Source organism: Oryctolagus cuniculus, chromosome X (assembly GCF_051225735.1).
Source record: "Oryctolagus cuniculus isolate XC-2025 breed Fujian yellow rabbit chromosome X, ASM5122573v1, whole genome shotgun sequence".
NCBI lineage: Eukaryota > Metazoa > Chordata > Mammalia > Lagomorpha > Leporidae > Oryctolagus > Oryctolagus cuniculus.
The window spans coordinates 127,775,014-127,917,446 of record NC_142888.1 but is presented as its reverse complement, the minus strand read 5'-3'; the positions used below and the strand labels follow the sequence as shown (position 1 = coordinate 127,917,446).

The 142,433-nt window shown below is 46.1% G+C and overlaps 4 protein-coding genes and 2 long non-coding RNA genes across 26 annotated transcripts; 3 read left to right on the top strand and 3 right to left on the bottom strand.

The window, feature by feature from the left end:
* Positions 1-2,338: 2,338 nt before the first annotated feature.
* Positions 2,339-6,789, bottom strand: LOC100357686 (melanoma-associated antigen 8). Of its 2 annotated transcripts, none has more exons than XM_008273464.4 (2): positions 6,685-6,789; positions 2,339-3,992 (listed from the first exon to the last, which is right to left on the bottom strand). In XM_008273464.4, the coding sequence occupies exon 2, from the start codon at positions 3,930-3,932 to the stop codon at positions 2,925-2,927; it is 1,008 nt and encodes a 335-aa protein (XP_008271686.3). In that variant the 5' UTR covers positions 3,933-3,992; positions 6,685-6,789; the 3' UTR covers positions 2,339-2,924. The 2 variants fall into 2 exon arrangements, with proteins under 2 accessions (XP_008271686.3, XP_051687572.3); XM_051831612.3 differs by having other exon boundaries at positions 6,458-6,772.
* A 37,615-nt stretch (positions 6,790-44,404) lies between these two features.
* On the top strand, positions 44,405-46,563 carry LOC100356917 (heat shock transcription factor, X-linked member 3). The gene is made up of 2 exons (XM_008273463.5): positions 44,405-44,893; positions 45,253-46,563. The coding sequence occupies exons 1-2, from the start codon at positions 44,405-44,407 to the stop codon at positions 45,826-45,828; spliced, it is 1,065 nt and encodes a 354-aa protein (XP_008271685.3). The 3' UTR covers positions 45,829-46,563.
* A 1,104-nt stretch (positions 46,564-47,667) lies between these two features.
* Positions 47,668-55,004, bottom strand: EOLA1 (endothelium and lymphocyte associated ASCH domain 1). Of its 9 annotated transcripts, none has more exons than XM_070067381.2 (4): positions 54,524-55,004; positions 52,613-52,735; positions 48,920-49,201; positions 47,668-48,207 (listed from the first exon to the last, which is right to left on the bottom strand). In XM_070067381.2, exons 3-4 carry the CDS (start codon positions 49,170-49,172, stop codon positions 47,912-47,914), a joined length of 549 nt encoding a protein of 182 aa, XP_069923482.1. In that variant the 5' UTR covers positions 49,173-49,201; positions 52,613-52,735; positions 54,524-55,004; the 3' UTR covers positions 47,668-47,911. The 9 variants fall into 9 exon arrangements, with proteins under 9 accessions (XP_069923482.1, XP_069923485.1, XP_069923481.1 ...); XM_070067384.2 differs by having other exon boundaries at positions 52,674-52,735; positions 54,496-54,941; XM_070067380.2 differs by having other exon boundaries at positions 54,791-54,939.
* Positions 55,005-55,641: 637 nt separating this feature from the next.
* On the top strand, positions 55,642-75,233 carry LOC149119750 (uncharacterized). Of its 11 annotated transcripts, XR_016227589.1 has the most exons (7): positions 55,653-56,499; positions 57,300-57,386; positions 57,465-57,553; positions 57,727-57,766; positions 57,950-58,035; positions 58,129-58,287; positions 59,089-75,233. It is a non-coding gene; the product is annotated as an uncharacterized LOC149119750 (long non-coding RNA). The 11 variants fall into 11 exon arrangements; XR_016227592.1 differs by lacking the exon at positions 58,129-58,287; XR_016227591.1 differs by having other exon boundaries at positions 55,654-56,499; positions 57,998-58,035; positions 58,129-75,233.
* On the bottom strand, positions 69,635-77,088 carry LOC138847736 (uncharacterized). Its single transcript, XR_011385684.2, has 2 exons — positions 76,957-77,088; positions 69,635-69,889 (listed from the first exon to the last, which is right to left on the bottom strand). It is a non-coding gene; the product is annotated as an uncharacterized LOC138847736 (long non-coding RNA).
* A 23-nt stretch (positions 77,089-77,111) lies between these two features.
* IDS (iduronate 2-sulfatase) lies at positions 77,112-109,806 on the top strand. 2 transcript variants are annotated; one of them, XM_008273462.4, is made up of 9 exons: positions 77,112-77,404; positions 77,960-78,096; positions 78,783-78,960; positions 83,300-83,388; positions 85,194-85,394; positions 86,912-87,082; positions 91,800-91,926; positions 97,095-97,268; positions 109,180-109,806. In XM_008273462.4, the coding sequence occupies exons 1-9, from the start codon at positions 77,308-77,310 to the stop codon at positions 109,197-109,199; spliced, it is 1,194 nt and encodes a 397-aa protein (XP_008271684.1). In that variant the 5' UTR covers positions 77,112-77,307; the 3' UTR covers positions 109,200-109,806. The 2 variants fall into 2 exon arrangements, with proteins under 2 accessions (XP_008271684.1, XP_002720584.1); XM_002720538.6 differs by lacking the exon at positions 109,180-109,806 and adding an exon at positions 102,180-106,809.
* Positions 109,807-142,433: the final 32,627 nt, after the last annotated feature.

Below are 142,433 nucleotides of genomic sequence, written 5' to 3'. Positions count from 1 at the left end.
CAGGTAGAGTTATAGACGGTGAGAAAGAGACAGAGAGAAAGGTCTTCCTTCCGTTGGTTCACTCCCCTAGTGACTGCTATGGCCGGCACTGCGCTGATCCGAAGCCAGAAGCCGGGTACTTCCTCCCGGTCTCCCATGCGGGTGCAGGGACCCAAGCACTTGGGCCATCCTCTGCTGCCCTCCCGGGCCACAGCAGAGAGCTGCACTGGAAGAGGAGCAACCAGGACTAATACCCGGCGCCCCAACCGGGACTAGAACTCGGGGTGCCGGCGCCACAGGCGGAGGATTAGCCAAGTGAGCCACGGCGCCGGCCTGTGTTTCTCCCACTTCTTAGGAACAGAGCTTCGATCAGAAACCTGCCCCTCTGTGAGACTGCTGAGAGATGTCAGGTAGAGACAGCCTCAGGAACCCATGCAACTATCGATGTATTCAGTTCCCAGCTTGGAATAAGAAACTCTTCCACGTGCTGTGGAAGATATCTCAGTAGTTTCAGTCACCCTCTCTCTACCTTCAGGGCTGTAACCCAAAGGACATTTGATTATGAGGCAAATCGCAGTCGACTCACTGCCCATGGGGAAAACAAAGAGCCTGCTGGTGATTCCCAGAGAGAGACGACATGGTGTCCAAAATCACAGCCCAGAGCAAATTTTCTAAGGACAGAGCTGGGTATATCCGGGAGGGCCAAGGGTGAACTTTGGTGGAACCACGGGACCTCTGCAGGGAGCAGCAATGCTACGTGTCACACGGAGGGCCGGTGATTCTGTGTAGAGTCCACAGTCCCTGGGCAGCAGTGAAGGGCAGGGCAGCAGGCTAGGTTCCACGGCTGGATGCAGGCACTTGGGGGACGACAGGGAATGGACACTAGTGTACCAGCAAGAGCTGAGGCTGCACTCCAACACCCTCACTTGGGCAGAGTCAGCTCTTAAGGATCCAACCACAGGCAATGGCCAAGACGTGCAGACTCAGCTGCATTTGTTTTAACCAGGTTTTAGTACATGGACAGGCTTCAGCAAGCCTGTCAAAAAATTAAAAAAAAAAAAAAAGAGAAAGAACTGGAGTCAGAAGGATGGCCCCAGGCCGGGTGCAGGGTGAAGCGTGGAGGCCCTGTGGAGGCCCCAGATGAATGCAGACCCTGTTACTCCAGCCCTGCCACCAGATCCTGGGGAACTCCTAACGCCTGGGTTCCTCCTGTGTGTGTGGCCTGTCTGATCTCTCCTCGAACAGGGCACTGTACCAAAAGCACTGGGGAAGTTTCTGACGCGTGGTGTCACTTTCGTAGTGGGGAGCTGGCTGTTTTTGTAATAGCACTGGACCCTCCCGGACCTTATCACTCTGACACACCTTTGCTGCTGTATGTTCTCTGGAATGTGCCACAGATCATGCGACATACCAGGACATGGAATAACTAGCCAAACAAGGGCCTTCATGCACTAAATTGGGTCTACACTTCAGCACAGAAGACACCCAACAACATCTGGCAGAGGAGCTGGGTGGAGCTCAGAGTCACCAAAATTGCAGCCAGGAACCAGCTCATTGCCTACCTCCAAGCTGAGTTTGCATCCAAAGAATTATCTGCATTCATTTTGTAGTCATCCAGAAACTGTAGCCCTTGCTTAAACTTGGTCCAATTTCTCTCTCTCTCTCTCTCTCTCTCTCTCTCTGTGTGTGTGTCTCACAAACACCACTAAACCCATCTATACACACACACGCACATGCACACACACATGGAGTAGACACACAATTGTTAGTTTTTTGCTGTGACCTGCCCAGCCAGCAGTGGAGTAGCAGTCAGGGCTTTCAGACCTCACTTCCAGGGAGAGTCACCCTCTACCTCGCAGAGCCTTGCACTTGGGGGGCATCAATCACTTGTTTCTTGCTCTATGCTCACCCTCACTGGCACAAGAGCCAGGACACGTCCCAGAGCTAGCCCAGGTAGCAGATGTCTTTCTGCCTTACCTCACACCCAGAAGGGCCTGAACAGAGTAACTTTCAACGTCAGGATGCTCTCTGAGCACGAAGACCCACGCCCTGAGGATCTGGTCCCTGACCCAGCTTCAACACATGGAACTGCCACAATAGGAAATGCAGATTCCTTAAGGCCTCAGTTCAGGGCAGTTACTCTCCTCCGCCCTCCACCGGGGCCCCGGCTGCTCAGCCGTCTTTCCCTGGTTCTGTGGGTCTCAGAGGACATCTCTCCATCTTCCTCCTATGATGGCTGCTGCTGGACTCTACCCTTCTCTGCTAGGGTGGGTGTGGCCTCTCCCTGCATCTCCACTCCCACCACAGGGCCTTCCACAGAGCGGAAGCACAGTGGATGTGGAAAGGATACATGAGCCAGTGAGCACAGGAACTTGTTTATTAACACTTAGTAGCTTTCCATTTCCATATCAGCCTAGCAAATCCAGCTGTGTGCGTACACGCATACTAACTTTACAGGATTGCCCTCATGGGGTAAAGGATGAATGGATGCGTTCTCCTTGCTTGTCTCTGGTCATCCCATCCATTTTGCTGCTAAATTCTTTCCCTTTCCAAAGAAATATCTGCTCCACTGCTATGCTATCTTGAACCAGAACAGAGAGAGATGCATTTTTCAATTTCAAGAGCAAACAGCAAAACTCTTATGCCAAAACTCTACGTTCAGCAATAAGTGTGTAATGATTGAGCAGCACCTACACGGATACAGAATCTAAAGACATCTGCTTAATAGGAAAACCATTTTAAATACCAGAACGGGCGGAAAAAAAAAAAAAAAGAGTACTTTCTAGATAACTTGCACAGAAGCGGAGCACGAAACCTCGAGACCCCATGACTGTAAAAGGCACGCTGGCCTCCATTAGCCAGAACTCTCACTGCTGCATTCCAGGTACGAATAACGAATAGGCCACCTTTCACAGGGGAGAGAAGCTACCCACCCAAACCCTGGCTCAACCCTGCCGCCCTCCCTCACTCCCACTGGCACCACCTGCACCTGTTGCTGGCATGCCCCCTTCCTCATCTCTCACGGCCTTTCCTTTCACTGCGGGGTGGAATCTGGGATCATTCCTACTGCACTTGGCTAAATACTGCAGGACTCTCATTGTGCTGGTTTCAGCGTGGGCCCTTGGACCCCACAGAAACTCATAGTGAGCACTGCTGCTCTTGGATGCCTGCCTACGGTACTCCAGGTAGCCTGCCTGCACCCAGTCTTTGGTGACGAGCTGCCTGGGCTCCCCGTAGATGCAATGATCTACCCCAACAAACAGCCCCATTACACTCAGAGCTTCCCAGATCTGCCCCTCATGGACACGCCCACCACCGATGAACACGATACCCAGGATGGCTATCAAGAGCCCAGTCTTGGGTATGCACTGATCACCCCCTAGCACATCATGGCAAGTGAGGCCCAATGCAGGGACAAGCACATACAAATGGCCAGTGGGGTCTGCTTGCTTCATCTCAATGCCAAAGATCAGATGGATGCACTCAAAGGCTTTGCAGAAGATCCCAGGGAAGTAGTCTTCGTAATTCTCGGTGACACAACTCAGCATCCCTTCCACGGTGATCGGCTCCCTGCTGAGATACCTGAGGAGCAGCAGCCTCACCAGCTCAGCCATCTTCTCGGCCAGCGCACCTCGGAGCTTAGACTCTGTGTCTTCCAGGTACTGCCAGGTGCTCCGGCCCTCTTCTTCCTGCCAGGTGCAGCTCTCATCAGATTGGCTGTATGCAGAAGATGATTTGGCAGTGCTGGAGGAGGCTCCATGAGGGTTCTCAGGAGGACTAGGGACCCCAGCTGCAGGCTCCTCCTTGTGGGTACCCTGGATCAGAGCAGAGGGGGAGCAGCCGGCAGTAGTGGCCTCCTCTTCTCCGTACGCGGGCAAATGAGCATCCTCTCCCTGGGCCTGAAGGCCTCCCTCAAACTTGCAGAGGCGATGTTTCCGACCACGAGGCATCATAGCTTTCCCGGGGGCAGCTGGCACGAGGGCCGGCAGCGGCTGTGATGGGGACCCTCAGTCCTGGGGGAGAGACAGAGGGCGTGAGTGAGTGCAACTGAGACTCTCAGCCGTGCAAGCTGTGACAAAGGCCCACGTACGAGGTTTCTCTCGGAGTGGTGAACGCAGGCCTCACAGGGCTCCTTTCCTGCCGGCGGGGCTGTCGTCGTAGCAGTGGAAGGAAGAACTGAGAGACACGGTTAGCCTGGGGCAACCAGCTGGCCAGTAGTGCGCAAGGCTTCAGGGCTGAAGTAGAGTAGGTAGGGCCATGAGCCGTGGGTTCCTCACTCCTGTGAGAAGCAGGAGAGGGGGGCCCTACATTCTGCTTTGGTAACTGCACCTAACCCTGATTCTCCGCATAGTGTGTTCTGTGACCTAAGAGCACCGCCTAAGGACTAGCAGTTCACCTGTTGCTTCCCGCAGCTTCTGTTTGAAGAACTCAGGCTTCAGACTACAAGCATTACTCCAGGCCCTCGACCTCACTGGAGAACGGACCAGAATCACTGAGGTTCCCACTCTGCTCATGTAGATGGTCCCCTCTATGCTCACTCATAATTCTCACTTTGTTGGGGAAGGATCTGGAAGCCTCCAACGGCCTACAAGCACATCTGAGAGCTAGAGTATGACTCCCAGAGAGGGAACAAAAAGCAGCTAAGGTCCCACATCTGGCCACATCTCACCTGGGGTGACAGGCAGAGGGGACCTATTTCAGTGGGTTGGGTGATCCTGGGGTGAGCAGCTGGCTCAGTCCCACTACAATGATTGGCAGGACCTTGGAACCTCCCCCTCCTGACCTGAGTCCAAGCAGCTCTCACCAACAAGTCCTTGAGTTTGCTGAGACCAATGATGCCCAAACAGGACAGGGCACTTTAGCCCGAGACACCTGTGTAGGCATTTGGGTTGGATGCAGGCATTGGTCTCCTCTGTTTAGGGGTGGGGGCTCCCCTTTTCACCCATGCCTTATCTGTCTACATTCCTGCCTGAGCCTGCCCTTCCTCACCCCTGGCCCACTGAGATCAGCTGCTATCAACCATTAGATGAAGACTTCACGTCCCTGACCAATGCCCACCTGCCTGCCCCTGCTGTAAAGTGAACATGCCAAGTAAGGCCCTCCTAACCTGCTCCCTTCACTGATGAGAACAGCGACATCCAGTCCCCACGGGGCCCTTCATTCTGGGCTGGTCGTACCCTCAGTTCTTATGAACGGGCTATACCGTGGGTCAGGTTTGGGGGCTTCTCCCTCCGCTCACACAGTGCAGTTCCCTCTGCTGACAGAGTCCAAGAACCACTTCCAAGAACTGCACCTGTACCACGTGGCAAAATGAGAGGCTCCCACGTCCATCCACCTACCCTGCCCTGAGGATTCCCATCTCTGGCAGTTCCCTACTTTGGGGGTTTGGGTTACTTTCACGCCTTCTTCCTCACTAACATCCCTTACTGTGTGACCTGCCGGATCCTGGACTCCCTCTGCTCCCTGTGTGTGGCTCCCTCCCCTGACTTGATGTCTCCCTCAACCTAATCACAGCTCTCTGACACCTGGCCAGGAAGGGGGAGGTGCAGAACATCTGGTCACACTGCTGAGGTGCCCCCAGGGCCCGAGCATGAGTGAGAGCTCCATTTGTCCTCTGTTGTATAAATTACCCCGGATCCTCCTCCTGTCTCCTACCTGGAATCCTCGCGCTTGCAGAGCTTCTCCCACCCCCCAGTTCTCCTGCCCCCATGATGAGCCACTGCACTTCCCTCACAATGCCCTGAAGGGTTTCAAGGGCAACCTCGCAGTCACAGCAGAGGCTGGGTTGGCTGTTTTCTGCCCTGGTTTCCTGAGTGTCTCGGTCCTCATCGTGACTCTGTGGACGACCTGAATCTCACCCCGTGACCACCGGAGGCGGTGCTGCTGCTTCTCAGCCCCTAAGTGTACCTCAGCAGGGGATGTGGAAGTCGGGATAGACTGGAATCCAGTCTCCATGCCCGGGCTCTGCCCGGGCTTTCAGAAGGGGCCAGGCTTGGGCCCTCTGCCCTGGAGGCCTTGGTCCCCGTCCTCCTGCCTAGGTCCTTCCTCGACTCCAGCCAGGACCTGGGCCCTCCTTCTGCTCACTCGAGGCCCTGCCTCTCTGCTTCTGACAGGCCCCGAAGCTCTCTGAGGTCCAGAGGCAGAAGACGGGAAACACATCTCCGATCGCCCTGCACGGGGCTTAACAGGCGGATGGCAGGCGCAGGCTTCCAAGGGGGTTCTCTCGCCCCTCCTCCACCCCTGATCTGGAGTCTAAGCCCCTTCCCTCGTCTCTCTCTCCTTCCCTGGGTGCCGCCGGGTCTGGGCGCACGTCCCCTCACTCCAAGTCCCCTCACTCCAAGCCCCTCCCCTCTCTCAGACCGCCAGGGCCGAGTTCAGACGACTGCGCCTGGTCACCATGCGCAAGGCTTTCCAAGTTGGATCACAAGGGCAGGGATGGACACAGTGGGTCCCCGCAGGCTTCCCACAACATCCTCACCTCGGTAATCAGGCAGGGTCTGTGGCCCGGCCCTCGGCCGAGCTGAGTCTTCCCCGTCAAAGCGAGGCTCCGACTGCCAGGGTCCCCGGATGTGGAACGGGCCAGCCGCGTTCAACTCAACACTTGAGCCCCGGGGGGAGCGGGGTCGACGGCAGGGGCGGAGCAGGACACGCCGGGGCCCTCTGTCTGGTGTAAGGCCTTCCCGGGTGGCCCTCTCAGTGTCTCACCTTGACCAGGAACACAGCTTCTTCTCTTCCTCTCTGAGGACGCAAGTGAGTGTCTCAGACGCGCCCCTGCCACCGCAGAACCGGAAGTCCCGGTAGGGCACTTCCGGCTCCCGTGCTCGGGGCCTCCCAGGGCTGAACACAGGGGCGGGATGGAGTTCTCTGGCGGCCACCCTGTGCTCCCTGAGATCCTCCCCTTGTAGCCTGGCACAGCCTGGGCGCCCCCACCCCCTGGAGATGTCCGTCCGCTCCCCACTGCCCAAGTCCCACCGTCCTCGAACAGTGGTTGGGAGGGGGAGAGAAGATGCTGACAGCCGTGCTAAGGCACGCCAGGGCTGACAGCAAGGGTGCGGCAGGATTTTGTGCTACCCATCCATCCTTCCACAGGGTCCTCCCCTTCGTCCCTGCCAGAGCCAGGACACCGGACCTCTGCCGACCTGCATCTGCTCCCCTCAGACCAAGGCGCCACTCCCAGGGTCCCCTGACCTGTTCCTGGGGGGCTTGGGGTGAGTGGTGAAGCTCCCAGAGCAGCCTGTGCTCTCCCAGGGCTGAGAGCAGAAGCTGGGCTCAATCTCCTGGGGTTTCGTCTGTTGTTCTGCGGTTGGGGGTCCCCTCGGTCTTCGTCCTCGAGGGCCCACGTCTTACACCTGCCACCTTAACTACATGGCCCAGCCGCGATGTCTCCCCTCCTTCTCACCTCTGGGCAGCTCTCCGGGAGCACTGTGTGTGGAGAATGCCTGTCGTCCCGAGCAGCTTTCTGGCTGAGGCACTGCAGCACCCATGAGCACAGTGCACTGCGAGGGGAGAGGGGCCTCTCTCATGGGGTCCCCTCAGCAACCAGGCATGGGCTTTGGAAACCTCACCTTCTGAAAGAGTGCTTTTACGCTGAATAGGATGAACTACAGCAGCAGATTGGGGGGTGTGTTGCTGTTTTGGTTCTATCTATCTTTTCATAGTGCAGTGCAGGGGTTTTCACAGTTTACTCCTTATTCATAGTAAGAGATATATCTCACATCTCAACCAACTGTATGTCTAGGTTAGAAAGACAACAGTTGTGATCTGGATTGTACTTATGTTTTTCTATATACAGAAATTCATCTTTGTACACATACAGGTACACATTATACACACATGTTTTATATATATACATACAATTGTATTTTTACATGCATATATAGATTGTGTATACTGGTAGACTCCCATCAGCATCCCCTATTTCGTCATTGGTTATCCGTTATGAGAAAACCCAGTTTCCCTTTCATCATGTGTTTTGCAAGATTAGAGCCCATTGTTCCCTCTCTGGTTTTGGTCATGAGGGTTTGGACATTCTAGCCTGGGCTACCTGCTATCTCATGCAAGCAGCCAGGCTCTGTTTGCCCTAGCTCTTTCTAATCTGGCATTTGTAAGCAAGTAAAACAAGCAATTTTCATTTAAAGATGTAGCACAAGCAGTTTTAGTTCTTTTCATTTTTTTTCTTGAGGTTTTCTTTCTGTCTTCTCTGCACCCTAGTTCCGTCCTGCCTCATTATGAAATGGAAATACCCTTTAAATATTGCTTTGCTAGATGAGTTTAATTAGAATTCACCAGGAATTTCTTCTGCATGATTTCCTGTACCTCTGGTACGACCAATTTTTTTCTTTCTTTCTTTCTATACCCTCTTGCGGGTAGGGAATTATGACTGGAAGGTTTTCCTAAGGTTAAATGGTGCTTTTCATTTCTTGAATGCCATCCACTAGTCCTTCCAATTCACTGCTATGCTGACTACACCACTGGTTCGTTTTGGAATTTGCTGCTGCAATGGTGAACTGGGATCTAGTCATATGGTCACAGGTGTTGAGAAGATGAAGTCAGTCAGGCTCCCTCGCTGTCATTTGCTAAGCCCAGAAGCTGTTACAGTTCTGCAAGCCAGCCAGTCAAGAAACTGACACACTTTTGCTATGTTACTGTCTTTTGTAAGGATACATAAGATCCTGTGGCAAAGTGGAGCACAGTCCTTCTGGGCGTTCTTCTTTGGTGATGCAACAAGTAACTGAAGACTATGTGGGAGTCCTCACCTGCTGCCAAGAAAATAAAGAGGTGTGAATTTTCCGCACAGGCTCTTCAGTTTTCCTCCACCTTTCTGAATCTGGATCTCATCGTCCTGGAGCTGATGTCCTGCATTACATATGAGGCAGCTGGCAGGATTTATCTCAGACCAGTGTGGAGCCTTCTGCCAAACTGGAGGGCGGGATGCCGGGTGGCCAGGCATGAGTAGGTGGTGCTTGCTGGCTACAGCTTTGTCTGCCTGAACACTTCCTCCAGGAGGGGCTGAAGTGAGTGGCCCGTGCACATACAAGAGATTGCCTTGTATGTGTGCAGAGAGACACTAGAGAAGAAAGACGGCCGGGCAGCAACAGGAGCAAAAGCACTGGCGTTTCTAACTGCTTTGCAGACAGAACCCGATCCTAGGTCGCAGGTGGACACTCAAGAATGGCACCTTCATCATGCCCAAGGGAAGGAAAGAGAGAATCGGAAGGCACGGGAAGACAGGGTTTGTGTTATGGAACCCGGGGTTGCCACCCTTCAGCTACCCGACACGGGTGGAACAAATGGTACCTGTAGTGCTTGATTCCTTCAGTGGAAAGCAAGATGCTGAGCCTGCAGTTCTGTTCAAAGCCCTTCCAGTAGCCGCTCAAAATGGAAAGACTCAGCAAGAGAGAGTTCCTCAGGGGCAACCACGGGCATCACTGCCCGCCCCATCCCATGGAGGTAGATCATTCAGTGTTCTACCTGTATACCCAGGCAGGACTAGCAGATGTAGGGTCCCAATTTAGGCAGAAAACTTGGGACTCCGCTGCAGCTTGGCTGCTCTGCTTATGGGATGTAGGGTGGATGGGACTTGCCCTTGGGACTGGAAATGGGAAAACTGGCATCCCTGGCTGGGCGCTGTGCTCTATAGTAGAGGCCTTGCACCCTTCTTCCGCAAGGCTATCTACATATCATGGTTTGGAAGTGGCATACCCGTGAGTGCATATGTTCCATTATGTAGATGATGTGATGTCAACTGTGACTATCTAGCAGATTTGGAAGCAGCTATACCCATTGTACTGAGCCATTAAAGGCATCAAAGGTCATTGGCTGGGCAGTTAATGAGTCCAAAATGCAGGGACCAGGATTCTCTGTAGGAGTTGTCTGGTTGGGTAGGAGGAAGTTCATTTCTCAGGCTGTTAGAGTCACACTTCAGTCCTTTTCCACCCCAATGACCATCAAGCAGTTGAAGGACTTTGTATGATTGCTGGCATACAGCAGCGAGTATTTATGCTTCATCTGACACACATTCCTTTTTTTTAACATTTATTTAAAGAATATAAATTTCCAAAGTACAGCTTATGGATTACAATGGCTTTCCCCACCCCATAACTTCCCTCCCTCCCGCAACCCTCCCCTCTCCCCTTCCATTCACATACTTACACTGCTTGAAACAAAGGCATGGGGCAGGTATGGGGAGAGCAGAATGCAAATATGCTTCACAGGAGCCAAGCACAATGTGCAGATCCTATAGACCCCCAGTGCGTTTTATCCGATCCCCCACCCCCACCCCCCACCATGTGAGCTTCACGTACATGCCACTGCAGAAGGGTTTGGTTGGGTCCTTTGGCGGTTTTGGATACAATCCCAAAAGCAAAATCTATACAAGCAAATCCAGTAAGTTGGATTTTACAAAAAAACATTTCTCAGTGCTTGCATTCGGGTGCAGTAGGTTAAGCCGCTGCTTTGTGACATGGCATCCCATCAGAGTCCTGGTTTGAGTCCTGGCTACTCTGATTCCAAACCAGAAAGGCAGCAGATGGTGGCTCAAATAATCTGGACCTCACCAGCCACACTGGGACCTGGATAGGGTTCCTGGCTCCTCATTCATCTTGGCATAGTCCTGACCATTGCAGCCATTTGGCAAAGGAACCAGAGGATGAAAGATATTCTCTCTCTCTCTCTCTCTCTCTCTCTCTCTCTCTCTCTCTTCTATTTATTGTAGGAGTTTGTGAAGGATTGATGACAATTCTTTCATAAACATTTGGTGTATTTCAATAGTGAAGCCACTTGGACTTGAAAGTTTATTTTGGGGGGACAATTTAATCTGCAAGTTCCGTTTCAATAATGGTGGTAGGGTGATCTGGATGACGTATTTCTTCTGGTCTGAGCCTCAGTAGTTAATGTATTTCAGGGACTGATCCATTTCATGTAAGTACTTCAAATTTATTGAACACAGCAGACACGGAGAGGGAGGTGACAGGCAAAGAACCACAAGCCCCAACTACAGATATTTATTAAAGAAAAGAGTGCCAGCATCACAATGGAGAGGAAGAGGAAGGCTGCCTCAACCCAGGTACAGGTGCAAAAGGAAGATGAAACGCCCCCCTTATGCTCTGCCTCTTCTTTTCCTTGACTTTCTACCAAGACTCTTGCTTGGCCCTCACCTGACACAAACCTCCACTCATCCCAAACCTTTTCAATGAAGTCCCTGTTCCCACCTCCCTCCATTCCCTATTTCATCAAATAAAGGCCATTCTGTGATCTGTCTGCTGTCCTTCCAGAACCCTAAGAGACACAAGAAGTTAGATGGACCCCTGCAAGGAAGTTTGAGTAAAAGAGTCCCTCCAAAAATCACCACCTCTTCCATGCAATGGAAGAATGGGAGAGGGACAATGCCATTGGGTCCTTATCGCTGTCAGAATGAGAAATTAATAAAAATGAGCCAGACCTGAGAAACTGTAGGGACTGATACAGATAGATCCTGCCTACCCCTTAGCCACCTCCCCTGCTTACAACAACTTATGAAACTCTAGTACAATTAACAGTAAGGAAATTGACATTGGTACCGTCAGAAGACAGAATGGTTCCACCAGCACAAAGGTCCCTCATATTGCCCTTGTATAGGTATAGCCCATTTACTCTCATACCCACCACCTCTTCAAACCAAAGCAACCTCTGATCTGATTTACATTTGTATAATTGCTAAAAATAAAGCTCTATACAGGGCTGGTGCTGTGGTGTGGCAGGTAAAGCTGCTGCCTGCATTGCTGACATCCCACATGGATGCCAGTTCGAGTCCCAGCTGCTCCACTTCTGATCCAGCTCTCTGCTTTGGATGGGAAATCAGGAGCAGATGGCCCAAGTCCTTGGGCCCCTGCACCCACGTGGGAGACCCGGAAGGAGCTCCTGGCTCCTGGGTTTGGATCAGCGCAGCTCCAGCCATTGCGGCCAACTGGGGAGTGAACTAGCGGATGGAAGACCTCTCTCTCTCTCTCTCTGTCTCTCTGTCTCTCTGTCTCTCTCTCTCTCTCTCTGCCTCTCCTCCTCTCCTCCTCTCTGTGTGTAACTCTACCTTTCAAATAAATAAATGAATCTTTAAAAAATATAGCTGTAAGAACACTTGTGTACAGGATTCTTTGTGAGTACGAATTGCCTATTCTCTAGGATCAATGCTCTGGAGTGTGATTGCTGGGTTGTATGGCAGTTACAGGTATAGATTTTAAATTAATCGATTTTACTACAAGAACATATCAGATGGAACAGAAATTGAGTAGCATATACAGAATCTCCAAGTACTGAGTCTCTCTCCTCCAAAAACTCCCCATACTGTTAACATCTCGCATTATTGTGCTACACTTGTTGCAATGAATGAGCCGATAACAATACTGATCCATTGTTTTTAACTGAAACCCACACTTAACATTAAGAATCCACCCCCTCTTGGGTCTTGCGTGGTTCTATAGGTTTTATCACATGCAGAATAGTATGCATTCTCCAGTACATTATCACACGGCATGTTTTCCCTGCTCTAAAAGCCTCCTGTGCTTCCCTCACCCATCCCTCCCTTGCTGTCCTCACAACTCTGGCAGCCACAGAGCTTTATGCTGTCTCAACAGTTTTGAGATTTCAGGGTGTCTTCTAGTTGGAACCACACAGGTTGTAGCCCTTGTACCCCCTGGCTATATCTGGCCTGATATGGGTCCCCCCTCTGCCTTTTGTTTCTTGTCCGGGAGGGAACCTCTAGCTCTGAGACTTTGTCTCAGGACATCTGAGGGATGTGGGCTCTGTCAGAAGAAAATGAAGAGTGTAAGTGAGCACAGAGAGGAGCGTCCACACCAATGCAGTCGAAGCAAGATAGATTCTGGCTCACTCTCCAGTAAGATCCAGGGGCCTCGGGTGGTGCTTGCAATGTGAAGCCTCCGGCTCTCCTCAGTTCCTCTCACAGAAGCTCCAGAAACCGGTGCTGAACAGCTTGTCCTTGTGCTCTTAGTTCACAGAACACACAAGGCCCAGGCAGTGCCAAGAATCAAGGTAAAGTGCAGCACCTGAAAGCGGACACAGGAACATACCCACCCCAGAGAGGGAGGGCCCCATGGCTCTGGGCCCTGACAACCCAGCTGTCATCCCTGAAGACTTTCACACTGCTGGCAGGCTGGCTGCACCCTGGGAAGATGTGTCTCACTGTTCCTCCCTTCACCTCTCAGGGGACAGTCCCACCAGCATGACCAGAGCCCCGTGAGGTGCTCTTTCGCCACCCTGGGAGAAGGCTGGTCAGTGAACTTCTGGCACAGCCCCCAAGGGTGCAATTCTCAGCTGCAATCGCTCACACCCCCCTCTCTCCCCCAGGCCTGTGGGTCCCCATCACCCAGAGGCTGCCCTTCTTCATGCCAGCTGCCCACAGGAAAGCCATGATGTCTCATGGTCAGAAGAGTCAGCTCTCCAAGCTTGAGGGAGGCCTTCAGGCCAGAGAAGCTGCTCGGTTGCCCAAGGATGGAGAAGGGGAGGTCACTGCTGCCGGCCCCTCCTCCTCCTCCTCTCCTCTGATCCTGGGTGCTCATAGGAGGAACCAGTGTCTGGGGTACTGAGTCCACCGCAGGGTTCTCAGAGAGGCTCCTCAGCAATTGTAACCTCATCCTTTCCATGCAGCTGATCCGATTGCTGCTCCAACAACCAGAAAGAGGAGGGCCCAAGCACTTGGCAGGCCTTGGCAAGTACAGAGTCCTTGCTACAATGTGCACTGGACGTGAAGATGGCTGACGTGGAGCAACTCTGCTCCTCATTATTACATGAAGGGGCCGGTCACCATGGAAGAAATGCTAAACCACGTCACCGTGTGCATGGGGTGTGAAGATGGCTGACTTGGTGCAACTCTGCTCCTCATTATTACATGAAGGAGCTGGTCACCGTGGAAGAAATGCTGAACCATGTTGCCAAAAATTATGAAGCCTATTTCCCTGGGATCTTCTGCAAAGATTTTGAGTGCATCCATCTGGTCTTTGGCATTGAGATAAACCAGCTGACCCCACTGGCCATTTTTGTGTTCTTGTCCCTGCACTGGGTCTCACCTGCCATGATCAGCTGGCTGATGAACTGACCCTGCTCAAAACCTGTCTCCTCATAGTCATCCTATGGCAAGTACACCCCAGAGGAGGAGGCGTGGGAACACTGAGTGGAGTTGTGTGCTGGGAGGCAGCACTTTATCCATGGGGAGCCCAAGAAGCTCATCACCAAAGATTGGGTGCAGGCAGGCAAGGTACCTGGAGTACCGGCAGGTGACCCACACTGATCCTGCCCCGTTTGAGTTTCTGTGGGGTCCAAGGGCCCATGCTGAAGCCAGTGAGATAAGAGCCCAGCAGTATTTGGCCAAATTCAGCAGCACTGGTCCCAGATTCCACCCATCAGTGAATACAAAAGCTGTGAGAGTTGAGGAAGAGAGTATCCAAGAAGCGAATGCGGTGAGGCCACTGGCAGCAGGGCTGGCAGGGTTGAGCCAGGGCCAGGGCCCGGACCAGTAGCTTCAGCTGACCCCTGTGGAGGCAGACCTGTTCTTTACTCTGTCCTGGAGGACAGCAGTGAGAATTCAGAGGAGGGGAGGGCCAGAGTGGATTTGTGGGAACATTGAGTATCACGGTTTTGTTCTCCATTTCTGTGCCAGCTACTTCAAAATACTCACTTTTCTCCTTTTATGATGTTAAAGGTGGTTTTTTCCCCTTTTCTCCCCAGAAGAGTTTTAAATAGCCTCTGCATCATTGTCGACTCAGGTCTATAGTCACTCACTTATTGCTGAACATGGAGTTCAGGAATAAAAGTTTTGCCAGGGTCTGTTATGGGTGCTTACATCTGTTGTAAGTGTTTCACTCCTGGTGCCCAGGATGGCCAAATACGTGAGGCAACTCATGCTCCCTGGACAAAGGAAACCATTCAGCACTAGCAAGATACCACTCTTGTCTAACATCTTGGATGACAAAGAAGTCCTCACTGACTGAGAGGGCCCAGGAGACTTTCCATCCCATTTCAAATGATCTACAACCATCATCCAGTGGAGCCTTGGGTCACACTAGTAGCTGCAGGTAGTGCGATTGAGTTTCTGACACTAGAGCCACCTACTCTGGCCTCACCAATGCTTTCAAACCCCTCTCCAACCACAACCTCATAGTCTTGGGGTTGAAAGTGAGCCAAGGGTAGGACAATTTACCTTCCCCCTGGCCTGCAAATCTGAGTCTCACCATGAAACACACTCATTTCTCTATCTTCCTGAACTTCCTACTGAACTTCTGGGCACAATCCTATGGAGAAAATTCAGAGCCACTGTCTCCATGGAACGGGACTAGGTCCAGAATGTACGTTAGTAAGCTACCCATCAGTTAATGCTTCTCCGTGCCTAGAGCCCAGTGCCTGCCAACGTTCCCCTGATCATATTAGAAGTCAAGTAGACTCATCTCTATGAGACTTTTCCATACCAAGTCTATCCCAAAGCTGTATACTCTGGTGACTCAACTTGGTCAGTTATAGACCTGATACTCTGGTGCCCTGCATTTAAAGGAAGTATTTTTCATTCTTTTTGTTAATTTCCTTGCACCTAGAGCTCTAATGTCTCTTTGCCTCTGCCCTTGAATGGAAAAATCAAGGTGCTCGGAAAGTCACACGATACACAAGCCTGGGCTCCCTTAGGGCTTCAGAGATAGCCCTCACATGTTTGGAAAAGCCTGAGCAAGAGAGGTTAGAGAACTTTCTGAGAAAATGTAGCCACTTACAACACGTAGATGATCTGCTGTGTGTCAACGCCTCTTGAAAGATTCCAGCTACAATACTATGAGGATTTACAATTCTCAGCTAGTACAACACGCTAGTCATTAAAGAGAAGGACTGAGGCGGCTATTGGCCTACTTGTGCCTCCAACTGAGTTCATAATAGGGCTAGTGGCCCCTTGGAGGATATCAAACTACCAAAAAGTGATCATCTGAAATTGAACCAAGTCTTTACATATTCTACCAACAAATAATGGTCAAACCCTGAACACCTTGGAAGTATGGCTCAACTCCACGGCCACTGTACTTTTTTTTTAGACAGTTGCCTTGACCTAGCATGATTTCTTGCTGAAGAGGGATGGGTCTGCACAGTTACTGACATCTCTTGTTCTACCTGAGTGAATACTCTAGGGAGGTGAGAGGGATATCAAGAAAATTTTTCAACAGGCAAGATGGCTTTCTGATTTTGGACAACCAATGACGTGGGCTACCCTACCTGGAAAACTGCAGAAGAGACTATCCCTAGCTGTACTTAGTTCCTATCCGTCACAGAATTAGCTGTTCCTAATTCTTGGCTTCTATCTTTTCATTCTTTTTGTAAATTTTGTTGTTTCTAGGCTTCATCAGCTCCACATCAAGGTAATGCTGGCCAAGAGCTTTCCACAGTTCTTCCTTCAGGAGAGCCAAGTCCTATCATACCTCTAGAACAGACAGAAACTCAAATGAGCTAAAGCCCAATTTTCCTTTGGGGGCTGCTCTAACGCGACTTAAGGTAACGGGTATGAACTTTAACAAATTTTGGTAATTTTCCTGGAAGACTTTAGCTAAGGATTCCTTTAAGTTCTGATTGCGCCTTTCAGTCTTTCTGGAGGACTGGGGTCTCTGGGCAGCATGCAATCTCCAACTGACAACCCAGCCACCACCTTTACAATAGAAAAGGTGACCCATTATCACTTTGCACAGTCTGAGACAGACAAGATCATGGGACAATTCCTCTTTTCAGGCTTTTAATGATTCCTACAAGCTTTGCCGTTACGCAGGGTAAGAAATCTACTCACCCAGTGAAGGAGTCAAATATTTGGAGGCATTTCAACACCCCGCACTAGGGCTGTAGGCATGACTGTGAAGTAGACCTGCCAATCTTCTCCAGACAGGGTATGCTGCATCTGCACAGCTTTGGTTTGCAGAGTTATGGGATGTGGGGCCTGGACCATCTTTTTAAGTCATTAAGCACATTGTTTTGTTTTTCTGTCAACCCATTCCTTCACCGCTTGGGTTTTAATTACCTTAAGTAGGCAGTTATACATTGCCTCAACTATGATGGGTGCAATCATGGGCCTGCTTACCCACCCAGCTGACTCTGGGGTGTCCACACATTTCCCTTTTTGTCTACTATCAACCCCTGAGACAGTGGCCCTCTAAACACGATCTCATTGGACACCCTGCAAGTCTGCCTGGGAATACATGGTCTGCAACATATAAAGGGGAAGGGAAGGTATCAAAGGTCACTGCAGTCTCCTCTCTCATGGTAGTCTGCTTTGGGATCGCATCACACAGTGCTTCCCTCTTGTTACTACAGAAGCCTGCTTTTCGTGTCCTCTGCAGTGTGCAATGGCTGCTGCTTCTTTTTACAGCCTAAGAGCAGCCTGTAAACGTCTTTACCATGTTTAATTTCTTCATTGTTGGCATTTAGGAGCACCTTTTCTTCTCAGATCTTCCTGTGAGCAGGGACCACCATGGAGGCATTCTCAGAGTCGGGAGAGACTGTTGACATCTTTCCTATCCCCTGTTCCAGAGCCCTAGTCAGGGATAACATTTCCACCTCTGGTGTAGGTGTCACTGGAGAGAGGCTGGTGGCTTCAACGGTACCTTGTAAAGGTAAAATTGCATGACCTGCTCTCTGTGGACCATTAGCTATTGAAGTGCTACTGTCGACAAACTTGTTTGTTCAGAGTCAGCAAAGGTTCACTTCTGAGAGCTTTCCTGCTTGGTACACCAGCTCTATCACTTCAGAGCAGTCATGCTCTAGGGTGTCCTGAGACACAGGCGGCAGCGCAGCAGACTTCAGAGTCCGACATGTTTCAGAGTGATGTAGGAGAGTCCAGCCAGAAGGCCTGATACCCAGCATTGCACCTCAGATCAACCTACTTTCGTCACTTGTTTTCCCTTGTAACAAGTTATAGAGGGGATTGGCTATTAGACCGAAACTTGGTATCCAAATCCATCGAAAAGCAAGCCATTCCCAAGAATCCAATCCCTGTCCTTGTTTCCTGGTCTTGGGTGGCACCAAGTCACAGAATGCTGATTTGTGGTCTTGGAGCAGGCTCCATTGTTCCTGCCATGTTATAAATCAGAGACACTACACAGTTTCTTTAGAAATGTGTGCCTTTTCTTTTGGTACCTTGTACTCTCACTCTCTGCCAGAATTTCCAGGATTTAATGGTGATGTTATTACAAGTGTCCTCTAAGGGTTAGTGATAAAAATAGCATCCACCTACTATATGGCTGTTTCCTTCTTTAGTTATAGCTGTGTCAAGTTTCTTTGGAAAATTTCCCCAAAAATTATAGGAGAAAATTTAAATTTTTGTGGTAGAACATTCCAACAGCACTGTAATTCCTGGTGTGTTTGTGAATCATCCCACTCAAAGGTAAACCACTTTTGGGACACTTGGGTACAATGGAATGCAAAACATTACAGTTTTTAAGTCTAGCTCGGAACAATACTTACCATCCCCAGGTAAAGTGGCCAAAGAGCATATGATTGGCTACCAAAGGATGAATGTCTTGAATGGCATCTCTCATGGCACTTGAGTTCTGTAGAAACCTATATTCCTTAGGCCTGGGCATCTTTTTTATTTTCCATTTTTCAAAACTTTTTTTAACTTTTATTTAATGAATATAAATTTCCAGAGTACAGCTTATGGATTACAATGGCCTTCCCCCCCATAACTTCCCTCCCACCCGCAACCCTCCCCTCTCCCGCTACCTCTCCCCTTCCATTCACATCAAGATTCATTTTCAATTCTCTTTATATACAGAAGATCAGTTTAGCATATATTAAGTAAAGATTTCAACGGTTTGTACCCACATACAAACACAAAGTGAAAAATACTGTTTGAGTACTAGTTATAGCATTAAATCTCAATGCACAGCACATTAAGGACAGAGATCCTACATGAGGAGTAAGTGCACAGTGACTCCTGTTGTTGACTTAACAAATTGACACTCTTGTTTATGGCATCAGTAATCGCCCTAGGCTCTTGTCATGAGTTGCCAAGTCTATGGAAGCCTTTTGAGTTCAGCGACTCTGATCATATTTAGACAAGGTCGTAGTAAAAGTGGAAGTTCTCTCCTCCCTTCAGAGAAAGGTACCTCCTTCTTTGATGACCTGTTCTTTTCACTGGGATCTCACTCGTGGAGATCTTTCATTTAGGTTGTTTTTTTTTTTTTTTTTTTTTTTTTTTTTGCCAGAGTGTTTTGGCTTTCCATGCCTGATATACTCTCATGGGCTTTTCAGCCAGATCCGCGTGCCTTAAGGGCTGATTCTGAGGCCAGAGTGCTGTTTAGGACATCTGCCATTCTATGGGTCTGCTGTGTATCTCGCTTCCCATGCTGGATCATTCCCTCCCTTTTTTATTCTATCAGCTAGTATTTGCAGACACTATTCTTGTTTATGTGCTCCCTTTGGCTCTTAGTCCTATCATTATGATCAATTGTGAACAGAAATTGATCACCGGGACTAGTGAGATGGCATTGGTACATGCCACCTTGATGGGATTGAATTGGAATCCCCTTGTATGTTTCTAACTCTACCGTTTGAGGTAAGTCAGCTTGAGCATGTCCCGAATTGCACATCTCTTCCATCTCTTATTCCCACTCTTATATTTAACAGGGATCACTTTTCAGTTAAGTTTCAACACTTGAGAATAACTGTGTATTGATTACAGTATTCAACCAAAAGTATTAAGTAGAACAAACAAACAAAAATTCTAAGAGGGATAACGTATTAAGTTGTTCATCAACAGTCAGGGCAAGGGCTGATCAAGTCACTGTTTCTCATAGTGTTCATTTCACTTCAACAGGTTTCCTTTTTGGTGCTTAGTTAGTTGTCACCGATCAGGGAGAACATATGGTATTTGTCCCTTTGGGACTGGCTTATTTCACTCAGCATAATGCTTTCCAAATTCCTAACAGGGATCACTTTTCAGTTAAAATTTGAACACCTAAGAATAATTGTGTGTTAATTACAGAGTTCAACCAATAGAACTAGAACAAAAAAATGCTAAAATGGATAAAGTATTACATTGTACATCAACAGTCAGGACAAGAGCTGATCAAGTCACTGTTTCTCATAGTGTCCATTTCACTTCAACAAGTTTCCCCTTTGGTGCTCAGTTAGTTGTCGCCAATCAGGGAGAACATATGATATTTGTCCCTTTGGGACTGGCTTAATTCACTCAGCATGATGTTTTCCAGATTCCTCCATCTTGTTGCAAATGACTGGATTTCATTGTTTTTGACTGCTGTATAGTATTCTATAGAGTACATGTCCCATAATTTCTTTATCCAGTCTACTGTTGATGGGCATTTGGGTTGGTTCCAGGTCTTAGCTATTGTGAATTGACCTGCAACAAACATTAATGTGCAGACAGCTTGTTTGTTTGCCAATTTAATTTCCTTTGGGTAAATTCCAAGGAGTGGGATGGCTGGGTTGAATGGTAGGGTTATATTCAGGTTTCTGAGGAATCTCCAGACTGACTTCCAGAGTGGCTTAACCAGTTTGCATTCCCACCAACAGTGGGTTAGTGTCCCTTTTTCCCCACATCCTCGCCAGCATCTATTGTTGGTAGATTTCTGAATGTGAGCCATTCTAACCGGGGTGAGGTCAAACCTCATTGTGGTTTTGATTTGCATTTCCCTGATTGCTAGTGACCTTGAACATTTTTTCATGTGCCTGTTGGCCATTTGGATTTCCTCTTTTGAAAAATGTCTATTGAGGTCCTTGGCCCATCTCTTAAGTGGGTTGTTTGTTTTGATGTTGTGGACTTTCTTGATTTCTTTGTAGATTCTGGTTATCAACCCTTTATCTGTTGCATAGTTTGCAAATATTTTTTCCCATTCTGTCGGTTGTCTCTTCACTTTCCTGACTGTTTCTTTTGAAGTACAGAAACTTCTTAATTTGATGCAATCCCAAATGTTAATTTTGGCTTTGACTGCCTGTGCTTCTGGGGTATTTTCCAAGAAGTCATTGCCGGTACCTATATCTTGCAGGGTTTCTCCAATGCTCTCTAGTAATTTGATGGTGTCGGGTCGTAGATTTAAGTCTTTAATCCATGTTGAGAGAATTTTGTGTAAGGTGAAAGGTAGGGGTCTTGCTTCATGATTCTGCACGTGGAAATCCAGTTTTCCCAGTACCATTTATTGAATAGACGGTCCTTACTCCAGGGATTCGTTTTGTATCCTTGATCAAATATGAGTTGCCTGTAGATGTTTGGATTGATTTCTGGTGTTTCTATTCTGTTCCATTGGTCCATCCATCTGTTTCTGTACCACTACCATGCTGTTTTGATAACAACTGCCCTGTAGTATGTCCTGAAATCTGGTATTGTGATGCCTCCAGCTTTGTTTTTGTTGTACAAGATTGCTTTAGCTATTCGAGGTCTCCTGAGTCTCCATATGAATTTGAGCATCATTTTTTCCAGATCTGAGAAGAAGGTCTTCAGTATCTTGATCGGTATCCCATTGAATCTGTAAATTGCTTTTGGGAGAATGGACATTTTGATGATATTGATTCTTCCAATCCATGAGCATGGAAGATTTTTGCATTTTTTGGTATCCTCTTCTATTTCTTTCCTTAAGGTTTTGTAATTTTCATCGTAGAGATTTTTAACGTCCTTGGTTAAGTTTATTCCAAGGTATTTGATTGTTTTTGTAGCTATTGTGAATGGGATTGATCTTAGAAGTTCTTTCTCAGCCGTGGTACTGCCTGTGTATACAAAGGCTGTTGATTTTTGTGCATTGATTTTATATCCTGCTACTTTGCCAAACTCTTCAATGAGTTCCAATAGTCTCTTAGTAGCGTTCTTTGGGTCCCCTAAGTAAAGAATCATGTCATCTGCAAAGAGGGATAGTTTGAGTTCTTCCTTCCCAATTTGTATCCCTTTCATTTCTTTTGCTTGCCTAATAGCTCTGGCTAAAACTTGCAGAACTATATTGAATAGCAGTGGTGAGAGTGGGCATCCCTGTCTGGTACCAGATCTCAGTGGAAATGCTTCCAACTTTTCCCCATTCAATAGGATGTTGGCCGTGGGTTTTTCATAGATTGCTTTGATTGTATTGAGGAATGTTCCTTCTATACCCAATTTGCTTAGAGTTTTCATCATGAAAGGGTGTTGTATTTTATCAAATGCTTTCTCTGCGTCTATTGAGTTAATCATATGGTTTTTCTTCTACAGTCTGTTAATGTGGTGTTATCACATTGATTGATTTGCAAATGTTGAACCATCCCTGCATACCAGGGATAAATCCCTCTTGGTCTGGATGGATGATCTTTCTGATGTGTTGTTGCATTCTATTGGCCAGAATTTTAGTGAGGATTTTTGTATCTATGTTCATCAGGGATATTGGTCTGTAATTCTCTTTCAATGCTGCATCTTTTTCCGGCTTTAGGAATTAAGGTGATGCTAGCTTCATAGAAAGAATTTGGGAGGATTCCCTCTTTTTCGATTGTTCTGAATAGTATGAGAAGAATTGGAGTTAGTTCTTCTTTAAATGTCCGGTAGAATTCAGCAGTGAATCCATCTTGTCCTGGGCTTTTCTTCATTGGGAGAGGCCTGGGCATCTTAATAGGCAGTTTAGGATGTTACAAGGAGCCAATCCTCCTCAATGCTCGACTATGGTCATGCTTAGAATGGGTGACATTCCTGTTGCTGCTTTGGGTGTCAAAAGATATTGCTTAACTCTTGGCCAGTGACCAGACTGCTGCAGTATCGTCTCTACAGGTTGGACGCTGACAGTCCAACTCACCTGACATTGGGCTCTTACTTCTCGTTCATCCTAAGCTAAAATACCTTCACAAATGATTTCAGGATCCTTAGATGCCTCATGGAGAAACGTCAGGACAGCTCTGGCCACTGTGGCCATCTGGGGAGTGAACCAGCAGATGGAAGACCTCTCTCTGTCTTTACCTCTCTCTGCAAGTCTGTCTTTCAAATAAATAAAATAAATCTAAACAAAAAGAAACATCCCTAGGTTTACAGCTACCGCTGTGCCAGGCAGTGCTGGTCATGCCACCAGGAGAGGGTGGATAGGGTTCTGGACAAGTCATCCCATAGACACAGGACTTTCCTTACAGATCTGAAGAGATCCTATTTCAAGCTAGGTTTCTTCCCTATGAAGGGGCTTCCAGGAGGACTGAAATTTACCTCTCATTCAATTTGTCTCTTCATGATGCGACATACACAGAATTAGATATGGGCACAGAAAACTGTACATCCCTCGCAAATGAGGACAGTACCCCACTGAGGAGTTTGGCAAAGCCCAGCAAGGGTACACCTATGTATTTGAGGGATGAAGGGTTTTGCCAGCTGGGCAGGAGTACGAAACGGGCAATGTCCACAAACCATTAGGGAACAAGGAAGCAAGTTGAGCAGCCTAGGAATCCAGCTCAGAGATCCCTCAGTGCACGACTCCTTTATCCTCAGCCTCCCAGAGCAGACCCTGAGACTTATTTTCTGGCATCTCAGAAAAGCCTGTTCTTTTCTAGTCCCTGATTCTTCCCTGACAGCTCACGTCCTGTCCTAGCATTCACTTTTCTCTCATACATTTATGAGAGTGGGAATTCTAAACTACTCCCTCCTTGCTTCTGCCAGGCCCTGGACAGGAAGGGATTCAGGTGGCCATTTCACATCCTGGTCCCTGACTCAGCAACTCAGGACAGCCAGGCACCAAGGGAAACATTCCAGGCCAACAGGATGGACCATCCATTCCCTGAGAGTGAACGTCCACTGGCAATGTTGCCCTCTGGGTTTCCATCACCCGAATTCAAGCTAGGGACCATCCCATCTGGGCTCATCACACTTCCTCAAAGACCCAAGAGCTCCATCTGCTTAGGGTGTGGCTGAATAATCAGCGTCAAGCAGGAGTTGCTTAAAGGAAGCTTATTTTCATGTGTCTCTTATTTCACAAAGAGACACAGTGGGAAAGCAGAATTTCACAAAGAATCTATCTGGAGGGGTCGGCATAATGGCATGGGCGGTAAAGCCACCATGTATGAATCCCGCATCCCATGTGGGCTCTGCCTTGTGTCCTCACTGCTCCACTTCTGATGCAGCTCTGAGCTAATGGCCTGAGAATAGCAGCAGCAGATGACAAGTGTATGGGCCCTGCACACATGTGGGAGACCCAGATGAAGATGCTGGTCCTGGTTTTGTCCTAGCTAACCCTGGCTATCACATCCATCTGGGGACTGATCCAGTGGATGGAATATTCTCTCTCTCTTGCCAATGAATATAACATCTCTCTCTCTCTCTCTCTCTCTCTCTCTCTCTCTCTCTCCCTCCCTCCCTCCCTCCCTCTCCCTAGCCTGAACTTGTAACTAAATACATAAATGTTAAAAAAAAGAATCTGCCTCAGGGCCTGGCATTGAGGAGGAGCTGGTTAAATGGCCACTTGTGATGCCGACATCCCATTTGACACCACTTCAAGTTCCAGACATACAATTTGTGATCCAGCTTCCTGCTCATTCAACAGGGAAAGCAGTGGAAGATGGCCCATGTGCTTGGTCCCTTGCTATGCATGTGGGAGCCTGAGGTGGAAATCCAGGTTTCTGTTTCAGCTGGCCTGTTGTGGCCATTTGGGGAATGAACCAGAAGATGAAACATCTCTCTCCGTCTCTCACTCTCTCTGGAGCACTGCCTCTCAAATAAATACAATAAACCTGTTTCGATAAAAGAACCTGCCTCTAACAAGCAGTTTGGCAGATTTCTATGGTGAGGGTTCAGGGAATGTCCAGCATGTAAACAAATCGGCGTGGGAGGGCCCTTTCCTGTTCAGACACGTGTTGCTTTCTTGCACTTTTGCTTTTCCGTGGTGGTCTGGCGCCCTCTGACCGCAATATTGCAAAATAAACTTCCTGTGAAAAACAAACTCTGATGAGTGAACTGTTTCGGATCGTCTCTCCTGTTCCTGTGCCCCTTCCTCTTGCCTAGACCCTACACACTTGGTTCCACACATCCTCTAGAGTGGAGACCCAGGTCTTGGGGGGCACGGGATTAGGACAGAGCGCGTGGGAGAATACTAAGGTGTGAGAAAATACTAGGGTGTTTCAGGACAAGCCCTCTGGAGGCGACAGCAATGGGCTTCTGTTTGTCTTCACAACCCTCCTGTTTGCTCTCAGGCAGCTGAAAAGCCTGAGCCCTGAACAAACAGGGGCTTTTTATATGTGGTTTTGGCCTCTTTGTCCCCCTTGGATGGTTACATGCACCCAGTTCACTGGATAGTCTAATGTTACATGGCAGCCGCAGGATTTGATACAACACTGCTCATGCAAACGTAGTTACTGCTGATGATTTTTCCACACACATACTGAGCTGTCTGCTGTCTGGCAAACGTTAACATCATCGTTCTGCATTAACAAGAAGAACCTGAAAAGGTTACTTATATGCCGATGGGACTACAGTTGAAGCATTCATAGGCAAGCAGGTAACAACAACATTCCAGTCCCAGGACAGATTTCTGTCTTGATTTTGTGACCTCAGGAAGACTTCTACTGCAACTTTAATCATGTCAGTTAGAAACATTCTCCCCGTTGACACTCGGAACCCTTTTGTGTTAGAGAGCATCATTTTGGTCCAAGGAATTACATTTTTGCTAGAAGTGGTTTTCATAAGCAAGGCCACAAGATCAGGAAAGGCAGACAAGCCCCTAACATTATAATCACAGCACCTATGAGAGATTTGAATATACGAAAAGTTAAACAACCAAACTAAACAAGTCTCCGCAGTTTTAGCCTTTTCACGGCTGGACCGGAACATGGGTGAGGGTTTTACTTCATCAGTAATTTTTTTAATGATTTTATCTTTATCGTCTATTTGCATACAACAATAGCTTACTTTTTTATATACATAATTTTTTTCTTTAACTTTTATTGAATAAATGTAAATTTCCAAAGTACAACTTTTGGATTATAGCGGCTTTCCCACCCCCCCACCCCCATAACCTCCCTCCCGCCCACAAGCAAGTGAATAATTTAGGACTAAGTGATTTTGGTATATGGTATTGTACATTTGAGTAGGTTGTTCGGTCAATATATTGAGAGCTCTCGTAGTTTCATTAGTTATAATCTTGACAACAGCCTGTAACCTGATGATGCAGTTTAACACATAAACAGGAGTACAGAATCATCAGGACCCTTTGAGCCACTTAGGTTGAGGATAGTGAAATTAACCGGGTTATAGGCTCTCAAATGAGTCTGATGTAGCAATGCCATTTTGGGAGGAGTATGGTCTTGTCAAGTGGCCCATGATACACAACCCCAACAAGGACAGTTGGGGGTACAACCTAGGGCCCTTTACACATGTATCTATCACTGAACATGTACTCTTGCTCTCACAACAGGCCTCCACATAGACTGTGGTAGCCAGTCCATACCAGCACACTCTATTTTTGTGCATAAGTGGCGTGACTCATTATACCCCATGACCTCACACATGTCAAAAGGATTGAAACTGGCCATTTGAATTGGCAAAATAGAATTATGGTGACACCCTGGCCTGATCAGGTCATGTGACTACGTGAGCCATGAGATGAAGGGCTCAGGTGTACAAGGGGAGCCAAAATAGAAGCAACTAATGACAAAAAGCCATCTTGTCCACAAGAGGTTAAAAAAAGCTGCTAAGAGAAACCTCTTACCACAGCCCCAACTGACCACAGTGGTTGTCACTTACCACAGCCCCAACTGACCGGAGTGGTTGTCACTAGTCTTATAAACACCTAGAGCTAAAACTATAATAAGAGAGAAAAATAAGGGTTTACCACTGCATTACAAGAGAGAACCCATAAACAGAGGCAAAAGAGAAGGGATCAGTCCATTCATTTTATTGGGAAGCTGATTTCCCAAGCTTCATCTGTGCATAAATCAGTCAGTCCCTGGAGTGCCTGAAGCAGGGTTGTCATTTGCTGGAATTTCTCTATAGCTGTCATCCCTGGCCACCTCGTCAGGGCTGGCTCACTTGCTTTGGATGGTCAGCTTGGATGGTGTTTTTGGATCTGAGCTGTGCTCTCAGTTTTAGGCTGCAGGCCTTGTACAGCTGTGGTGGATCCAGGGAGCTATCTCATCAATCTTGACCATCGTAGGAGTGGATGAAGCAACAGTATTTTATTTTTAAGGGCTTGTTTTATCTATTTGAAGGCCTTTTTACAATAGATCCCCCCCCCCTCTTTTGTGGCTATGTAAGTCTGGAGGAAAGAGATCTAAAAAATTAAATACAACGAGTTCTAAAACAAAAGACAGAATCATTATTAGAATACCTAGGAAATGGGTTATCTAAAGCAGGAGCAAGTTTTGTGTTTTTTTTTTTTTTTTTTTTTTTTTTTAATGGAGAGAGGCATGTAGGCCTGGCCAGCTATATGGGAGGTCCAGACTTCTCTTTTTAGATGTTATACTGGAAGAAACATCATAACCAAGGTGTGAACCTCTTTAGGGGAGATACCCTGTTGACTCTCATCACCTGGCCTGCCTGGGAGAAGAGCTGGCTTGAACAGGACGTTAGTAGAGAATAGGTGGCATACTCAAAAGGAAGATCCCAGTCCTGCCTCTACTGACCCTGGGCCTTTTCCTCCACAGTGGTGGTCATCTTGGAAGCTGTGCGGAGCGAAGGGCTTTTTCAGCTTGGAGTCAGCAGGGTCTGTGGTTCTAACCGGGCATCCCTTCGGCCCAAGGGCAGTTCCAGTTACCCAGCTCCTCGCGGAATTTTGCAGAGGGTGGCTTTTGTCAGGACAGCTGTTTGCCCAGTCTTCTGGCTCTCTACACCGAAACCTGATGCCATTTGGGGTGGACTGGCCTCATTGGGTTTCTTTGATGGCAAAACATTGTGTAAAGCAGCTATTAGTTGGCTTGCTGCCTATCTTTGTTCCTGTTGTCTAGCTAGCTTTTTTTTTTTTCTGGTCTCTGTTAAAGTAGACCACAGAGGCAGCTGCTAGGATGTCACTCAAGGGGGTGTTTAGTTTTATCCTTAATCTGTGGTGGCCTGAGCTAGAAGTCTGTAGTCACAGGCATGTTTTGACAGAACTTTCTGTGAGGCAATTTAATGCCCATGAGGAAACAAGATCAAAACATGATGATCAGTTTACCTAATCTGTTTATAAATTTTGATGTCATTAATAAAATTTGTTTAATCTTTTTATGTTTCTCAACCTATATATTTTCACATTATACCCAAATTTTCCAATAAATTAACTTACTAGATAAGTATGGTTATTATGTTAAGTCATGATTGTTGCCAAAGAACAACTTTAAATTGGACTTTATAGGGAGTAATGACGACTGTAGCATACTTTTACCTATGTTATTTTTAGGTCAATATTCTACCTTTATGAATGCAAATACCTAACTCTAGTGCAACTTGCTTGGCCAGCAAACCCAAACCCAAACCTGTCAATGACTTACAATGTTTTTGAGTTTTTTTACCAACAAATTTAAAACAGCCCATTTATTGAGATTTATTTAAGTCACATGTGTACCACAAAGGTATTTTGTGTCAGTTTAGCAGTTTTCATTTATATGAGTGTTCTTGATGGAACAAAGACATAAGCCTTTGCCATTGTAGCTCCTTGTCTGAAAGTAGATAAAACCAGAATTTATTTCTTATCTCTGCATCCCAGTTCAGTCTCAACTTTTCACTTTTCACTCATACATTTACGAGACCAGGAATTCCGAATTACTCCTTGCTTCTGTCAAGTGCTGTACAGAAAGGGATTCCGGTGGCCAGCTCACATCCTAGTCCCCGAGTCAGCAACTCAGGACGGCCAGGCACCAAGCACAACTTTCCATGCCATTCCCTGAGAGCCAGCCGCCACAGCCAATTGCTCCCTCTGGGTTCCCATTCACCCCAATACTAGGCTAGAGTAGGTCGTATCTGGGTTCATCACATTGGCCAGAATACTCCAGCAGTTCTTCTGCTTGGGGTGTGGCTGAGTATTCAGCCTGGGGCAGGAGTTGCTTAAAGGAAGCTTTATTTACATGTGACAGGTTAAGGAGACAGGGGGAAGGTAGAGTTTCCTAAACAATCTGCCTGGGGATGGCATTGTGGAACACAGGGTTAAATGGTCCCCTGCAATGCTAGCATCCCATTTGAGTGCCAGTTCAAGTCTTGGCTTCTCCACTTCTGATCCAGCCTCCTGCTCATGCACCTGGGAAAGCAGAGGAATATAGCCCATGTACTCAGGGCTCTGCCACCCTTGTGGGAGACCCAGGTGGGATTCTAGGTTCCTGGCTTCAGTCAGCCTGACTGTTGTGACCACTTGGGGAATTTACCAGCAGAAGCAAGATTCTCTCTCTCTCTCTCTCTCTCTCTCTCTCTCTCTCTCTCTTTCTCTCTGTTACTATCTCTCCCTCTCCCTGTAACTCTGTCTCTCAAATAAATAAATCCGTTTTAATACAAGAACCTGCCTCTCTGACAAGCAGTTTGCCAGGGTTTCCATAGTGAGGATTTCGGAAATGCCAAGGACGTAGACAAGTGCGAGTGGGAGGGATCTTCCTGTTCAAGCAACATAATCTTCACATATAGTATGTTTAAAACTCTGGCACAGGCTGTTTCTCTGCACCTCTCCTTGTCCATGGTAGTCTGGCCCCGCTCTGAGCACAATATTGCAAAATAACCATCCCTAGAACATCCTCTGAAAAGCAAATTCTGTGGAGTAAAGCATTTCAGATTGTCTCTCCTGCTCCTGTGCCCCCACCTCTTGCCTAGATACTACACACTTAGTTACATACTTCTACAGAAGAGATCCAGGTCCTGGGGGATACCTGGGATTTAGGACAGAGGACGTGAAGACACACTGGGAAGCTGCAGGTCAGACACTCTGGAGGCTACACTAATGCTCTCCTGGATATGTGCACAACCAGCCTCCTTCTCTCCCAACCATTTAAGGGATCCATGATGATGTCCTGTGGGATAATTCTGCTGTGCTGGCTCCACCAGGCCCTCGGTGGAGCCAACAGGCCAAGCACAGGACCACAGGACACTCAGATTCTCCCTGCACCCATGTGGATGAAAGTGTCTGCAGGGACCTTTAGGTCGATCAGCATAGTGGGCGGTGGACGACCTTGGTTTGCCCCCTGATGTTATCTTGTGTATTTCTCTTGACTGCACACTTTGCATCCTGCTACCAGTCCCTGCTGGCCCTCACAGGCTGGCAAAGTACATTTCACATGGGTGAGGATGGGGCACCTTCTCACCATCTCCTAGGGCGGCTCATCTTCATCACAGCCAATGTCCCTTGAGCTCTCGGAGCCCTCTCATACCCAGATGCTTTCCAATCCCTGCAATGAGCTGTGGGGTTCTAGGGATCGTGCACTGTCCTGATGCCTCCCTTCCATTGTCTGCTACAGTCTGCTCAACTTCCTGTGTGGGGGCCACAGGGTCTTAGGTGGCTCTGTGAGCGGCAGGCAGGACACTCCTACCCACCTCTCTGAATCAAGTGCAGAACACAAAGCAGCGGTTAGATCCAAGATGGCTGAATAGGAAGAAGCTGCACGGACCTCAGATACCGGGAAAAGAAAGGAAGGACCTGATTCCCAGGGGACTGATTGATAGACATTTTCAGGAGAGAATCGACAGAACAGAACAGGAATCCACAGTGAGTGATGGGAGAGGAAGGTCATGCCGATGTCAGCCATTCACAGTCAGGGACACCTGTGTATACACACCAAGGGTCTTTCTGGGAATCACCAACTCCCCAGGCAAGCTGACAGGAAGCTCCCATAGCCTACAACACCAGTGGCTTTGACTGAAGTACACTTCCATGGTAGGCACTGCCTCCGTGCCTGCCCTGGGGAACTGGCAGGCAGCTGATAAACTGCTGTGCTCTGTGAAGGCAGACTGTGTGGCTGCTCCCAACCCCCGCCAAAGCACCAGACTAAATCTGCTGAGGTGCAGCTGCAGCAGATCTCTGTCACGGTTCAGGGAATGGTGGGCAGCTCGCGGCAGGGGAGGTGCAGCTCAGGGGGTAGGGAGCAGACTCCATGTGCCGTGTGACTATGAGAGTTCTGGGCATGGGTCCCAGCGCTAGGAGGGACATGGGTTGTGGCCGAGTTCCTGTGTACGCATGTTTTCTTCATGCAGAACCTCACAGCTCCCTGTGCACGGGGGACAGATCTCATGGAGGACTCAAGGGACATGCTATGAAGTGAGTCGGTGTTTTGTATGGTGCATGTACCTGGGAAGGTGAGGTGCCCAGGCACAGTAAGTTCACTCCTGGCCATAAAACAGGTGGTTCGTCTTGGCAGAGAGAAAGCCTGGGATTGTGAGCACACTAGCCAACTCCAACGTATCCTCCCCCTACCGACTGTAGCCAGAGGTGCCATACCACACCCAACTTGGACTCTTGCACTTGGACTTGAGACACTCGCACCACCACAAACAGTGGCCAGAGCTCCCTGGACACACCCAACACACACACTGCTGGAATGACAAGCAATCCTGAGGCACTGCATGGAGCCAGAGAAGGACGTTTCCAAGACTAAAGTCCTCAGACCCTGCAGATGCATAAAAATCGAAGTAGAAACACAAGAAACTTGAACGTGGAAGCCACTGACTCCCTAAAAGGAACAAAATGATAGATCAAATTGGACTGTAAAGAGGAGGAGAACAAAATGTCAGAAGGGGAATTCAAAGGAATGATTACAAGGTTACCCAAGAACACAGAGAAACAGCTACATGAGAGAAGGAAGTCTGTACGTGGCATGGATGAGAAATTCAGAAAGAGATAGAGAGATTGAAGAAAATCAGACAGCAAGACTAGAAATGAAGTGTTTAATAAGTCAAGTAAAAACATACAGTGGAGAGCCTTAACAACAGAATTTGTGAAGCAGAAGACATAATGTCTGATCTATAAGAAAGGTCTTTGGAAATCTGTCATAAAATGAAGAAGAAAAAAATTAGACAACACTCAAAAAACAGGGTTCAGGATGTATGGGATACCATCAAATGACCAAATGTATGTGTCCTTAGAAATTCCCGAAAGTATGGGTAAAAAAGAAATAGCCTATGAAACTTACTCAGTTAAAGAATGCCAAAAGTTTCCCCAATTTGGGGAAAGATATACACATCCAAATACAGGAAACATATGTGATCTTGAATAGGCAGAAGTCAGAAATGATCCTCACAATGATACATTATACTCGAACTTTCAAAAGTAAATATAAATAGAATACCCAACAATATGCAAGAGAGGGAACACCAAATCACCTTTAAAGAGTGTCCAATCGGATTAACAGCAGATCTCTCCACAGAAACCCTACAAGCCAGGAGAGAAGGGAAAGACACTGTCCAAGGCTGAAAAGGAAAAAAACTTCCAACCCAGAAGACCTTACCCAGTGAACCTCTCATTCACAAATGAGGGTGAAATAAAGACCATCCGAGACAAATGAAAATCAGAAAGGTTTGTCACTACTCAAGTAGCCTTACAAATAATAAGTAAGGATGTACTACACAGCAGTCAAAGACATTCAGCATCATGACGAAATGTGAAGACAGAAAACCTAGTGACAGAGCAAAGGAGATTCAAAACAGACAATAAAATATACACGGAAAAACGGCAAGACCAGGAAATTACTTACTACTAACAAACTTAAATGTAAATGGGCTAAATAATCCCATTAAAAGATATCAGCCTGGCTGAATGGATTAAAAAATAAGACGCAGCTACATGCTGCCTACGAGAAACACACTTCAACAATAGAGATACACACAGACTCGAAGTGGAAGAATAGAAGAGGAGAATCAAAAATGAACAGGAGTAGCTATTCATATGTCAGATAAAATAAACTTTAAGTCAAAAACTGTTAAAAGAGACAAAGAAAGTCATTGTGCGATGATGAAGGGATCCATTCGACAAGAAGATGTAACTATGATAAATGTATATACACCCAGTGCCAGGGCACCTGGTTTTATAAGACAAATATTAATGGATCCAGAGACATAAACTCCAGTGAATGAAAAATATGGGACTTAAGCACCCCACGTTCCTCAATGGACAGACCCATCAGACAAAAAAGTCAATCAAGAAAAAACATGATCTACATACTATATCAAATGGACATCCCACAGCTGCAGAATAGACATTCTTTTCATCAGCGCATGGAACATTGTCTAGTATATACAATATAGCTGGCCATAAAACAAGTCTCAACAAATTTTTTTAAATGAAATAATAGCATGTATCTTTTCTGAACAAAATGGAGTAAAGCTGAAAATTAACAACAAAACAAACTCTAGTATATACACAAACACATGGAGACGGAACAACATGCTACCGAATGAGCAGTGGGTCGTGGAAGAAACCAAAAACTATGTTGTAATGAATGCAAATGAAAACACAACATAACAATCTTTGGGGGATACAGCAAAAGCTGTGTTAAGAGTTAAATTTACAGGAATAAGTGCCTACATCAAAAAAAATGGAGAATTATCAAATAAGTGATAAAGAAATGGAAATCTCAGGGGCCCAGAAAAACAAGCATAAACGAATCCCTAATTAGTAGAAGGAATGAAATAATACAAATTAGAAAAGAAATAAAAGATACAGAAATCAAAATCCCTTTACAAAAGATCAGTGAAATGAAGAGCTGGTTTTTGAAAACACAAACACAATTGATAAACCAGTGACCCAACTAACCAAAAAAACGAGAAGACCCACATTAATAAGAGATCAAAAATCATGTTACAACAGACACCACAGAATTACAAAGAATAATTAGGAATTCCTGCAAACAGCCATATGCCAAGAAATCGGATGAAATGGAGAGGTTTTGGGACATATATAATTTACCAATACTGAAGCACAAAGGCATAGAAACTCTGAATAGACCAATAACCAAGACGGAGATTGAATCAGTAATAATGGGTCTCCCAAGAAAGCAAGCCTAGGGCTGCATGGTTCCACTGATGAATTCCACCAAACTGTTAAAGAACTAATACCAATTGCTCTTCAACTATTCAACATTGAAAGGGAGGGAACCCTTCTAAACCCATTCTACAAGGGCAGCCTTACTAGAATCTCCAAACCAAGGAAAGATAGAACAAAAAAGGGAACTACAGAGCAATGTAAACGCTGAACATTTACACAAAAATTCACATTTTCCACCCAAGTTTCTTGAAAACACACTGCATGGACTTCAAACGTTGCACACTTCAATGAACCAAGAATGGAGGAAAATATTTGCAAATCATGTATCTGAGAAGGCATAAATGTCCAGGATATTTGAAGCACACTTATGACTGAACAACACAACGTTGAATATCCTCTTCAAAAGTTGGTAAAGATATTACTCAAAGAAGATACACAAGTGGTCAATAAGCACACTAAAAGATGCTCCACATTGCTAATCATTAGGCAAATGCAAATCAAAACCATGATGAGATACCATGTCACATCCATTTGGATGGCTGCTATGAAAAACAGAGGGACGTGTTGGAGAGGAGTTGGAGAAATTGGAGGCCTGGTGTACTGTTAGCATATAAAACGGTACATTTGCCATAGAAAACAATATGGCAGATCAATCCTCAAAACACTTAAAAATAGAATAATGGTATGTTCCAGAGTTCCACGTCGGGATTCGTAGCCAAAAGAATGAGAAGCACAGTGTCAAAGAGATGACTGTATACTCACATTCATACCACTATTACTCACAACAGCCAAAAGGTGAAAGCAAACCAAGGGCCTGTCCATGGGTGAATGGACACACCAATGTCTAATCTCCGTAAAGTTGAATATTATTCAGCCATAAGAAGGAATAAATCGCCTACCCACACTATAGCATGGAAGAGGCCTGAGGACTTTATGCCAGGTGAATAGGCCAGTCACTGAAGGACAAATACAGTATGATTCCAATTATATGAGGTGCCCAGAGGGGTCACATCCTTATAGACAGAGAGCAGAAGGATGATTTTCAGGGGCTTGGTGAAGAAGAGATAGGGAGTGGGTGTTCAATGGGGGACAATATTTCAGTTTGAGAAGACGAAAAAAATTCTGGAGGTGAGTAGAGGTGGTAGTGGTACACCAGTGTGAATATACATAATGCCACTGAACTGGACTTAGAAATGACTAGCAAGTTTTTGTTTTGTATATTTGACCGAATTAAAATTCCAGAAAAATAATACTTTTGGGGGAAAAAGGTAATGTACAATTTGATGACTCTTGGAGACCCATTGTATACAAACGTGTGTACGAACACCGACATAACATAAATACAATTACATACAACCTACAGCTAGCGTTGTCTCCCATTACCTCACCGTGGGAAACCCAGAGAAGCAGGGGAAGATTGACTTCTCAGGAGTTTCAGTTCTGACAAGCCACGGAGACAGGGCTTTGGTATAAGAAAGTTCACTTGGGTACTAGGGGCAGTCTCAGACCCTGACTTTTGTCAATATGAGGGCTAAGCAGGAGCCTCCCCCAGGATATGTGGGCACAGTGCATTTGGCCACCTCTTGCAGTTTCCCCCAGCTGGCATGCCTCGGTGTGAGGCCCACACGTCATATTTTGGTCTCTCTGGAAGTTGAGATCCATCGCCTCAAGCCAGCTGAGGGCTAGAATGCAGGCCCTGGTGGGACCATGAGGATCCTGATTGAGCAAAGAGGGGACGGAACACCATAGCACAGTGGGGACATCACAGAGTCTGGCCCATCCTTCTGTCAGATCTGGGATTCCCAGAGTGTAGCTTGCAGTCTGCAGCCTGAGGGTCCCCACAAGTCATCTTACAGGAGCTCCAAGAATGCACTGGTGAAAGTCTTGGTGTAAGGCAGTGTCTTCAGGCCACAGAGAAGTCAAGGCCCAGCGAGTAGCAAGAGTCAAGGTGAGGTGCATCCCGTGAAGGTGGACCCAGGACAGAGGCGACCCCAAAGCATGCAACCCCAACCACCCAGCTGTCAGCCTGAGCGACTTGGGCTCTGCCGTCTGGATGGCTGCACCCTCAGGAAGCCGTGTCTCTCACCTCCTCCTTCCACTTCTCAGGGGATAGTCCCGCCAGCAGGACAGCAGACCTGTGAGGACCCTGCTCACCACCCAAAGAGAAGGCCTTTAAGTGGCCCTTCATTCATACCTTCCCTCTCTTTCCCAGACTTCTGGTCCCCATCGTCCAGCTGCTGCCCACCCTCGCGGCAGCTGCCTCTGGGAGAGAGAAGATGCAGCATGGTCAGAGCAGTTGGCTTTATAGCCTTGAGGGAGACCTAAAGGGCGAGGGTTTCTGTAGCTGGGAAACACTAGTCCACCGCCTCTTCCTTCCCTGCTCTGGCCTCCCACTCCCAAAGGGAGCTGCCTGCTGCTGTGGCTCTGATTCCTCCCCAGAGTCTGCCCTAGAGCTTGCATCTCGCTGGCATTGCGTTCACTGAAGGCAATGGATTCCACGAGGGCAAGATGCACCCACATGGGAGACCCAGAAGAAACTCCTGGCTCCTGGCTTTGGATAGGCTCAGCTCCAGCTGTGGTGGCCATCTGGGGAGTGAGCCAGTGGATGGCAGATCTTTCTCTCCGTCTCTCCCCTTCTCTGTAACTCTATGTTTCAAGTAAATAAAATAACTCTCCACACACACACAAAAGAGAAAAGCTGCAGAGACTGGACAGATTCCTTCTGAAAATGGCTTGGGTGGAGGGTGACACGATCTATCTCAAGTGGTTGTGAGAGGCCTAAGGTCGATAGTTCAAAGCAGGCCCTGAGACCCAGGAAACACTCCAGAGAGCTTGCCCATTGGGATTCTTCTTGGAGTATCCAGCTATGCAACAATGTGGAGTGGGGGATGGAAGGACTGGATAGTTGTGTCAACTTCCCCACTGCTGAGTAAGAGATCCGCAGGGGCCGGCGCTGTGGCACAGTGGGTTAAAGCCCTGGCCTCAGGCACCGGCATCCCATATGGGCGCCGGTTCGAGTCCTGGCTGCTCCTCTTCTGATCCAGCTCTCTGCTATGGCCTGGGAAAGCAGTAGAAGATGGCCCAAGTCCTTGGGCCCCTGTACCCATGTGGGAGACCTGGTAGAGGCTCCTGGCTTCGGATCGGTGCAGCTCCAGCCATTGCGGCCATCTGGGGAGTGAACCAGTGGATGGAAGACCTCTCTCTCTCTCTGTGTAACTGACTTTTGAGTAAATATATATATAAAGAGAGAGAGATCCTCAAACCACTGAATCAGCTTCAGTAGTTCACTAAGAGAACTCACTGACTCACAATGTAGTCACATTCCTGGAGGGTTTATTACAGTGAAAGGACACCGACCACACTCAGCAAAGGGAAAGGGAGCATACGGAGAAGTCCATGAATACAACACACAAGTTTCAGAATCATCTCCCAGGAGGGGCACACAGGATGCATCTAATTCCCCCAGCAACTGCTGGATGGTTGCCAACAGTGGAGCTCCCGAAAGCCTCATGGCCCAGCATTCTTACTAGGGGCGGGACATGTAGGCAGGTCTGCATGGCAGGGATCAAAATTCCAGACTTTGGGAGGAAAGCAGGTGTTCAGCATATCATTTGCTATAACAGTCGAGGTATCATACGCCACTCTTGCCAACTCTAATGGTAGCTTCCACTCCTGAGCCCAAGTCCTAAGAAACCAGCCAAGGGCCCGACTGACGGCAGGCTTGCCTGACGTGAGCAGCAAGTCTGCTGTGCAAATGCACTTCTGCATGGTGTACCCCTTTGGCCCAGGAGTCATTACAGAAAAGGCATGACAGGAGGACCTGGCTCAGCAGCGTGAAATGGGGCTGCAGCACCGGGCTCACTTATGCCCTTCAGGGGTGCTGGACTCCAGCAGTTAGTTACCACGCACCTCATTCGGCATGAAGGGCTATCTTAGAAAATCCAATGGCTTCGTTCTTAAGGAACTAAGGATGAACCTCTCTTGACTTTGCCAGGGACATGATTCCAGGTAAAACACAACTCTGGCCAGTGAAAAAGAGCTGACCTGAAAACCTTCTAGGACATTATGCAGGTGCATAGGAAGTAGGGGAAGGCTCAGCTCCCGGTGCAAACGGCAACTGGTGTGGACAGTCAGACATAAGCCCCGGGCAGTGGGACGTCCCAGAGAGGACAGCCTGGACTGAGCCATCCCGAGTGGGTGGAGCTGTCCAGTCCCCGTGGTGTGTGCTCATATGCCGTGCAGCTTTCTGCACCCAGCACGTGTTAGCCGTTCGGCTCCCGTGAACCAGATACAGTGTCCGCGGGCTCCTCCATTTCAGTTGGTCCCTGCAGACAAGCTCTTCATCAGACATCTGCAAGAGGTGCAGAGGGTCCAAGGCAGCATCCACGTCTTGACAGCTTGAGACCCCAGAGAGGGACACCGTAAATGTGCAACAGTCCCTGAGACACACCTGCTTTCCAATACAGCTCGGCCGTGTCTGAAACAGCCCAGGGCAGGTCGTTTCAGGTTTTCGCTTAGAGTGCAGTCCAGCCTATAGCTATGTGTGAATTCCTGATTCCAAAAAACATCAGCAGGTACTCTGCAGCAGCAGGAAAGCTGAGAGAATGCAAGGGCAGCAGCAGCAGTCCCCGTCCATGTGACGTGCCCAGCTGGTGCATTCTGCTAAGCCCCTTTGGCCTTGTCAGGCTTAGAGTCTAAATAGACACCCTTGAAAACAAGCACACCAGGTCCAACAACCACAGCCTCGAGTTTATGAGAGCTCATTATAAACTGTAGAGGGTTCCAAGGACTGGGGACTGCTCAAGAAACAAGGCTTCACCAGCTAAGGCAGCAACTCACAGGTAGCTTCACTGGGTAGCACTCGGACCGGGAGACCACCCAGAGGCTCACAGATCAGGGGCCCACCGTCAGAAGGGGAGGAAGACAAGGGAACTGCTTGGAGATGAGAACCAGGCTCTTGGGCCTAGGTAATGTTCCCCAGTAGCAGAGTGGAGCAACTTGGAGGTCTCATAAAACTCCATAGATCTACTGTCAGCAGATGTGCAGTGAACCACAGGTGGGTATGAAAAGAGGCAGGCTCTATGACTGACAACCTGCTTGTTTGCACTGGTTTGAAACAGCTGGGTGAGTGAAAAATTCAACTTTGATGCTGTGGGCTCTTGGATCAGCAGGTCTCAATGTGGTGAGGAAAAGCAGGAGAGAAAAGCCACTGGTGCTGCAGGAATACTAAGGTGCTACAAGACAACAGCAATGTTCACACTTGATCTTAGCCAAAAGGCTGAGAAGCAGTAACGGCAATGTTCAAATCCAAGTGGGAAAGCAAGATTTTCCTGCAACCTAGGGGCCAATAGGCCACCTTTGGCAGAGAGAGGTGGCGGAGGGGGTGGGGGTGGGGGGAAGGCTCTTACATCGGCTAGTTCACGTCCCAAATGGATGGCCACAACGGCTGGAGCTGGGCTGATCTGAAGGCAGGGAGCCAGGAGCTTCTTCAGGGTCTCCACATGGGTGCAGAGGCCCAAGCACTTGGGCCTTTTTCTGCTGCTTTCCCAGGCACATGAGCAGGGCGCTGGATCGGATGTGGAGCAGCTAAGACTCAAATCAGCATGAATATGGGATGCCAGCTTACTTGCTACACCACAGTGCCAGCCCCGAGACTAATTTTAACACCGCAGTTATCTTAGATACTGTAGGAAATCAAGCCAATGGAAGGCCCGAGCATTCTGCGGTCCTTGTCTTCAGCAGGGACGGTGGCTGGCGAGTAAGCAACGTGTGCATGTGCCTCCTCTGGAAAGATACATTTCCCCAGTGGCTTCTGTTCAATAAGCTTTATGGGAGAGCAGTGGCTGATTTTGCATGTAAAGATTTATTTATTTACTTACTTGAAACACACACACACACACACAGAGAGAGAGAGAGAGAGAGAGAGAGAGAGAGATTGATTGATTGATTCCATGTGCTGGTTCTGCTCCAAATGCCTACAATAGCCAGGGTTAGGCCAGGTTGATGCCAGGAGCCTGGAACTCCATCCTAGTCTCCCACACAGGTGACAGGGGCCCACGTACTAGCACCATCTCCTGCTGCCTTCCCAGGCACATTACCAGGAAGCTGGATCAGCAGCAGAATAGTTGGGGCACTCTGATATAGGATGCCAGCCTTACAAGCAGTAGCTTAACTGGTACCACAGTGCTGGTTCCCAGAGGCCACTCTTTTGGACCAGCCTCTGGCACTAGATCCCAGCAGACCAGACTAAACGAGAATAGAGTCACCTCTGCTAAGTGTCAAGTAATAAGAAAAGAACTTTGAAATGGGACAGTTCAAAAAATTCCAGGAGACTGCAGTCACCCCAGTCCTGCTGGTGTAACCCTATGAGGAAAGTACTTAGAAACAACTAATCTGTGTTTTGTTCGGTTGCTGCTCTCTTCAAAATTTTTCTGTCTATAACACCAATATGGCTGGCTCAGCTCACTGGAATACCCACTGTATTTTATAGGAAGTGTTCTCCGATACTAGAATAGAAAATAAGACAATTAGGCCTTTAAGGCAAATGTGTTTTAATTTTGCTGTGGGACACTTCTGACCCACACTTAGCCCCTGAACACAAGCTTCCACGTTTCTCTTTGCCTTGCACAGCCACACAATGAAACACCACCAGATGAGGAAGACCTCTCTCTTGCTGCTGCCCCTGCAGCACGCAGGGGGCTCCACAGCAGGCAGGCAGGCAGGCAGGCAGGCAGGCCGGCAGGCAGAAGGTACCTAGATTCGCCTAGGGAGAGGCCATGGGCCCCAGATCCCACCGTGGGGACCAGTTTGAGCTCCTCTGCTTCCTCACTGTGGAACCTGGCCTTGTCACTCAGCCCTCGACGGCGTCGGTTGGCTCCTGTGCAAGGTAAGAAGCTCATTCACAACACCCACCCGAGGGACCACCCAGCTGAGGAACTGCCACAGCCCCACACGGCATGGGGATCACTACGTCTAGAGCACCCCCTCGCTGCTCCTATCGTCCCTGTGACAATGCAGAGATCCCTTTCCAAGGATGTGAAACCTCACCAGCTCCTGGTGAAACACCTTTGTTCATTCCACAATGGATGTCATGGGGACCGCACTCTCAGCGTGGTCTCAGCTGTCCACAGGGACCTCCTAGGCCTGAGAGGTGACAGCTCAGAATGTCCTGACTTCCCAGGAACCCATGCACATCTTGACTGGCTGTGGAGGGCTGTGCCAAGTCAACCCCAGGGAAGCAGCCTCGCAGGGTGACCTGGAACGTGAGGAGCCCGGTGTACCCGGCTCAGTGAGTGGCTTCTCGGACAGCCGGAGCACGAGCACTGTCACAGGCAAGGGAGCTGCCAGGATGTTCAGAGGAGAGCACCAGGGGCCGAGGGGTGCCCAGCAAGCGAAGGGGCTGAAGGGCGGCCAGTATGGCAGACACCTGAGAGTGTGAGAACAAGCAGCACAGTGGTCACCGCTGCTGGAAGAGGAATGCCCTGGACGTCATGAGGAGTTGGCGCCGGCACAGCTGCAGAGATCTGAGCCACGGTTTAGAAAGACCCCGAAGGCATGGGATGCACCAACCACAGGAACACAGGCCAGGGCCTAGGGGAGACCAGCGAGCAGGAAGCTCCTGCTAGTGAGGGAGTGCCCACGGAGCTGGTCCCACGTCAGACAACAGTGAGTCGTGCCCCATGGCCGGCCCCAGGCCTTGGCAGCACACAGCTGGGTGCTCGGCACTGATCTGGATCACCGTGTGACCGTGCAGCAGCTGCAGCAAGTCAGGCCTGAACTCACTTTCCTCTGAGGTCACTGGTCCTCCTAACTGGCTCGGCTGTGCGCTGGTCAGGTCATCTGCCTGTGCTGATTTCATTCATCAGGTAGCAACACAGACGGGCCATCTCTGAGATCATGGTGGCAGAGGAGAGAAAACAAACCGTTTCTCGCAAAGGGCTTCTGCATGGCAGGTGCCTGTACTGACGGTCTCAGAGGCTGCCAAAGGTCCCAGAGTTGAACTTGTGAGACTGACAAGGTTTAGCCCAGGGAAGCTGGCTTTCCCATGATGCCTTTCTAGGACTAGAGGGAGTTAGCGATGTGTATATTTCCTCTTCAGGGGAAAAGAGGCACCTGGTGTCTTGGACTCTTAACTCCAGTGGACATTCTGGGATCCCTAAAGCAAAGGAGGGTATTAGCTACAGAAGCCACACTGGATAAGTGCTTCTAAATTGAACTGAAGAAATAGTGGCTCTTTGCCAAATGACGGGGATGTAGCTGCTGCAGTCACTTCTGGGACTACCGTTCCCTTCTCACCCAGCAGCTAAATCCCTTTATATCAGTAATCAGCAGACTTCATATGCTAGCAAAGGCCACAAGGCAATTTCATTCCACCTTAAGAAGAATTCCTTTGGGGGTCAGCGTTGTGGTGCAGCAGGTTAAGCCACCTGCAACACCTGCATCCCACGTAGTGCCAGTTTGCGTCCTGGCTGCTCTGCTTCTGATCCAGCTTCCTGCTAATGTGCAGCCTGGGAGGCAGAAGGTCCTTGCCACTCACATGGGAGACCCAGGTTGAGTTCCAGGTTCCTGGCTCCGGCCTGACCCAATCCTGGCTGTTCTGGGCATTCGGGGAGTGAACCAGTAGATGGAAGAGCTCTCTCTCTCCCTCTCTCTCAGTAACTGCCTTTCACGCGTAAATACATACATCTTAGAAACAAAACAGAGAATGAACTTCTTTAAGAAAAACAACTCTGGTATGTCAGTAGAGGATCCCGGTTCTTTAACTGAAAATTCTAGGGGCTTTCTTCGGAGAGCCACCAACAGCCTCCACTTCAGTCCTTGGCCTCTTAAGTGCATGCGCCTACAGGGTAAACTGGGTCCTTGAAGAAATACTTTGTAAACCTCTTAAAACCACGATGGGGGTGTGCATTTGGCATAGTGGTTAACCTGCCACTTGGGACACCCACAGCCCATAGCAGAATGCCCGAGTGAGAACCCTGGCTCCACTCCTAATTCCAGCTTTGAGCTGCCGAGCAGGCAGCATGTGATGGCTCAAGTATTTGGGTCCCTGCCACCCACACAGAGACTTAAATTGGGTTTCCCAGCTCCTACCTTTGGCCTGGCCCAGCCCTGGCAATTGTAGGCACTTGGGGGAGCGAACAAGTGGATGAGAGCTTGCTCTCTTTTCTGCGTCTCTCATCTACCCCACGGAGATGAATGAATGGACGCTCGAAGGTATTTTACAAAAAATCATGACGACCGTGGAGTGAATCTGAATGTAAACATGGGGGCAGCCTTAAGGGTTAGAAAGCCTCTAGACTGAAAGGCATCTAGGGAGACGCTTTCCAACCCTTTGCTCTCCCCTTTTAGAGACAAAGGTGGACCCTCAGAAAAGCAAAAGGATGCTCTTCAGTGGGAGGAGGACCCGGGATCCTATCAGCCCTGGGGGGAAAGCCTTTCCGCTGGACCACTGGATATTCAGGACACAGGTGCCTACAACGCCTAGCTGTCACCTGTCACCGAAACCCCTGTCTTATCCTTTTATCTTTGGTGGAAAATGACTCTTGTTTTCTCCTCCACATCCACACACACAGTTTCTGATTGCAACACCTACACATGGGTCGTGTCGATTACTGCAATCACATCTAGCTAATCAAGTAGGAACTTCTCCTCGGATAGTGCCTGTGTAAAGCAGCCTCAAAGGGGGGCATGTCTTGGGTGATGAGAATGGCATCTATGAGAAGAAATGGGAACTAAAGGTTATCTCGCTGCGATCTGTAGAAGGGCGAGATCTGAGGGCCAGAGGAGCTCAACATGCAACTCCAAAGCACCGCTGAGGATGTGGCCATCGAATCACACAACAGTGCTTTGAGTGACACTGCAAGCGCAGTTAGGGCCACCAGGAGTGCTCCCACTGCACCCAGGCAGAGCCCTCCTCTGGGGACAACTTGAATGAGTGGCAATAGAACACACTCACGTAGGCCCATCCAAGCAGATGCAACCATCAGGAGTCGTTGGAAGATACCAAAGCAGAAAGCCGGGGGTGGGGGGAGGCTGAGGGAGGTTCAGCCAACCCACCTGGCAGGGACCACCATTTTCTGGGAGGGGCCCATCTGACCCGGGCAGTCTTGCTGATACCAAAATGAGAACTAACTGAAGACTGGCCCTGAGAGGGGTCAGCAACAGGCCTCCCCTAGCTTCAAGAGTGTGAGCAGCGATGGTATCACAGTCCTTCTACTTACTCAGGGCCAGGACATATGAACTGATGCACCTGTCACTAGAGAGGAGACTTTGATGGGAACCAGAAAGATAAGTTTCTACATTTTGAGAAAACAGAGAAGTCAAGGGCCCGGCCACTTATCCCCTCCCCCACCCTCTGTGGCCTGGCTGTGCCCCACCCTTGTGACATCACATGGCAAAGAGGAGGGTTTCAGCCACTGGTTGGCCCACCACTCGGATTCTAGAATTTCGTGGGAAGATTATATACTGGATAGCCTTTCTGAGACTAAAGCGCTTTTGACTTGCTAGGAGAGTGATACCGGTCTTGGGTACAGTGTCCCCAATGCTGGTGTAGCTCCATGGCTAGTCAGAGTAGTACAGAAAGCTGTGAGGCCATGCTGGGACCCCCTGCCAGTGGAGAGGCAGCTATTGAGGGCCTGTCCAGTTCTTCACTGGTTCCCAATGTGGATTCAGGGAAGGCTTTGGTTCAGCTCAGTGAGGAGGCAGTGAGCCAGGCTCCTACTCGCAGGCTCCAGGTTCCAGGCTCCCAGGGTCAAGTGGCAGTCAACAAGCAAGGCAGCGATATCCTTTGTGGGCTCTCCTTCCCCAGAAAGCTTTGGATGATAGTGGAGGACCCTGCATTTGAGTCTGTGTGCTGGAACGAAGATGGAGACACTGTGATCATCGAGAATGACCTTTTCCAGAGGGAAGTCCTTCTTCGGGAAGACGGGGACAGGATTTTTGAAACGGACAGCATAAAGACCTTCACCCGTCAGCTTAACCTCTACGGGTTCAGTAAAATACGCTCCAAGAAGTCTGCTCTCTCTCCAGGGAACAAGAAAATGATGGTAAAGTAGAAGGCTTTTCTGTTTCCTATTTCTCTGTTACCCAAACATCTTTGTAGAGCACCAAGATCAAGGACCTACCACACGTGTTTAATTTCTAAGAATCGCTTTTTTATATGTGAGACGTTATTTACAGAAAGGTAAACGTATACACAGGAGAGTATAGACTCTGACAGGACACCACAACCTGCTCAGAGATGGTCTGCAGGTCCGGGCAAAGATTCTCAGAGGCCAGTGAACGTCATCGGACACACCTCTGCCTCACCCTATGAACCGTTTATCTTTAGTGAGCTGATGTTGTAGGGCACGTCCCAGCAACAAACTTCATCCCAGAAGGACTAAAATCTCCCATTCTGTTTCAGATATATCGCAACGTCAATTTTCAGAGAGACAAGCCTGCCCTTCTCGCTAACATTCAAAGAAAAGGAGACCAGAGACGCTTCGGTCGGCAATCCACCTGCGGAGCGAGCCCGAAGAAAAGGAAGCTGGTAGCTGCCAGACGATCCCCACGGACGCAGCCCAACAAGGAAGATGAAGAAGCTGAGAGGAGGGCCCAGAGGGAAGCTGCCAGTGCTCACAGCCCCATCAGCAGCCAGTCACTCATGTTCTCTGGCATCTGGTCTATGAGTAACATCACTGTGAGCCCCCTGAGAATCTATGCTCCCGAGGAGCCGCGTGGCCCAAGTGGGGAGGGCACCTCTTCCAATGTCCTGTTTGCACCTCCGGGTACAGCTGGAATGCAAGGTGCCGGGGAAGCAACCAGCAGCCCCGTAGCCTATCCCGATTACGATTCCATGATATCTTTGTACACCACCTGCTACTCCATCCTGTTAGCTGCCCTCTTCACCATGACTTACAATCAGCCCCTGGAGCAGGAGAGTCCCTCCAATTCCAGGTGTATCTTCTGTGAACGGGTCAGGGAAAATCCACCTCCATGAACTCGCAGGGCACTGAAAATTGATAAAGATCACCATTTCCTAACAACAAGCCTGTCTTGGTCTTCTTAGAATCACAAGTCTGTGTTCTTTCCAACTGTCCATACCGCATTAAATTGTTTTTCATGACCACAGTCAAACACCTGAGGCAGAATAACTTTATGCAGAGGTTTGGTGTGCTCACAGAGTTGGAGGTTCAAAGCCCAGGAATGAGTGGCCCCCACCAACTGGGCCTCTGGCAGGAGTGAGCGGGGGTGGGGGGGGGGCTGACGGCAGGTGGTATCACAGCGGGAGCTCATGCAGGAGCAAGAGCTCACATTGCACAGCAGGGAGCCAGAGAGACTGGAGTCCACCAGTCCCTTTGAAGGGCACATATCCGGGACCTCAGGACCTCTCCCAGGCTGCACTTTAGAGGTCCACCACTGGGGCTGCCGCTGTGGTGTGGCAGGTTAAGCTGCCACCGTCCTATATCGGCGCAGGTTTGAGTTTTGGGTGCTCCACTTCCGATCCAGCTCTCTGCTGATGCACCTGGGGAAGCAGTGGAAGATGGCCCAAATGCTTGGGCCCCTGGACCCACGTAGGAGACTCGGGTGAAGCTCCTGGTTCCTGGCTTCAGCCTGGCCTAGTCCTGGCCGTGGCAGGCATTTGGAGAGTGAACCAATGGATGGAAGGTGTATCTCCCTCTCCTCTCCCTGCTCTCTAACTCCTTCAAATAAATAAATCTTTAAAAATATTAAAAAAGATACACCTCTGCCCATTTCTGCCACCCTTGGGAACCACACTTTCAACACATGAAACTTTAGGGGACAAGTCACATCGAAACTGTGGACTAGAATATATATATATATATATATATATATATATCTAGATATAGATATAGATATAGATATAGATATATGTGTGTGTATTTATATCTATATATTTATATTATATATAATAATATCCATATTATATGGATCTGTATTTATATATTTATGTATATATAAAATTTAACTGGCATAAGCCCAAGGAAGCAGAAAACTCTGTCCAGGACATGCTTTGCTCCCTGCTGCCTTCTTTCTATTGAAACATTTTCACATACTTAGCCAAGGATCTTGCCAGGAAATGCTGAGGGCAAGCCCAAGGAGATCCAGTACCCTGGGACTTGCCTGCTGGTCAGGAGACAGAACAGTCTGGCTCCTGGCCTTCGGGGTATCACCTTACACTACTCGGGGATCTTGAAATGAGATTCTTTCCTCAAGGCCCCCTGAATATTTCCAAGAAGTTTCAGATCGGCAGCTGAGCATACCTACCCAGCATCCAAGCCCCATAAAGGGGCCCAGCTAAAGTCAGGGCCCACACCTGCCATTGCATTCAGTGACTGGGGAGGAGGGGCACAATCCTCACAGAGAACCCCCACTCAGAAACGCTGCTAAGACCTCTCTCTCTCTCTCTCACACACACACACACTCACACTCACACACACTCTCTCACACACACATACAGGCTTGCTATAAAATGAACACCGCTCCATCACTTTTCAAAGTCGACCTCCCTCTATGAGGCCTGTATCTAAGGTCCTCTTGACTAGGAAGCTGCTGTGTGACACGTAACACACATACTACATGAATGCCAGATACTACGGCAATGAAGCGAGAGTGCTCTGAAAGGACAGACAGCTGCTCTGTGTCTGACCCCTCTTCCCCCTGCATATCATGACTGGCCGGTCACTGCCAGGCAAACGTGCAGTGCCGGCCCCAGAGGCCCCACGACATCCCCTGGATGCTGCTCGGACATCTGGTGAGTTTTATCTGGAACAAAGAGGAGGGAAAAACACATGATAGAGCTCCAAACACTAAACAGTTACCTTCAACGCATTTATTCGTACCATTCAGAAAGTAGCAGGACCAAAACTAGCACCATGCCAAGGCATTTCCTTTTTTCTAAAGGTCAGAGTGCTTGAGACATGGTCAATGAGCTCGGCGCATCACGCAAGGCAGAGTTCACCCCTCTTTCCCTTCATCCAAGCAAAGAAATCCACGTATGTGAACCTCCCCTGGTGTGTAGCAGCAGTCTTCGCGGCAACGGTAACTCCAGCTTGACCTGATTAATATAGATCTACCTGCACATGATGGTGAGCTGAGGTGTCAGCTATGTTCCCCGCAGGGATGCATACTCTGCAGACCTCACGTTCCAGAGGGATCAGGTGCTCTGGGAGGTCTACCTGGAACACATCCTTTCCGCCTTGACAGGGCACAGGCTCCAGTAACCACCTGGGGTTTGAAATCACAGTCAGGTACTTCTGCTTCAGGTCGGTCAGAACGGCTTGACTTTCCAGTTCCACAATCTCCACGGGAGCCAAGTTTTCAGGGCACTGCCACGTTTCCCCAATGTCAACGAGCCCTGTGCAGAGAGAGAAACACGCAACTGACTCCCTTCCAGGAACCAGGGCCTGCTTGTGCAACATGGCTATTGGAAGCGACGAGCGCTGCAGACTAAGGTGATGTCACCACAAAGACACACAGTGAGCTGAGACCTTCTTATTGAGCGTGGATGACACACCCAACTCTGTCCGGGGAGTCCTGGGCGAGGCAGTCAGAAGGCTACAGAAATGAGGAGGAGATGACTCGGTCTTCAGTGAAGGCACACAGGGAAAGTGTGTGTCCCAGCAACAGCTCTGAGGCGCGGGACAGGGAGCCGACCCAGTAGCGGGACCCAACTGCTGACAGGGAGCCGGCGGGCAACAAGATGCCCAAGGAGGTCACCGGGGGACAGATGTCAGTGTGAGACCTCAAGCACTGAGAAGCTAGTTCGAGGAATCGCCCGTGATGCTGAGCGCAGTGGGGGCGGGCCAGGCACATGACGCCAGGCAAGGAGCCTGCCTCTGGAGGTTGCCAGACGCTCTGTGCTAGGCTGCCTCCCGTGGCCTCTGTTGCAGCACAAGCTCGCACAGGCACAGCTGCCACACGCAGACACGGACCTACGCCCGCCCGTCAGACCCCAAGGGGCAACCGAGGCCCCCGACTGCCCCTCTGAAGGCATGCTGCGTGAGGAATCTGCACAAACACACCCACTGGTTCCCAGGGAAACAGCTCCCGAGTAGCTGCTCACTTACCGGCTATCACTCCTCGCCCAAACTTTTCCCCTGCCTGAAGCAAGGCCTGAATCTGAGTGGGAGTCATTCCAAGCCTTTCCACCAGCAGCTCCTGCCAGGTGACGTCTTCCCAGTCCCGGCGAGCAATGTGGATGGCGATGGTACGGTCCTGGTGGCTGCTAAGCAGGGGACGCCAGCGCGTCTCCAAAGTCTTGACTCCATTTAAGACAAAACCCGCATAAGGCTGCCGGAAGGAGAGGCAGCCAAACTTCATCTCCTGCCAGCTCCTCGGGCCTCGGCGGCCTGTGGAAACACAGAGGAATATCACACACTGGCCCTCCACGTTCACGGCCAGTGAGTCTCACCGCTCCTCAACGTCTCCCCGGTGCCCTGAAAGCCCACTCATCTCAACGGCTCGCTGCCTTCTACCAGGCACCACGTAGTCACTGAGGGCCGGCACCACGGCTGGCGCCACAGAAGAGCCTCGGATGATGCAGCTCCACCAGATGGGGCCCCTGAGGAGCTCATGGGACAGGACAGGACAGCTAGAAAAAGGCACAGGCGGGACAGCATCTGCTCAACGCTATGACCGAGGTCAAAGAGTCCTAGGGGACCACAGAGGAGGGAAGGCACAGAGTTGGGGCTGCACAGCCAACAGGCGCAGCTCTAGCCTCTTTCTGCAGAGGGACCACCCTGGGTGCTGCTTCTCTTCCTGCTCCCCACTGTCCCCTCGCCAATGCTTTCAGCTCCCAGGGCCTGCTGCGCCAACACATGGTAGGCCTGCTTCTGCTCAGCTCCCTCCCCACGGCTGCTGAGTGCAAATCCTTGGTAGCCGGCCCTGGACACCTGAGGATGCCAGACGGCCCCCACCGGGTGTGCCTCCTGACCCCTCCAACCCTCCCTCAAGTCCCTGCCCCCCCCCCACCTCAGAAAGAGGTAACGAGAGGGAAAACAAAGGGCCCCAGTGTGCACACCCCTTCTACGGCCAGGTCCTGAGCCTGGGATCACCGAATGTAATGCTCACCTGACACAGCAGGGCCGTGCTGCACTGAGGACCCTTGTGGATGAGCAGTGACAGGCACAACACTCGGGCCCTGACCTCACACACGCGTGTCTCGGCCCTTGCCTCTTCTGTGTGTCCCTTGGGAGAGTGTCGCCTGTCTCCCCCGCCCCCCCCCCCCCATGGAAAACAGCACCGCGCTGGGAGCAGCACAGCCCCTAGGTCCAGAGAGCCGCAGGCTGGAAGCCCAAACCTCAGCTTAGTCATGGTATCTTTCGCAGCCTGAGTTTCCACCTGGCTGGAAGGACAGGAGACAAGGCACTGAGGGCACACAGCCAGCACCTGGCCCCTGACCAGCCACACAAGGTGGCTACTCATCTTCATCACTGCCATCTTCTTCTGCGCTGGGCCGGAGGCCCCATCCCTGGCTCTGCACGCCACCCACGAGCCACCACCCTCCACTCTGGTTCCTGCCTCCCCGTCCTTTCTCTGAGGACAAGATCTTACCCGTACGTGTGTCCTGTGGTTCTAAGAAAATAGACCCACCCTCAGGACACAAGGCCCTGTCAGGACGGAAGCTGCCTGGCATTCGCACCCTTCCCCGCAGGCTGCCCTGCTGGCCTCTCTGCCCCGTCATCCGCCTTCCTCCTGCTCCTCTGGGGGAGCTGCCCCAGACCCCGCCCCTCTGGCTCACTGCAGGCCTGGGTCCTGCCACTGCTCTCAATCTGCATCACTGCTTCCCACTCCCACGCGCGCACGCTTGTTTTCAGAGGACGACGCCTGCACCCGTCGTTACCAGTCGACAAACACCCCTCTGAGGCCACGTGTGCCTCCTGGTCCAACAACAGCCTTTCTCTAAACCACTGCACAGTGGAGACCTCTGAGCAGTGCTGGTCCATAGGCTCCCTCTGACTCCTGTCCCTCCCCTCCACCAGTAAGTGTGTCCGCTCAGGCGCCAACGACTGGTCTTCTGCAGTCCCAACATGGCTCAGCGTGCCACTCACCAGGCTCCCAGGCTTCCTGCTGGCTTGCTCTGCCTCCCTGGGCGCAGCACACACCTTTTCAGTCTCAGCACAGACTTGGGGCCCCACCCACCACCACCCCAAATCCACCACCTTCTACCTCTGTAAGAGGCGTCACCACCTACCAAGGGCTCCTGCCACGAACCTAACAGCTCTCCAGCCTCCCTTTCCTTCCAGTATCCACTACTCATGTCACGTGGCACTACCTCCAAAACCTACCCTGGATCCCAGCCCTTTCCATCGACTCTCCATGGTCACAATCTCGCTGCATACCTCTCCACCGGGGCGGCCTTCTTGGTGTCCTGGCCTGTTGGCCCACTGCCTTGGCACTTTCCCACTGTACTCTACTGTCCAAGACCCAGGGAGAGGCCAGAGCACTGGGGCATGCAGATTCTGTCACTCCTCTGCTGGAACCTACAAAGGGCTTCGTGCACCAACCGGTACAGATGCTGCCACTTCTCCCGAGGGCCCACGAGCTCCCTCGTGGTCTGGTTCCCCGCCCTGGCTTCCTGCACCCCTCTCTCCTGTATTCGCCACAGGCCTCACGTCCACCCCAGGAACATACCAACTCTGTTCCTACCCTAGGGCCTGTATAGGTCACGATGGGTTCCCCTGCATCCCAGAAAACGCGTGGGTTGACGTGCCAACCCTGAGCACCTCAGAACGTGACCACATACGGAAAGACAGGGTCTTTGCAGAGGCAATCAAGTAAGAACGACATCATTCGCATGGACCCACACCCAACGCAATCGGTATCCCCAGAAACGGGAAACTGGAAGAGAAACACACACACACAGGGAAGATGCCATGATGAGGTGAAGGCAGGGCCCCGGGGAGATGCTTCTGTCAGCCAAGCAAGGCCAACACGTGTCAGTCCAGCGCCAGTGGCTAAGACACAGGGATAGGACAGGTTCTCACCGCCCACGGAAGAAACAGACCTAGCCAACACCTTGCTCTCGGGCTTCTGGTCCCCAGCACTGTGGCACAGCTCCCTGCCGCTGCAAAGCCAGCCTTTTTGTCCCGCCCCCTTGGCAAATCAACGCACAGGTTTGAGACGTTCCTTCCACATCACCTCGGGGCAGGGCACGGTTTCTCCATTTAGCCACACATCAAGCACATCCTCTGTGCATCTCCATTTCCCTTAGTTTTCACTGCCTGCGTGTTACCCCCCTGCTCTCTGTCTCGGCATTTACCTGACTACTCCTCTACCGATGGAGACCGACTGACAAGCCGCGTCCCGTTTTCTGCCACAGGAGACGACATCACCCCTAACGTTCACTGAAGACCCGTTTCAGAGGTTGCCCGGGTGCAGGCACCCACATCTAGGACGCTACTACATGCCGGCCAACGGCCTTCCGCAACGCCTCAGCAGTGTGCACACCAGCACCCAAGGGTGGCTCACACACAAGGGTTCCTCACACACTTGTCGGGCCTCAGCGACAGCATGCTGCTGACAGGTGACAAAGGCTCACCCCGTTCCTTGATTCTGGATTACCTCCGAGGAGAGCTGAATGCAGCCCAGGGCGCCTGGCCATTTCTACTACCTCTACTGAGATCCGGCACTAGGATGAGGATCTGTCCAGTCTCTCCCTCCCGGTTTTCTAGCCAACCCCTTTCTCAGCAACGTCACAGGAATCGTAGCAATCAGACACGCACTGTGTGGGGGGAATCCTCGGTGAGAAGTGCCCTAACCTGAAAGGCACCAAGGGTGCAGAGGAACTCCCCTCACGCGGCCTGGTGCTGCAGATGGTACCTGCTTCGCCCGAGGAGGGAGCGCTCTTCTGCCTGCCTGCCTGCTTGCCTTGGCTCCTTCACCTGCAGAGAGAAAAGGAGACGAGGGAAGAGGTCGTCAGAAGACAGAATGCAGGCTAGCAGCACAGGCAGGCCTGGTACCCAGCACACAACGCAGACCAACAACAGGCAGCAGGCGGACTCGGGGACGACACCCACCCCAGCACGTGGCACTCCGGGCTGGTTCAGCTAACTTGGCGAGGGAGAGCGCGCGCGGCTCAAGGGCCACATGAAGCGCCAGCGCTGGTTCGGCTCACATGGCGAGGGAGAGCACGCGTGGATAAGGGCCACATGAAGCGCCAGCGCCGGTTCGGCTCACATGGCGAGGGAGAGCGCGCGTGGATAAGGGCCACATGAAGCGCCAGCGCTGGTTTGGCTCACATGGCGAGGGAGAGCGTGCGTGGATAAGGGCCAGGAGAAGTGCCAGCGCTGGTTCGGCTCACATGGCGGGGGAGAGCACGCGTGGATAAGGGCCACATGAAGCGCCAGCGCCGGTTCGGCTCACATGGCGAGGGAGAGCGCGCGTGGCTCGAGGGCCAGATGAATTGCCAGCGCTGGTTCGGCTCACATGGCGAGGGAGAGCGCGCGTGGCTCAAGGGCCAGGAGAAGTGCCAGCGCTGGTTTGGCTCACATGGCGGGGGAGAGCGCGCGTGGATAAGGGCCACATGAAGCGCCAGCGCTGGTTCGGCTCACATGGCGAGGGAGAGCGCGCGTGGCTCAAGGGCCAGGAGAAGTGCCAGCGCTGGTTCGGCTCACATGGCTGGGGAGAGCACGCGAGGCTCAAGGGCCACATGAAGCGCCAGCGCTGGTTCGGCTCACATGGCGAGGGAGAGTGCGCGTGGCTCGAGGGCCACATGAAGCGCCAGCGCCGGTTCGGCTCACATGGCGGGGGAGAGCGCGCGAGGCTCAAGGGCCACATGAAGCGCCAGCGGGCAGGCAGAAACCCGTCTTGGTGAGGGGGCCGCGTTCTTAGGTCGAGCAAGCAGGAGCTAAGAGAGGAAAAATGACACTGGCCCCCACAGAGTCACCAGGCAGAGGTCTGGGGGCCCAGGTCCCTCAGTCTAACTCTGGGGAGGGCGGGCAGGGCATGGGGTCCCACAGGACCCATGGAGCTGGGCCCCTCCCAGTCTCTGGGTCAAGGTGGGGCCTGGGTGTGTGGAGCAGCGCACTGGCTCGCCACACCCAGGGGCACATCCTTGGGACACAGGCTGAGAAGTAGCCAGGGTGCAAGATGCTGGCTGGAGGAGGAGACAGGCTCGGGGGCTTCGGGACGTCCCACACGGGGTTCCGGCCCACAGGTACCATTCGCCCAAGTGCAGCCACCCAAGCCCTGGCGCATCACGTCCAGGCTCCCTCCAGCCGCTTCCGGGCTCACTGCCACCGCACCTACGGGGTCCTCCGAGTCCAAGGCCAGCTGGGCCGACTCCGGCCTTTGGCCACACGCCAGGACAGCTCTATCGCCGCTGGGCTCGGCCCAGCAAGGCCGCCAGCCCCAGGACTACCAGCTTCCAGGCCCGGCCGAGACGTCGCGGGCCACAGGGAGAGAAGAGAGCGCCCGGCCGGCCACAGTCGGGACACCACGGTCGTCCCCGAGAACACCGCCGCTGGGACTCCGGCAGACGACAGCGTGAGCCACTCCCATGGTCTCCGCCGGGCCCTCACTGGCCCTTTAAGGGGACGCACTTCCGCCCTTACGGACACGTCACGCACTACGCAACACACGTACGTGCGTACCGGCACGTACTCGGCCGCTCAACAGGGCAGTTCCATAGCCACGCACTTACGTGATCACGCACTGACGCACACACTCACTGGGCACTAGGCGATGGACCCTTTAGGGTCGTGAGGCGAGCACCCGGAGGTCGGGCGACGACGCGGGAGGGCTCGGCGAGACCCTAGGCCCAGAGAGGGGACGCCACTCAGACAGAGGGCCTCGGGGCAGGAAGCGGAAGGGGCGGGAAGAGGTCCGCCAGCGAGCCTGCTGGGGATGGGGCTTAGCAACGGAGGCGGAGCTGCCGGAGGGGGCCGTGCGCAGGGGCCGGGGTGGAGCTGGGGCTGGAGGGGGGCTGGGTGTTTTACCCTGCTGGGGGCGGCGCTGTGGCCGGAGTAGGGCTCCGGTGCGGGAACCTGCTGCAGGAGGATGTGTGGAGGCCACAGCCCAGGACCCCAGTGGAGCAGGGCAGCGCTGGAAAGGAGCGGGCGGGGGCGGGGGCGGGGGCGGGGGCGGGATGAGAGGCTGGCGAGAGCTTGGAGGCGGAGGTGTGGAGGGACGGGGCGGGACTTGGGAAGGGGCGGTGCTGTGAGAACTGCGGGGGCGGAGTCGGAGGCGGGGCTAGGACTTGGGCCAGCCGGGCAGTGACTGGTCGCGGGCAGTGTCGAAGGCGGGTCTTAGGAGGGGAGGGGCGTGGCTGGAGAACGTGCTGGTGAGGCATCAGGAGGGGGGCTGTGGGAGGAGCAGGGCGGAGCTACAGGAGATTCCGAGGAAGCGATTGGCAGAAGAGAAGGGCAGGAAAGGGCAGTGCCCTGACAAGCATGCTGGAGAGGAGTGGGGGCTTGGCTGTTGGAGGGAAAGGACGGACTAGTGAGGCCGTGTGGGCGAGGGGTAGCGGGTAGGGCTGCGGGAGGAAAGGGGGAGCTGTGCAGAACTTCCGGGGAAGGAGTTGGGGCGGGGCCCTGAGAAGGTTCTGGGTCAGGGGCGGGTCTGAGGCGTGGGGGCGTGGCGGGAAACGTGCAAGGGCCTATCCGCGGGGTGGGACTGTGGGAGGGGCGGGGCGGGGCCATGCGGGACTTCCGGGGACGCTCTTGGGGCGGAGTTGAGAGCGGGAGAGGCGGGGCAGAGACGTGTAGGGGCGGTGCCGGGGTGGGGCTGCGAGAGCCTGGGGAGGGAGGGAGGGAGGGAGGGATGGGGCGGAACTTGGGATGCCTGGGCGGGAATGGAGGGCAGGCTGCGGGTGGGGAAGCGGCAGCTGTGACTAGGTCCTGGGTAGGAGTCTGGGGCTAGGCTGGGGCTGGGGTGGGTGAGGGGAGAGGGAGCAGGGCTCTGAGGAAGTGCTGGAGGAGTGGCTGGGGCCGGGCCGTGGCTGTGGCAGATGGGAGCCAAGGTTTCTGAGAGTGCTGGCGGGGGAGGAGCTGAGCTCTGTTTGACGGGTAGAAAGAGGTGGAGCTGTCGCCGGAGGACCTTGGCTAGGCTGTGGCTAAGAGCTCGCTCGCAAAGGAGCAGGAGTTGCAGCAGGCCAGAGGGGTAGGCAGAGCTGCACTGAGGAGGTCGGTGGCTCTGGGAGCAGAGGTGGAAGAGGGGCTTAGGCGGAGCCCTGGCGAAGAGTTGGGGGAGCTGCTGGGTGTGCAAGAGCCCTGTAAAGAGGAGCAGGGGCAGAGCTGCAGGAAGCCTCGGGGAGAAGCTGGGTGTACAAGAGGGGGGGCAGCTGCACAGGACTGTTGGAGATGACTTGCAGGGGGCAGCGGGGCTGCGGGATGGAGCCCAGCAAGTGGGGAGCCAGCTGGGCGGGGAGCCAGCATAGTACCCTGGAGGAGGAGCTGGGGCTGAAGTGCCCCCTGGAGGGAGGCATCCTTCACCCCCTGGAGGAGCAGGGGCCTGCTGGGCAGCTGTGAGAAAGCTGGAGGCGGGGCAGAGAGCAGGGCAGAGCCCTGGACAAGCAGGGAGGCTTGTGTGCTCAGCCCCTAGGCAGGAGTCAAGAGTGGCAGCCCGCGGGTCCTCAGGACATAAGCCAGCTCCCAGCGTGTGTGCCAGAGGGTGTCGGCGGCCAGAGGGGCAGGCAGCCTTGCCTGAGGTCTGTGACGCTCTAGGCTGAGCTGTGCCCTCTCTCCCAGGGTGGGGTGGGGGGCTGAGCATCCCTGCGGGGATCTCCTCTGAATTAGTCCCTCTGGGTGAGCAGTTGGGAGTGGGGGCGGGTGGAGAGATCTGACTTTCAGGCCTGGGTTGCAAGTGAGGAGAAAAGTTTGCACCTTCGGCGGCCTCCCTCACTTACCCAGCCCTGGACGTTGGGTTGAGAGCCAAGGTCTCCATCCCTACCTCTGAGAGAGCTGTAGGGAGAATGCTGCACCTGCTGCTGCTCCCTGAGTTCAGGCCCGAGTGTCCCTACCTGTGCTGTTCCACCTGACGCCTGACTGGCCTGGGGGCCCTCTGTCCTCCCTGCCTCCAGTCAGTCCTCCACGCCCCAGCAGTTTCGCTTCTGAGTCACAAACCTGTCCCCATCAGTCCCCTACTGAAACTCGGCCAAGCCTTCTCCTGTTCCTTCTGCTGTTTCAGTCCAGGCACCCCAGGACGTCGGCCCCAGGCCTTTGCACCCTTCGGGCCTACCACTTGTGGGGCTCACGCCATGCTGTGTGGCTGCTGGTCCTGGCCCAGCTGGCTCCACCAGGACTCCTTGCTTGGTACGGCCTGGGATTCTGCCGCCTCTTGTGCTGGCAATCCCAGTTCTGCTTCCAGACACAACTGTAAAGTCACCTTGGTTCTCCCCCAAGCATCAGGTGCTTTTCCCTCTGAGTTCTGCTAGCGTTTTGACTCTTGTTCCTCCCTGCCTCCCTGCCTCCCTCCCTCCCTCCCTCCCTCCCTCCTTCCCTCCTTTAGGCTCTTGGAAGCCAGGCCTGTAATTGCTCTGAAGGGCCTGTTCCTGCCACTGTTCCTCCCAGGCAAAGCCGGTCCTGACTCTTTTCCGTAAGTGTGCCTGGGACCATGGTAGCTGCTTGGTAGATGGGGAATTGACAAAACACTGCACTCTCTCTTCTTTTCTAGGGGGAGGCACCTACTCTTCTGGAGGGAAGCTTGAGCAACAAGAATGCTGCAGGGGAGGGGAGGGCCAGAGGGTACCTTCTTCCTGGAAGGTAAGCCTCAGGGCTGCAAGGGTCCTGAGAGGTCTCCAACCCCGACTGCCGGCCGTGCACGTCCACAGCCTTGGTTATTTGCCTTTCAGATCCCTCCTTCTCTCCAGCCCTTCTTTCCCCCTCCCCTCTCCTTCCCCCCTCCCCGGGGCACTCGTTTCATCCTCTCTTTGCAGGGCTGCTCTGGACGCAGTGTGGACCCAGGTGCTCTGAATTGTAAGTAACCCTGAAGGTCCTGGAATGGCCCACTGTTGCTCCCTCTGCAGGCTGTGAAACCCATCCCCTCTGGCGGCCGCAGACTCCTTGCAGCTGGAAGGAGCCTTGCTTGGGCGTCACGTGTCCAGCACTCTGCCCTTTAGCTAGGGGGCCCTTCCTGACTCTCCCTTCATTCGTTCACAGTTTAGCTTTCATTCGGTGCCTGGACTCATACAGTCTTGTGACACACAGGAAGCTGGGACGCCCGTGCAGCTGTGTGAAGACAGCAGGTTGGTCTTCTGCCCTGCGACTCCCCTTTTGTCCCCAGATCGGGAGTCCAGCCAGTTGCCCAGACCCCTTCCTTCCCTCTCTCTCCTGGGCAGCTCGGGTGTGGTACAGCGCTCTCGACGTGGCCCACGGCATGTGGCACCACCCTGAGAATTGCAGTGACTTCCACTTCTGTCTCAGCACCACTCGAGTGGATGGGAAGGAGCTGCCCCCCATTAACTGTAGACCCGGGTGGGCCACTTGGGCTCCATGGGGTAGGTGTGGTGGCTGGCACACAGACTGCGAGGGGCGGGGCCCGAACCTTCTGAGTTCCTGTGAGCTTCTGGTGCCTGCCCTGCTCCCACTTGCATTCACCTTGTGGGCCAGTAGCTCAGTGCCGCTTTCAGGCTGGGGCCAGAACACGTTCCGGTCCACGTTTCCGTGGCTCCGAGCTCTTTGGTCAGCTTGCATTTTCTTCCTTCCTCCCGTCTCCAGATACTTCAGCCTTTGTGACCCACGTGCCAGGCCCTGTAAAACTGGAGGGAGGGTTCCGAGCCCTGGGCCGCAGCCACATGAGCATGTGGTACGGCTTTTTCTATTCACCTGATTGAGCGCAGGGGCTAGAGGACAGGTTGCCAGCCTGTGCCCGTGGTTACGAGGCCTGAGTTGTCCTGGTCCCGTGCTCTGTGAGAAGGCCCATCTGGCTGACCGCTGATGCCCACACGTGCACTGTGGCAACCGTGCAAAGGATGGAAAAGTGTATGGGGATCAGGCACAGAGAACTGCCCGAAGGCCACTTCCCAGAGGCCTGCGTGCTTGTCGTTTGGTGTGCGTTCCCCAGTTCTTTGCCCATACCTTTCTGTCTGTCCTTTCAAGCTCGTGCTGTGTTACAGTGATGGTAAGTATCAGTCCTTTGGGTATACCGTAAGTATCCCGAAAGTTTCCTCGGAAAATTAATCCACTATCTCCTGGCTCTGCAGCTCACTGTGGAGCCTGGTGGGTTCCAGCCTCTCCCCACTTGAGCCCCACACACAAATCCTCATACTTTGAACCCAGGGGTATTTTTTGTCCTGCAGCGTGAGCGTGGGACGTCTTCCTGAAGGCACCCTGCCCGTGGAGTTGATTGGCCTCTGGTATCACTGCAAGCCAGGCACCGTCCAGCAGCCCTCGGACTGTCTGGGTATTCTCGTTTCCCCAGTGGTTAGTCACCCAGGACGTGGCCGTAGGTCCCTGTGTGAAAGGCTGGGGGATCCTTCCATCTCCTGCTTGCTGAGGCGCTGTGGCATCCTTCCCCCTGGGGTCCCAGCCACCACTCTGGTCACCGTGCTCTAGCTCTAGCAACTGGCACGGTGACAGACACTGGGCCGTGGATCCTGACTTGTTGGTTGTGGTGCCTGCCCTTAGCCTGCTGCGCATTCACCCTCGCTCTCTTTGTCCGTTTTGAGCTGTATCTGTGTGGGCTACACATTCACTGAAGGCCCTGCCCCCATCACTCGGCATTCTCGGCCATGTGATCGTCCTAGTCCCCTGCTTCTGACCGCTTGGTCCTGCTTAGTGCTAACGCCTGAGCTCTGCTGCCGCTCCTGCTGCCGGGGAGGTGGAGGGGACAACCCATCAGGCCCTGTTCTCGGTGAGCCTCGCTCTGTGAAAGGCTCTCCTGTGATTGGACCTGGCTTGCGGAAGAGATAGGAAAGAGCAGGAGGAGGAGGGACAAGAGGGCAGGCAGGAGCAGCAGTGGCCCTTTCACAGGCCGTGTTCTCAGTGACCAAATCCTGTGACAGGCTCTCCTGAGGTCAGCCCCGATGGGCAGAGGAGCCCCTCCTCCCCCAGGCCCCGAGCTGCCCGATGGTGCCAGTGCCCTCTCTCCAGTCCATGCGTGATGATGGCCTTGGAGCTCTCCGGAACAGAATTCTCCAGGGGTGGTTTTGCCTGCACTTCCCTGTCCAGTCCCCCACAGGCCCACTTCTCTCAGGCTTTGAAGCCCTTCCGTTACCATCTGCCATGGCCACGGAGGCCTTTCAGGATCACTCAGCAGGGACCACGGCCGTTTCCAGGCTTCCAGGTCCCGTGCCTACATGGAGAGTGCCCCCTCCTAGCATTAGGTTTGGACCCTCTCCTGGGGGCCCTGCGGCCCGCTAAGATCTGTTGCCCAGTGGGTAGCCTCCTGTCCTTCATGTCATCTTAGACTGCAGCCCCTCATCAGGTAGCTCCGAGTCTCACCCTGCAGAGACACCATGGCACTGCCGGCTGCTGCAGGTGCGTGCTGTTCTCGTAGCTTTTCTGGGGTGACCCTTCCCTCTGTCAGCAGGATCTTCCCCTTCACAAACTGGCCATGCCAGCAAATTGTTCCAGCACCGAAGGCCTGGCTGCCGCCTTGTGCCTGGGGCTGTGTATACACCCCCTTTCCCCTGGGTGGGCTCCTCATTACCAGATGAGCAGGTGCAGTCGGAGGATCCTGTACCAACGCCCATCTTTCCACCTGCTTTCCTGGACCACTCTGCAGCCAGCTGTCCCAGACGGGGCCCTTCAGGAGGCCGACTGGGAGAGGACATGAGCGGACCCCAAGGCTTACTGGTACTATCACGAGAGGGGCAGGAAGGAAGCAGGGTTGGGAAGCAGGTTGGACCTGCCCTGGCATTCTCGTCTGACCCAGCAGGGAGATGTGGAGCAAGGATTGCCCACTAGAGGGGCCCGCCTGGGGCACAGAGCCGCAGGTCTTCCTAGTGCCTGGCACATGGTAGGCCACGTAGCCCACGCTGGCTGACTAGATGAAGTAACGTCCAGAACGGAGGCCCCGGGGAGACGTGTGCTGAGCAGCACGGGGAAGGACCCAGCGGCTGCCCTCGCAGAGGCAGAACTGTTCAGCCCTGCAGCTGGCTGCCTGGGTTGTGAAGGGATGTGCTTCCAGGGCGCTTGCTCACAGGGCAGCTCGTGATCTGTCAGCAGTAGTGTGGGCAGCGCCTGATGGGAGAGGGCAGATCTGAGTACTAAGGTGGCACAAAGCAAAGCGGATGGAAGTTGGCAGACACCACTCCCGCAAGAGCCCCTCAGAGGCGCACGCTCCCTGCTCTGGTATTCGGGGGGCTGCTGGGGGCCACCTTCTGGGCAGGCCTTGGGACCATGGAGCAGGAGGAGGTGTCAGTGTGAAGAGGAGTCTGCTAGCTGGGTGTGGGGTTGTGGAGGGCTTCACATAGGAGGGGCCTTCCAGATGTGTTGTAGTCAAAGGGCTTGTGTTTGGTGGGAAATGGGGGGGGGCAGTGGGGGTGGGCAGCCTGGAAGGGTTAGAATGATCCTGAGATCTGAGAGAAAGTTCCTGGCCAGAGCAGAGCCCTTTGTGATACGAGATCTCGGGAGAGGAGGCCAGGAAACTGAGTGGGGTGTGACTCCACAGGAGTCTGGGCCGCACCTCCCCCGGGTTCACGGTGAGCATTTGGAAAGGTAGGCTGTGGGTCCTCTTCCTAAGAAAAACCTCACTGATGGCCCATGTGTCTGGCCAGTGGCTTGACAAACCCTTGTGTGCCTGTCTCGGGTCGGGAGTGTGCATGCCTTGGGGGCACCAGATGAGAAGATGCAGGTGTGTGTGGCTGAGGAGCAGCCTCCACCAAGTAACACTTGTCCCACTGAACTATGGCTCTTTGCCTTGAGACTCACCCGGAGGTCACTCGTTCTGGCTTGCAGTGAGGTTTCCGATTCTTGTTCCTGACTGAACAGTGGTGTTGGGAAAGATGGTGTTAGGTCTCTAAGGTCTGAGGATTATTGTGGAGAGGGCAGGGGAGAAGGGTGTTGGGACCAGATCCCTCCAGGCCCCCACCTGAATGTCAACTTTTGCCCTATGTGACATCCTCATCTGGGATGCTGGACAACAGTGGCTGTTGCTGAAGACCTACAGAAAGGACAAGCAGGACTCAGGCCCTAAACCAGGTCAACTCAGATAGCTGTATATCCCACCCAATCAAATCCCAGCAGGTCTGTGAAATGTTATTTGGCACCATCCACAGTTTTCCCTTGAGGCAATGGGATGAACATATAGCTGCAATTAAGAAGACCTCTGGTAGATGTGCATGTATTAAACCCTGAAATCTGCCTGTGAAGTCTCGTGTTAGCATGTACTGCATCCTGTGTGATCTCCCAGTACAGTCACAGAAAGTCTGGGCCCACCCTCACACTTCTGTGGCATTGTGTGATTTAAGAGTCCCTAATTTGAGGATATAGGGATGACACAGGAAGCTTGGCAGCATCGGCTCACCGAGTCACTCCTGACATGCTCTTCACAAGCGATGAATGAGAGACGCAACCGGAAGAGACAAACTGAAAGGGTGCTGTCCTGCAGAATGTTCTAAATGTCTCTGCTGTCCTGTGGGATGAATTTTGTACAGAAGGATGTTATCTGAAAAGCAGCAACAAAGTGTCATTGCATTTTCTATCTGACTTTGGGCCTCACCATGGGCTGGTGATGGTGGAGCAAGTGCTAATGCCACCCTGCTTCCATCCTGCTATTGCATCCCTCTGGGAGGTGATTCTTTTTTTAAACAATTCTTTAAAAATACTTACTTATTTGATGGAGTTACAGGGAGGGAGGGAGCTTCCATCCACTGGTTCAGTCCCCAGATATCCACAATGGCTGGGGTTATGCCAAGCTGAAGCCAGGAGCTGGAAACTTGTGGGTCCCCCACATGGGTGCAGGGGCCCAAGCACTTGGACCATCCTCTGTTGCTTTCCCAGGCACATTAGCAGGGAGCTGGGTCAGAAGTGGAATAATTGGGACTCGAACTGATGTCATTATGGGGTGCTTGCATTGCGGTGCCAGCTTAATATGCTACACCACACCACCAGCCCCTAGGAACTGATTGTGTAAGCAGATGGTTGTTAATGTAGAAAACAAGTTATGCTGCAAATAGGAAACCAGAATTGCCTTGATCATAGTGGCCATGGAAAGGACCCTCCAGAAGATGTCCCATGCTACACTAGGACCAGTCTAGGTCCCAAAGAGCTGGTTAGGCATCACGGAACGTAGGTTGAAGACCTATGTCACAGGCTGCAGCGTCATAACTGAAAATAGTGCACTTGCCCAGGTGGTATCTCTGAAGTTCAGAAAGTCATGGTGTGGGGCTCAGGAGAGTCAGCAATTGCTGCAGCTGTGCCCAGCTGTGCTGAACCTAGAGTAGACTGGAAAGGATAGACTCTAACTTCACAGGCTAGTTGGCCAGGCAGGCAGAACCTGATACCCAAAGCCCCTGTTTGTTGAGTGCCTACTAGAGGCTGGGGTGGGTCCCTAGGCCAGCAGACTGTAGGAGTCTCGATTTTGCTGATGATGCCCGGATAAATTCATCAGGGATCCAGGGTCACACAGGGGAGCTAGGATTGAAAACTGATTGCCGAACTTAAGTTCATTAGACATCCCCCATCAGTGAGAAAGGTGAGGGCTGGGCAGCAAAATGAGAGCAGGCTGTGGGTTTCTGTTCTGGGGTAAAAGCTTAGAGCTAGGATTCTGGGCTTCAAGGCTTTGTTCTTATGTAGGATTCAATGGAGTAAAATCCCATATGTAGGCTTTGAAGACTGAATACTGGGTTTTATATATGAATACATGTACATTTTACCAAAGGTTTTCTCTGATATGCCTTCCTCCCCTGAGGGTTTTATTGGTTTCTTAGAGACTTTTAGAGAAGTTTTTCACATTGATAGGCTTTTAAGATGTCAGATTTATTTACTTATTTATTTGGAAAGTAGAAAGAGGAAGAGGTCTTCCATCTACTAGGTCACTCCCCAAATGGCCTCAACAACTAGGAGTAGGCCAGGCTGAAGCCAGGAACCTGGAACTCCATCCAAATCTCCCAGGTGCGTGTCAAGGGCCTGGATATTTGAGCCATCTTCCGTTACCTTTCCTGGTACATTTAGCAGGCAGCTGGACTGGAATCACAGCAGCTGGGACTGAAACCAGTACTCCATATGGGATGCTAGAATCACAAGCAGTGGCTTAACCTGTTGTGTCACAATGCCAAACCCTGATAGATGTTTTAATAGTTTCACAAAAATATGTCACCCTGGTTCCACAAGGGGTGGCATCTGCTGCTGCTTAAATACTGTATTTCTTTTTTCTTTCTTTCTTTTCTTTTTTTTTTCTTTTCTTTCTTTTTTTTTTTTTTTTTGACAGGGAGAGTGGACAGTGAGAGAGAGAGACAGAGAGAAAGGTCTTCCTTTTGCCGTTGGTTCACCCTCCAATGGCCTCCGCGGCCGGCACATCGCGCTGATCTGAAGCCAGGAGCCAGGTGCTTCTCCTGGTCTCCCCTGTGGGTGCAGGGTCCAAAGACTTGGGCCATCCTCCACTGCACTTCCGGGCCATAGCAGAGAGCTGGCCTGGAAGAGGGGCAACCGGGACAGAATCCGGTGCCCCAACCGGGACTAGAACCCGGTGTGCCGGCACTGCAAGGTGGAGGATTAGCCTAGTGAGCCGCGGTGCTGGCCTAAATACTGTATTTCTTCAAGTAAAAAGCAGATGTGAGTGTGGAGTACATAGAGAACTCATTTCTGGGTAAAGTCAGCATTGAAATTTTTGGCAAAACATGTCAACCCTTTCAGTAATGGGTTTCATGTCATAGGGAAGGGGGTTGATTTTCTTTGCCCAGCAGCAAGATTGTTCTTGCTACATATTTTGACACAAAGTACTGACTTCTTAAGGATACTGGTCTGATGAGGTACATGGTGATCTGTTGGGGCTTCAAAGATCTCTTCCACTTCTGTCCCCCTCCCTAAGAAAGTGTCATATTTCAGGCTGTCTTTAGCTGTTCATTCTTTTGAGACATCCACACTTGAGGTATGTCTCTAGCACACCAATGACAGTAGGTGTTTCAGGAACATCACCAAAAGTTGAGGATCAAAGCCCTAGCAGTCTTTCCTATTCTGTCTTATCATCTGTCTTTTCCTCCAGAAGTAACTCTCCTGCCTTGCTGGAAAGAGAGAATGGCTATTTCCCTAGTATTCCTGCTGTGGGCTCCCCTAAAGAGAAGTAATCTGCTTGTCAGAGCCTGAAAGTTCAGGTGTGCAATGACTAAGGCCCTCAGGGTTATGGTATAAGCACTGCTTTATGACCGGCAGGCCTGTGGTACCAGAAGCCCCTTGCCTTCACTCAAGCCTCTATGGCAACACCCTCATGTGAGGTCCCCCCATTATTCCTAGATAGCCACCCACTCCCTTCTGTGAAGTGCATTGTGCAGATATATCTTGGAGAATAAGCCAAAATCATAGATCAGAGCAAACTAGGAGAAAGGGGGTGTCTGAATATATCCCATTATTTAGATAAATGCAATGCGAATGGAAAACAGACATTCTGTATCGCTCTCATGGTTCAGTACTTCCAAATATCTGATTAGGCATTTCTATTTTATTTTATTTTATTTTATTGACAGAGTTAGACAGAGAGAGAGAGAAAGGTCTTCCTTCCGTTGGTTCCCCCCCCAAATGACCGCTACAGCCGGCGCTGCACCGATCTGAAGCCAGGAACCAGGTGCTTCCTCCTGGTCTCCCATGTGGGTGCAGGGCCCAAGCACTTGGGCCATCCTCCACTGCCTTCCTGGGCCACAGCAGAGAGCTGGACTGGAAGAGGAGCAGCTGGGACAGAACTGGCACCCCAACCGGGACTAGAACCTGGGGTGCCGGCCCCGCAGGTGGAGGATTAGCCTAGTGAGCCATGGCGCCGGCCTTACTTACTTTGTTTTTAAGCTTAACATTATGATATAACATTGTTTTGAGGAAATGAATTGCTTCCAAAGCAGTGTTCATAAGACACCAGAGCTTAGGCGACCCATGGTGGAGGCTTTTAGAAGTCCTTTGCTTTCTGGCTCTGACAAACTAGGTTACCTCCTCTAAGCCCTGGTTATCCATCCACTCGGAGATGAACTGAGTTAATGAATAGTATGGGAAAAAAAAGTTTGTGCTTTGAAAGAAAAGAAAAAAAAGAGAAATGAGAGGAGGAGGATGAAGAGGGGAAGGGGAAAGGAGAAGAGAGGGAAAGGAGGACTAGAAAGGAAGGGAGGGAAAGATTGTTCAGAGGATTATACAAGATGTCCAGAGGGAAATGGGACTATGGCACTTCATTAATGAGCCAATCATCTCATAAAGTACTTGGCACGGTGTATGACCCAGGGCAGGAGCTCAGCAAATGTCAAGGCTGTCCTGCTGCTTCCCAGCCTGTGTCTGCCATCTCTGGCTTCCTAGAGCTTTACCTCTACTTGGGAAAGAAGACAGAATCCAATTCTGGTTGTGATGCAATTCACTTTCACTCCTCTGCTCTTCCAGGGAGTCCAGATATGGCTGCAACTGCTGTGCATCTAACTTTGGGTAGCAGGTGTGGCTCCATCCATCTGCACTGCCCAGAAAGCTTGAGAACAGTCCCAGAGCTGTGTGGTGCATCTGCAGACAGCTGCCCGTGCAATCAGTGACCTCAGTATCCAGCACATTTGGTAGCTGTCGCAAACCATGTTTGGCTCCTCAAGATACCACTTCACATGCCCAGAGAGGCCAGGGTTCTGCCTGTCATTATGCCTAGTTAAGAGTAAGCATGGACACTCTTCTTTCTCACCCAGAAGATTATCATTATGGCGCTAGCCCTGTGAATGGAAGGAGTGGAGCCTGACCTTAAGGGGTGTCCATCCAAGGCTCCTTGATTCTTGAATGAGAAAGAAATCTTTTTAAGGTGTATTTATTTGAAAGAGAAACAGAAAAAGAGACAGGGAGATCTTCCATCTGCTGGTTCACTCCCCAAATGGTCTCAACAGTCATTGCTGTGCCAGGCTGAAGCCAGGAGCCTGAAACTCCATCTGGATCTCCCATAAGGGTGGCAGGAGCACAAGCACTTGGGCCATCTTTCGCTTCTTTCTCAGGTGCATTAGCAGAGTACTGAATCAGAGGTGGAGCAACTGGGACTTTAGCCAGTGCTCATATGGGATGCCACTGTTGCAGGCGATACTTTAACCCATTGTGCCACAGTGCTGATCTGTGAAACATTTCTGCTCTCCTAACCCCTACAGGTAGGGTCAAAGTTGGCAGTGAAGTACAAGTCTGAGACCAAGGAGACTTGTATTCCCTTGCTGGGTGGTACCCTGGAAAGTACACGGAGTCTAGATCTCTCCTCATACCAAAAAACATAATTCAGTGGCAGAAGTGTCTGAAGCATCCTATGATACTAAGTGGCATGGAAAAGCAGGTGAATTTTCCTGTGCTCCAAAGAGAAGCATGACATGAAGAGATACTGTGGGAATGTTGCCAACAATAAGAACCAGATTTATATTCATTCCCTCCCCTCCCTTCCCCTCTTCCTTTCCCTTTTCAGATCCTCTTAGCTTCCCTTCCCTTCCCTCCTCTCCCCTCCTTTCCTTGCCTTTTCTCTACAGATACCATGATGGAATTTAAGAGCCTTACAGGATGTAGGTGATGTCTTGGGACAAAGGAGGAGAAAATCCTGAACTGTGTGATAATAATTGATAATGAGTAAGGAAATGCTAACGAGAAAATAAACTGAAGTATTTTAACTCATTAAGTCCCAAGTTTTCAATTCTGCAAATAATTCAATTATATTTCAAATTTGCCCTAATCAATATGTTTATTGCTCAGTTTCAGTCTTTTTATTTATATAAATTTATATTTTAGTTTTAAAATTTAGCAATTTTTTAATTTTACCACATGTACTTCATATATAAGTATTATACACATATGCTATTTTTCCTTGTAAATGGAATATTAATATTACAAAATGAGAGATTCATTATAATATAGCATAGGGAAAGAATGGAATATTGTGATGCACATGGATCAATGAGGTGATATATTTATAACTATATACCAAATGATATGATAGCCTCACATTTTTTATACTCACACTATATTAACTTCCAAAATAAGAGAAAACTTGATATTTGTTTTTCTGGAACTGGCTTATTTCACTTAGCATAGTAGTTTCTAGGTCCATCCAATTTGTTACAAATGTCAGGATTTCATTGTTTTTATGGCTCAGTAATATTCCATCATGGGTGTGTGTGTGTCTGTGTGTATCACATCTTCTTTATGCAATCATTAGTTGATGGACATCTAGATTCATTCCATATTTTTGCTATTGTGAATTGGGCTGCTATGAACATGAGTGTGCAGATTTCTCTTTGATATGCTGATTTAACTTCCTTTGTGTTTTTTTAAAGATTTATTTATTTGAACGAGTTAGAGGGAGAGACAGATCTCCCTCTGCTTGTTCACTCCACAGATGGCCACAACAACCAAGCCAAAGTCTAACCAGGAAATTCTTCCAGGTCTACCACAAGGGTGGCAAGGGCTCAAGTACTTGGGCTACCTTCTGCTGCTTTCCCAGGACCTTAGCAGGGAGATGATCAGAAGTGGAACACCTGGGACACAAACTGGCTCACATATATGATGCCAGCATTGCAGGCTGCGGCTTTCCCTGGTACACCACAATGCAGGCCCCAATTTCCTTTTGATATGTTACCAGGAGGGGGATAGTTGGGTCATATGGTAAATCCATTTGTAGTTTTCTGAGGAATCTCCATTATGTCTTCCATAGTGGTAGTACTAATTGCATCCCCACCTACTGTGTATATGGGTAACTGTTTCTCCACATCCTCACCAGCATTTGTTATTTTTTGATTTCTGGATAATGATCATTCTAAGTGGAATGAAATGATACCTCATTGTGATTTTATTTGCATTTCCCTGATGGCTAGTGACCCTGAGCGCTTTTTTGTGTGTCTGTTGGCAATTTATATTTCTTCCTGTTCAAATCCTTTGCCCATTTTTTAAAAAGATTTATTTATTTATTTGAAAAGCAAAATTACAGAGAGGCAGAGGCAGACAGACAAGTCTTCCATCCACTGATTCATCCCCCCAATGACTGCAATGGCAGGAGCTGGGCCAATCCGATGCCAGAAGCCAGGAGCTTCTTCCAGATCTCCCACATGAGCGGCAGGGACCCAAGCACTTGGGCCATCTTCTGCTGCTTTCCCAGGAAGATTAGCAGGGAGCTGGATGGAAAATGGAGCAGCTGGGACTCCATCTGGCACCCACATGGAATGCCAAGACCTCATGTGGTAGCTTTTCTGGCTACACCACAACACTGGCCCCTATGCTAATATCTTCCAGGATTTTCCATATGTTTTCCTGTAGTAGTTTGGCAGTTTTATGGCTTACATTCAGATCCATTTTGAGTTGATTTTTGTAAAGGGTATAAGGTAGGGATCTTTTTTCAAATGTCCTGCATGTGAAAATCCAGTTTTCCCAACACCATTTGTTGAAGAGACTGTCCTTCCTGTGGGGAATGATTTTAGCTTATTTGTCAAAGATTATTTGGTTGTAGATGCATAGGTTTATTTATGAGATTTATATTCTATTCCATTGGTCCATGTGTCTATTTTTTATGTCAGCATCAGGCTGCCATGTAGTAAGTCTTGGAATCTGGTATTGTGACACTTCTAGCTTTGTTTTTATTGTTTAAGAATACTTTGACTATTTGGGGTCTTTTCTGTTTCCATATGAATTTTAGAATTGTTTTTTCTTGTCTATGAAAAATTTTGATGGGGATTGCATTTCCTGGAGATATTCCTCCTAGAATCGGTAGACTTTTGCTTTTTTTAAAAAAAGGATTTATTTATTTACTTGAAAGAGTTACACAGAGAGAGTAGGAGAGGCAGAGAGAGAGAGAGAGAGAGAGAGAGAGAGAGAGAGAGAGAATCTTCCATCTGCTGGTTCACTCCCCAGATGGCTGCAATGGCTGGAGGTGTGCCGATTCAAAGCCAGGAGCCAGGAGCTTCTTCCAGGTCTCCCACGCAGGTGCAGGGAAACAAGGACTCATGCCATCTTCTGCTTTCCCAGGCCAGAGAGCTGGATAGGAAGTGGAACAGCCGGGACATGAACCAGCACCCATGTGGGATGCCGGCACTGCAGGCGGTGGCTTTACCCACTATGCCACAGCACTGGCCCCTGTAGCCTTTTAGTTTAAATCTGGACTGGTTCCTTTCTAGGCCTGCCTCAGAGTTGTCATGCTGGAAAACTTTTTGGATATACTTCAAAAAGTTCCTAGAAAATGTGTATTATCAAAAAACTGTGCATGCATTTCATTTTTTTACATCAAACTTTTAATTCTATTTCCCATGAATGTTTGAAGCCCCTGTATGTGTGTATGTGTGTGTGTATGAGGGAGAAGGGGATTGATTGATTGGTGGTGGTAGTGATGATGGCATTCTTACATATCTGAAAGTCCATATTCTATTCATTTCCTTGTTTGATAGTCATGTATATATAGAATTTCAAGATGAAAATTTTTTTTTTAAAGATTGATTGATTGATTTGTAAGGCAGAGTTACAGAGAGGGAGAGGCAGAGGCCGAAGCAGAGGGAGAGAGAGAGCAAGAGAGCACGAGAGAGAGAGGGAGAGCGAGAGCCAGAGAGCGAGCACTTCCATTCACTGGTTCACTTCCCAGATGGCTGCAACAGTGAGGCTAGGCCAGAGTGAAGCCAAGATCCAAGAGCTTCATCTGGGTCTCCCACATGGGGTAGCACATTAATGAGGAGCTGGATGGGAAATGGAGCAGCTGAGACTTGAACAAGTGCCTATGTGGGATGTGGGTGCTGCAGGTGGCAGTTTAACCCACTGTACCACAGCACTGACTCCAAGATGAAGTTTCATATTATTTTAATCTCTGGAAGAGTTAGGATATATTTTTATTTTTGATGTTTGGAAGTTTCACAAAGTGCTGCCTAAGCCTGTATATGTTTCCATTCAGTGTGCTGGGAACTCAGTAGGCCATTTCAAGTTTCTCCTTAGCTCAGTAGTTGTTTTCTAATATATCTTTAATAATTCCTCCCTTCTGTTTTTCATTCCATTGTTATAACTTAGTAAGATGTTGGTCTCCTAATTGTTATTTTTTTCATATTTGCTATATTCTACTTGACTTACTTGTTTTGAGATTATATTTATTTTTTAAAATGTATTTGAAAAGCAAAGTCTCTCTCTCTCTCTCTCTCTCTCTCTCTCTCTCTCTCTCTCTCTCACACACACACACACACACACACACACACACACACACACGGTAGGGGGAGAGAGATCTTTCATCAGCTGTTCCACTCCCCAAATGTCCGCAATAGCCAAGGCTAGGTCAGACCTAAACCAGGAGCCCAGAAGTCTATCCAGGTCTCCCACATGGCTGGCAGGGACCAAGTACTTTAGCTTTCATTGGCTGCCTTCCAGGGTGCACATCTGCAGGAAGCTGGATTAGAAGCAGAGCTGGTGCTCAAACCTAGCCACTCAAATATGGGATGTGGGCATTCCAAGTGCCATCATAACTGCTATGCCATAACATCCATTCCTTATTGAGGCATAATTTACAGGCAGTAAGGAACATACTGCTAGGTAAAGAACTTGATTTTTATGCATGTATTCCCCTTGTGTGACCACTACTCCAATCAGCTATTAGAACATTTCCAGTATCCCTGAAGACTTCCTCATGCCCTTTTCCTGATTAGTACATTTTACAAAGGTCCTCCACCAAAGCTGTCATCCATAAACATGTTCTGACTTGTATCATCATCTATTCTAGAACTTCATATAAGTGTAATTGCATATTGTGTACTTTTAAAAACTTTCTAGCTTCTTTCAATTAACATGTTTTAGAATTCAGCTATGTCATTGCATGTATCAATATTTTTTTTACTAATGTATTTGTATTACATTTTGTGATGTTATAACAGTATGCTTTTCCAACTTATTGCATAATGTTGAAAGATGTTTGAGTCACTTCCAGTTTGGTTCCATTATTAATAATAATACTATGAATATTTTTACACATGTCTTTTGGTGGTCATACATACTCATAACCATTGTATGTAGGTACTGGGGAGCTGCTAGGTTATAGTGTGGGCATGTGTTCAGTGTTGGTTTTAGTATATAATAATTTTTTCAATAAAATTTTCCAAAAATGATTATGCCAATTTATATTCCTACAAGCAATGTATAACAACTTGAGCTGTTCCATGTTGTTGCCAAGACTTAGCATTGTCCCTTCTTGTATTTTTGCTCTACATTATAAAAGTTCCTCTCAACTTGATTTTCCAATTTATTTAGTGAATGTTTAATTTTGCAGTCATTGTTAGAATTTCTAAGAGATTTTTCATGTTCTGTCTTGTAATGTTTTCCTAGCTATCTGTAAATCAAATTTTATAGCATCATAGAACTTTTTGAGGATATTTTAAAAAGATAGTTTTGATTGTTAATTTTTAAAATGTTATTTTCTGTCCCACTAATTAGCTCTTCCTTCTAGGGTAGACTTTATTATTTGCTTTTCTTGACATTTCTCTGACATCTTGTAGATCATCCTCAAATATCTGCACCTTCTTTGTTGTCTTACTACAGTTAAGAGTGAGATTGACTGACAGCTCAATCTGTGCAGGCACAGGACTTATGTACTGGCAGCTTTTGTTTTAAGCTAAAGAGGAGGTGTGATGACAATCTTGTTCTTGACCCTTCAAAATGTTATAGTGAGAGTTTTCTTGGTGTTTCCAACACCCACTCTAGCTTTCCTAGTCTTCTCTAGATTATTCTATTTCTTTAAGGAAGAACCTTTCTTTTTTAATATGTTAAATACTGGCTTTGTGGCCTTTCTGGGGGAGATTAACTTTCCCATAGAAACCTAGTTAATCTCTCAGATTTAAGTCCCATTTCTCATTCTTACCTCTGTCATACCTGCTGCCTATGAGCTGAGTGATTATCTAGACTGGGATTGTTTCCTCCTTAACTCAAGATCCCTTTGTAGGTATTTTGGGTGATAGATTCATCAGTGTCTACTGTGGCAGCTTCTAGAAATTTTGTGAAATTTTTAACCAGTTGAAATTCCCTTCCCATTTTTTTCTCATTTTCTTTTTTTAATTGAAGTGAAATTCACATAACAAAATATTAATCATTTTAAAGTATAAAATTCATCAGTATTTAGTTTCAAAAAACTTTCATCACCTCCAGAGAAAACCCCATACCAGTAAACAAGTTGCTGTCCATCTCCCACTCCCTCAGACCCTGGCAGCCACCAGTTTGCATTCTGTCTCTATTTACCTATTCTGCATATTTTATAGAAATGCAGTCTTATAGTATGTGACCTTTTATATATGCCTTCTTTCAGTTAACACACTGCTTTCAAGATTCATCTATATTGTGGCAGGTTTCAGTTCTTTATTCCTTTTTATGGATGAATACTATTCTATTGTATGGGTAAGCCACAATTTGTCCATTCATTGAGGGACATATGGGCTTTATTCTACCTTTGGGCTATTGTGAATCATGCTGCTGTGAAATACATGTAAACGTGTTTTTTAGAATACCTGTTTTCAATTCTTCTGTGTATATACCTAATCGTGGAACTGTTGAGATGAATGGTAATTATGTAACTTTTCAAGGAACTGGAAAACGATTTTCCACAGCAGCTGAATCATTTTATATTCCCACCAGCAATGTATGGGGGTTCCAATTTCTTCACATCTTCATCAATATTTGTCATGTTCAATATTTTTATTACAGCCATCCTAGTGTTGGTTTTGATTTGCATCTATCTAGTAAATAGTGATTTTGAACAGCTTGTTCCTTTATTTCTTGCTGTCAGGTTATATTATTTTTATTCCTTCATGATTATTTTAAAGGGAGGGAGAGACTTGGCAAACACAGAGCTGTGCTGCTTTGACCCATGCTAAATGAATACCCTGCCACCTGCCCCCAGTTGCTGGGAGGCCTATGAGACTACAGCCTTCTGGTCTCCCAAGCCTTCAGGACTGATCTCAGATTCAGGAAACCTTCCAAAGGTAGTCTCATTCAGAGACTTCTCAAGGTGATGCATAAATGTCTAGCCATCTCAGCCTAATTTAGGATAAGCTTGAAGAGCTATGCTAGTTCCAGACTGCCCTGTGAAGTCACCCAGTGCTTTTATCACTACTGGACTAATCCTTCTGTCTACCCTTGCTCTGTCCTATCTTATCCACTGGTGTTGTTTTCTCCAAAAGGAACTCCATAACTCCATAATAAACATCCTGCATGTCTAACTCTGTTTCAGAATCAGCTCCATGATAAACTTAACCCACAAGAGACTCTAAATACATGTATCTGGCCTATTAACATGAACTGCAAGAAACCCGACCATTCTTCAATATTCCAGAAATGTATCTAATGTTTGCTTGTTTAAATTTTATATAGAAAGACTGGGACTATTTGCTTTGTATGCCACTAATAAATCTCTTGGGGAAACTGAGGTACAAAGGGGTGCCAGTATTCAGATATTAGATATGGAATCAAAGCCCTGATTCTATGATGCTCTCAATGAAAACATGTTAGTTTTTAGTGAAACTATTACTACCTTCAAAACTGTTCAGTAAATTCAAGGTACTGTATGAAAGCAGCTGGTATTTAGAATATTTCACAATGTGGTCTGTTGAAATGTTTAAATAATTTAAAAACATTTAAGCACTGCCATTTCAGTGGTGGGACTGGTTCAAGGATAGGGTTTTCATAGCCAAGCCAGGCTACCTTGTGTTCCTTAAATTGGGCTGTGTCTTCAGCTTTGGCTTTCATTTCCTCTGCCTCATCATCTCTATCCACTTCTGCATTTTGTCTTTCAAGATCCTCTGGCTGCCCTAAATATTCATTCTCAACCATGGCTCTGTCCCTAGTTGAGCTATGTTCATAATCAGAGAAAAACTGAAGGAAAAAGGGATGTATTCAGTGTTCTTAATTCTTTTTTAAATATTTATTTGAAAGGCAGAGCTATGGGAGGAGAAGAGAAAGAGAAAGAGGAGAGAGAGAGAGAGAAAGAGGGAGAAAGAGAGAGAAAGAGGGAGAAAGAGAAAGAGAGAATGAGAATCTTCCATCCACTGGTTTGCTCCCCAAGTGGCTGCAACAGCCAGCGCTGGGCCAGGCCAGAGCCAGGAGCCAGGAGCCAGGAGGGTCATCTGAGTCTTCCATGTAGGAGCAGAGACCCAAGCATTTGGGCCATCATCCTCCGCTTTCCCAGGAGCATTAGTAGGGAGCTGGAACGGACATGGAGCAGGCGGGTCTCTAATTGGTGGCCATATGGGATGCTAGCACTGTAGGTGGTAAGTTTACTTGCTATGCCACAGCACTGGCCTGTGTTCTTAATTTTTTATTGCATACTTCCTACCCAACCCCTGGGCCTGGGTAGCTGGTGTTCAAGAAATATTTGCCAATTTGAAACAAGTCCACAAGAGAATGCCAGGCACTTTTAAAAGTGGAAACTGGGGTTGGCGCTGTGGCTCACTTGGCTAATCCTCCACCTGCAGCGCCAGCACCCTGGGTTCTAGTCCCGGTTGGGGTGGCAGGTACTAGTACCGGTTGCTCCTCTTCCAGTGCAGCTCTCTGCTGTGGCCCGGGAAGGCAGTGGAGGATGGCCCAAGTGCTTGGGCCCTGCACCCGCATGGGAGAACGGGAGGAAGTACCCGGCTCCTGCTTCGGATCGCTGCAGTGCTAGCCGTAGTGGCCATTAGAGGAGTGAACCAACGGAAGGAAGACCTTTCTCTCTGTGTTTCTCTCACTGTCTATAACTTTCTCTCTGTCTCTCTCTCTCTCTCTGCCTGGCAAAAAAAAAAAAAGTGGAAACTGTATGACTTTTGCTTCATCCATCCTCTTCAGTGAAACCTAGGGTTTATTTAAAAATTACTTTCTTACTGATGGCTTTTTTATAAGTATAATGTAATTATGTCCTTAGTTCACAAAGCTCAGAAACAGCACATATTTCTATGAGAAAGTATTACAGATGACAAGGAAAGAGAATAAGGATAGAAAGCATCTCCTGGCTTTTCCCAGGAGGATGCCCCAGTAGCAGTGGCAGCAGCAACTGCAGCAGGCTGTGGGCAATGGCTATACTGTATCTCCTAAGGAGCGAGGCCTCTCACAGAGAGCCATCCTGCTCCTCCATTTCCTCGATATGTGCCAGGAAAGTGAATCAAAGGATGTAGCCTCTCAGAATGGGAATGATAGAAGCAATTAGTACACAGTGTGGCCATGAGGAGTAAAGGAGCTAATGTTTTTAGTTCAGTATGTTGCTTGGGGCATGAGAAGCTCCCAGTAACAATACTAATATTGATGTGTTCTCACACACACACACACACACACACACACACACACATCTCCAATTTTGCCTAGCATTGTGCTAGGTTATCTAATTGGGGAATTAGGAATGAGTCAGAGATGAAGGGCTCAGTTTTCCAGAAGCTCAGAATCTGATAGAAGGCTGTGATGTCCTTTCTGACCAAGGAGGACAGTGAATGGTTGTTGACACAGGAGTTGTGACTCTCATTCCTCCCATCTCTTACTCCCTCTCTCTTGCTGCTTTTCACAAGCCCTTCAGGTCTCTGCCTTCCACTAACACTGCCAAGCATGTTCTCCACGGTTGCTTCTCTCTCTTTTTGGAGTTCCCTGTTTGCAGACATGAATGTGGCTTGTTCTTTCATCTCCTTCAAGTGTTTGTTCAAATGATACTTGTGAGGTCACTCCACAGAAACTAACAAACACTCTGTTTCCTGGCTTTATTCTCTCTAGACTAGGGCTGCCCACAGACATTGTATTTGCTTACTTTTTCATTTGTAAGCTCTGCCAGGACAGGGACCTAAAACTCTAGAACCACCAATAGTGCCTACTATACATATTTGATACATAAATATTTGTTGCACAGATGAATAGGAAAAGGGGGTCCTTTAGATGGAGAAAGGGAAGTTTTCAAAGGGCTTCTTTGAAGGACCATGGCGTTTGGGTTGGACTGTACAGAGCAGTGTGACTTATAGAGACAAGGGAAAGGGCAGGGTTTCTGGGTAAAAGGCACAACACAAGCAAAACAAAGAGGCAGGGAACTGTTAGTTATGACAGTGGTTAAGTCGGAAACCTCGCAAATAACACGGACTCACGCAGCTGCCCTACAGCAAGGGAAGTATCCGCGGGTCGCCGGTGCGTAAAGCTTCCAGGTAGCAAAGTGACCCCAGCTGTGCACTTTGGGCCTCAGCTCCGCCCACTGTGAACTGGATCCTGTGAGAGGAACTTGGAAGCCTTCAGGCCCCGCCCAGAGGGCGGGGTGAGGGAAGAGACGCGCAAGCGCACTCTCACTCGGGCCGTTGCCCGGGCCTTTGGGCCCGGGGCGGCTCCCACGGGTGGTCATCACGGGTTCCTGACGCGGCGGCCGTGGTGGCAGCGCTGGCTGCTGCCTGCCCCACCGTTGCAGTTTGTCACCGCCGCACTGGAGCGGCTTTGCCGGAGCAGAAATGTTGCCGCCACCGCCCAACCGGGGCCTGTTCTTCCTTGTGCTGGGCTCGATCTGCGCCGCCTTGGAATTTGTGGCGCAGGCCAACTCGGCAACAGGTGCTGCCTCTCGCCCCGCCCTGATTCTCCCCTTGTTATCCTATGTCCATCCTTACTTCCCTCCCTCTATTTCTTCTTCCAGCTATACATCTTTCTTTCCTTCTTTCCTTTCTTCCTTCCTCCCTTCCTCCGTTTCGCCCCTCCCTCTTTCTCCCCTCAGTCCATCCTCCCCACTCTCATCGCTCCCTCCATCTGTCAGTTCCTCCTTCCCTTTTTTCTCCCTCTTTAGTCCTTCCATCAGTCCATCCCGATTTACTTCCTTCCTTCATCTATTTGTCTTAATTTTTCTCTCTCCATTCACCTTTCATCTGTCAATCCAATTATCCTTTCTTCCCCTCTTCCCTCACTCCCTCTGTCATCCAGGCTTGAGGCCATAGCCCAGGCATAATCCTATCATCCAGGACTCAGCCTTCCTCTTTAAACCCCTTTGATGTGAAGCCCACCCCTCCGTGGTTGGGCTGTCAAGGTGGAAGGATCAGTCTTGTGCTTCTCAGTACCCCAGTGGGGAGTGGTTCAGTGGCAATGACCTCATTGGAGCCCCTTCCTCCCATGCAGATACTCTGAATGTCCTTCTCATTATCGTGGATGACTTGCGCCCCTCCCTGGGCTGTTATGGAGATAAACTAGTGAGGTCCCCAAACATAGACCAGCTGGCATCCCACAGCCTCCTCTTCCAGAATGCCTTTGCACAGGTACGTCTAAGAACCTCTAGGTATGTGTGTGTGCCTTCTATGTGCATGCCTTCTTCTGCATTGAGGGTTGGTAGTGGTGGAGGGGTTGTCCTTCAGCGATTGTCAGGTGGCACTGATTGTGCCTGGAATCCCTTTGTTAGAGAGAAGCATAGTGTGGAAAATGGTATTTGATACAGTCCTGTTGTCTGCTCCCAAACGAGCTTGTATCTTAAAGGCTGCCCCTCTTCTGGGGAGGGGGGAGTGCTCCCTGCTCTTAATGTGCTTGGGATGGCCCTGATTTTTTCCCGAAATGAGGGGTTGCCTGGTGCTACAGAACGACACCCACAGGTCTGCCAACTGAGCCTTAGGGAAAGGCCAGCTAACTGTGGCAGCCCGCTTCCCTGAACACCTTCACAGGCCGTCCCCCCAGAACACTGCGTGGTCTGTGTACTTGGACAACACTGTCAGGTAGGAGGACATGAGTATTTGCTGATTTTGAGGAACTGATTCCTTCCCTTTCTCTTGCTGGGAAGACTTAAATCCATGACACCTGGGTGAGGCCCAAATCCCGGTGGTTGGTTTTAAGATCTGCATGACTCAGCTGCTAAGCTTTTCCCTGAGGACCTCTGGAGGTTGCTTGGTTACCTTAGAGAATGCAGATAGGCTTTGCTGTGATGACGTTGACCTCTGCTTCTGCTCCCTAACAGCAAGCAGTGTGTGCCCCAAGCCGAGTGTCCTTCCTCACCGGGCGGAGACCTGACACCACCCGCCTATATGACTTCAACTCCTACTGGAGGGTGCATGCTGGGAACTTCTCTACCATCCCCCAGTACTTCAAGGAGAATGGCTATGTGACCATGTCGGTTGGAAAAGTCTTTCACCCTGGTATTGCTCAATGTTCAAAATCTGGGTTTTCTTGTTTTGTGTTTGAGTATGGGAATCCTCTTCTAGGGGTGGAGCTCTCTTCTCCTTGTTCACTGCTGCCTTTCTGGAAAAAAAGCACCTACTTCTAGTTTGCCTTCATGCTTTCCCCAGAAGTGAAAGAGGGTAGGGAATTGGTTTCCCTTCAAAAACTGCAAGTGGTGCTGTCCAGTTCCTTCTGCTCCTCAGGTGGTAGGAAGCATACTCCCTAGGGAGGTGCAGTGTTGGACCTAAGTCCAGCTCTAGGACTGTGTTCCCTCCAGGCTCCCTGAAGGCAAGGTTCAGGACAGGGCAAGAACATCCGAGGACCTCCCATGCAGCTAAGGCTGCTGTTGCTAACTTGTTTTCTAGCGAAGGTGCAGTAAGGTTTGATGAGGGCTATTGCCTGCTCTCTGAGAATTAGATCCGAAAGCTGAGTGTTAGATGATACCCAGAGCCCATTGGTGCCAAGGAATACCAGTCTTGGCCTTGAACACCACCTGATAAAATGGCTTTCTTTAATTGGAGTTTGACAAAATGGGAATGTAGAAGAACAGATGAACTTAAAAACATTATTTTAAATTTTATAAAATGCATGATTATTTGATGAAAAAAATGGAAAGGAAGGTTAAAGAATATGTCACCTGTAATTCTGCCACCCCCAGGAGAGATGCATTTTTCCACCTTGATTAAGATATATTTTTCTCTTATGAGGTTATCATATATATATATATATATATATAATTCTGTATCCTGAAATTTTTAAAAGACTTATTTATAAATTTAAAAGAGGGGGGTGTTGTGGCATAACAGGTTAAGCCACCATCTGTGATGCTGGCGTCCCATATGGGCACTGGTTCAACTCCCAGCTGTTCCACTTCTGATCCAGCTCCTACTAATGCACCTGGGAAAGCAGTGGAAGATACCTGATAGACCTTAGGCCTCTGCACCCACATGGGAGACTTGGATGAAGCTCCTGGCTCCTGGCTTTGGCCTGCCCCAGCCCTGGCTATTGTGGATGGAAGATTCTTTCTTTCTTTCTTTCTTTCTTTCTTTCTTTCTTTCTTTCTTTCTTTCTTTCTTTCTTTCTTTCTTTCTTTCTTTCTTTCTTTCTTTCTTTCTTCCTTCCTTCCTTCCTTCCTTCCTTCCTTCCTTCCTTCCTTCCTTCCTTCCTCCTTCCTCCTTCCTCCTTCCTCCTTCCTCCTTTCCTTTCCTTTCCTTTCCTTTCCTCCCTCCCCTCCCCTCCCCTCCCCCCCTCCCGTCTTCTTTCTTTCCCTCTTCTTTCTTTCCCTTTCTCTCCCCCCCCCCAACCCATAGTTCTGACTTCAAATAAATAAATCTTTTTTTAAAAAAACAAAAGGCTGGGGAGACATCTTCCATCAGCTGGTTCACTCTCCAAATGGCCACAATAGCCAGAGATGGGCTAGACAGAAACCAGGAGCCAGGAACTCCATTTGGATCTTCCATATGTGTGGCAAGATTCATACTTGAGCCATGATCTGCTGCCTCCCAGGTACATTAGTAGGTGGCTGATTGGAAACAGTAGCAAGGACTAAACTGGCACTGTGATATGTGATGCAGGCATCCCAAGCAGGAGTTTAACCTGATGTACTAAAGTGCTAACCTCTGTATCCTCAAATATTAAAATAACATTTCCCCACAATGTCATTATTATTAAGTCATTTTTAATGAGCATAGTAGTCTGACATACAGGTGTACCGTCCTTCAGTCCAAGTTGAGGTTTTCAGTGCTGTACATTTGCTGGCATGACATTCTTTGGAAATAGAGAACTGTTATAGCACCAGGAGTCTAGGCAACTAGTCTCAGCTCTGCCACTTTTTTAAAATAATTTTTTATTTATTTAGGGACATAGTTACAGACAGAGAGAGGGAGAAGCAGAGAGCGTGATGATCCATCTGCTGGTTCAACTTCCAAATGGCCTCAACAGCCAGTGTTGAGCCAGGCTGATGCCTGGAGCCAGGAGCACTCCCATGTGAGTGCAGGGGCCCAAGTACTTGGGCTGTCCCCCACTGCTTTCCCCGGCACATTAGCAGGGAGCTGGACTGAAAGTGGAGCACTCAACTGAAATGGGTGCCCATATGGGATTCCGGCACTGCAAATGGTGGCTTTACCCACTGTGCCACAGTAGTGGCCCATCACTTTTTTTGTAATTTTAATTTATTTTAAAGGAGGAGGGGGACATGCACACACATGCGCACACACACACACAGAAAGAGAGAGATACAGAGAGAGAGAGAGAAATCTTCCCTTTGCTGGCTCACTCCCTGAATGCCTGACCTGCAACATCTGGGGCTCTGCCAGGCTGAAACCAGGAAACTAGTACTCCAATCTGGACCTCCCACTTGGGCAGCAGGGAACCAAAACTTTGAGCCATCATCTGCTCTCTCCCAGGTTGTGCATTAGCAGGAAGTTGAAATCAGAAGCAGAACCAGGTCTTGAAGGCAGTCTGATATGGCATGCGAATATCTTAAGTGGCATCTTAATTGTTGTGCCAAATGCTGGGCCCCCAGCTCTGCCATTTCTTAGCTGTGAAGTTGACCTTGGGCAAATTGTTCGTCCTCTTTGAGCCTCAAATTCCTTATGTGGAAAGGTGGAGTCATAAGCTGTCTTGACTACTTTCCAGGGAAGCATCTCAGCTAGTTCATGAGTATGAAAGTGCATTGAAGGCAAGAGTTCCATTGAGGTGGTAGTGCTTGTCCTTCGGGCTGACAACTTGAATGTTCTCAGTAGCTTTCCCTTTGCTCACTGGTTATCATTGCTGGGCTCAGCAGCCCTCCTCTTTCAGAACCCAGTCCAGGTTGAGAATAACTTTGAGCTTCACTGTGTTCTAGCCAGAGAGTAAAAGCTTTCCCTTGCAGTCCTTGTGAAAAACAGATTTTTCAACTGGGTATTTGTTCTCAAAACCTTTGTCAAGTTTGGGCCTGCTCCATGATGACAGTAGCCACCACTAAGTGACAAATACATGCCGTTGATTGTACTGGCTGCTCCTTTAATCCTCTCAATGGTAACCAAGGTAGATTTTTATGATTGTTTTCATTTCCCTAGTAGAAATTTTTTAAATCTTTATGTATTTTAAGTACTTGAAAGGCAGAGCATGGGGCAGGGGCTGGGGAGAAAGCAACAACCAGGGCTGGACCAGACTGAAGCCAGCAGCCAGAACTTCTATCCAGGTCTCCCATGTGGGTGGAAGGGGCCCAAGTACCGAAGCTGTCATCTGCCACCTCCCAGGAAACTGGATTGGAATTGGAGCAACTGTGTCTTGAACTGGCACTTAGATATGGGATGTGGGCTTTGCAAGCAGCAGCTTAAACTGCTGCACCAAAATGCCACAGGGCACCTCCATAGGTGGAAATTGAGGCTCATAAAGGTCAAGTAGCTTGCCCAACCTTGTCCAGCTTCTAAGGGGGTCATGTCAGGCCTTCAACTGAGATCTGTTGTCTGTATGTGGACTTTCCACTTTGCTGTATTAGCAGGTCCTCTATCTACTGTCCCTTTCCCTTCAGTCCTGCTTCCTTTGGAGGTCTCCATTAGAGCCCCAGTGCATCACTGTGCTGGTGATGCTGTTTTTCCCATGATTCTGCCTGCAGTCCCCTCTGCTTCTTCTGGCTAGCCCTTAAAGGCAGAAATTGCCTTCAAATCCTTCACAAGCCTTGGAGACTTCTGGAAGCCTTCCTTGCAGACCCTCACCTGACCCATGTCACTTTCCCTGGGGATCCCCCACTTACTTGACACTCCTACTCTTCTGAGAGCTGACAAAACTTGTTTGGTTGCATGTGTTGTTATTTTGTCTTCTGAAATAGACTTTAAATTATTAAGCTTAAGTCTAGGTTTCTGCTTCACGAATGATCACTTGAACTTGAAATCTCAAGGCATGGGTTTGAGTCCTGCTCACTTAATCTCTGGGTTTTACCAAGCGAGGCATGGGCCTTTTCTGAGCCCCTTTTTTGAATTTGCCCCAGGGTGGCACTAATGACTGTGCACTCTTGTAGGGTGGATGAGAGGCTCCACATAGGCTCTAAGGAGATGCACTGCATAATCAGCTGGCTGATCTCGCCCTTGTGCATCTCATTCAGAGTCTAGCAGAAATCACTGGGCTGTGGGGACCAGGAAGTCCTATTTTCAATACTGTGATAGAAACCTAGAGTTGGTTGTAGTAGAAGCTTGGATGAGGAAACTAAATAGGCCTAAATAGGGGAGAGACTTCATCTTCTCAATTGCTTACAAAGTTCTAATTGTTGACAGTGGGGCATTGAAAGACCCTTCATGTTTTATTTAACGATTTTCTCTATTTCCTCCCTTCAAGGCATATCATCCAATCATAGTGATGATTCTCCATATAGCTGGTCTTTTCCACCTTATCATCCTTCCTCTGAGAAGTATGAAAACACTAAGGTAAGCCTGCAAAGGGGCACTGTTGTGAGAAGGAACAACTTTTTCCTTGTCTGGCAAGTAAGCTATTGTATGTACTGCATGTTCTTTCAAGTTGGCTATGCCATAAAGTTTGTGGGTTTCACTTGTGATAATTTTAACAGAGACATATTTTAACAGAGACGGATGTTAGACTCTTTAGCATTATGACCAATTGGGGTGGTGGCTTCATTTTATAAGCTGGTGGCTACTCCTTGTTCTTGGAACCTTAGGCTGCAGTGTGTCAGACTCACTTAATGACTCCTTGATGGTACTCAAGATGAGGGTATAAACTGAGAGTTTTAGGAGATGTTGAGACCTGGGAGGGAGAAGGGAGGCCTGAGCTGCAGGAACCTTAGCTCAGAGTGGGAGAAAGGTATGCTATGTGTCTTTGTTTGGCCTAACACATATGTACAGCTGCTGAGACGTCTTAGATGGATTTCACCGTTTGTAACAATGTAAGAAAAAATAATCTATAAAACAATTAGTCTTGGTTCAGAGTAATCCTCAATGTATAAAGGAAACTAACCCCACATTTAAAAATTTAGAAAAATAGATGGAGAACTGAGAAATAATATACTCCTTTGAGGTTTTTGGAGACATCTCATGGGAAGGGTGGTGATTTTGGGATGGGGTAGAAGCTGATGTTCTAAATTCCTCATAACTTTGCATTGCAGAATACAGTGAAAACTGGGGCCTCTGACCTATACCTTATGGCTATTTGTGATGGGTATTTGAATTGTTTCTACTTTTTGGCTGTTAGTAATAATGGTACTGTCAGCATGAATGTACAAGTATTTTTGTGGACTTTTTAAAAAATGTTGCTTGGGTATATAGCTAAGAATGGATTCACTAGGTCATAAAAATATGTTTAACTGTTTGAGGAATTGCAAGATTGTTTTCCTAGGTGGTTGTACCATTTTACATTCTCACAAGCAATGTATGAGAGTTCCAATTTCTCTACATCCTTGTAAGCACTTGGTTATCTTCCATTTTAAAAAAATTATGACCATTCTAGTGGGGGTGATGGTGAGTTGTATTTCCCTAATGACTAACGATGTTCAGCATATTTATATGTACTAATGGCCATTCACATATCTTTTTGAAAAAATGTCTGTTATAATCCTTTGCCTAGTTTTTTAAGGTTATTTTTATAAGTTTTTTTTTTTTTTGAGAGGGATGGGGAAGAGAGAGACAGACAGACAAAGTAAGCTAATCCTCTCATCCACTGATTCATTCCCCCAGATAACCATAATAGCAGTGGCGGCAGTGGGCCAAAGCTAGAAACCAATAACTCAATCCAGGTCTTCAACATGGATGGTAGGAACCCAGTTACTTGAGCCAATACTTCTGCCTCCTAGGGTGTACATTAGCAAGAAGCTGGAGTCAGCCACTATAGCCAGAGCTGGGTATAGAAGCCAGATACTCTTATGTGGGCCATGGGCACCCTAAAGAGTAGGCAAAATGCCTGTCTGTTTTTCCCATTTTCAATTGGCTTATTTATCATTTTATTATTCGATTGGAGATAGATTATTTTTATAATTAGTTTACTTGGGTTTTCTTTAATTGTGATCTGGAGACAGAGGATTAGCAGCAATGAGCTAAGTGCTGGTCAACTTGTGGCTCCTAACTATAAAAGAAATACTTCTCTGCTTTAGGTTTCTGATGTGCTTTTTCAGTCTGAATGGTTAATAGCTAATAGGCTGGTGACGTGAATGCTACATTAATATGTATAATCTTTCATTTATATTCCATTTTAAAAGCTGATGTTACATATTTTGTTTTGATAGACATGTAGGGGGCAAGATGGAGAACTCCATGCCAACCTGCTTTGCCCTGTGGATGTGGAAGATGTGCCTGAGGGCACCTTGCCTGACAAACAGAGTACTGAGCAAGCCATACAACTGTTGAAAAAGATGAAAACATTGGCCAGACCTTTCTTTCTGGCTGTTGGATACCATAAGCCACATATCCCATTTAGGTACCCCAAGGTAAAGAGTTGCTGTCGGCTGATCCAATACAGCTACTACCACCATGTTTGTTGAGGGAGGAATTTGTGTAGTGAAAATAGTCACATGTTTCCATCTCAGTTGTCAGGAATGCCTGATGGATGCTAGCATACTCAGTGGAGTGGAGATTCAGAAGTCAAGGCCAAGAAATATTATTAGGTCATGTGTAACAAGTACTTGACTTTCTACTTTCCTCTGGAGGATTTTACTTTTCTTTGAATTCACTGAGCAAATGTCAGGTCGGGTGGTGAGATGATCATACAGACATGAATCAGAGCTGTCCTCCAAAGCTTATAATAAGAGATGGTCCTTGGGAACAATTCCTGGTATTAAGAAGCCCTCTTCAGTCACTGTCTCTTCCCCCTTGGTCTTATCAGTTCAGACCTCTTAATGCTTGTTGGAACCTCAAATCTTATATGTGTAGATCATTTAAAGCATGTGGTCTTTTCCTTTTTGTAATCTTTTTCAGTTTTTCCCTAGAGATGAGTAATCCATGCTTTTGACTTTCCCAAGAATCTCTCACTTGTAATGAAAGTAGAGCCCAGAAGGTACGCTCTTTGATGCTGCAGGTGTCTAGCTTTGATTGGCCCAGGGGATCTTGGCTCCTAGTAGAAGCTTCTAGTCCCCTTGATAGAAGAAGAAGCCTGTAAGACTCACCTCTCATGCCTCTTTGCAAAAAAGAGTTAACGCAGCTGGCCTAGCTGTGATCCTCTGAAAGGTCTGCTTACGAGGGTGGCCCTTGGCTCACATCTGGAAACTTTGATTTCAAGAGTGCCACCACCATCCCCAGAACTGATAAGAATGGCTCACTATGACCTCAACTGGCAAATGCTGTAGTTTATGATGAATCAGTGTTTTCCTTCTGGGAGCCTGGGATTTTAATAGGTTTCATATACAAGGTGCCTGTGTGACCAGCCTCAAATTAAAACCAGGTGCCGACGCTTTAATGAGCACCAGTTGGTAGCATTTCAGGTCTTGTCATACAACTTGTTACTGGGATATTAACTGCATGCTATGTGACTCGCGTAGGACTGTAGAAGTTTGGGCCTTGTTTTCCCTGGACTTTGCCTTGTGCTTTTTCCCCTTGAGGACTGTGTTTGGTCCTTTCTCTTATAAATGCCTGTGTTGAGTCCTGGAAGTTCTAGTGAATTACAGAAGTTGAGGGTAGTTTTGGTAATACCTAACACTTTACCATACCTCTTTGAGTTGAGAGTGAGGTGGGGACAGGAACAAGAGGGCATCTGTGTGAGGGAAGAGAGCTGTTCCTGCTTGATTTTCAGGAGACATAAGTTGCATTATTTCATTACCACTGGAATCTTGTGATGGTAACTTAAGGTGTGACCTGTGATAGAGGTTAAATCTCTGGGGAGTGATAGTGAACAACCATGTAAATTCATCCCAGGCTTAGAGAAAAGGCAATATAAGCCCCCATAGAGCCATAGCCTTATTCCTTTGCTGAAAGATTGACAACCTTTTGGCTTTGTGTGTTTTTACCCAAGGAATTTCAGAAATTGTATCCCCTGGAGAATATCACCCTGGCTCCTGATCCCCAGGTCCCTGATGGCCTACCCCCTGTGGCCTACAACCCTTGGATGGACATCAGGCAGCGAGAAGATGTCCAAGCCTTAAACATCAGTGTGCCCTATGGCCCAATTCCTGTGGACTTTCAGGTACCAAGGACATACTCTGGGAATATCTTAGACGCTGATCACATGCTGTCTTTGGTGATGCCACTTTTGTTAGTTGACACTACTGCAAACTTTGTCTTTTGAAGAATGTTCTCTGTACCTGACATTGTGTGATGTGCTGGGGAGGGGAGCGTGATTTGTAGAAATTTTAAGACCTTATTAGTGCAAGGTGGATCAAGAATTTCCAAGCCAGTGTCTCAGCCTCCAAACTAAAGGTGGGCCATGGGGGTGGGGAAGTGGCCTAGATGATTATCCCTAAGCTGCAGGGAATGCTGCTGAATTTGGATTATCAGTAGGGTGAGGAACTCTTGAGCAGCCCAGAATGCTAGGTTTGCTGATACTTGCAGGCTCCCTCTGTGGGGGAAAGCCTACTCTGGCACCTGTCACTTTCAGGGGATGGTTTTGTGAGCAAACATTGGTATGAAAGGAAGTGGGACACCTCCATGGATACTGCCATCTACCATGATAGCTGGTGTGTCTTTGCCATGGTATGAGGACGGAGCAACTACAGAATTAGAAACCTGATGCTTGCTCATCACCCTCTTACCCTGGAAAGTCTAGGAATCATGCTGCACAATGCTCTTTCTAGAATATTATATGTTGGAACCCTGCCCTTCTCTTACCACTCAAGTGCCAACATGCAGGCTAAAGTGGATTGGAAAGGGCAGTGTTTCAGAGTGTGCTTCCTGGACTGCCTGCAGAACAACTGCTGGGAAAGCTTGTCAGAAATGCAGAACCCTGGCCCATTCACATAGATGGAATTGGAAGCTGGAGGTGGTGCCTGAGAACATACTTCCCAAAAACATAGACCAGGTGATTCCTATGTACTCAAAAATTTGAGAACCACTACTGTATATTTTAAAATCAAACCAAACTGATACATAGTTATCTGTTGCTATCCAAACCTATTTGGCACCCAAGTTTGCACAGCAAAGGCTGGTAAGGGGTATGCATTCCTCAAGGCTTTTTGATTCCTGAATTTTGAACAGCAAGTGGTGAGAGTTTTGGAAAGCAAGAAATTCACAATTCCTTTGTTACCTAATTTTGCACTGGAAGCGTTCTGGTAGTGAGGTAGCTCAAATTGCAGTTTTGAGGCTGCACTTGGATGCCTCATTTATGACAATTACTTAAAGTGATTAGACTGGGTGCCAGGAAAGGAACTGAGCATTTATGTGTGCTCTTTCCTTTGGTCCCCATAGGAATCTAGTTAGGCACCTGTCTTTGTTATCTAGATGAGGAAAGTAAAGGAGAGGTATGCTGACTTGCCTCAGTCACAAAGTTAGTGCCAGATGGAGCCAATTCACCGACACAAATATGTGACTCCAAAGCCCATGATCGGTTTTGTCAATCTCAAACAGTCTGGGTTCCAATTCATTATTCCTCTACCAGCTGCATGACTTCTGTCAAGGTGCTTTACCTCTGTGGGCTTCAGTTGCCTTGTTTATAAAAGGGAAACAGGATGGATAAAGGTTTTCCATGATAACACTGACTTTCGAGGCTTTCATTGAGGACTAAAGGGAACATGTACAAGCATCTAGGATAGTGTCAGACGCATGGTGAGGCCTTATTCAAGCTCTCCCAAGTCTCCTCACACGTTGAACACACAGCTGACAGTGTGATGCATAGGGCCTCACCATGCCCTCATATGCTGGTTCCTGCCCCACATTTTCCTTGGATTTGGGCCCTGCTTCCCATTCTCTTGCAGCTTTAGATGTACAAATCTTGTCTCCATTCTTGAGCCTTTCAGTTGTGTGCTCCCTTCAGTCCCAGCTCTCTAACTCAACTCCACATGAGCCAGTAAACTCAGGGGCCACACCTGATGGCTTTTCCTCTCCCAGGCCTGCTCCTTCTTGACCATCATCCTGACAACCCCATCTTTCAGCTTACATTGCCTACACATCTCCCAGGAATCATCAGAGAAAGGAATTCTCCTCTACCTGCTGTGTAAGTGGCCTCTTGGCTTCACTCCATCCCTGAATAGCTAAGGCCTTCGTGTTCTTGGTGTTCTTGATAGCCCTGAACATATTTGTCCATTTACCCTTGTTTCACTTGCAGTACCCTGAGCAAGGGACAGTCTAACCATGTCCTCTGCTCTCTGGCTGGATTCCTGAGGCTTGCCTGAGAGAATCCATGCAGCAGATCAACGCAGGCAGAGAGATCCTCAGTTGTCCAGCCTCTAGCCCTGGCAGTCCCTTGTGGGCTTTCTGCTTGGCCCCTTTTCCCTTGTCCTCTGCAGCTACTTTGAACCCTTGCCACTCCTCTCCAGTCTGTCATCCCCCTGCCTGGTTGCTCAGCAGATAACCACCCTTGCTGTTTTAGAAATAGATGCTAGTGGACAGCCAGAAGAAAATAAACATGGAAGATGGACATGAGTATAGATAGGGGCTTTGTCCCTTACAGCTGTGTGACTCTAGACAAGTTATTTAACCTTTCTGAGCCTCAGAGTCCTCATGAGTAAGATGAGAATGGTAACACTGACCATAAAGGATCAGATGGCATCCAGAAGGTACTTGGTAAATGGGTACTATTAATATTCTCTCTCACTGAAATATGAAACAATGTATACATGTGTTGGGCTTCAGGCATTCTCCTGAGTCTCAGAAGAAAAGTGACAGGGACTTGTCTGTCTTTGCACATTGTCCCTTTTGCCCGTTTCTGTAAGCCAATGATTGGGGTTTTCCTTTATTCCTATGGACTTTCCATGCAGCCTCTATGTCTGTGTACACCCTTCCAGTCTTCAACAGTATGCACTGCCTCCTTTGCTCCCTGCCTGTTTCTCCCCCCTTTCCAATCCCTCGCCTGCCCTTCAAGGGATGGTGAGTAAAAAGCAGTCTATTCTGCTTGTGCTCCTGGCCTCATTGTGTGGTTCTTTCTCTGCTTGGGCTTCTGTCTTCTCATCCCACTAAGTTCTTTCACCTGGGTCAACACTGACCTTGTTGGCAAATAAAATCCATCCTTGTGGGTCCTGACTTTCTCTGAGCTCCATGCTCCTTTCTCCTTTCTCCATGGTTATCAGCCTCCCCCTTCTGAAAGCATCCATCTTCTGGGCTTCCTTGCCAGCCTTCCTGGGTACCCTCTGCTCCAGACTCCATGGCATGCCCTTCTTTCTGTCTCCATTGCTTAGGTGCTGCCATCCCAAGGTCAGGGGTCAGTCCCATGTGTCCTTACCACCCATCCTTCCCAAGTGGGCTCATGTGAGTCTGGCAGGCATATGACTCCCAGAACCAATCCTCCAGCCCAGGCTTTGCTTCTGATTTTTCAGACCTGTGTGTGCACCAGCCTTTGAGAACAATTCCCAGGCAGATGACCATGGAGACTTCAGCCTTGTAGGCTTCTGCATTGTCAGACCAGCACCCTCAATTTGCCCTTTCTTCCCTTCCTCTCATTCCTCCCACTTCCCACATGCTAGTGAATTGTCCCAATAGCCTAAATGAAAAACCTAGAGTCACCCTTAGATTCTTATCTCCTTTTGCCTGTTCCTCCCTCGTCTCCCCTTCCACCTGCCTGATGGAGCTCCATAAGTCCCTCTCAAATCTGCCCTGTCATACGGCTCCTTCAGTGTATCTATGCAGTGAGTCTTGTTTTATTTACTCAGTAAGTGTGCTTAGTATCTCATATGTGCCCAGCCCAATTTACTGCTGTTTTGGACAAAGCCATTGGAATCTTTGTTCCAGGCTGTTGTCACAGACTAATCTGTGGTCCATTTCGTGTCACCTCTTGGATTTGAAATAGCTTAGTGACTCCCTTAGCCTTCAGCCTGGGATGTCCACTCACTGGAGAGAACTGTCAGGTCCATATCATCTGGCCCAAACCTACATGTTCAGTGACCTCCAACCTCCTGCCCTCCCATTTGATTCTCCAACTACAGCAGCCCATTCATGAACTCCAAACGTGCCCTGTTCTGCTAGACTCCATGCCATTCCACATACTGCAGCCTCTGCCCACAGCACCCTATCCCCATTTGTCTGACTGTGAATGTTTCTTCTCAAGGCCAACTCTTCTGTGAAGCAACGAGAGAGGGAGGGGAGGGGGGAAAGGGAGATGGAGAAAGAGAGGGAGAGGGAGACAAATGGGTCAAACTCCATGTGAAAATGGAGGCAGAAATTGGAATGAATGGTCAGCTGCATACCAAAGAATGCCAGGGATTGCAGCAGCCACAAGAAACTGGGAAGAGAGAATCCTCCCCTAGAGCCTCATTTTAGATTTCTCGTCTCCAGAACTGGGCAACAGGACATTTCTAATGTTTTAAGCCACCCATTTTGTGGTACTTTCTTGTTGTCAAGCAGCCCCAGGAAATTAATACAGATGAATTAATTGTATCCTTCTGGTGCTTTTCATGAGAGCACATGTGGGTCCATACTTGGAGAGGCTGAGGGATCAATTTCTGTGTAGTCATTCACCTCCTGGAACCTGCCAGAATATGTGAAGGCAACAGTAAGGAGCAGTCAGTGACACATCCATTTGCCGTGATCTCTGCCCTAAAGTAAAAGCTTTCACGCAGAAACATATCTTACTTTGTACTGGCAGATTGTCTTGTGACTCTGCAGGTGAGGGACTGTGGATGGTAGGGAAGGACTCTGACATTTGACTGAGAATGTCGTCAAGGGCAGCACCTGAGGGGCTGGGCCAGAGATGCTCAGGTGGACATTATCTATTTCAATTGTAGTCACTCTCATGATTGGTTGTTTTCCATTTGCAGCGGAAAATCCGTCAGAGCTACTTTGCCTCTGTTTCATATGTGGATACACAGGTTGGCAGCCTTCTGAGTGCCTTGGATGATCTTCAGCTGGCTAACAGCACCATCATTGCATTTACCTCGGATCATGGTAAGCATTTTGAAATGCCTTGGTGAGGTGAGTCGCTCAGACCATCTCCACTTACTTGTCAAATGTACTTTTTAAAATTGTTCTGGGCATAGGCATTTTCTTTTTGTCTATCATTGGAGCTCTGAGTCTAGGATATTGGGATGATTATTTTTTATTTAAGGAATTTATTAATACACAATATTCTCAGGGTCACATCAAATGAAAACACAAGTCTCATCAATTCTCATGTTAATATGATAGTAATACAAAGAGAACAGATACAATGTATTTCATAGATACAATTCTAATAATGATACTTCCTCCTCCCTTCCTTCCTAATCAACTTGTTTATTCTGGGACCTCTATCTCAGATTCTTAAGGGTCGGGTCCTATGGCAACCTTGGTGAACTCAGCAAGAATCCTCCATTTGTATGAGGGAGCTCTTTTAGCCCACATTACTAATCTAGAGGATTAGTTGGAGGACTTCTAGTTTTTCTTGGGAGTATTCAGAGCAATCCTGGCAGAGCCCAGTAAGGCCTTCAGATTTGGCTCCACCCCCTCATTCCTGTTGTCCTCTCTGCCAAGAACTTTGGCTTCTTAATTTTTTTTTATTTCTTATAAGGCTGTTTTCTACTTTTTCCAAAAATGAAACTATCTTTAAAGGAGCATTCTTTTTAATTTGAAAAGTTTTCACTGTGCCTGAGAGTGGAGCATAAAACAGCAGTTCCTCCAGTTTCCCAAAAGCAACGATCTTGTTTATCTTATCTTCACCAACTTTCCCACCCCCAGTACAGTTTTCAAATAAATCCCAGATGGTTCCATTTTCCAACCACTATCCCTAAAATATATTGCCTCATTTCAAGTATAACCATTATGGTTAAACCATAATGTATAACCATTATGGCATTATTATACATAGAGAAAATAATTCTTTTATTTCATCAAGTACAAAATGGAACAATGGTAAGTCATAGCATATGGTCATTAGAAAAAGAAAAAGAATGGAAGCATATAATACAGGACCAGAATGTCTTGCCTTTTTATCCCACCTGTTGGGGGCCAACTACAGTTGACAGATTGGGGCTCCATCTGCCAGCCAGTGGCTGTGCACATATGAAAGGTCCTTAAAAACTTCATGGAAAATGTATATTTTCACAACTTTTGTATGAAATTAAACTTCTCTCTTTTTTTTTGACTTTTATTTAATGAATATAAATTTCCAAAGTACGGCTTATGGATTACAATGGCTTCCCCCCCATAACGTCCCTCCCACCCGCAACTCTCCCCTTTCCCATTCCCTCTCCCCTTCCATTCACATGAGGATTCATTTTCAATTCTCTTTATATACAGACGATCAGTTTAGCATACATTAAGTAAAGATTTCAACAGTTTGCTCCCACACAGAAACATAAAGTGAAAAATAATAGATGATTTTTTAAATTATGATGAAATCAGATCAGACCTATTGTCATGTTTAATCCCAGCGAGAGTCAAGTTGGGAATTGCTAATTTCTTCTTTTTTTTTTTTAACAGAAGATCAGTTTAGTATACATTAAGTAAAGATTTCAACAGTTTGCACCCCCATAGAAACACAAAGTGAAATATACTGTTTGAGTACTCATTATAGCATTAAGCCTCAATGTACAGCACATTAAGGACAGAGATCCTACATGAGGAGTAAGTGCACAGTGACTCCTGTTGTTGACTTTACAAATTGACACTCCTGTCTATGGCATCAGTAATCTCCCTATGCACCAGTCATGAGTTTCCAAGGCTATGGAAGCCCCTTGAGTTCTCCGACTCTTATCTTGTTTAGACAAGGTCATAGTCAAAGTGGAGGTTCTCTCCTCCCTTCAGAGAAAGGTACCTCCTTCTTTGAAGACCTGTTCTTTCCACTGGGATCTCACGATCTCACGATCTCACTCACAGAGATCTTTCATTTAGTTTTTTTTTTTTTTTTTTTTTTTTTGCCAGAGTGTCTTGGCTTTCCATGCCTGAAATACTCTCATGGGCTTTTCAGCCAGATCGGAATGCCTTTAGGGCTGATTCTGAGGCCAGAGTGCTGTTTAGGACATCTGCCATTCTATGAGTCTGCTGAGTATCTCGCTTCCCATGTTGGATCACTCTCCCCTTTATTTATTCTATTGGTTAGTATTAGCAGGTACTAGGCTTGTTTATGTGCTCCCTTTGACTCTTAGTCCTTTCATTATGATCAATTGTGAACTGAAATTGATCACTTGGACTGGTGAGATGGCATTGGTACATGCCACCTTGATGGGATTAAATTGGAGTACCCTGGTATGTTTCTAACTCTACCATTTGAGGCAAGTCAGCTTGAGCATGTCCCAAATTGTACATCTCTTCCCTCTCTTATCCCCACTCTTATGTTTAACAGGGATCATATTTCAGTTAAATTTCAACACTTAAGAATAACTGTGTATTAATTACAGAATTAAACCAGTCATATTAAGTAGAACAGACAAAAAAACTACTAAGAGGGATAATGTATTAAGTTGTTCATTAACAGTCAGGGCTATGCTGATCAAGTCACCGTTTCTCATAGTGTCCATTTCACTTCAACAGGTTTCCTTTTTGGTGTTCATTCTATTCTTCCACCAACTTTTTGAAGTCCTTTCATGTATACATGGGCATGGATATAATATGTAGCATATCCAGACCTGATTGATTGTGCTATGTGTACTTTTAGGTACCCTGTTTGTTTGTTTTATCCCACTCACAGTGCCATGTACCATTCTTCATGTCGTTTCTCACAGGCCTACCTTTGTCCTTATAAAGTTCTGTAGTATTCAGTATATATGGAGGTGCCATGATTTTTCACATATCCAAAGTGATCTGCCATCCACTTCTGACCCCTCTCTTCAGTGCCCAATTTTGTCATCTGCCTGGGCATGCTCTTTGCTGTAAAGCAGCTACTGTTGATTACAGATGACTAACCTCAAATCACCCCCCTGGTGTGTCCCAGATCACACCCACCTGGGAGCTGGTGAAACATGTGGTTTCTCTGCCTGTGCTCAGGAGCCTGTAGGTCTGGGCATGGGACTGTGCATTTTAACCAGTTTAACTAGCATCTTGTGTGGTTCTGACTACCTCTCTTCTAGCTCATAATTCCTTGGGCTGCCTGTGGTGCCGTGGCCTTAGCCTCTGGACAGCAGCCAGAAACCTTCTAGGCTGCCTGTCAAGGTCCTCAGCCTCTTGTTCCTCATAATCTCAAGACCAATTCTTGGGGCTCTCACAGGTACATACTCTCCTTAGCAAGGCTTTTTTGTGTATTTGCTCCTGACTAAAGCAGCCTAGACTGAAGCCCAACACAAGATTGATGAATGCATTTTTGTAATCAGGTAGATCACAGTGTCCTGTTGAATATTTGCAGTATGCCAGGCTCTTTGTTGTGCCTGGGAGCTTTCTATACCAGGCAGTTAAGTGTGACACTGTGGCCAGTTGAGGCCTATGGGTTCAGAGTTCTCATATTTGGTGATGCCAGAGAAAGCCTGGCTGATGTACCCTCTGGACCTCCATGTGCATCTCAGTCAGATTTCTGGGACTGGACTTCTGAGATCTCATTACCAGAGTCCTTCACTTTCTCAGGCTTCTTGACCTTCAACCTTTGAGGTTCCTGTAAGACAGGGGCAACATAACCTGCAAGCTGGTCCCCTTCACCAGCCCTCCTGATTAAAGGCCACCTCATCTTCCTGGAGGAGAACGGATATGTGTATGGCAGGAAGGGGGGGGCTGATGTGCTTCAGAAACTTCCTATCACACTGGGCTCCTCCAAACTGTCTGAAAATCCCTTTCACTCCATAGACTGACAGGGGGAGGAAGAACTGCCAAAAATATTGAACATCCTTGACAGGCATGATGTCCACCTTAATTATTGAGTGTCAAGAGGTTGCTTTCAAGTTGGGATCTCTTTAGGAGAGAACTGTCAACTCAGAACAGGTTCTTGTCCCATTCTAGCAACAACAGATTCCTTGGAGGCTGGTACTCCATTTGTAGCTCCAGCATCATCTATAGATCAAGCCAGTGAGTATTGGGTTAGACTTGCATGATCTTCTCTTCAGTTATCGGTAGATTGTGGCTATGATGAATAAAATAAAGAAATATTTCAACAATATCTCAGCAGCATTTGATATGTTTAGTTATTTTTGTAATACTAAATATGCAATGTACAACTTCTGTCATGCACATTTTGTCTTAAAAGGGGTGCCTAAACTAAATGATTGAGAATTTCCAACTTGGAATCTTCAAACTACCTTTTGCAAGGAATGTTTTAAGTTATTGTTAAGGGTTGTTTTTAATCAGGCTTAAGGATCTGGAATCAAAAGTCTTATTTTCTTCCATCTTTGGAATGTGTTAAAAACTAAGCAAGATATCCTGGTCATTTCTGAATTTGGACAGTTTTGCCATAAGTAGTTCATGTGTTAGTGATACACATTCAAAAATTAAAAGCTGAGCTACTGGTAAATGAGTCAGGAGATACATAGGCACAGGGCAGTGGTGGCCCTGTTCATAGATTGTGGTCCCCTCCTCGTCAGAAATGAGGTTGTCTTAGCAAGGGAGGCATATCTGTCCTGCAGAGCCCCATATGGACATGTATTACTAGTTGTTTGTAACAAGAAGGTATTCTCATTTAGGAATTTCATTTTTTTCTTTATAAAATTTTATTATTCAGTGTGTATAACATATGACTGATTTTGAATAAAACGGCATCCAGATGAACTCACCCTTTTAGTGGTAATTCTAAAGGTATTAAAATATTTACTTATTTGAAAGGCAGAGTTAGATGGAGAGGGAGAGAGGGAGGGAGGGAAGGAGGGAGAGAGAGAGATCAATCGATTGTTCTTCTGTCTGCTGGTTCACTCCTCAAATGACTGCAACAGCTAGGGCTGGGACAGGCTGAAGCCAGAAGCGCAGAGCTCCATCTCGGTCTGCCATGTGAGTGGCAGAGGCCTAAGCACTTGATCTGTCATCTGATGCCTCTCAGGATGCGTTAGTAGGAAACTCAAAGCAGCACTCTTATATGGGATGTGGGCATCCCAAGCAACAGCTTAACCTGCACCCCGATGCCCGCCCCCTTCCTTTGATTTTTACAGTAGGAAAAACATGTTTAAAATGAACAAGCTGTGATAGGATTATTCATTTCTATCATTCTGTCCTTTTTTGTGAACCAGGTTGGGCTCTAGGTGAACATGGAGAATGGGCCAAATACAGCAACTTTGATGTCACTACCCGTGTGCCCCTGATGTTCTACGTTCCTGGGAGGACGGCTTCACTTCCAGAGGCGGGCAAGAAGCTTTTCCCTTACCGTGACCCTTTTGATTCCATCTCAGAACCAGTGGACCCAGGTATAAAATATGCTGAAGTGATTGCACCTTTAGTTTCTTTGTGACCCACCTTGCCAAACCATAGGCTGGCAGCTTACACAGTCCCCCTTCCTGCCCTGTGTTGGAATTCCTTCTTGACAATTTAGTCAGCACACATTTCTGGAACACCTCGAGTGCTCTGGGTGAGGGAGGAGTGGTATAGTCAAAGCTGACACATATGGCCCCTGTCCATGAAGAGTTTTGGAGTATAGAGGGATGCAGGAGCAGGTGTCGTTGCCAGTGTGGAGAAAGCTGTCATAATGGTGACAACAGCATGCTTCAGAACTTAGAGGAATGAGCTGCCTGCCTAACAATGAGCACGCTTTCGGCAGGAATTCCTTAACCTGCACACTTTGGACAGCCCTTTTCAAAGAGAACATTTTCCATTTTGGCAGCTTGATGGACTGGCACCTCATTCAGCTAGTGTGCCACTAGAACTGTAAAATCTGCTCTGCCCTCCTGAATAGTGAAGGACTAGTTTACTTTGGCTTCCATGTGCCAGTCTTTCAAAGCTTTGAAAATAGCAGAGATGTCCTCTGCCCTATCCGTTCACTAATATCTTCTCTTTTGGCTGAAATCCTCAGCCTTTAAACCATTCTTTACAAGGTACTGTTAGATCTGTGGTTATCTAACATTTGTCTTCCAAAATGCACTACTCTGAGAAAATAGCTCTAGAATGTCTCTTGGATCAGATATGCCTCCTGCCCACGAGAGGCAATCTGTATGGGTTCTTGCAAGCTGTGTCTTTATCTGCTCACTGCATTTCAGAGACACCTGCACATCAGATGACCTTTCTCTTTTCTTGGACTGTTTTTCCCCCCATGAACTCTGCTAAACTTTGTTGCCCCCTTTCTGGATTTCTGCATTTTATCCATCTCTAACATTGAAATCCTCTACTTTATATTGATTTCTATTTAAATTGATCTTGGTTTTGACTGTCATTTCGGCCTTTTTGGAGCTTTCTGAGTTTGCTTCATGATACCCAATTTTATTTTTGACATACTTGATTTTTTTGATATTTTTGACATTTGATTTGAAAGGTTAAGCAGTTTCATGGCAAGATTTTTAAAAAATATTTATTTTATTTATTTGAAAGACAGAGAGAGGTAGAGACACACAGAGAAAGAGAGATCTTCCATCCGATGGTTTGCTCCTCAAATGCCCACAAGGCCAGAGATGAGCTGATCGAAGCCAAGAGCCAGGAGTTTTTTTTTTTTGGGTCTCTCACATGGGTACAGGGGCCTAAGGACTTGGGACATCCTCCCCTGCTTTCCCAGGCATATTAGCAGGGAGGAACTGGATCAGACATGGAGCAGACAGGACTTGAACCTGCCCCCATATGGGATGCTGCAGGCAGGGGCTTTAACTTGCTGTGCCATAGTGCTGGCTCCTCCTGGCATGATTTTTGACCCTTTGTAATCTGGAATAAATATTCTAAAAGGTTTCAATCTTTTTTGAAACTTTTGTCAGGAGATATTTAACAAGTTATAAATTCATGTAACTCCATGGTCATCCAGTTTATTTCTAAATTTTATCTCTAGCTTATGTATTTCCCAGAACATGAGACTTGCATGTACAACAGTGCATCCCACTTGAACAGTCTGATGTGCCTTAACTTAAACTGCTCTTTCACCTTCAATCTTGTTTTCCACACTGTTTTCCTTCTCAAGAAATGGCAATAGCTGATCATGCCAAAGGAGACATGAACTCATCCCTCATCCCCTGTCTTTATCTTATAATCCATATGCAATGTGCACTCCATCTCCATTTGCAAGCCTGTTACTCTCCATTCAAAATTTCTCCTTAGCATTTATTACCACCTCCACTGTTACCACCTTGGACTAGACTGCCACCATCTCTTCCAAATTGCTACTACAGCTTGGTAAAGGGTGTCCTTGCTTGTGCCCTTGACCCTGAGTTTTTTCTCTATAGAACAGTCCAAGTGACCCTGTTAAAACCCAAGGCAAGTCACACAACAATCATTCATGGAGTCTCCTATGCTCTCATCTCATGCTGAGTAAAAATCCTATGATAGGCAGGCGCTGCGACTCACTAGGCTAATCCTCTGTCTGCTGCGCTGGCACCCCAGATTCTAATCCCGGTCGGGGTGCTGGATTCTGTCCCAGTTGCTCCTGTTCCAGTCCAGCTCTCTGCTGTGGCCCGGGAGTGCAGTGGAGAATGGCCCAAGTCTTTGGGCCCTGCACCCACAGGGGAGACCAGAAGCACCTGGCTTCTGGCTTCAGATCAGCACGGTATGCCGACCGCAGCAACCATTGCGGGGGTGAACCAACGGAAAAGGAAGACTTTTCTCTCTGTCTCTCTCTCTCACTGTCCACTCTGCCTGTCAAACAAACAAACAAACAAACAAAAACCCATGATAGTTGACAAGCCTTATGTGATTCAGTCCCCTGTCATGTCCCTGATCTTTTGACAAACATCCAGGCCAGTTGTGCTATGTAGTACCCTAATACCCCACAGTCTGAGTTTGTCTCATTGTCTGATCATGATTAGATTCAGAGTAGGCATTTTAAATGACTATACTATTTGTTATGCTAAGTTTGATCACTTGGTTAAGCTAGTAGCATCAACCAGATACTAAAATTGTGAAGGTATATTTTTAAACTACTTTTTTCCTTTTATTTGCAATTCAGTTATCCAAATGAAATTGGGGCTCTTTTTGTGTCTCCTTTCTTTTTATGTTTTCTTATTTTTTTCTTCTCTTTCTCTTCACTCTTTCATTTCTTTTGCTCTTGTGTTCTGTTTCGTTGTTTCTTACTCATCTCTGTTTCTGTCTTTCTCCTTCTTGCTTTCCTTCTACTTTCTCTTTTTAGTTTTCTTTCTCACTTCCCCCTTGACTTAATATTCTTTGTCCTTTCTTATTTTTTCTCCCCTTTGCTTTTTCTCATTCCCTTTTCTTTCTCTTTCCCTTCCTCCCTCCCTCTCTGCCTCCCTCCCTGTCCCTCCCCCCTCTTTCTTTCTTCCTTTCTTTCCTTTCTTTTCTTTCTTTTCTTTCTTTCTTTCTTTCTCTCTTTCTTTCTCTCTCTCTCTCTCTCTCTCTCTCTCTTTCTCTCTCTCTCTTCCTCTTTCTCTTCCTCCCTCTCTTCCTCTCTCCCTCCCTCCCTTCCTTCCTTCTCTCCCTCCCTCCCCTCTCTCCCCTCCCCTCCCCTCTCTCTCCTCTCCTCTCCTCTATCCTTTCTCCTCTCCTTTCCTCTTTTAAATCTTCATGATTTATCCTCTCTCATTTTATTTTCATTTTTTTGTCTCCTATCTTCCCTCATGTCTTTCCTCTCTTTCTTGTGTCTTCATATTTTTCTTTCTAAATAAAAATTTTAAAAAGAAAAAATGAAACTGGGCATTATAAAGCAAACTATTAAACATCTAGAAAGGCTAGCATAATAAGGCAAAGCCAAGATCAATTTTAACAGGAATTAATATAAAGTAAAGGATTTAGATAATAAAGATGGTTCAACCACAATCATATGCTACTTCATACCCATTAAAATAGCCACTAATAAGAAAAGACAACAAATGTTAAGACATGGAAAATTGGAATGCTTGTATACTGCTTATAGGAGTGTAAAATGGTAAATTTTCAGTGAAAGCAGTTTGGTAGTTCCTCAAAAAGTACTTCTAGGTGCATATCCCATAGAACTTTAAACAAGTATTCATAAAAAATCTGTACATGAATGTTCACAGCAGTTCTATTCACAGTAGCCAAAAGGTAGAAGTGACACAAAGTATCCATTGACAGATGAATAGATAAACAAAATGTGGTCTATTCATACATTGGAATAGTTTCAGCCTTAAAAGGAAAAGGAATTCTGACACATGCTACAGATGCATGAACCTTGGGGATGTTATGCTAAATGAAACAAGCCAGTCACAGAAGGACAAGTACTGAGTGATGTCACACATATAGATATCTAGAGTACTAAACTTCATAGAGATAGAAAGTAGTAGAGAATGGTGATTTCTAGCTGTAGGAGGAGAGGGAAAGATGAGCTGTTGTTCAATGCAGACAAAGTTTTGGTTGTATAAAATAAAAAACATTTTGGAGATGCATGATGGTGATGGATGTGTGACAATGTGAATGTATTTAATATTATTGGGCTGTGCAGTAAAAATGGTTAAGATGGGAAACTATATATTATGTGTAATTTACGTAAGAAAAAGAAAAGATAGGGGTGGATATTTGGTGCAGCAGTTAAGAAGCTTTTAGAATACCCATATCCCATATCAATACCAATCGAAGCTCCACTTCCAGTCTAACTTCCTGTTGATACACACCCTGGGAGACAATGTTGATGGCTCAAATACAGGTCCATACCATCTGTGTAGGAGACCTAGATTGAACTCCTGGCTTCTGCCTGACCCAGCCCCAGCTATAGTAGGCATCTGGAGAGTAAACCAGTGGATGGTTCTGCCTGTCTCTGTGTCTCGCTCTGTTTCTCTGCCTTTCAAGTAAATGAAAATAAAATTTAAGAAGAAAACTATGAACCAAATTCAGACATCCAGAGAGGAATTATCTGTGGGGTGATGCTGTGAGACTCAGAATTTCATGTTTCTCTACAGGCTTTTCACTCAATAATAGTAGCTTTAATTGATGATCCCTGCCTGAATCGATTATTATACTGGTTCCTAAATTCAAGTGGATCCTAAAAGTGCCAAGAGGTTGAGGGCACCTTAATTTTCCATTTTGCTATTGACTGGATAAGTAACAATTCGATGGAGAAATGCTGAGATGTGGGTATTCCTAGATTTCTTTTGCTAAAGATAATTGTTATAAACAAAAGAAGACACATGGAGCCGAGACAGTTCCCTTTCCTCATCCTGCCTGGTTGTGGCAAGCTTCTGTAATGTTAACAGATTTTGCTGTATCACTTTCTGTTTTAGGCAGGCAAACCATGGACCTCGTGGAACTTGTGTCTCTCTTCCCCACACTCACTGGACTTGCAGGCCTACAAGTCCCACCTCGCTGCCCCATTCCTTCATTTCATGTTGAGCTGTGCAGAGAAGGCAAGAACCTTCTGAAGCATTTTCAGTCCCATCACTTGGAAGAGGATCTGTACCTCCCTGCTAATCCCCGTGAATCAGTTGCCTATAGCCAATACCCCCGGCCTGCAGACTTCCCTCAGTGGAATTCTGACAAGCCAACTTTAAGAGATATAAAGATCATGGGGTACTCCATACGTACCATAGACTATAGGTATACTGTATGGGTTGGCTTTACTCCTGATGAATTTCTTGCTAACTTTTCTGACATCCATGCAGGTGAACTGTATTTTGTGGATTCTGATCCACTGCAGGATCACAATATGTATAATGATTCTCATGGTGAAGAATTTCTGCTGTCATTAATGCCTTGACTTTTATAAAACAACTACAGAAGTCAAATATAATATGTTCCCTTCCAGTTGGTGAGACTAATTAGAGCGGGTTACACTGTGATTACCCATGGTATTGGAAGCAACCTGAGGGGCATAAGTAATTAAAACATGCATCAACAATTTGGCCTAAAAATTAATTTTTGTTAAAAATTTTTAATTTAAATTAATTAGTAGTTGGACTGGGGCTGGAATGAACCTTTTTTTTTCTTTTCTTAAACCTGTCATAGCTTACTTCATGAATGATTAAGTACAAAGTGAACAAACTAAAATTGTGTCATACCTTTCATTATCAAGACTGTAATAACTATATTCAAGAAATATTTTAAACATTTGTGTTACTTAGTGTATTTCAAAAAGTAACCGTGTATCAGATTAGGTTCTACCCTAAGTTCCTGTTTATTTTGCTTATAAATTAATATACTCTGTGTAGCCTAATATATCCAAAATATATCATCATATCCATATTCCTTTTTTCAAATATGAGGTTAATGATAATAATAGAAGCCCATGACTTAAAATGTGTTTTAATTTTTGTTTCTGAGGCTCCAAGATTTTAGATTCCAAAGACAAAATATGCATGAAGTGATTGGCATGTAATTTCTACATTAAATAATAAATAATGCTCAGTAAACTAGAGGCATGAGATGGGTGTGAAATTCAGTTAAAATTTTTTAGATACCTTTTGGCCCAAATAATTTGTTAGCAAAGTGAACTCAATGACCACTTAAAAATATACACTGTTATTCATGGTGAAGAGCATTTCAAGTGTAATTATATCTATAGATTTAATCATTCAAAATCATATTAGTGTTCTTTGGGATAGTTGGTTACATACATTCATTTATCAAGGAGGCAGAAAATATTCTACTTTTAATTGCTTATTAAATAAAACACCAGTTTTACTAAATTCTAAATTGAGAATTGTGAAAACTTTTAATTAGTATAATTGACATTTCAATCCTACAGAATGTAGTCCTATATTCTTCAAATACGAAAGTAGCCAGAAATGCAGGAGGCAGTAATAAGGTTAGTCTATATCATCTTAAAAGGGATGGAATATTTACAACTCATGACATGTTAAAGCTGTTCCATTGTCAGTAGTTACCAAAAGAGTCAATAGCTATCTGAACAAATGTCTAATTTAGTCAGGCCTGTATTGAAATAAGTAGTTGTTAAACAAACACCTCAAGGTAAATGTTTGTGAAACAAGATACAATAAATTTGATTAAGTTTCTGCAATATATTGTTGTAACCCAAAAAGACAAGGTGTTATATTAAAATCAGTAAAACTTTTAGACAGTTTCTTAAACAAATTAGCCTCTAATAGCAGTATATATGCAATGATCTCAGAAGTTACTGGCCACATTTTTTGCTTGACTGAAGGCCCTGTTCATTTCTCATGATCCTGAAGCTGTCTCTTTTCTGAAAGCCTCAACATTTGTAGACAGTTTCCCTCAACCTTTTTCTTTCTCATTCTTCATCATCTATATTGCTCTTGTCTTCTCTGCTATGATTTAACAATACAACCTAAGTATTCCTCCTGACACATTTTCAGTGTATTTAGCTTTATCTCTTACTCCCTATTACTTAGGATGATAAGTTTTCACACAAATTTGTATGTCACATCCATTCATTTGCTTTTTCCTAGTTGGCTACGATACACATACTTCATCATTTTTTACTTTATTTTTTAAGCACAGTTTTAGTATCAGAAACCTCCAAATTCTGCTCTTGATGAAGTCATAAGCCGAGCTGTGTCAGAAGAGAGTAAGGCAGGCACCTATGATGTGCAGCTGCCAGGTTAGCAGCGAGTCTGTGATGCTTGTTGGCCAGCTGTGAGTTCTTATTCCCTTGTGTGACCAAAGCTACATTCAGGTCTCAGTCTCCGTGGGCTGCTTCTATAGATCTGTCTCTACTGGAAGCACTTTTGTCTCATGTGTTTTACCATGAGAGTATAGTTTTGGAATGCTTAGCTCTCTTTAGGTTTTAGTTTTTCTTGGCCTTCCTTTACATATTTCTTCTTCTAGTATCAAAGGCTATATTTCCACTTCAATGGCATGTTCTAAATCATCTTACAGGTTACAGTTGCTTTTTGTGTTTTTTATACTGAACACAATTTAGAGCCATTTTTGTGTTCTTTTGCATATTTCTAACACATATTAGGATGAGCAACCACTTTCAGGCTTTCAGATATCAAAATGAATGAAATTCCTTCTCTTTTCTGGAGAAAACACATGTTTGTCATTTCATATAACTTTTCCCTAATACCACTGAACTGGGTGTATTTTATTAGTGACACTCCAGTCACTGTGTGGAGACATTTCCAGTTCCTCTGAGCAGGGGTTCTTTTATCTAATTTAGTTGAAGCCAGAGCTGTGATCCCACACATTCTGTGTAATTCTAGTTCAAGTGGTTCATGAACAAGAGAGCACATCAGAAGCACCTGAAGGGCTTGTTGCACCCCTTTGGGCTGGGCCCTGCAGACAGAGGTTCTGATTCAACATGTAGGGTACAACCTACTCTCAAGCTGCAAAATGATGCTGCTACTCTAAAAACCACACTTTGACAATCAGTGCTCTAGGTCTGTGTTTGTCCACTTGGTAGCTGCCAGGAACATGTGGCTATTTAAATTATATGAAGTAAGATTTAAGAAGAATCTATATCATCTCATGTTTTGAGTGCTAAGCAACCACAAATCTAGGACATTTCTATCATGATAGAAAGCTTGATTGAACAGAGCTGCCCCAGATTGTCTCCAGAGTTGACCTGGATGCACTAGCAGTTCCTCCTGTGAGCTGTTTTCCTATCCTGCATTTACCCACAAAGACTTGTCCAGAAGTGAGCTAAGTGTGTTTGATTTAGGCATAGAGTACGGAGTTCACTAAGGCAGTCAGCCTCTTTCTCTACTCCCATCATCATTGCCTCAGTCCTTCTCCCATCCTTCCTAAGTAGTTCTCCTTCCCCTCCTTGTTCCTCCCCTGCTCCTAAAGGAATCCATGTGTCTTCCTAAAGTCCTCTTTGATCCTTCCCTTTAAAAACACCGTCAGTGCCTACTATGGGTCTAGATAGACCTCCGCTGAGCAGTCAGAGTCTTCCCTGGCTCCACAATGCCCCTTTCCTTGGCTGACCAGTTTGCCTGCTGGTCCCTAACTCTCCCTAGCCAATCCGTGCCTCCCTGCCCACTTCTAGGTTTTACCGCCCCCCTCTTCCCTCATCCATTCATAACCATCTTCACAACCAGCTCCCATACCACTCTGCCAAGAGGCTGAGGCTCTTGTGACACTTGACTGTATTGTGGGATGAAATGAATGTTACTAAAGAATCTGTGTTTACCTTCTTGAAAAATGATATTTTTTTCTGATTATCAATTGATGTGTTAATTATAGAGAAACTGGAAAACAGAAATGTAGTAAAAGGAGAGAAAATGCATGAATGTTTTATCCTGAGATAGTCACTAATATCTTGTCCTTTTGGGGGGAATGAATTTTTTTATGCTGTGATCTTACTATGTTCTGTATCATGTAATTTGTGTTCTTTTTCACAGTATTATGTGTGGTTATTACAGACTTTTGTGAAGATACTTTATATTGCTGGTAATACTATATAGTTTTATTGAAATTTATGTAACCTTTCAATTGTTGGAAATTTAGGTTATTCCCAGATTATCAGTATTATAAATAATGATGTGATGTCAATTTTGTGAATAAAAGTTTTGTATGTATTTGAAATTATGCCCTTAGGATACTCTCTCAGTGCCAAGTTTGTCGAAAAGATCTTCATTTTGTTCCTTTCCTAGCTCTGTTGCTACCTTAGGGTAGTAAAGCTAAAAAATAAAGTAAAAGCATACAAATAAAACCATAAACAAAATAACCCTGTAGTAATAGGTGAAATTGGTAACCTGTTTTAACTTCTAATTCTTTTTTAGTGACCTTGATCATTGTTCCTTCTGTATGATTTTTGGGCATTCATATTTCCAACTGTATGAATTTGCCTTTAAATTTTGTTAATGGTTTTTTACTTTTTAAAGTAATCAAACAAATTGATCTTTCTTGGTGTGATTTTTTCCCCTCTCTTTTCCTGTTAAACATGAAGATCCTATGATCTGGAGATTGAATAAATATTTGTTTTCCTTTGCATTTTTTCATGGTTTGCTTTTACACTTATGCTATCTTTCCATCGCATTATAAGAGGAATATATGTTCATCGTGTAGAATCTGGAAATGTGAAAAAATTGTAAGGATGAGAAGAAGTGTACCCTTCAGAATATAGCCACTGTTGACATATATGTATTTCCATTTCCTGCACACACATATATATATGCACAAATATATACACTTTTACCATTATGTAGCTGAAATCTACCACATTCAACCTCTACCTTGCTTTTTTGATCTAATAATGTCAGCATGGCTTTTCATGTCATTGACAATTCTTAGTTAACAGTTGTAATGACACACCACCCTTCTTTCATTAATATTTTTCACTTAAATTCTTAATTTTTCCTATGCATTTTAAATAATTATGGTAAAACATAAAATTTACCATCTTAGCCATTTTTAATTGGAAAGTTTGGTGGCATTAGGGCATTCATATTGTTGTGCTGCTATCACTACCATCCATTCACAAAACTCTTCTCATCATGCAGAACTGACATTCTATCCCCTGTAAGCACTAACTCCCCACCCTCTCCCTTCTGTTCCCTGCCATCTTGTTTCTCTGAATTTCACTACTCGAGGAACCTCATTTAAGTGGAATCATAAAGTATTTGTCCCTTTGTGACTGGATTATTGCACCGAGTGTAATGTCTTCAAAGTTTATCCATGTTATAGCTTGTGTCAAATTTCCTTCCCTTTAAGATTGCATAGTATCCCACCATACACACACACATACACACACACACAATGTTTAGTTTGTCCAGTCATCCACTGGCAGACACTTGAATTGTTTTCACTTTTGGGCTGTTCCAAGTAATGGTGCTATATCCAGTCCCTGTTCTTAATTCCTTTGGGTAAATATGCAGCCTGAGAGAATCACATAAAATGTTGAGGTGTGTGCTTGGAGGAGAGCAAGGTGACTCTAGAGCAGCCTCATCCTGGCTACAAACAGAAAGATTTCTCTGGATGTGGCAAGGGGCTGACTCTTCACCCTCTCTGCCTGAACTTACTGCTGTCTGTTAGGTTCTCAAGCTGTCCCATGTGTCACTTTGTGAAGGATTTAAAGTATAAATTCCCAAATAGGGGCTTAGTCCCTTTTCTTGCCCCAAAGACCCCCTGCAGGTTTTAGCTCTGTAGAGAAGTATCTTGAATCCAGAACTGGGATGTGGGATTAAAGTAGAACTCAGGTTCTCCTTTTGGCTTCAGCCCGCAATATCCTTTGGCCTTGGGTATAACCCATTGTTGTTAAATCTGTTAGGTGAACCCCTTCATGCCACACTATTCTTGGTGTTCCCTTGGTTCTTCCAGGTAATTTCTCTCTTCCACACAAGTGGACTTGAAGTAGAGTGGGCTGTCACTAAATAGATGCCTTCAGGTCGTTACCGGTCATGGAGAGGAGGGCAGTTGCCGGAGCGAGTCTCGTGGGTTCTTTTCCTCAGCTCAGTGTGGAAATAAAAGCTGGGAAACAATTTACAAAGAGGCAGAAACTTTTATTTGATTGGCAAGCAATAGAGAAAGCATCTGCTCTGAGAGGAGACCAGGTGGAATACACGAACATGACATTGGCTTTGAGGAAGTGTCCTGGCTTTTTAAGGCATTACTGTCTGTTCACTGGGTCATCTTATTGGGGGTGCCCATTGGACACGGGGTTTCACATATGTATGTTGATTGGCTTGGGGCTAATGGAGATAGGGTCTCCTGGGAGCTGTCTCCTTAGGGGCTCAGACCCCCTCCTCTGCTAGCTCTGGGTGAAAGATTGCAGCCACCCTGAAGGTGTAATTTAAGGCCACAAGATCACACAAGATAGCCTGGATCTCCTGGAACCAGTCTGACTCTCCCCAGAGGCTCAGCCCCTTCCTCTGCCACCTCTGAGTGAAAGATTGTACCCACCCTGAAGATGTGATTTAAGGGTTCAAGGTCACACATGCAGTGCAAGAAATCTATCAGTGGGGGAGATGCCAGTTGGTCTGGAGACAGGCTTTCTAGCCACAGCTGACAGCCTGCTTGTAAAGGACATTCTACCTACATCTGAAGGGGCTCACAGACTCCCAGCTGCACTGGCTGGCCTCACAGGTCATCCATTATGTAGGCATTATGGGTAAGAGCCCTCACTGCTCTTGGGTCTTGCCTTTCCCCACACTACTGAGAGTTCCTGCTGCTGTGCCTGTGCATTTGCTCACCTGATGGGGTAGATTCTGCTGTTTGCTTGAGTGTCTGATGGGATGGGAGTCCACCAACAGGAGTTTTCTTTGGGATCCAAGTTTGCCGGTGGTTACTCCATGTTCTGCCTGACATCCCTATCATCCATGATGTAAATCACAAAGTGATTTCCTTGTTTGATTCTGATTCTAGGTGAGGTTCTAGTCTTTTGATGGGGAAGAGTCCAGGTGGAGAAAACAAATGTGGCTGAAGTTGGATCTGGCTCCTGAGGAGGTATAGGGGAGACAATTTCCACTTGTACGCACAAAGCAATGTGGCAGGGTCAAGGTAGGAGGAGCCCCACCGCCAACGAAGAACAAAGGATTGACGTCTAGCAGTGTAATTGTATTCTGCATGTACTGGAGGCATGACCGAGGATGTGGAAAAGAGAGGAGCAAAGGCCAGGGGCTAACAGCATTTCTTTCTTCTCTATAAAAGTCAGGGATCTGATTTATGTGTGGGCAAGAGAGTTTGGAGCAGGACTGAATCTGGCATTTACAAAACTCCTGCCTAATTTATTGTCATTTCCAGTGTGTTTCCACGAGAACCTTTTACAGGTGATTTATATTCAAAACTCATTATTTACTTAACAGGTTTTATGAATTCATCTCTTCCACACTATTGAAAAACACTCTTGTGTTTGTGTTAAGTGCAGCATGAGTTATTATATGAATAAATTATATTAAATTTGCCATTATCATTGTGGGTGAAATTTTTGCTATTGTTTGCATACTGCTTGATACTTTCTTAAAATAAATAAAGGCATTTAACATATCTTGATACTATGGTATAGGTTTTCCCTCTTTATATGTCCAAACTATTCCTCCTGGCATGAGGATTGCAAAGGTGGTGTGGATTTTACAAAGGAGTTGTTTTCTTGAGGCTAGGTGGTGAAGGTCTAATGTGGAAGTGCATTTCTGGGCAGTGATGTGGTTCTCTCTTGCGCCTGCAATTACAGTACCTTCTCCAGAGGGAAGTAGGAAGTGGCATCACCAATCAGATGGGCTTCTGCTTGGAGAAACTAGATATACAGCAACAACCAGGCAAAGGTGGGGAATTTGTGGATTTCCTGGATCCAATTGGGGAAGTACGTACCTAGTGTCTTGGTTTAGTACTTTGAAAAGTCTCGGCTCATTGCTTCTCACCTATTATTATTGTTAACACTGACTGAAGATTTGGAAGGCAATGCTTTTATTTGTAGATGAAAGTAAGGACCCTGCAAGACCATTTTCACATGGACCAGGACAGGCTGGAAGGATTGAGTGATTCTCTGAAGGTGAAGTAAGTTCAGTTTTTATTTGCTAGCTTGTTTATTGCGACTAGGTAAAAGGGTATGTCAAAAAGAGTTCATGGAAAATAAAAGATGAGGGGACTTCAAAAAGTTCATGGGGAAGGGGAGTGCGTGCCACGCAGACAACAGCGGGGAGACTTGGGACGTCCAGGGCTCCGAGTCCACACATCGGCGCTGGAAGGGGAGCGGACCTGCGTGGAGAGCGTGGGAGCCCACAGTTCGGGACACCAGCGGCAGACTCAACACACCAGTGCTGGAACGCGAGGTGAGCCGAACCTCAATAGCCCGAGACACCAGCAGGCAAGCGGAGAGAGGAGACTAGAGGGAATGACCCCCGGGGGGGGGAGGACTTCACCAGGCTAACTGGAAGAGAGAGAGAGGAAAAAAAAAGGTGACTGGTACGGACACGGGTTTCTCTCTCTCTGCTCACCTCTCAAGGGCGAGCAAGACAAAGAGCAGGCGCCATCTTGGACATACGTCATAAGCAGAGCGACCTCAGGTCTGCACCGGCCCTGAGCCTAGCAGAAAAACCTGACTCTGGGCGGGGCAAATTAACAGGAGATTAGGACCTAGTAAATTTGTGGTGCTACTGAACTGAGACTGTGAAAAAAGAGACGGTGGGGGAGAGAACTCACGGAATTCACGTGAGCACTCTCCAGAGACGCTACAATTCCGTAACTTTGGCAACCCAGTGGGAGACTGAAGGAGAATTTGAGCCCACTCTGAGGGCCGAACAGATTCCCTGTGTGGTCCTTGGGAAAGAGCTTCTGATCTCTGGCTCCTGTGGGTATATCATTTGCCTGCTAACTACCTCCAACTTCGTTCAGCTGTGCAGAAAAACTTCCCTTTTGAATCAAAAAAAAAAAAAAAAAGAGAGAGAGAGAGAGAGGTTTACCACGCCTAACCTGGGAGTGTCATCTTTGGCACACCAAACAGAGCTCTCAGGCCACACCCATCTCAAGCCCTAAGGCTCCATCAAAAACAGATAGTCCACTTAATCTAGAGTCATAGTATAACAAGAAAAAGCACCACAGTGAAGAAACCAAATATCTCCAATATGCCAAATAACAAACGCAAAAACCAAGGTAATAAAAACAAGGAAGTCACCATGAAGCCCTCAAATGAAAAAGACACCCCAATTCAAGATTATGAGGATGATGATATAGAAGAAATGCAAGAAGCAGATCTCAAAAAATTGATAAGAACATTAAGAAGTTCTCAAAAACAAATTCTTGAACTACAGAAATCCTTAATGGACAAGTTAGAAAATCTCTCTCGTGAAAATGAAATATTAAGGAGGAATCAAAATGAAACGAAACAACTAGTACAACAGGAAACTGGGATAGTGACTGAAGTGAAGAATTCAATAGATCAAATGAAAAACACAATAGAGAGCCTTACAAACAGAATGGGTGAAGCAAAAGAGAGAATATCGGACTTAGAAGACAGAGAACAGGAAAGGATACAGTCAGACCAAAGAAAAGAAGAGGAAATTAGGAATCTAAAACATATTGTCGGGAATCTTCAGGATACTATTAAAAAACCCAACATTCGGTTTCTAGGAGTTCCTGAAGGCATGGAGAGGGAGAAAGGATTAGAAGGCCTTTTTAGTGAGATATTAGCAGAAAATTTCCCAGGTTTGGAGAAGGACAGAGAAATCCTAGTACAGGAAGCCCACAGAACCCCTAATAAACACAACCAAAAGAGATCCTCACCACGACATGTTGTAATCAAACTCATCACAGTGAAACATAAAGAAAAGATCCTAAAATGTGCAAGAGAGAAACGTCAGATTACTCTCAGAGGATCTCCAATCAGACTCACAGCTGACTTCTCATCAGAAACCCTACAAGCTAGGAGGGAATGGCGAGATATAGCCCAGGTACTAAGAGAGAAAAACTGCCAGCCCAGAATATTATATCCTGCAAAGCTCTCATTTGTGAATGAAGGTGAAATAAAGACTTTTCATAGCAAACAGAAATTGAAAGAATTTGTTGCCACTCGTCCAGCCCTGCAAAAGATGCTTAAAGATGTGTTACACACAGAAACAAAGAAACACGGTCATCAATATGAAAGAAGGTAAAGGAAGGAAACCAAGGAAGGAAAGCTCACAGCAAAAGATCACAGGGAATTCAAAGCATATATTAGAACTTATCTTTGGAAAATGGCAGGGCAAAGTTACCACTTATCATTAGTCACATTGAACGTGAATGGCCTGAATTGTCCAGTTAAAAGACACCAATTGGCTGATTGGGTTAAGGAACAAAACCCATCTATTTGCTGCTTACAAGAAACACATCTTTCCAACAAAGATCCATACAGACTGAAAGTGAAAGGCTGGAAAAAGATATACCATGCCAACAGAAATGAAAAAAGAGCGGGTGTAGCCATCTTAATTTCAGACAACATAAACTTTACCACAAAAACCGTTAAGAGAGACAAAGAGGGACACTACATAATGATTAAGGGATCAATTCAACAGGAAGATATAACAATTATCAATGTATATGCACCTAACTACAGGGCACCAGTTTATCTAAAAGATTTGTTAACGGACTTAAAGGGAGACTTAGACCCCAATACAATAGTACTGGGGGACTTCAATACTCCACTCAGAAATAGACAGATCAATAGGACAGAAGATCAACAAGGAGACAGTAGATTTAAACGACACTATAGCCCAAATGGATCTAACAGATATATACAGAACTTTCAATCCTACAGCTAAAGATTTTACATTCTTCTCAGCAGTGCATGGAACCTTCTCTAGGATTGATCACATACTAGGCCATAAAGCAAGTCTCAGCAAATTCAAAAGAATTAGAATCATACCATGCAGCTTCTCAGACCACAAAGGAATGAAGTTGGAAATTAGCAACTCAGGAATCCCTAGAGCATACGCAAACACATGGAGATTGAACAACATGCTCCTGAATGAACAATGGGTCATAGAAGAAATCAAAAGAGAAATCAAAAACTTTCTGCAAGTAAATGAGGATAACAGCACAACATACCAAAACTTATGGGACGCAGCAAAAGCAGTGTTAAGAGGAAAGTTTATATCAATAGGTGCCTACATCAAGAAATTGGAAAGGCACCAAATAGATGAGCTTTCAATTCACCTCAAGGATCTAGAAAACCTACAGCAAACCAGACCCAAATCTAGTAGGAGAAGAGAAATAATTAAAATCAGAGAAGAAATCAACAGGATTGAATCAAGAAAAACATTACAAAAAATCAGCCAAACGAGGAGCTGGTTTTTTGAAAAAATAAACAAAATTGACACACCATTGGCCCAACTAACTAAAAAAAGAAGAGAAAAGACCCAAATCAATAAAATCAGAGATGAAAAAGGAAACGTAACAACAGACACCACAGAAATAAAAAGAATCGTCAGAAATTACTACAAGGACTTGTATGCCAGCAAACAGGGAAACCTATCAGAAATGGATAGATTCCTGGACACATGCAACCTACCTAAATTGAACCAGGAAGACATCGAAAACCTAAACAGACCCAAACAGTAATAAAGGCCCTCCCAACAAAGAAAAGCCCAGGACCAGATGGATTCACTGCTGAATTCTACCAGACATTTAAAGAAGAACTAACTCCAATTCTTCTCAAACTATTCAGAACAATCGAAGAAGAGGGAATCCTCCCAAATTCTTTCTATGAAGCCAGCATCACCTTAATTCCTAAACCTGAAAAAGATGCAGCACTGAAAGAGAATTACAGACCAATATCCCTGATGAACATAGATGCAAAAATCCTCAATAAAATTCTCGCCAATAGAATGCAACAACACATCAGAAAGATCATCCACCCAGACCAAGTGGGATTTATCCCTGGTATGCAGGGATGGTTTAATGTGCGCAAGACAATCAATGTGATACACCACATTAACAGACTGCAGAAGAAAAACCATATGATTATCTCAATAGATGCCGAGAAAGCATTTGATAAAATACAACACCCTTTCATGATGAAAACTCTAAGCAAACTGGGTTTGGAAGGAACATTCCTCAATACAATCAAAGCAATCTATGAAAAACCCACAGCCAACATCCTATTGAATGGGGAAAAGTTGGAAGCATTTCCACTGAGATCTGGTACCAGACAGGGATGTCCACTCTCACCACTGCTATTCAATATAGTTCTGGAGGTTCTAGCCAGAGCTATTAGGCAAGAAAAAGAAATTAAAGGGATACAAATTGGGAAGGAAGAACTCAAACTATCCCTCTTTGCAGATGACATGATTCTTTATTTAGGGGACCCAAAGAACTCTACTAAGAGACTATTGGAACTCATAGAAGATTTTGGCAAAGTAGCAGGGTATAAAATCAATGCACAAAAATCAACAGCCTTTGTATACACAGACAATGCCATGGCTGAGGAAGAACTTCTAAGATCAATCCCATTCACAATATCTACAAAAACAATCAAATACCTTGGAATAAACTTAACCAAGGATGTTAAAGATCTCTATGATGAAAATTACAAAACCTTAAAGAAAGAAATAGAAGAGGATACCAAGAAATGGAAAAATCTTCCATGCTCATGGATTGGAAGAATCAATATCATCAAAATGTCCATTCTCCCAAAAGCAATTTATAAATTCAATGCAATACCAATCAAGACACCAAAGACCTTCTTCTCAGATCTGGAAAAATTGGTGCTGAAATTTATATGGAGGCACAAGAGACTTCGAATAGCTAAAGCAATCTTGTACAACAGAAACAAAGCCGGAGGCATCACAATACCAGATTTCAGGACATACTACAGGGCAGTTGTAATCAAAACAGCATGGTACTGGTACAGAAACAGATGGATAGACCAATGGAACAGAATTGAAACACCAGAAATCAACCCAAACATCTACAGCCAACTTATATTTGATCAAGGATCTAAAACCAATTCCTGGAGCAAGGACACTCTGTTCAATAAATGGTGCTGGGAAAACTGGATTTCCACGTGCAGAAGCATGAAGCAAGACCCCTACCCTACGCCTTACACAAAAATCCACTCAACATGGATTAAAGACCTAAATCTATGACCTGACACCATCAAGTTACTAGAGAACATTGGAGAAACCCTTCAAGATATTGGCACAGGCAAAGACTTCCTGGAAAAGACCCGGGAGGCACAGGCAGTCAAAGCCAAAATTAACTATTGGGATTTCATCAAATTGAGAAGTTTCTGTACTGCAAAAGAAACAGGAGAGTGAAGAGACAACCGACAGAATGGGTAAAAATATTTGCAAACTATGCAACAGATAAAGGGTTAATAACCAGAATCTACAAAGAGATCAAGAAACTCCACAACATGAAAACAAACAACCCACTTAAGAGATGGGCCAAGGACCTCAATAGACATTTTTCAAAAGAGGAAATCCAAATGGCCAACAGGCACATGAAAAAATGTTCAAGGTCATTAGTAATCAGGGAAATGCAAATCAAAACCACAATGAGGTTTCACCTCACCCCGGTTAGAATGGCTCACATTCAGAAATCTACCAACAACAGATGCTGGCGAGGATGTGGGGAAAAAGGGACACTATCCCACTGTTGGTGGGAATGCAAACTGGTTAAGCCACTATGGAAGTCAGTCTGGAGATTCCTCAGAAACCTGAAGATAACCCTTCCGTTTGACCCAGCCATTCCACTCCTTGGAATTTACCCAAAGGAATTTAAATTGGCAAACAAAAAAGCGGTCTGCACCTTAATGTTTATTGCAGCTCAATTCACAATAGCTAAGACCTGGAACCGACCTAAATGCCCATCAACGGTAGACTGGATAAAGAAATTATGGGATATGTACTCTTTAGAATACTATACCGCAGTAAGAAACAACGAAATCCAGTCATTTGCAACAAAATGGAGGAATCTGGAACACATCATGCTGAGTGAAATAAGGCAGTCCCAAAGGGACAAATACCATATGTTCTCCCTGATCGGTGACAACTGACTGAACACCAAAAAGGAAACCTCCTGAAGTGAAATGGACACTATGGGAAATGGTGACTTGATCAGCATAGCCCTGACTGTTAATGAACAACTTAATACATTATCGCTCTTAGTAGTTTTTTTGTCTGTTCTACTTAATATGACTGGTTTACTTCTGTAATTAATACACAGTTATTCTTAAGTGTTAAAAATTAACTGAAATGTGATCCCTGTTAAACATAAGAGTGGGAATAAGAGAGGGAAGAGATGTATAATTTGGGACATGCTCAAGCTGACTTGCCCCAAATGGTAGAGTTAAAAACATACCAGGGGATTCCAATTCAATCCCATCAAGGTGGCATGTACCAATGCCATCTCACTAGTCCAAGTGATCAATTTCAGTTCACAATTGATCATAATGAAAGGACTAAGAGTCAAAGGGAGCACATAAACAAGTCTAGTACCTGCTAACACTAACCGATGGAATAAATAAAGGGGAGAGTGATCCAACATGGGAAGTGAGATACTCAGCAGACTCATAGAATGGCAGATGTCCTAAATAGCACTCTGGCCTCAGAATCAGCCCTAATGGCATTCGGATCTGGCTGAAAAGCCCATGAGAGTATTTCAGGCATGGAAAGCCAAGACACTCTGGCAAAAGATCTCTGCGAGTGAGATCCCAGTGGAAAGAACAGGTCTTCAAAGAAGGAGGTACCTTTCTCTGAAGGGAGGAGAGAACCTCCACTTTGACTATGACCTTGTCAATACAAGATAAGAATCAGAGAACTCAGAGGGCTTCCATAGCCTTGGAAACTCATGACTGGAGCATAGGGAGACTACTGATGCCATAGACAGGAATGTCAATTGGTAAAGTCAACAACAGGAGTCACTGTGCACTTACTCCTCATGTAGGATCTCTGTCCTTAATGTGCTGTGAATTGAGATTTAATGCTATAACGAGTACTCAAACAATATATTTCACTTTGTGTTTCTATGGGGGTGCAAACTGTTGAATTCTTTACTTAATGTATACTAAACTGATCCTCTGTAAAAAAAAAAAAGAAATTATCAACTCCCAACTTGACTCTCACTGGGATTAAACATGACAATAGGTCTGATCTGATTTCATCATCACTTAAAAAAATCATCTATTATTTTTCACTTTATGTTTCTGTGTGGGAGCAAACTGTTGAAATCCTTACTTAATGTATACTAAGCTGATCTTCTGTATATTAAGATAATCGAAAATGAATCTTGATGTGAATGGAAGGGGAGAGGGAGTGGGAAAGGGGAGGGTAGTGGGTGGGAGGGACGGTATGTGGGGGAAGCCATTGTAATCCATAAATCATACTTTGGAAATTTATATTCATTAAATAAAAGTTATAAAAAAAGTTCATGGAAAAATGGAATTAAAATAAAAGTTTATTTTGGTATAAAAATTTTTGAAATTCATGCATCCAGAGAGTCTTCAAAATGTTCATGGAAAATATGACAAAACTATGCATGCATTTCAATTCTTTTGCATTAAAATAACCATCTTTTAATTCCATTTTCCATAAATATTTTTCAGATTTATTTATTTATTTGAAGGTCAGAGTCACACACACAGAGAAAGAGAGGCAGAGAAAGAGCAAGAGGTCTTCCATCTGCTGGTTCACTCCACAATTGGCTGCAATGGCCACAGCTGCACTGATCTGAAGCCAGGAGCCAGGAGCTTTTTCCGGGTCTCCCACGTGAGTGCAGAGGCCCAAGGACTTGGGCCATCTTCTACTGCTTTCCCAGGCCATAGCAGAGAGCTGGATCAAAAATGGAACAGCTGGGACTCGAATTGGTGCCCATATGGGATACTGGTACTGCAGGCGGCGGCAGGAGCTTCTTTCGGGTCTTCCACACAGGTACAGGGGCCCAAGGACTTGAACCAACTTCCACTGGTTTCCCAGGCCACAGCAGAGAGCTGGATTGGAAGTGGAGCAGCCAGGATTCGAACTTGCACCCATATGGGATGCTGGCATGGAGGTGGCGACTTTACCTGCTATGCCACAGCTCTGGCCCCCCATAAAGTTTTTGAAGTACCCATGTATAAGGTGAGTGGCCCTTTGCATATAGTCTTTTTTTTTGACAGGCAGAGTGGACAGTGAGAGAGAGACAGAGAGAAAGGTCTTCCTTTGCCGTTGGTTCACCCTCCAATGGCCGCTGCGGCCTGCGCACCACGCTGATCCGAAGGCAGGAGCCAGGTACTTCTGGTCTCCCATGGGGTGCAGGGCCCAAGCACTTGGGCCATCCTCCACTGCACTCCCTGGCCACAGCAGAGAGCTGGCCTGGAAGAGGGGCAACCGGGACAGAATCCAGTGCCCCGACCGGGACTATAACCCAGTGTGCCAGCGCCGCAAGGCGGAGGATTAGCCTAGTGAGCTGCGGTGCCGGCCTGCATATAGTCTTGAAAATATCTCTAAAAAGGGAAGTAACATTAAAATAAAGATGAAGATTTTAAAGCAAGTTTTTTTTTCTTTTTTAACTTTTATTTAATCAGTATAAATTTCTAAAGTAAAGCTTTTGGATTACAATGGATCCCCCCCCCCATAACTTCCCTCCCACTCGTAACCCTCCCCTCTCCCGCTCCCTCTCCAATTCCATTCACATCAAGATTCATTTTCAATTATCTTTATATACAGAAGATCGATTTAGTATATATTAAATAAAGATTTCATCAGTTTGTACCCACACAGAAACACAAAGTGTAAAGTACTATTTGAGTACTAGTTTTAGCATTAATTCGCATTATACAACACATTAAGGACAGAGATCCTACATGAGGAGTAAGTGCACAGTGACTCCTGTTTTTGACTTAACAATTGACACTCTTGTTTATGGCATCAGTAATCACCCTAGGCTCTTGTCATGAGTTGCCAAGGCTATGGAAGCCTTTTGAGTTTGCCAACTCCGATCTTATTTAGACAAGGTCACAGTCAAAGTGGAAATTCTCTCCTCCATTCAGAGAAAGGTACCTCCTTCTTTGATGGCCCATTCTTTCCGATGGGACCTCACTCACAGAGATCTTTCATTTAGTTTTTTTTTTTTTCCAGAGTGTCTTGGCTTTCCATGCCTGAAATACTCTCATGGGCTTTTTAAGCCAGATCTGAATCGCTTAAGGGTGTATTCTGAGGCCAGAGTGCTGTTTAGGACATCTGCCATTCTGTGAGTCTGCTGTGTATCCCACTTCCCATGTTGGATCATTCTCTCCTGCTTAATTCTTTCAGTTAGTATCAGCAGACACTAGTCTTGTTTATGTGATCTCTTTGACTCTTAATCCTATCATTATGATCAATTATGAACTGAAATTGATCACTGGGACTAGTGAGATGGCATTGGTCCATGCCACCTTGATGGGATTGTATTGGAATCCCCTGGCACGTTTCTAACTCTACCATTAGGGGTGAGTCCGAATGAGCATGTGATGAACTGTACATCTCCTCCCTCTCTTATTTCCACTCGTATATTTAACAAGGATAACTTTTCAGTTAAATTTAAACACCTAAGAATAATTGTGTGTTAAAGAGTTCAACCAATGGTATTAAGTAGAACAAAAAAATAATAAAAGGAATAAAGTAGTAAGTTGTTCCTTGACAGTGAGGACAAGGGCTGAACAACCCATTATTTTTCATAGTGTCCACTTCACTTCAACAGGTTTCCCCTTTGGTGCTCAGTTAGTTGTCAGTGATCAGGGAGAACATATGATATTTGTCCCTTTGGGACTGCCTTATTTCACTCAGCATGATGTTTTCCAGATTCCTCCATTTTGTTGCAAATGACCAGATTTCATTGTTTTTGACTGCTGTATAGTATTCTATAGAGGACATATCCCATAATATCTTTATCAAGTCTTCTGTTCATGGGCATTTAGGTTGATTCCATGTCTTAGCTATTGTGAATTAAGCTGCAATAAACATTAAGGTGCAGACAGCTCTTTTATTTGCCAATTTAATTTCCTTTGGGTAAATTCCAAGGAGTGGAATGGCTGGGTTGAATGTAGGGTTATATTCAGGTTTCTGAGGAATCTCCAGACTGACTTCCAGAGTGGCTTAACCAGTTTGCATTCCCACCAAGAGTGGGTTAGTGTACCTTTATCCCCACATCCTCTCCAGCATCTGTTGTTGGTAGATTTCTGAATGTGAGCCGTTCTAACCAGTGTGAGGTGAAACCTCATTGTGGTTTTGATTTGCATTTCCCTGACTGCTAGTGATCCTGAACATTTTTTCATGTGTCTGTTGGCCATTTGGATTTTCTCTTTTAAAAAATGTCTATTGAGGTCCTTGGCCCATCTCTTAAGTGGGTTGTTTGTTTTCATGTTGTGGAGTTTCTTGATCTCTTTGTAGATTCTGGTTATTAACCCATTATCTGTTGCATAGATTGCAAATATATTTTCCCATTCTGTTGGTTGCCTCTTCACTTTCCTGACTGTTTCTTTTGCAGTACAGAAACTTCTTAATTTGATGAAATCCCAAATGTTAATTTTGGCTTTGACTGCCTGTGCCTCCAGGGTCTTTTCCAGGAAGTCTTTGCCTGTGCCTATATCTTGCTGGGTTTCTCCGATGTTCTCTAATAATTTGATGGTGTCGGGTGGTAGATTTAGATCTTTAAACCATGTTGAATGTATTTTTGTGTAAGGTGCAAGATAGGGGTCTTGCTTCATGCTTCTGCACGTGGAAATCCAGTTTTCCAAGCACCATTTATTGAATAGACTGTCCTTGCTCCAGGCATTGGTTTTAGATCCTTGAACAAATATAAGGTGGTTGTAGATGTTTGGATATGTGTTTGATTGATTGATTCTGATCCATTGGTCTATGTATCTGTTTCTGTACCAGTACCATGCTGTTTTGATTACAACTGCCCTGTAGTATGTCCTGAAATCTGGTATTGTGATGCCTCCAGCTTTGTTTTTGTTGTACAAGATTGCTTTTGCTAATCGAGGTCTCCTGTGCCTCCATGTGAATTTCAGCATCATTTTTTTCTAGATCTGAGAAGACTGTCTTTGGTATTTTGATGTTGATTCTTCCAATACATGAGCATGGAAGATTTTTGCATTTTTTTGGTATCCTCTTCTATTTCTTTCTTTAATATTTTTTTAACTTTTATTTAATGAATATAGATTTCCAAAGTACAGCTTATGGATTACAATGGCTTCCCCCCCATAACGTCCCTCCCACCTGCAACCCTCCCCTTTCCCACTCCCTCTCCCCTTCCATTCACATCAAGATTCATTTTCAATTCTCTTTATATACAGAAGATCAGTTTTGCATACATTAAGTAAAGATTTCAACAGTTTGCTCCCACACAGAAACATAAAGTGAAAAATACTGTTTGAGTACTAGTTATAGCATTAAATCTCAATGTACAGCACACTAAGGACAAAGATCCTACATGAGGAGTAAGTGCACAGTGACTCTTGTTGTTGACTTAACAAATTGACACTCTTGTTTATGGCAGCAGTAATCAACCTAGGCTCTTGTCATGATCTGCCAAGGCTATGGAAGCCCTCTGAGTTCACTGACTCTGATAATTTTTAGACAAGGCCATGGTCAAAGTGGAAGTTCTTTCCTCCCTTCAGAGAAAGGTACCTCCTTCTTTGATGACCTGTTCTTTCCACTGGGATCTCACTTACGGAGATCTTTCATTTAGGTTTTTTTTTTCCAGAGTGTCTTGGCTTTCCATGCCTGAAATACTCTCATGGGCTCTTCAGCCGGATCCGCATGCCTTCAGGGCTGATTCTGAGGCCAGAGTGCTGTTTAGGACACCTGCCATTCTATGGGTCTGCTGTGTATGCTTCTCATGTTGGATCATTCTCTCCCTTTTTATTCTATCAGATAGTATTTGCAGGCACTATTCTTGTTTATGTGATCCCTTTGGTTCTTAGTCCTATCATTACGATCAATTGTGAACAGAAATTGATCACTGGGACTAGTGAGATGGCATTGGTACATGCCACCTTGATGGGATTGAATTCGAATCCCCTGGTATGTTTCTAACTCTACCGTGTGAGGTAAGTCAGCTTGAGCATGTCCCGAATTGCACATCTCTTCCCTCTCTTATTCCCACTCTTATATTTAACAGCAATCACTTTTCAGTTAAGTTTCAGCACTTAAGAAGAATTGTGTATTGATTACAGTATTCAACCAAAAGTATTAAGTAGAACAAACAAAAAAAATACTAAGAGGGATAACATATTAAGTTGTTCATCAACAGTCAGGGTGAGGGCTGATCAAATCACCGTTTCTCCTAGTGTTCATTTCACTTTAACAGGTTTCCTTTTTGGTGCTCAGTTAGTTGTCACCTATCAAGGAGAACAAGTGGTGTTTGTCCCTTTGGGATTGGCTTATTTCACTCAGCATAATGTTTTCCAAATTCCTAACAGGGATCACTTTTCAGTTAAAATTTAAACACCTAAGAATAATTGTGTGTTAATTACAGAGTTCAACCAACGGTACTAGAACAAAACAAAATACTAAAATGGATAAACTATTACATTGTACATCAACCGTCAGGACAAGAGCTGATCAAGTCACTGTTTATCATAGTGTCCATTTCATTTAATATTTTGTAATTCTCATCGTAGACATCTTTCACGTCCTTGGTTAAGTTTATTTCAAGATATTTGATTGTTTTTGTGGCTATTATGAATGGGATTGATCTTAGAAGTTCTTCCTCAGCCATGGCATTGTCTGTGTATACAAAGGCTGTTGATTTTTGTGTATTGAGTTTATATCCTGCTACTTTGCCAAAATCTTCTATGAGTCCCAATAGTCTCTTAGTTGAGTTCTTTGGATTCCCTAAATAAGGAATCATATCATCTGCAAAGAGGGATACTTTGACTTCTTCCTTCTGAATTTGTATCCCTTTAATTACTTTTTGTTGTCTAATGGCTCTGGCTAAAACTTCCAGTAGTATATTGAATAGCAGTGGTGAGAGTGGACATCCCTGTCTGGTACCAGATCTCAGTGGAAATGCTTCCAACTTTTCCCCATTCAATAGGATGCTGGCCGAGGATTTTTCATGAATTGCTTTGGCTGTATTGAGGAATGTTCCTTCTATACCCAATTTGCTTAGAGTTTGCATCATGAAAGGGTGTTGAAATTTATCGAATGCTTTCTCTGCGTCTATTGAGATAATCATATGGTTTTTCTTCTGCAGTATGTTAATGTGGTGTATCACATTGATTGCTTTGTGAACATTGAACCTTCCCTGCATACCAGGGATAAATCCCACTTGGTCTTGGTGGATGATCTTTCTGATGTGTTGTTGCATTCTATTGGCGAGAATTTTATTGAGGATTTTTGCGTCTATTTTCATAAGGGAAATTGGTCTGTAATTCTCTTTCAGTGCTGCATCTTTTTCAGGTTTAGGAATTAAGGTGATGCTGACTTCATAGAATTTGGGAGGACTCCCTCTTTTTTGTTTGTTCTGAATAGTTTGAGAAGAATTGGAGTCAGTGCTTTAAATGTCTGGTAGGATTCAGCAGTGAATCCATCTGGTCCTGGGCTTTTCTTTGTTGGGAGGGCCTTTATTACTGTTTCAATTTCTGTCTCAGTTATGGGTCTGTTTAGGTTTTCGATGTCTTCCTGGTTCAATTTAGGTAGGTTGCATGTGTCCAGGAATCTATCCACTTCTGATAGGTTTCCCTGTTTGCTGGCATAGAAGTCCTTGTAGTAATTTCTGATGACTCTTTTTATTTCTGTGGTGTCTGTTGTTACATTCCCTTTTTTCTTCTCTGATTTTATGTACTTGGGTGTTTTCTCTTCTTTTTTAGTTAGTTGGGCCAATGGTGTGTCAATTTTGTTCATTTTTTTTTTTCAAAAAACCAGCTCTTCGTTTTGCTGACTTTTGTAATTTTTTTAAATTCAATTCTGTTGATTTTTTTCCTCTAATTTTATTTATTTCTCTTCTCCTACTAGTTTTGCATCTGGTTTGCTGCAGTTTTCCTAGATCCTTGAGATGCATTGATAGAGCATTTATTTGGTGCCTTTCTTGATGTAGGCACCTACTGCTATAAAATTTCCTCTTAACACTGCTTTTGCTGTTTCCCATAAGTTTTTTTTGAAAGGCAGAGTTAGACAGTGAGAGAGATAGAGAGATAGAGAGACAGGTCTTCCTTCTGTTGATTCACCCCCCAAAATGGCTGCTACGGCTGGCGTGCTGCACCGATCTGAAGTCAGGAGCCAGGTGCTTCCTCCTGGTCTCCCATGTGGGTGCAGGGCCCAAGCACTTGGGCCATCCTCCACTGCCTTCCCGGGCCATAGCATAGAGATCGACTGGAAGAGGAGTAACTGGGACTAGAACCTGGGGTGCCAGCACTGCAGGCAGAGGATTAGCCAAGTGAGCAGCGGTGCTGGCCTGTCCCATAAGTTTTGATTGTTGTGTTGTTATCCTCATTTACTTGCAGAATTTTTTTGGTTTCTCTTTGATTTCTTCTATGAACACTGTTCATTCAGGAGCATGTTGTTCAGTCTTCATGTGTTTGCATATGCTCTAGGGATTCCTGAGTTGCTAATTTCCAGCTTCATTCCACTGTGGTCTGAGAAGCTGCATGGTATGATTCCAATTCTTTTGAATTTGCTGAGACTTGCTCTATGGCCTAGTATGTGGTCAATCCTAGAGAAGGTTCCATGTACTGCTGAGAAGAATGAGTATTCTTTAAGTGCAGGATGAAAAGTTCTGTAGATATCTGTTAGATCCATTTGGGCTATGGTGTCGTTTAAATCTACTGTCTCCTTGTTGATCTTCTGTCCTGTTGATCTGTCAGTTGCTGAAAGTGGACTATTGAAGTCCCCCAGTAATATTGTATTGGAGTCTAAGTCTCTGTTTAAGTTCCTTACTATATCTTATAAATAAACCGATGCCCTGTGATTAGGTGCATATGTGTTTATAATAGTTACATCTTCCTGTTGAATTTATCCCTTCATCATTATATAGTGCCCCTCTATGTGTCTCTTAACAGTTTTTGAGTTAAAGTTTATTTTGTCTGATATTAAGATGGCTATGCCAGCTCTTTTTTCATTTCTGTTGGCATGAAATATCTTTTTCCAACCGTTCACTTTCAGTCTGCATGCATCTTTGTTGGAAAGATGTGTTTCTTGTAAGCAGCAGATAGATGGGTTTTGTTTTTTAATCCATTCAGGCAGTCTGTGTCTTTTAACTGGAGAGTTGAGGCCATTTACATTCAATGTGACTATTGATAAGTAGTGACTTTGCCCTGCCAGTTTCCCAAAGATATTTCTAATAAATGCTTTGAACGTCCTGTGATCTTTTACTAGGAGATTTTCTTCCTTTACCTTCTTTCATATTGATGGTCATGTTTCTGTGTTTCTGTGTGTAACACAACTTTAAGCATCTTTTGCAAGGCTGAACGAGTGGTGACAAATTCTTTCAATTTCTGTTTGCTGTGAAAGGTCTTTATTTCACCTTCATTCACAAATGAGAGCTTGGCAGGATATAATATTCTGGGATGGCAGTTTTTTTCTCTTAGTACTTTGGCTATATTTCACCATTCCCTCCTAGCTTGTAGGGTTTCTGATGAGAAGTCAGTTGTGAGAGTCTAATTGGAGATCCTCTGAGAGTAATCTGACCTTTCTCTCTTGCACATTTTAGGATCTTTTCTTTCTGTTTCACTGTGATGAGTTTGATTACAGTGTGTCGTGGTGAGAATCTCTTTTGGTCATGTGTATTGGGGGTTCTTTGTGCTTTCTCTACTTGGATGTGTGTTTCCTTCTCCAAAACTGGGAAATTTTCTGCTAGTATCTCACTAAAATGTCTTTCTAATCCTTTCTCCCTCTCCATGCCTTCAGGAACTCCTAGAACTCGAATGTTTGGTTTTTTAATAGTATTCTGTAGATTCCTGACAATATTTTTTAGATTTCTAATTTCCTCTTGTTTTCTTTGGTTTGACTGTATACTTTCCTGTGTTCTGTCTTCTAAGTCCAATATTCTCTCTTCTACCTAACTGATTCTGTTTTTGAGGTTCTCAATGTGTTTTTCATTTGTTTTATTGAATTCTTCATTTCATTTTGGTTTCTCTTCAATATCTCAATTTCATGTTTTACTAAATTACTAATTTCATTTTGATTCCTCCTTATGATTTAATTTTCAGGAGAGATATTTTATGTCCTCTTCTGTATGTATTTCTATAGTTCATGCATTTGTTTTTGATAATTTCTAAATGTTCTTTTCATAAATTTTTTGAAATCCATATCTTGCATTTCTTTTATCTCATCATCTTCATGATCTTGTATTGGAGTGTCATGTTCATTTGGGAGTTTCATGATGTCTTCATTGTTCTTGTTTTCTGGGTTTTTGTGTTTCTTGTTTGGCATTGTGGAGATATTCTTTGGTTTCTTCTTCTTCTTCTTCCTTTTTTTCGCTGTGGTGGCTTTTCTCATTATACTATGACTCTGGATTAAGCGGACTGTCTGCTTTTGGTGATTCTCTAGAGGCTTGTGGTGGGTGTGGCCAGAGAGCTCTGTTCAGTTCTTCAGGGTTAAGGGTATGCCAAAGATGACACACCCAGGTTTGGTGTGGTAAATCTTCTCTTTCTCTCTTTTTTTATTTAGAAGGGAAGTAATTCCACTCAGCTGAGCTCTTCTCCTCGATGGCAATCAGTGCCTGAGCACTAGCCCCAGTGGGTATAATATTCGTCTGCTCTGTCCCAAGGACCACATAAAGGATCTGTTCAGTCCTCAGTGTAAGCTCAGATTCCCTGCAATGTCTCTCACCAGATACCCAGGGCCACCCAAATTTGTGGCGTCTCCCACTGAGACTACTCACTTCTCACCCACACCATGAGTTCTCCCACACACCCTCAGGTTTTTTTTTTTTTTCACAGTCCCAGTTCATAAGCCCCACACATTCACTATGTCTTAGTATCCTGTTATTTCTCCCCACAAGATCAGGTTTTTCTGCTTGGCTGAGGGTGGGCACAGCCCTGAGCTGTTGCAGCTGTCATGTATGTCCAAAATGGTGCCTGCTCTATTGTCTTGCAGCCTTTGTAAGGTGAGTGGAGAGAGAGAATCATGTCCGTACCATCCCTTTTATTTTTTTTTTTCTCTCCTCTAGTTGAGAAGCCCACAGGGCTTCAAGCCTCACTCCCTCTAGGCTCTTCCTGCTGCTTTTCTGCCAGTGTCTCAGGCTACTGCCATTTCACCTCACCTTCCTTTAGTTTTTTGTTTGTTTGTTTGTTTGTTTGACAGGCAGAGTTAGAGAGAGAGAGAGAGAGACAGAGAGAAAAGTCTTCCTTTCCGTTGGTTCATCCCCCAAATGGCCGCTATGGCCAGCGCACTGTGCCGATCTGAAGCCAGGAGCCAGGTGCTTCCTTCTGGTCTCCCATGCAGGTGCAGGGCCCAAGCACTTGGGCCATCCTCTACTGCCGTCCCGGGCCACAGCAGAGAGCTGGACTGGAAGAAGAACAACCGGGACTAGAACCTGGGGTGCCAGTGCCATATGTGGAGGATTAGCCAAGTGAGCCGTGGTGTGAGCCGCTTCACCTCCCTTTCTATTGCTGGTGTGTAAACTCGGCAGCTGGGGTCCCGAGCCATGGGCACCTGTTCCCTCCACATAGGTCCACCATGTACCTCTAATTCTGGAAGAGTTTCCTCTGCTGTTTTTTCCCCTAACTCTCCTGATACTACAGTATTTCCACTTTTATTAAACTATCTTTTCTTGGACTATCAGTGAGTTCCCTCCCTATTCTGCCATCTTGGACCCAATCCTAAAATAACTTTTTTCTATGCTAGTATTTGCTTTTATTTATCTCTTCCTATTCAGAAGGACTCTTCCATCTCAGTTTCCTTTCTTATATAAGATGTAATGTAGATGTTTCTTTTAAACATAGTATTGTTTTTCTCCCTCATTGAGAAAGTATTACATTCTCATCACAGGAAAATTAGAAAAATATACAAAAACAAAATTTAGCAACACTATCTACTTTGCATAGTTGTTTCTCTTTATAATATATTAAAGTAGGATCATACTTATAAGCTATTTGCTTTCCTACATTCATTTTTAACAACCTATTTCCTTTTTTTTTTTGTGAAAGAGGAGAGCAATAATTATTTAACTCATAGAACTCGTGGAGTTGCTAGGAAAGGTCTCCATGATAGGCAAAACCCAAAGGGGCTGGTGGTAGTGGGGTTTTTAAGCACAATTTTGGAAAAAAAAGATAATCATTAGTTACAAGGCAGGGACAAAACGCATTAAAAGACCTGTTTTGTAATCTTATTTGCCTTGTCTTGCTCATGATAAAACAAAAAACCATCCAAAGAGTGGGGTAGATAACTTGTTTTCACAATAAACTGTGAGTTCAGGAAGATGGTGTCACCACTACTTGCTATTGTCATGATAAGATTGCAAGCTCCCAAGGAGCAGGGCAGGCACTTTTGACATTGCCAAAGGTAAGTTTTGGGGGAAGCAAGCATTTTACGCTCTCATTTCCACTGGGACCAACCTGATTGCCTATTTTTAAAATATTTATTTATTTATTTTAAAGTCAGAGTTACACAGAGAGAAGAGAGGGAGAGGGAGAGGGAGAGGAAGAAGAGGAGGGGGATGGGGAGCGGGAGGTGGAGGTCTTAATCTGCTAGTTCACTCCCCAGTTGGCTGCAACAGCCAGAACTGCGCAGATTTGAAGCCAGGAGCCAGGAGCTTTTTCCAGGTCTCCCACATGGGCACAGGGGCCCAAGGACCTGGGCCATCTTCTGCTTCCCTAGGCCATAGCAGAGAGCTGGATCAGAAATGGAGCAGCCGGGACTAGAACTGGTGCCCATATGGGATGCTGGCACTTCAGGCAGCAGCTTTACTCACTATGCCACAGTGCTGCCCCTGATTACCTATTAACCCATCTGATTCTTCGCATTCCCTCCCTCAGAAGAATGGACCCTAACTTCTCTTAGGGGAACTGGGCGATGACCACTCTAGCTTTTTCAAGCTGAATAGGGGTGGAGTAGGTACAGCAGTCAAGACAGAGTTCCAGCAGGAGATGGCCTCTCCAGGGAGATGCAGTGTCAGATTGCAGAAACTGCTTCTATCCAACAATCTATTTTCATACTACATAATTTCTATAGGTTTCCCCAATTCCAACATTTTATGACATGTAAATTGAAACAACCTTCATGTGACCACATGAGGCCATTTCTTGGCAGACAAAACTAGAAACCTCTTCAGTGTTCTTCTTCCATGACTTCTAATAAATGTGAATATTTCTACCAAGATTAAACCATGGCTGCTGCTTTTCCTAACCTTGAGCTTCATAATTCTGTTTTCTTGCAATGGAGTCTGGATAACTGACACTATGTGGCATAGATATCCAGGACCATGGCACATGGATTTTAGCTCTGTGTCTCTATGTCTAACCAGTAGCAGTCCATGCCACCCTCTCCTATCACTGGGATGTTCAACCACTTCCTAACTGGTCTCCCACTCTTGCTGTACTATAATCCAGTTCTTACAGTTTTGAACATGAATCTTTTGCAAAATACAAATCTGTTTATGTCCCTATCTGCTGCTTGAACTTTTCTACCACCCTCCCCCCTCAATAGTAATATATCCATTATTATTAGGATAAGCAGAAAACACTTTAACTTTGTCTTTGTATGCCTTTTTCATGGTTTATTCCCTACTGACCTGCTACACCTCCTCTTCCTAATTCCTGCTGCATCTTCAGGCCTAGCTTAACCTTCCCTTCCAAAGGGAACATAGTTCCCTGATGCCTTTGACAATGTCACTCTGTAGCTTTCACCCTATATGTACCATTTCCTCTCAGTCCTCAGCTCATTTTTACATTCATTTGTGTATTTATTTCATTTGTGTCTGTTTCCTCAGTCAGCTCCATGGGGGCATAGACTATTTTTGCACCATTGTCTCCCAGTGTCTAGCACATAGTAAGACCTGTAACAAACGTTTGTGGTATGAATAAGTACAATCTTTATAATGGCTGCATTGTTTCCTACAATTCCCTAAGCTGCTATTACTGCTATTTTAGGTTGTTTCCACTGTTGTTTTTATCATAAATCAGGATACAAGGAACATCACTGTCCATCCATCTTTGTGCAGTATTTTGGGTATTAACATATCTATAAAGGATAAAATTGTGGAAATGGAATTCTCATGTGAAAGGCATGCGTAGAGGATATTTCTCATGATTTTGGCCACCAGCACACAAATGTCTTCCTCTACTTGAGAAATTATTTTGGGTGGAAGATAGAGCCCACTTACCACTGTGAGGGCACAAAACAAAAGATCCTCACCTTTCCTGTGGCCTCCCTGTGGCTAGTTAGCCAGCCCTCTTCTCCCTGATTTTTGCACCACAGAGCAGTGATGGCAAGGCACAAAGTCCAGGCTCTGCACTGATGGGGGCCATCAGTGTCCAGCAGCAGCAGTGGACAGTCTTCTGTGGGGGGTGGCTTCAAGGGCTACTGCATTCACAAGTTGCTCTTCTTGGATCTCTTCACCTAGGAGGTAGATTTGAGCTGAAAATGATGTGCAAAGGAGCCAACTCAAAGCTACAAGAAAATCAACTTGTGAAAGAAGGAAGGCTGGCAGTCATCCGTCTGGAAAATTGCCTTTGTATGTAACTGGAGGGCACACACATGTATGTAAGGATCAAGCGTCTGCCTTCTGATGGCCATATTTTCATTTCCCTTTTTTCTTCGTATTGCTTTTAAATCAAAGGGAAGCCGTGGAAAAGAACCTTTTGCCCTGAGCTACATATATGAAAATGAACAAGGTTATGGGAGTCGCATGTTTTCAATAATGGATCAGTGGTGCCATTCTTTCTAGGCAATGAAGCGAGACTGCTGCTAGGTTGGTGGTGAGATGCACTGGATATAAGAGGGGGTCCTGATTGTCCCCACATTGTCTTTATTACTTTTCCCACATCCCCCAACTCTTCATTTGCATCCAAACAACTGCCAGAATAAGAATAAATAGATTCTGAGATGAATAGTCTATTATCCCATTTAACCCCCCTCCCCTTAACCTATGTATAGCTTGATAGAGAACAATATTCACAAAGCCAAGTCTGTTTTCAAGAGTGCATGAATCTGTAAAATTGGTTCAGCAATGTAACCTTGTATGATCTGAGAGTCATAGCAACGGGTTAGAGCTTTGTTTCCAGGATAGGCATTTGGATTTGTGCCTTTCAACTTTGATCCTGCCACACAGCCAGGGTCTGTGCAGCCAAGGGTCACTACCACTTTCCTTCCTGGCTTTAGGGAGTAGCTTAAGTTATGAGGCGGATACAGTGTGTAGTTCCCCAGATAGACACTGGAGGCCGCTGTGGCACTAAGAACGCACGAAGGGCGTCCAGATGATGAAGGGGTCTCCTAGGAATAATGACTCTCACACACTGACTGCCCTGGAATCTTAGAACAGGATTTTAAAGACACTGTTACGAATTAACGAGAATAAAATACTCAGCAGATGAAGCTCGGGTCTTGGATCCCCTGGGGTTGTTTTCTAACTGCTTTCTAACTCATTTTTCCCCTTCTGAGACTGGATCTCGTTTGCAGCCCACAAAGCACAGGATTTATCTGTAGTGAAAATGTCCTCCAAAATGACACCAATGTTGTGGTTGCAGCCTGTAGTATTTATTCCCAAATAGTTTTGCAGAACAGGATATTGTGCTGTTTTCTCTGTCAATCAGGATTGGTGGCAGGTGCCAGCCACCAGGTGCATTACAGGAACCAGGGTGCCTGATGAACTGCAGATGCCCAGTTAAATATGAATCTCAGATGAACAATAAATAGGTTCCTAATGTGAACATGTCCCAGTCATTGCAAGGGCCATACACAATTATTATTAATCTCAAATTCCAACTTAACTGAGTGCTCTATTTTTATTGAGAAAATCTATCTTCACTGCACAGGAAGGGCAACTCAGGTGAGGTTGCAGAAGGTGCTCTGAGGGAGCTGAGTAGGGGGAGGTCAGGAGCTGAAGTTGGCACTGAGAATTGTTTTCCCAAGTAGATGGATAATAAGTGCCACATGTTCACACAGAAAACAAATTGGCTCTTGAACCTGCCTAGTGGGAAGAAGTTTCAGAGAAAAGACTTGCTCAGCTAGAAGCAGTCATTGGTGGTATAGTGTGTTCCCTTTTTGGTTATTGCCCTGCCCTAATACTCTGCACAGGCACACCAGCTTCAGGTGACTTTATTCCAAGTTCCATTGAAAGCTGGAGTCCAGGTTCAACCAATGAGAGGCCATGCACACACATGCAGAATGGACATAGGTCTTGTGTACAGTGTGATTATCCCATGGTTAGCTGGGTCTACAGGCAGAACCAACAATAGATCTCACTCTATGCAGCCATAAAAGGAGGTGGGTGGATGGCTACAAAAGGGCACTGGCATTGTACTGCAGGCGACACATCAAGAAGTTTGAACCTGGAACTCCTTACGTACCAAGGTCCCAACATGTTAATCTTCACCACCTCCTACTGCTCATGAGGCTCTCTCATCTGGTTGGAGATCTCCATGAGGCAGCTGAGACCTGTGTCCCTGGGCTATCTGGTTTGTGGTTTGGGTGATAAATCAGAGCAGCTGAACAGTCCTCAATCCCAGGCTCCTCTTTGGGGTCTGTTTGGTGATTCTGATGACATCTCCATACATGACATTAATGAAAATTTTTCTCATGAAATTGAGCTAGCAAGAGAACTTACCATGCCCAGGCATATGGTTTGCTCCAGAAATTGCCTCTTTCTCTTTCCACAACTTGGGGAGAAATGTGGGCCCCACCTGAAAGCAATCCATGTGTACATCCTCAGATGCTGCTGTAAAGTAGACCTGTTTAAGAACAATACTTCTGAAAAAAGCAACAAATTAATAGAATGATTACTTTGAAAGTACTAAAATCTGTGGCAATTTTTAGAACCATCTATTCCCTGTTTGCCTAAACTATGAGCATCTGGATGTTAGGGACTGTGTTCAATCTCTACTCTTCCGCTAGGGATGGCAGTTCAAGCCCTGGCCCTTCCCTTGGTCCTGACCCTGACCCACAGGTTGATCTGGGATAAATTTTTCTGGGCCTGGGTCTTTTCAACTAGGGGCTGTACTTTCTAGCTGTCATATACTATAGTCCTGCAAAACGCCAGCCCTTCTGCACACGGGAGCTGTGTTCATTGAGAGTGCCAATATATGAGGAAGCTTTGCAAAGTTCATGGAAGATGGAGTAAGCTTCTGCACATTCTGCAAACTTTTTGAAAACCGTGTTGCATATTATGCATTTATAACAGAGGCTTTGAAGAGCCTGCCACCCCAGCCTTGCACAGCTGCACATTTCCTGACTTCTTTGGATGGCAGGATCCCAGACTCACATGTTATCAAGCCATCCTGCAGCCTGAGAGCCACGTGCAGGGCCATGTGGACCCAGCCTGTGGAGGGCTTCCTGGCAGAGTGTATGGGGTATGGGATACTTTGCAGGTTATCTCCTTCAGAGGCCTGATCTGGGCAACAGGCACATGCACAGCCTAGGGAAGCATGGTTTCCTCAACAGGCCTAGGGCCATAGTGAACATCATTTGCCTCATTTCTCTGCCCACCAATTCTTTAGATATGCCACATCTCTTTCATTTTACTTGCCTTTATTTTCTTCACAGTACTCACTATTTTCTGAACTTTGAGAATGTTCTTGTTAATGGGTCACTGTACATTTCCCTCATTAGAATATCAGTCTAGAGAGCAGGGGTCTCATGGCATATCATTCATTTATCACTGTATTTTCAACACTTAGAATAGTGTCAGATAAGTATTTGAAAAATATTTGTTGCATCATTTTTAAATTACTGTTTGGGACTTTCAAGAAACGGAGATAAGAATATGCCTTGTGTTTGGGGAGTGTGTTTCCACTCCATCCGAGTCTAGCTGTCTGGTTTTAAGTAAGTATCTTAATATCTTCTAGCCTTAATCAGTTCCCTAACTTGTAAAAGGGCATGATACTCCTACCTTCATAACTGGGTTGTTGTTGGAGTATGATCAGACCATGTTCAGACTGTCCCAACCCAAGGCATTAGAATGGTTTTATCCAACTGAAATGTCACCTTGCATTTAGACACTCTTGACCTATCAGCTCCTTAAAGGTGCTAAGCTATGCCACCTAGGAGGTTGGTGGTGAAGCTGACATTAGAAGTCTGTTCTGCTCATTCCTGGCCCCAGTGACTTTGTTCACTGTTCATGTCCTTGTCAAAAAGACCTTGGTGAACTGTATGTATTCATGTCAGATAAAACTCAACTTGGAAGTCTTAGTTTCTGGCATCCTTGCCTCCGTGGCTGACCCTGCACGGCCCTTCTGACAGGATAGCAGGTCAAAGGTGGGGGTAAGGGAGCAGAGGCCAGGCCTTGTTTTCTCAAACATTTCCTGTGTTGAATGTTCTGTGGTCTCTGTCATCGTTTCCCACTCAACCTATCTGCTAGGCCCCTTTCATCATTTTCCTTCTGATTTGCAGCAGCTGTGTATGCTGCAGGCCTGGGGGTGAATGCTGTGTGTTCTAAGGTTCAAAGCAGTCCTTGCCTAGGGCTCCATTTTCTAGGAGCTGTCCACACCAGTGAAGACAGCTTTGTCCCATGAGATACTCCAAAGTGACCTGGCCGGGCCAGAGGGTCCTGAACCAGCTGGTTTACGGCTATTAATCTGCTGGGTTTGCCATGTTGGCCTAGTTTATCTGACAGCAAATCCACCTCCTCAAGTCAATAGCTTTTGTTAGCTTCTGTAACAAAAGAAGTTGCAGCATATGTAAGTACTTTGGCAAATATTTGCATGAGCTTAATTCTCATGTGTGGGGACTTGGGAATAACAGACCCAACTTTGTGACTTGCTGTTCTTTTCTTTACACTTCTATTAAAATACACTGGAATAAGAGACTTCAGAATAACTCACTTTTCCTAGAGGTGTTCATTTACTCATGTGTTTATTTTTCTCAATGCATCAACACAGGGTACCACCCTTGGTTAGGCTCCGCGGCTTCAAAGGAACCTGGGGCAAGATGGGTTAGGGACCATCAGACTTGGGACCTGGATGTAACAATTTCAAGCTCCAGTCTCGTGTGTGTGTATGTGTGTGTGTGTGTGTGTGTGTGTGTGTGTGTTTGAGGAAGAGGTTCTCTACTCCCTGTGACAGGAAATGGAGTAGGCTTGAATCAGCATGGAAGTATGTTGGGGAATGGGCTAGGATGGGGGCAGGATTGGTAGACTCAGTGAAATTCATTATTGAATAGAAAGCATTCCAGAATAGGGGTAGAAAGTCCCTTCTTTCAGGCCAAGTCCCATTGACTGCAAAAGGCTGCTGAGAGTGTGTGCTGTAAAAGAACCTAAAGGCTATCACATAGCACACAGTAACAGGGTAAACTCACAGTGGCTGCAATGGACATAGGAAGGAGTGTGGCAGGCAAGTGCTGTCTTCATGGGTGAGAGGGATGCTGCTCAGGAAACAGGACTCTAGTCTGTGCTCCATATCTGAGTCTCTTTGCGACCTCAGCAAGTCACCTAGCTAGTCTCAGCTGTAGGATCTTTATCTATAAGACATTGTCTTAATTGGGCTTCCCCAGATGAAAATCTTGAAGCAAAGTGATAGTAGTTTACTTTAGAGGTTATGTGTGTAAGGATTCTCCAGAGAAAAAGAACCAAGAGAAAGGGGGAAAAATCTCTCTCTCTCTCTCTCTTATTTATCAATCAGTCTATCTATATCTATCATCTATCTATATCTATCTATCTTCAGGAATTGCCTCAAGCAATTGTGGGAACTAGCAAATCCAAAATCTGTAGGGCAGCCTGGCAAACTGCAGGCCCAGAAAGGAGTTGACGTTGCAGCTCAAACCCAAAGGTGGACTGGATGTATTATTCTTTCTTCCTTGGGGAAACACAGTCTATTTTCCTCTTAAGACCTTCAACTGATTAGATGAAGCCCATTGAAATTGTAGAGGGTAATCTACTTTCCTCAAAGTTTACTGATTCACATGTTTTTCCCCAAAGAAACCTGTTATTTAATAACCACAAATTTTGTAAGTACGACTTTAAGAATATAGTGATTCTTTCCGCCATACCTGCCCTCCCACCCCCACTTCCACCCCATTTCCTCCTCCCTCTCCCACTCCCAGTCTCATTCTCCATTAAGAAAAATAAAATTGTTCCTCGACAGTGAAGACAAGTGCTGTTCAAGTCATTGTTTCTCAAAGTGTCAATTTTACTTCTACAGATTTCCTTTAAGGTGCTCTATTAGTTCTCACAGATCAGGGAGAACATATGGTATTTGTCCCTTTGAGACTGGCTTATTCACTAAGTACGATGTTTTCCAGATTCATCCATTTTGCTGCAAATGACTGGATTTCATTTTTTTTGCTGCTGTGTAACATTCCATAGAGTACATATCTTATAATTTCTTTATCCAGTTTCCAATTGACAGGCACTTAGGTTGATTCCATGTCTTAGCTATTGTGAATTGAGCTGCAATAAACATGGGGATGCAGATAACACTTTTATTTGCTGATTTCATTTCCCATGGGTAACTGCCCAGGAGTGGGATGGCTAGGTCATATGGTAGATCTATATTCAGATTTCTGAGGTATCTCCAAACTGTTTTCCATAGTGGTTTTTACCAGTTTACATTTCCACCAATAGTGGATTAGGGTACCTTTTCCCCCACATCCTGGCCAGCATTTGTTGTTTGTAGATTTCTGTTTGAAAGCCATTCTAACTAAGGTCAGGTGAAACCTCATTGTGGTTTTGATTTGCATTTCCCTGATGGCTAGCGATCCTGAACATTTTTTCCTGTGTCTGTTGGCTATTTGGATTTCCTCTTTTGAAAAGTGTCTGTTTAAGTCCTTTACCCATTTCTTCACTGGGTTGTTAGTTTGGTTGCTGTGGGGTTTCTTGATCTCTTTGTAGAGTCTGGTTATTAATCCTTTATCTGTTGCATAGTTTGCAAATAATTTCTCACATTCTGTCGGTTGCCTCTTCACTTTCCTGTTTCTTTTGCAGTACAGAAACTTCTCAATTTGATGTAATCCTATTTGTTAATTTTGGCTTTGAATGCCTGTGCCTCTGGGGTCTTTTCTAAGAACTCTTTGCCTGTGCCATATCTTTCAGGGTTTCCCCAATGTTCTCTAATAATTTGATAGTATCGGGTCATAGATTTATGTCTTTAATCTATTTTGAATGGATTTTTGTATAAGGTGTGAGGTAGGGGTCCTGCTTCGTACTTCTGCATAAGGAAATCCAATTTTCCCAGTACCAGTTATTGAAGACTGTCCTTGCTCCAGGGATTGGCTTTAGCTCCTTGATCACATGTAAGTTGGTTCTAGAAGCTTGGATTGATTTCTGGCATTTCTATTCTGTTCCATTGGTCTATCCATCTGTTTTTGTACCAGTACCAGGCTGTTTTGATTAAAACTTCCCTATAGTATGTCTTGAAATCTGGTATTGTGATGCCTCCAGGTTTGTTTTTGTTGTATAAGATTGCTTTAGCTATTACAGATCTCTTGTGTTTCCATATGAATTTCAGCATCATTTTTTCTAGATCTGAGAAGAATGTCTTTGGTATTTTGATTGGTATCACATTGAATCTGTACATTGTTATAGGAAGAATGGGCATTTTGATGATATTGATTTTTCAAATCCATGAGCATGGAAGATTTTTCCACGGTTTTGTATCTTCTTCTATTTCTTTCCTTAATGTTTTGTAATTCTCATTGTAGGGATGTTTGACATCCTTAGTTAAATTTATCCCAAGGTATTTTATTTTTTTATAGCTATTCTGAATGGGGTTGATCTTATAAGTTCTTTCTCAGCTGTGGCTTTGTGTATACAAAGGCTGTTGATTTTTGTGTATTGGTTTTATATCCTGCTACTTACCAAACTCTTCTATGAGTTGCAATAGTCTTTTGGTGGAATTTTTTTGGATCTCCTATTTATAGAATCATGTCATCTGAAATAGAGATAGTTTGACTTCTTCTTCCCCAACTGGAATCCCTTTGATTTCTTTTTCTTGCCTAATGTCTCTGGCTAAAACGTCCAGGACTATGTTGAGTAGCTATGACAAAGAGTGGACATCCTTGCCTGGTTCTGGATCTCCATGGGAATGCTTCTAACTTTTTGATTTACATTTTATCTTATCTAAAATGTATTTTCACAGCAACATATTGCCTGTTCCTTGAACAAAAACTGAGTACTAAAAAATTAACCATTGTAGAGTTGAGCTTAGAAAACACTGGTAAAGGAATGAGAAAATGATACATGGAAGAGGAAGTAGCCAATAAGGACTGTGTTATCAAGTAAGAAATCACTGTAGACAACTGGAGTTGAATCCTGGAGACCTGTGGGTAGTGGGATAGATTATATGCCTCTGAGCTAGCCTATCCAAAGATGAAGGAATTTAGACCTTGGTTCAGATGTGCTTCCAGTGTGGTGTTTAATTCCTTATGCTTCAGGCCAGCTATGTGGGCAAATGGAGCATACAGCATTGGCCAGATCAGCGTCTGGGCAGAGAGTATCAGGTACTAGCAGCTGAGAGTGGGTCAGTGTGTATTGGACATAGATAGCACACAGAAATGTATTTATAAACCAGAGAAAATAATATGTTCTTAATTTTCCTTATTGAGAATTTATAACAGTAAAATGTGAAAATAAAAGGAAAGTATTGGGATTTTAGTTTTTATAAATGAGGTATTAAATATTTAACTAAAAAACTAAAATTTTAAGTTAACATGAATACCCTACTTCTTGAATATTCCATTTAATCAAGATTATACTTAGAGAAGCCACATCAGACTAATTCCTCCTCATTTTCCTAATCTCAGTGAGGATGTCACACTGTCCAGGAGGCTTAATCTGTCTGCTCTGGTCATATCAGGTTTTATGTTACACTCTCACTCTCACACAACTCTTTTATCCTTCAGGACATTTCTCAAATCTCTTGTTTCTACATTTCTTATTTACTACTGATTTCCCAACACCTATCAGAGTACCTGTAGCATAATAGGTTTAAAAAGACTTCACTAAAAAATTAAGAATTTGTGGCAGAAAATCTTTCCTGGAATCCTGAATGCTGTAAGATAAATTCACACAATGATTCAAATCAGGAATATAAAGTATCTTTAGGAACCAGCATTAATGAGGAGAAAATAATGATTTCTTTTTTATCAATATCGCATGTGTTCATAATTAAATAGGGGCTCTAAAAGTACTTGAGGAAAATTACTTCCTTTTGTAGATTGACCTCTAAAATTATGTTTACACTACTGATTTCCTTGGAAAAGTCTTTCATCACTGATAATCTGTATGAGTCCATATGGGTTAGGTTACGCTGTGGTAATGGACACCTCCACATTTTAGTGGTGTAACATGACAAAGTTCTATTTCTCATTCACACAACTTTTCCATTATGGTGGGAGGTGGGGTGGGCTTTGCTCCTTAGAATTACTTAGGAATGAAAGATATTGGAGGCTTCCTTTTCTACATTGCTTTTGGGATCACCATGGTGAGGGAAAGGAACATGAAGCATTGTACATTGTTTCCACCAGAAATTGACATACTTATATGGTCACCCACACATAACCCCTGGAGGTCAGAAATATAAAGTTAATGACATAGAGTTCAAGAGATAAATTCCAGGCTAATTTGTATCTTACTTATCACCATTTTCAAAATTGTAACATACCCAACTGAGATTTGACTCATTTTATCCATATATCAGAGAGTCCCAGAGTTAGAGATAGGATCTCTTTTGGTAAGTAAAGCTCCTGAGAATTGACACACATTGGAGGAACGAAGCCATCTGCAGAAGTGTCCCAGCCTCTGAGATGATCAATAAGTGTACTGATGATAAAGGCTTCAAAAGCCCTGGATGTCACCAGTGAGACAAACGATGTTTTCCTAGGTGATTCATTATATAATGAAGTGCAAAAAGATATAATATTTCATAAATATAATGAGTAAAGGAACTTCTGCATTCTAGATGTGACAGAGTATGTTATTCTGTATCTTAAGTTACCTGGAGGAGGCTGAAATATCACCCTTCTCTGCATGGCAGAACCATACATTCTTTACCCCTTTGAAGTCCAGCCTGGCCACATGCATCCCTTTGGCTAAAAGGCTGTGAGTGGGCATAATCATTACATCCCAGTAGAAATTTTAAGAAGCATTGCTGAGATTCTTCCATTCTTCTTTGACTTTCCTTCTGCATAATAAATAGAAATATCATCTCCCCAAAGGAGACACCCTCAGAAGACACATGAAGTAGTGTTAACTCACAACCATGACCTATTATGTATGAAAGAAATGTTATTTTTGTAAGTCACTGAGATTTGAAGTTGTTTGTTACTTCATAGAAACTGGTTGGGGTCCATCATTGTGGTGTAGCAGGTGAAGCTGCTCTCTGTGATGACAGGATCCCATATGGGAGTCAGTTTGCTTCTCAAGCGCTCTACTTGTTATCCAGCTCCCTGCTGATGGCCTAAAAAAAGGCAGTATAAGATGGTCCAAGTGTTTGGGCCCCTGACATCCATGTGAGAGAACTGGAAAAAGCTCTTGGCTCTTGGCTTCAGTGTGGCCCAGCCCTGGCTGTTGCTGCCATCTAAGGAGTGAACCAGTGGATGGAAGATTTCTCTTTCTCTCCCTCCCTCCCTCCCTCCCTCCTTCTCTCCCTCCCTCCTTCCCTCCCTCCCTTCTCCTCTCTCCCCCTCTCTCCCTCTCTCTGATTCTGGCTTTCAAATAAATAAATTTTTTAATTGAAAAGATGGGTAAAGTAAAATGAAACTATGGCGTTTCAAGTAAAAAGAATTTTTGGTCTAGAAAACCTCTGTAATATGCATAGGGAGGCCCCAGAACCAAATCAGAGGAGTTGGCATAAAGAAGTGTTCAAATCCAACATGTCATAATGTAACTGAGGGACTTGTGGTGCAGGGTGTAGATTTTAACCTTTCTCCTAGAGAAGAGGTTGATAAACTATGGTCTAAGAGCCAAGTTTACCTACCATTTACTTTTGTAAATAAAGTTTTATTGGAAGATAGCTACATCATTTTATATTGTCTTTGGCTGCTTTTGTGCTATAAAATTAGTTGGTCACTGATGACAAAGACCATGTGCCTTGCAAACGTTAAAATGTAAAAATATTTACCCTTAGTTGAAAGTGGGTTAGGAAGATGACTGCTGTAGGGAGAACAGATACAAGCAGCAAGAAAGTGCTACTGGTCACAGAGGGGAGGGTGGTTACCAGAGTGAGTTTCGTGGGTTCTTTTTTTTATTTATTTATTTGACAGGCAGAATTCCAGACAGTGAGAGAGACAGAGAGGAAGGTCTTCCTTCTGTTGGTTCACTCCCCAAATGGCCACAACGGCCAGAGCTGTGCCGATTCGAAGCCAGGAGCCAGGTGCTTCCTCCGAGTCTCCCATGCGGGTGCAGGGGCCCAAGCACTTGGGCCATCCTCCACTGTTTTCCCAGACCATAACAGAGAACTAGACTGGAAGAGGAGCAGCCGGGACAAGAACCTGGCGCCCATATGGGATGCTGGTGCAGCAGGCGGAGGATTAACCAAGTGAACCACAGAGCTGGCCCTCTTCGTGGGTTCTTTTCCTCAGCTTAGTATAGAAACAAGAAGCTGGGAAACAAGTAACAAAGAAGTGGAAACTTTTATTTTCTTTTTTGCAAGGCAACAGGAAAGGCATGTAGTCTGAGAGTAGCAGAGAAGGAGTACCCCAAATGGGACACATGGGACACTGGTTTTCAGGAATTGCACCTGGTTTTTAAGGTCTTGCTTTTTTTTTTTTTTATGGGATCCTCCTATGGGGACGCCTATTGGATGGAGGTTTCACACAATGTATGCTCATTGGCTTGGAGATAGTGGGGGTCTTTTGGTGACAGCCCAAATGGGAGTTTCTGAGAGCTAGCTTCTTTTTTTGGTGGACCCAGCATCCCTTATGCTAGGTCTGGGTGGAAGGTTGAAACTAGCATGAAGATGTGGTCAAAACCACAGGCTCATACACAGAACAGGATGTTAACAGTTGAGAGAAGTGAGAATAAGTCTTAGAGCAAACTTCCCTGTCACAGCTTACAGCCTGCATGCACAACACATTCTGCTAAAGCCTGTGGAGCCCACAGACACCCAATCCCACTGGATGGCTTCAGAGAGGATTATGGAGGTTTAAGAATAAAGA

Bases quoted from the DNA above. Each gene is read 5' to 3' on its own strand.
- LOC100357686 (XM_008273464.4), bottom strand. From the start codon at position 3,932: ATGATGCCTCGTGGTCGGAAACATCGCCTCTGCAAGTTTGAGGGAGGC.
- LOC100356917 (XM_008273463.5), top strand. From the start codon at position 44,405: ATGGCTAGTCAGAGTAGTACAGAAAGCTGTGAGGCCATGCTGGGACCC. The intron at 44,894-45,252 runs GTAAAGTAGAAG...ATTCTGTTTCAG, and splicing joins CAGGGAACAAGAAAATGATG to ATATATCGCAACGTCAATTT.
- EOLA1 (XM_070067377.2), bottom strand. From the start codon at position 54,050: ATGCGCCAGGGCTTGGGTGGCTGCACTTGGGCGAATG. The intron at 49,202-52,612 runs GTTAGGGCACTT...GTGTTTCCACAG, and splicing joins GCACCCTTGGTGCCTTTCAG to GCCGCCGAGGCCCGAGGAGC. The intron at 48,208-48,919 runs GTAAGTGAGCAG...CTCTCTGCACAG, and splicing joins TGGGCGAGGAGTGATAGCCG to GGCTCGTTGACATTGGGGAA.
- IDS (XM_002720538.6), top strand. From the start codon at position 77,308: ATGTTGCCGCCACCGCCCAACCGGGGCCTGTTCTTCCTTGTGCTGGGC. The intron at 83,389-85,193 runs GTAAGCCTGCAA...TTGTTTTGATAG, and splicing joins AGAAGTATGAAAACACTAAG to ACATGTAGGGGGCAAGATGG. The intron at 91,927-97,094 runs GTAAGCATTTTG...TTTGTGAACCAG, and splicing joins TGCATTTACCTCGGATCATG to GTTGGGCTCTAGGTGAACAT.